This window comes from Leopardus geoffroyi, chromosome B4 (genome assembly GCF_018350155.1).
Source record: "Leopardus geoffroyi isolate Oge1 chromosome B4, O.geoffroyi_Oge1_pat1.0, whole genome shotgun sequence".
Classification (NCBI taxonomy): domain Eukaryota; kingdom Metazoa; phylum Chordata; class Mammalia; order Carnivora; family Felidae; genus Leopardus; species Leopardus geoffroyi.
Window position 1 is genome coordinate 91,884,129 of NC_059341.1, and position 144,179 is coordinate 92,028,307.

A 144,179-nucleotide genomic window follows, 5' to 3' on the forward strand; every position below is an offset into this window, starting at 1 on the left:
GGGCCACAGAGAAAAACACCAGGGGTCATTTATAAACAAAGAGCACTTATAACTAAGCTTAGTAGCATTTTTTCCCCTAAAAGTTAAATAAAAACTGTTTGACTCACAGCTTTAAGCTTTTATTTAATAAAACAAACAAACAAAAAAAAGTAACACGCAAGAAAAACAGACTGAAGGAGAAAGACTAAAAGCAAAGGTATGTAAAGGAAAGGGAGGTGCAAAAGGGAACACCAAGTGGGGACACGGGTAGGGTGGTGACAGCCAGCAGGTAAGAAAAAAAAGGCCAATTTTCCCTGATCCTCGTCTCTTCTCTCTGGAATTCTAAGTGCCAAGTTAGATCTGAAACCCTCTGGTCTTGCTGGAGACTTCCCAGTAAAAACATCCACCTGGCATATGCCCTGCCGTGACGTGGTAGCCGTACCCACTCCCCAGGCCTCCAACCCATCCCAAGGCCAGTGGTCTCAGCCTATCATGCACTTGTCTTTCCGGAAATCGCTCAGTGTCAAATTCCTCCCGGGCACACCGTGAACTCAGTGTGTACACCAGTCTTTAATGACAAGGGTGGAAAATCAGCCATGGGTCACCTTCCTCATCCATTGGTCACACCTTAGCGTTTGTTTCCAATCAAGAATTGTACCAAAAGGACCTCCAGACCTAGGAATCCTCTGGCATTTTAGTTCTAATGACTAAAGTCTACCTTTCAGGTCTAACTTCAAATCTCATAACCTGAGATGTGAGTGTGAGAAGAGAATAAAGCCTTCATACCTACTGGGCAGAATTACATTTAAACCATCTCGATTAAGTGGGGATCTCCCACTCTCGGCCCCCTTCCATTTCTTTCTCTAGCATGCTCTCTCCTCCAGAGACAATTCAACAGCCTGTTTTCAAGCCATACTTGGCTTTAAATAACACTCACATTCAGGAAGTTCTTCTTTACATTTAACCCAAATCCCTTCTGCTACAGTTAAAACCCGTTTCGTCAGTGGAGATTTGGAACAGCTGGTTCCCATTCTCTTTATGGCAACTCTTCTTAAAGATTCATAGGCTTACACAGGACGTCCCTACCAACTTCACCTATGGCATACAGCTTCCTTTTCTCTAGCATTTTCCTAGAATATTTTCCTAAGCAGTTACTAATAATTGCCTAGTCTGTAGAGAGCTGACTCGTTGAGCAAATTTCTACAAAGAAAGACAATAGAGCCTATCTGATTACTCAAGGGATTACCTGAATTATTAAATACCTCTGCTTTTGTGAAGACACTGTTAGGTTGAAGTTTGGGACAGAACAAAGACTAAAAGTAGGGCAGAATGCTTACGTCTGAGTAGGGAAGCATGTGGAACGACCAATCTTTGGCCAACTGCCTACCGCTCTGCTCAAGAGTATCACTGCTTCAAGGCACTTCAGAATTTTGACAAATAGCACCCAACGCTGGTCTCTCCCTTAAATTTGTAACTCTGCCCCCACCCCTGCCATCACATATCTCAAACTGTTTCTTCTCTAAAGCATTAAAAAAAAAAAGAAAAAAGAAAAGAAAACCTGGAGCAATACAAAAGATCTTCAGCTGACTCTTAGGAGCAAACAACATATGTTCTTGAACATCTGTGCTTTTCCCAAGCTATTTTTTTCCATTATTGTCAAGAGAAAAGAAGTTTAGTGGAATGTTTCTCCACAGAGGCACAAGTCTATAATACTCCCTGTTGATTACATATAAAAGACACAAAATATTAGTTTATTAAAAGCAGCTTCGACCATTGCTGTACAAAGCAGTTCTCCAATGGAACAGATTTATGAAGTAACAGCTGAAAGGTATGCAGATCACAGATACATGACAAATGTACTTTATTACACGGATCAGAAATACCATATGTACTAGCAGTTACTGTACAATGATACACAACACCCAAGTTAGACTATGTAAAGGTTTTGCTGATATTGAAAACTATAAAGACACAATGTGAGAGTGAGAGAGTGTTTCATAAGATAGCATAATGCCAAGACAAGTCATTGCTTTAGGAAATTAAATCCACTCTGCATATTATAAACTTAATATATTAGAAAACTGTGCCATTCTTTAAATTAAAATGCGAAGAACTGTACCCCATTCATTGTTTAAAGCAGATGTCTGTAACCTTCTTCCATACTTTAAAGTGGAACTTACTGGAATAAATACCAGACTTAACGTACATTAACAAATTTAAGATTTTGGATTTTGTTATTTCCACCAAAAAGGATACTTAAGTCTGTAATTGTGCAGCACCAAAAGACTATCAAGGGTGAAATAAGCATACCACATTTCAGACAGGGCAACTTCCCACAAGGCATTTCTTAGCTAAAATGATGATAGCAGCTTTCAACCCAATTTCTAAGTACAGTGTTTGAATCCATTCTGCTGTGTTCCAACCAAGTGCCTGTCTACCCCTAGCGTGACAGAATAGTACTCCCAAGGCTGCCTGCTCCAACTTCCAACACTTTGGTCAGAAGGTTCTTCCTTGGATTGACTCAAAGTCCGTATCTCTGAAGCATCCCATCAGAGGCATTCATTCTACAGCCTGGGGCAGCCTTGCTCGCAACTGATTAGGTGCCTAACTGTGAGCAAATACACTGGCCTCTTCCAAGCTGTTCCCTCATCTGAAAACTGGGGTAAGAGTAGTGATCCCACAGCATCGTTTTAAGGATTAAATAATATAGGTAAAGCACTTAACTCGGCATTCCCTAAACGTGGGTTGTTATCATGACTATTATTCTGCCAAAAGAGTCGTATGTGATATCACATTTTTCTCCTGCTCTAAAAATAGGTGAAGAACTCTGGCATTCAACGCCATCAAATTTAAGGTTTTGGGTAGGTAGGCACAAATCTCGCCCTGGCCCCCCTGCTGCCTGAGGGCCCTGGGAGCAGCAGAGGGGCCTTTGACCTGACATGAGTGCTTAACAGCTCTCCATCCACCTCCCTCCACACCCAACATTTCCTTGTAATATTCGTACACGTCTGCTACCATGGCATTTGCGGGGAAAAAGAATTCCATCTTGTGGCTAGCATGAATTTCAACTGCTCTGCCAGGTGGCATCAGAAGTTAGTCACTTAGCTAGTAAGCTTAGTCAACAGCCCAACATCTGCTTCTCAATTGCAGTATTTATAAATTTGGGAATTCCTTAATGTCTTTGGATTCCTCCCATTTACTTTGTGGCTAGCGTTCACTGATCTAAGCTACACACCCCTAACCCTCAAGGTCACAAATAATCCATTTCAGATATTTAAACCAAGGCACTTATAGCCAGTTATTTTTCATTCTCCACCTCTCAAAACTCATATCCCAGATACGTAAATCTAAATTTTGAAAACACCCAAATTCCCTCATAAGCAAATATATTCTGCTGCGTATTTATTCTCGGCAGTATGTGGACTAGTGGAGGAAAAAAACTGTACCTACAATGAATGTGACACTAGAAAAAACAAAAACAAAAAAAAGATGTGCTGAAAACCACTACCTGAGCCTGCCTTTGAGCTTCAGCTACAGTTCACTTGACTGCCCTGAGAGCCTTGGTACCACAGACTGTGGGCCACACCTTTAGAACTGGGTCAGCCCATTCCACAGAAGCACTACCTAGAGAATTCCAGTCTGGGTTAGGCTGAGATTTGAGAAGGGGTCTATAAACCCTGAGCCTCCAAAATGGACTGAACCCAACATAGGTATTGCTAGGAGGATTAACTGAGTTAATACTTCGACTGGAGAGTTTAGGATTAAATCATTTCCCCAAGGTCTATTTGACAAATAACAAATAGATGAAAACAACTTTGATTCTCCTTATTTTAATTTCTTAGAAAACAAAAATAAAAGAGGCACCTGGGTGGCTCAGTTGGCTGGGCGTCTGACTTCAGCTCAGGTCATGATCTCATGGTTCGTGAGTTTGAGCCCCACGTCGGGCTGTGCCGACAGCTCGGAGCTGGGAGCCTGCTTTGGATTCTGTGCCTCCCTCTTGCTCTGCCTCTTCGCTGCTTGCACTCTGTCTCTCTGTCTCTCTCTCAAAAATAATTAAAACATTTTTAAACATTTAAAAAAAACAACAAAAATAAAATGTTACATTCAGTTCCTACTGTGACTTAGCCCACGCTAATTCCCAAAATGACTTGATGTTTACCTTGAGCTCCATCTGGTGGTTTTACAGCAATTCTCTGGAAAACACGAGTTAAATAAATGACAGATTCTAAAAAAGATTAGCTAATCATCTAAAGGATTAAGGGACCGTGCTATACTTAGTTGATGCCCTTTATGAATAAAGCAAGAAGTGACTGTACTCCTGCACTCGTTTTGGAACCTCAGTCTAAATTTCCCGCCACACTTTAGAGGTGGGAACAATCTTGCTGGAGGTGCAGCTCAGGATGCCTTAGAAGCCCCGGTCACACCTGAGTGCCAAACCCTTTCTAACAGCCACCTTTCACCGGTGGTGTTTTGGTTTCTTATCGTTAACTTTTAAGCTAAATTCTGAAGAGACAAATTTCATTGACCGGACAAACTGAAGTGAACATCCTGACATCGAGAGGCCCTGGATGAGAGCTCTAAGCTCCTACCACTGGAGTCAAATTAGAAGTCATCAGCCGCAGAAAACATGAACATATCCCTGACATTGGCCTCTGACCTCAACTTAAAGAAAACCCAGCTCTAAAATACTTGACCATGGTGTTAAATTTTATATAAGCACTAAGTGTGCAACATCAGTGATGCAGTCAATTGCTATGATGGAATGAAAGGTAAACAACTTGGGGCACCTGGCTGGCTCAGTCGCTGGAGTACACGACTCTTGATCTTGGTGCTGTAAACTCAAGCCCCAAGTTGGGTGTAGAGATTACTTACAAAAAAAAAAAAAAAAAAAAAGGTAAATAGCTAGTGTATTTAGGCTGATATTGTCAGCGCCTTAATTGGAAAACATTAGCAACTTTTTATTTCAAGGATAAACATTTACGTATTTACTTTTTCCTCGTAAACTATTTGTTGTTCCTAACTATACCAAAAGGCAAAAAGGAGGAGGAGATTTGAATCTTTAAAATTTAATGACAGGAAAATCTTAAGGTGGTTTTATATACTAGACTTTTCTCAATTTACTCAGTGATTAGTTAATGGATAATTAACTGAAAGGTTAATGGATAATATTTAAATACTTAAAATACATTTTCTCAAAAGAAGCTAATAGAAAATAGTTGGAAAATAAAGTGTGCTCTTGGTTTTGGGGGTAGATTCCCGCAGTTCATTGCTTACTTGCAACACCCAGTGCTCATCCCAACGTAATAGATTTCACTTTTAACTTGGTTTTCCTCGGAAGCTAACAGCCTCTTTGGAGTAGAGGCTCATAAGGTCAAAACTTCCTAAGTCTCCCTCCCTGTGTCCCCAGCACCTGGAAAAGTTCCCAGCACATAGTAGGCACTCAATAAATATTTGTTGTTCCAGTGAACATGTAAGGATGGTCAAGAGGACTACTGTAAAATTCCAGAGGGAATACAAAGTTTAAATTGCTTAACTAGGGGCACCTGGGTGGCTCAGTCAGTTAAGCATCTGACTTCGGCTCAGGTCATATCTCACGATTCATGGGTTTGAGCCCCGAATTGAGCTCTGTGGTGACAGCTCAGAGCCTACAGCCTGCTTTGGATTCTGTTGTCTTCCTCTCCGTCTGCCCCTCCCCTGCTTGCACTCTGGCTCTCTCTCAAAAAATATATATAAACATTAAAAACAGTAAAAAATATATATAGACATTAAAAACAGTAATAAAAAATGGCATCAATTGTCAGAGCAACCATCAATATAATGCAGTTTTTTTTTTTTTAACTCAACATAGGGATACCTGGGTGGCTCAGTCGGCTGAGTGTCCAACGTCGGCTCAGGTCACCATCTCACAGTTCCGTGGGTTCAAGCCTTCCATTGGTCTCTGTGCTGACAGCTCGGAGCCTGGAGCCTGCTTCGGATTCTGTCTTCCTCTCCCTCTGCCCCTCCCCTGCTTGTATTCTGTCTCTCTCAAAAATAAACATTAAAATAAAAATAAACTGCTTAACTAAAAGTAAACTTAAAAGAAGAGTGAAATTAGTAAACTGTAGCAAAACAGACTTCACAAAAATGATTTCATTTACCAGGATTTCCAACAGTAGAGCCTTCAGAACAATAGTTTGAAAGAGTCAAAGTTAAATAGGTTTCTTTGTTAGATCTCTGCAAGACCATACTAAGCTAAATACTTTTTGTGAATGTCCAGGTATGTGGTAGCTCCCAAACTGATGTGACTATGAAATAGATTTTTCACCACACATGTAGAAAAATGGATTTAAAAAAATTTTTTTAATGTTTATTTTTGAGAGAGAGGGAGAAACGGAGTATGAGTGGGGGAGGGGCAGAGAGAGAGGGGAGACACAGCCTCTGAAACAGGCTCCAGGCTCTGAGCTGTCAGCACAGAGTCCAACGCAGGGCTCGAACTCAAAAACCGTGAGATCGTGACCTGAGCCGAAGTCGGACACTTAACCGGCTGAGCCACCCAGGCACCCCCAGAAAAACTGATTCTAAGAAACACAGTGTGAGGAATGTTGTGTTATATTAGGCTATATAATATAAAAACTGACATTAACTAGTTCCCAGGTTGTTCTATCTCCTAAAAAGATGGAGGCTATTAATTTGTAGATGTTAATATTCTACCTAAAAACTTAAGATTTTTTAACAGTTTAATTGCAGATGGTCTTCTCTCCTACTAGAAAAACCTTAAGGACACATGAAAGAAAAGCACTTCAAGATCTAGACAAAATATCTTTTATTCTGAATTAAACAAAATCAAAACTCTAAACAAGTAGTGCTTATAAGATCCACTGACATATTTTTAGTTGTGTAAGTTTTCTTTAAACCTGAATTAGCTGAAATGTGTCAGTATAATATCTTCTTTTATCTTTATGGAGACCAAACAATTACAACCACAGTAACACTTAATAGAATTTTGAAGTCTGAGAACCCCTGCACATTGGACAGCATCCAATTAAAATACCAGTGTCGCTTTCATTTATCAAAGAAAATATTTTATCAAGCTCCCAAAACAAATTTGAGGAGTTAAGTTGGGTTTGAAGAGAAAGGCCAAGTTAAATCTGGAAACACAGTTTTCATTTGGTGAAAGCTGAAATCCACGTATACATTCTAATCGAAGACCTGTCCCACGTAGGATTTTTCGAATTTTTAAAGAGTCTACCAGGCCAAACCCTTTGCTGCCTTTACTGCTTTTGCTTTGCTTTTCCCCTTCCCTTTTTCTCGCTTTGCCTTCAGCCTTTTCCTTTGTCTCTGGTTCATCCATATGGGGTATTGTCCATGCTGGTCTAGAAGACTCTTTTTGTTTCTCTTAATATCAGTCTCCATCTTCATGTCATCTGAATAAAAAACGAAAACTATTAACGCTCATGAATAAAGAAACAATCTTGTGAAAAAGCATGTTAATGCAATGAGAACATCAGAACTGAAAGTGGTCTGAGACTACAAAAGAAAAAAAAATTCCTTTTTCTATGGAATGCTCTTTGACTAACACTGAAAACTCCACACAGCACATTCAATGGACTCAGACATGCTCTCATGGGTTCCTACAACCATGAAAGACATAAAAAGTATTTGTGAGGAACTAGACATGTCTTCTATTTAGTCACTAAGAGACTTTCTGAAGAATGCTGTCATGACTGTCCTTTGCATTAGTAAAAGTTAAACAGCAGTCATTTAGGATGTATGGGTTTGAGTTACTGCAAGAAGGGTTAAGTATATGGCTGGGAGCAGAAGTGGGTTACAAGAACATTTCTCAGATTAAGTGCTTTCTTGAGCTAACTAGGACAGTTGAGCCTATTAAGTGTACCCACACTTTTAATGGACAGGCCTTAGAAGTAAATGAACTATGAAGAATGGCTGGCCACTTCTAATGAAGTGTACTCAGAAGAGGCGGAGTAGTAAGCAACAAGCTTGTGACGGGCAGATGACAAAGGAAAATCAGGACGGGGGCGCCTGCCTGGCTCAGTCAGTAGAGCATGCAACTCTCAATCTCAGGCTCGTTGAGTTCAAGCCCCACGTTGGGTGTAGAGGTTACTTAAAGAAAGAAAGGAAAAAAAAAGAAAAAAAGAAAAGAAAAACTTGGATGTAAGGTTGCCTGGCTGGCTCAGTTGGTAATGCACACAATTCTTGACCTTGGGGTCCTGAGTTTGAGCCCCATGTTGGGGGTAGAGTTTACTTAAGAAAAAAAAAAGTGTATTAAAAGAAAAAAAAAGAAAGAAAAATGAAAGAAAGAAAAGCCTGGATGTACACTGGGGCTGACACTCTTATCCAGATAACACCCAGAGACCAGCAATCTCCCTGACAGGGAGCTCAGTGCAACCATGCTGTGGTACATCTATCACCAACCTTATCTACTGTGAAGGACAGGCCCAGAATGTCCTCCCATGGGAACTTACCAGGGTATACAAGGTCGTGCATGATCACTACCACCTGACACTGTATTAATTCGTTTATCTGGTTTACTTTCAGTCTCCTCCAATATAATGTAAATCCCATCCGGATGGAAGCAATTTCTGATATGCATCATTATTTCCTCAGTACCTAGAATAGTGCCTTCTGTATACTAGCCATTCAATAACTAGTTTTTGAATGATTGTTTTAGGTGCTGTTCTAGGTTCTGGGGATATGGTGGTCCAAATACACTCCTTGCTGTCATGGAATTTACAATATTCTGTTGAAGGGAGAATAACAAAGCAAACCGCAGCCTGTGTTAAGTGGCTTTTTTAAGAGAAGCACCAGAACCGCACTAAGTAAGACCCAGTAGGCCCTGATGAGCACACAGAAAGACAATGAGATGTTTTAACGATGTGAATGACAATAATTTGCCTTATTTATTCTAAAAAGATCATACTGGGGCGCCTGAGTGGCTCAGTCGGTTGAGCGTCTGACTTCGGCTCAGGTCATGATCTCGCGGTTTGCGAGTTCAAGCCCTGTGTCGGGCTCTGTGCTGACGGCTCAGAGCCTGGAGCCTGCTTCAGATTCTGTGTCTCCCTCTCTCTCCGGCCTTCCCCCACTTGCACTCTGTGTGTGTGTGTCTCTCTCTCCACCTCAAAAAAAATAAACATTTAATCAATCAATCGATCGATCGATCAATCAATCATACTGTTTGATATGTCAAAAATGAATCAAAAGGGAGTGTCTGGGTGGCTCAGTCAGTTGAGCATCTGGCTCTTGATTTTGGCTCAGATCCTGATCCCAGGGTCCTGGGATCCAGTGCCACATTGGTATCCACAATGAACGTGGATCCTCCTTAAGATTCTCTCTCTCCCTCTGCCTGTCCTCCCTTGCATGTGCTCTCCTCTCTCAAATTGGAAAGAAAAAAAAAAAAATCAAAAGGGAGCAAATGCTGAAGAGAGAAGTAAAACAGGCTACCCTCTTGGTTCAGGCAAGAAACAATAGTCATTTTAAAGTGATAACATGAAAGGAGGAGGAAAATGGATAGATTCCAGCTGTATTTTGGAGATATTCAAATGCACTAATGTTTTAGAGGTGAGAAATAAAGGAAAAAGGGATCAAGGTGACTACTAGGTTTGTGGCTTAAGTTGAAGGAAACAATGGGGAAACACAAACCTGAGGGCAGAGATGAGCAACCACACTGAAACCAGGCAGATTACTAAATGGAAAGACTCCCCCACTCTCAGTTCTATCCCCATTTAGTTCCTGAAATATTCCAAGGAGGGTAGCTGGACACTGCTGCAGGCAGATGAGAGGATCCCTCTCTAAGAATGATGCGAGAAAAGACCTAGGTTCTGACATACATCCTCCACAACAGAACCTTCTAGGTTCAACCCAATCATACTCCAAGTCTAACAGTTGATAAGTCCTCCCCCACACCTTGTCCCCACCTCCCCTGCCAGCGTCCATTCATCATTGTAGTGCTTTACTTTTAAATATAAACAACCATTCATTACTAGGCTTTGGAGAAAGCCTTCATTGTGAAAGAGAAAGATGAAAAATAAAGGAATGCAGGGGGTGGAGGGAAAAAAGAATTCAAGAAAACAGACAATGCAGAGTAGATCAAAAATTTTCAAACTATAATGAAAATCCTCAATGAGATTAGAGAACATATATCCATTAAGAACCTCTGGCTATAACAAAGAAAGAGTAAAAGAGAAAAAAGAACTCAGAAATTAAAAATATAATAGCAAAACTAAACAACTCAAAATAAGAAATAAACAATAAAGTTATGAAAATCAGAAAGTATTAAGAGAAAATAGAAAACAGGAGAGAAAACTACAGAACACATTAAACAGACTCAAAAGCAAACAGACTCAAAAGCAAATAGGCATCTACCATCCAAAACATATAAGGAACACTTATAATTTTCAACAAAAGGACAATCCAATTTCAAAGCGTCCTGACTCTTGATTTCAGCTCAGGTCATGATCTCAGGGTCATGAGACATCAGCCCCAGCATGAAGCCTGCTTAAGATTCTCCTCCCTCTCCCTCTGTCCCTTACCGGCTTGCCAGTGTGAAAATAAAAATGAGCAAAGGACTTGAAAAGATCCTTCTGCAAAGATGATATGCAAATGGGCAACAAGCATATGAAAACATGTTCAACAGCGTTAAATGACTGAAGAAATGCAAATCAAAACCACAATGCGACACCACTTCACACCCAGTAGGATGAGGCAATTCTAAAAAGAGAAGGAAAAGGGAAAATGGCTGCCTGATACAGAAAACAGTAAACAGAATTATCAACCGACCCAGCCAATTCCATCCATAAGTACAAATCCAAAAGAAATGAAAACATGTATTCAAACAAAAATGTGTACACGAACGTTCACAGCAGCACTATTCACAACAGCCAGAAGGTGAAAGAAAGCAACCCAAAATGCCCATCAACCAACGAATGGATAAACAATGTGTGGTGTGTACATAAAACGGTGTATTCTTCAGCCTTGAAAAGGAAGTACTGATACATGCTACAACATGGATGGACCTCAAAAACATTAAGCTCAGTGAAAGAAGTCAGACACAAAAGGTCATATGTTACAGGATTTCAATTATATGAAATATCCAGAAGAGGTAATCCATAGATACAGAAAACACATCAGTGGTTGCCAGAGACTCAGTGAAGGGAGGAAGAGGGAGACTGTTTTATGCGTATAGAGTTTCCTTTTACGGTGATGAAAATGTTTTGGAAAAAGAGGTGATGCTGGACAACATCACCAACGTACTAAATGATACTGAATTCCACACTTTAAGGTAGTTAATTTTATGTTATGTGAATTGTACCTTAAAGACAAAAAAAGAGCAAATGAGCAGAGGCAGTACATACGAGGAAAAAGAGACAGCAAGTGTTAAGAAGTTTCAAGGAGAGCTGAAATAAAACAGCAGATTGAGAGAAACGGGAGATCGAGGGAAGGATTTTTCTTTGTTTCCTAGAACATATTTATGCTGTTGGAATGACCCGGTGAAGAAGACAGACTAATAAGCAGGATGCAGGCGTATAGCCCTTGAGAATGCAGAGGATTCAGAACACAAGCGGAGATACGGGCCTTTGAGAGAGTAATATTAGCAAGAGGGAAAACTTCTAGGACTGGAAGGCTGAGGATCACTGCTCTCTTCCTTGACCACTGGACACTACATAAATACACTTCTATTTTAAGAGCCTGAGTATTATGAGTGCTTATTTCAGTTTGCTGCCAAACTGTTATATGAGGATGTGAAAACCAAGGAGTCCTTTCGTGTGCTGAAGCTAGTAATATACACAGCCTCTAACTTTAGACTGTGATTAAGACAGATACCTAGAATCTGTCAAAATCAAATACAGGAAACTTTGATTTGTTTTAGGAAAATAATATAATGGCATATAACGATTCTTTGAATGGGAACTAGATCTTACAAAGGATAAAATGGAAAACGATCTGCTATCTTGCCTAGTCCCTGACTGAATGATATACTCTTCCAACAAGGATGGGTCTACGTTGTTCGTCAACTCCTGTTATGCTGTATTTCTGACACACTTAGGCTATTGTATAAGCCTACATACCCTGAATAATCCAAAACATGCCTATTCACATGAAGTGCCTTTAAAATAGTTTAGCATAGAATCTCTAGCAGCACTATAAGCCTTCAAAGAATCAAATGGGCATGGCAGGAGGTTTGTAGGGAAGCATGTGCAGGAAAGAGTGGAGGACAGTCAAAAAGGGAAAAAGTCACAAGAGGAAACTGATAGAATTATTATTAATTTTTGTTTATTTATTTTGAGAGAGAGAGAGCGGAGGAGGGGCAGGGAGAGAGAGAGAAACACAGAGACACAGAGAGACAGAGAGAGAGACAATCCCAAGCAGGCCCTGCATGTCAGTGCACAGCCCGATGCAGGGCTCGAACTCACAAACCGTAAGATCATGACCTGAGCCGAAGTCAGACGCTTAACCTAGTGAGCCACCCATGCGTCCCTATTATTATTTTTTAAACAAAGCACTTAAACTCACCTTTTTCATCTTGTACCACACATTCAGTTTTCTCTGGACAATGTTTAGGTACCACCACAGTTGCTATCTCTTGAACATCTTTCATTAAAACATCACTATCTATTTTAAGAATACTTTTAAGTCTGCTGAGTTCCTTTGGGGCATTCTTTTTTCTCTTTTCGGCACGCATCTTCCTTTTCCACTTACTCCGTAAGCTTTTAGCCATATTTTACCTGGAAAGCTGACAGAAATACATACACAAAAGCAAAAATTTATACTTTAAAAAAAAGAAGGGCAAATCCTTGGAAAACCAGGTCAAAAGGTATCTCTACAAAACATGAACAAACGAAAGGTAACACACTTCACTCTGTTCATGATTTATGACGGCATAATGCACAAATCATGGGAGAATCAACATTGCATACACAGCCATTAAATAACAAGAGCACCAAATCAAACTCCCTGTGGTCACTGGCAAACTGTAAGTCAAGCCAATTATGAAAGCTCCTGGAGTTTCCATACAAGATGCAGAAACTGAATTTCCCCCAGAATGCAAAGAGCATCATCACCTTACATTTATGCAACAACTTACAAATTACAAAATGTTTTTATAGGTATCTTTTAACTTGACTGCCTCTGAGCTTATAGGACACCTTACCCCAGTCTTCCTCATTATGCTCCCCTCAATTCAATCTACCTAATTTTTTTTTAACTGTTTATTTATTTTTGAGAGAGAATAAGCATGTGCATGGGAGGGGCAGAGAGAGGGAGACAGAGGATCCCTAATAGGCTCTGTGCTGACAGGAGAGAGCCTGATGCGGGGCTCAAACCCACAAACCGTGACATCGTGACAGGAGCCAAAGGTGGATGCTTAACCAACCGACTAAGCCACCCAAGTGCCCTTCAATTTAGCTATTTTAAACTTGTCCATATCCACTCTTGCTGTTCATCTGTTAGCCCCAGCCCTAAATCCTCCAAAAGGCAGTTAGTGTGAGCTTTTAAAAACTTAGAGCTTTCCATAGTCTTTCATGGAATTCTTTAATGATATCCCACCTCATATTCAAGATCTACAAGACTATTTGTGACCTTCAAATCTATTTCATCTCAGGCTCCAAGCTCCACCCCATCCCCAAGTACCAATTTTACATCGGAGAAAGAGCTCAATCAGTGACAACCCAGGCACAGTATGGGGAGGTGAGAGGGAATGGGAAGGAAGGAATTCTAGGTATTATAAAGGGTTTGGAGGAAGGCTTTTGAGAGTGATTTATAACACAATCTTGATTGCACTGATGGATGTTTGTATACATATATCAAAACTTACACTGGGATGCCTGGGTGGCTCAGTCAGTTGAACATCGACTCTTGATTTCGGCTCAGGTAATGACCTCATGGTTGGTGAGTTCCAGTCCCCCTCAGCCTCCATGGGCTCTGGGCTAACAGCGAAAGCTTGCTTGGGATTCTGTCTCCCTCTCTCTCTGTCCTCCCCCTGCTATCTCTCTTTCCCTCTCTCAAATAAATAACCATTAAAAAAAAACTTATATTACACACTATAAACATGTGCAATTTAACAGATTATACATCAATCAAGCAGTTAAATAAAACGTTAAGACATGATTTTGAAACAAAAAAAAAAAAAAGAAAAAAAATTTTCAAAGTCTAAACTATCTCCACTTTAGCACCTTTACAATTTGCTGCTTCCATGCCTGGGAATGACCTTCCCAAAGCTTGCTCCTTCACTTAAGTACCACAGAAAGGGTTTCTCTGACGACCTCCCCCCTCCCCCCTCCCCCCCGCCCCCGCCTCGTAAGCTTCCCTCCTACTCTCCACCACACCATCCTTTTCTTTCCTTTTAAATACGTATTACATTCTGAAATTTAGTTTATTTTCTGTCATCCCGGGGGACTTCGGGGACCCCGAAGGCAGGCGCTAACTAAATGGGTCTCGTTCACCGGTGGATCCCCCAACGCACGGCGCATTTGTTGAATGGATAACTAACAGTTAACAGTTTGGGAACCACAACCAGCAACCACAAACTCACGGTCCCCCTGCGTACAACAATCCAAGCCTGCGAGGGGCAAGAACAGAGGAGTTGCGGTGAACAACTTTGAAGGCCCAGGTTAACCCGAGCGAGACTACCGATAAAGGAGGGCTCCACCTCGCACAGAGCACGAGGAAGCCCGAGGGCCACCACCAACACCACAGGAGACCCTCGTTCCTGACGGAGGGCTGCGTCTCGGGCCGGGCTCAACCTTGCCCAGAGAGGGACCGGGCTTGAGATGAGATTCTCTACGGGCGGCAGGTTAGATTCCCAAGTCCCAGGCCCCACTGGACCCGGAAAGCAGAGAACTCACCAGGAAAGTCAGAAACTCGCAGATGGCACGCAGACCACGCTGACCGGAAGCCTCCACACTTCCGCCTTCCTGCCGGTGCCCTCCACGCACTCCCAGGAGCCCCGGACGGGCGCGCTGCATGCCGGGAGCCAAGATGCTCCGGAAGGCCTCGAGGGGCGGGGCCTTCTGGAGTCTGGCGCTGACCCACTTCCTCCCTCTGATGGGAGTGCGGTTTTAGGAGCTTGGCTCCTCCCCTGTGGGTTCCCAAGAGGGATTTGAACATTGCGGAAAATCCGGATGGCTGTTGGGGCGCCAGCTAGACAAGTTTCCCGATCGTGACCGGGGTATCTCCGACACGCTGACACAAACAGTGATCCTGGCCAGGTGACCCTGCCTGCCCAGAAGTGAGCCCAGAGTCTCCCTTTACATCTCAGGTCCCACATCACCATTCACAGGATACTCTTGGATTTCCTTAGACTGAATCGTTCCAGACACGTGTTCTTCTAGAAGGGAAACTGAAATCTTTATTTGCAGCCCTTACGTTTTCCCATCAAGGGTGATGATCTCACGTATGTACACATTTGTCAAAACTTACCTATTGTACATGTTAAATGTGCGATTTATTGTATGTCCGTTATACCTCAATTTTTTTTTAACCAAAAACCCTTTCCCATCCCAAAGACAAATTCAAAAGGTAAAATGATCAAACTGATTCAGTTCAACCAATTTTTACCTGGCTAACAATAATTTAATGTAAACCAGACATAAGTCTTAGGTGATGGTCACAAACACCAGTTTTTATTATTATTATTATTGTTATTATTATTATTATTTTACATATGCTACTAATAGCATAGGCTTTGGAACCAGACATGTCTTGTGTTGCATTTTTGGTTCCAACACTTCCTTGTGAGTAATGAAAGTAAGTATCTCAGAGCCCGGAATGCCTTATCCATAGACTCCAGCTAATACATACAACCCAGTTGATCCTAGGTAGGTGATACAGAGCTCAACAAATGGTAGCTTTTATAATTTTTACATAATCTCAAACATGCACAGTACCGTTTCTTTTTTCTTTATTTATTCTGAGAGTGAGCGAGGGAGAGGGGCAGAGAGGGAGGAGAATCCCAAGCAGAGTCCGGGCTTTCAGCACAGAGCCAGAAGCAGGGCTCAATCTCACAAACTGAAATCATGACCTGAGCCGAAATCAAGAATTGGTTGCTCAACCAACTGAGCCACCCAGGGGTCCCACAGTACTGTTTCTAAACTTATTTTCCAGAGATTTATAACATATGCCAAAAAAAAAAAAAAAAAAAACCCAGGAAATTGCCTTTAGTGATGTCTAGTAAATTCATATCTGGTTGCTAGAAAAGGAAAGTTCTGAGAAAATTTGTGTGTACCTTCTTTCTTTAAATTTGTGTCCCCGAAGAAACCCTGCAACATATGGAAAGTAGTACACTCAGAATACAGCAGGCTTTTTTAAGTGGCTGACAAACTCTTAACATGTGATATATAAAAAAGCGGCACACATTAGAAACTTGCTTTCTGGGGCGCCTGGGTGACTCAGTCGCTTCTGATTCTGTGTCTCCCTCTCTCTTTCTGCCCTTCCCCCACTCACACTCTGTCTCTCTCTCTCAAAAATAAATAAACATTAAAAAAGTTAAAAAAAAAAACAACCTGCTTTCTTTAAATAAGAGTAAGCCTTTACAAAGCAAGTGAATTTCTATTTTACAAGTTAACCATAGATCTTAGCTGCCTCTCCCAAAAATACACGTTCACATTGCATTTTAGAGAAAGCTCATGGGCAGTCCTAATTAACTGCATCTCTCTTAACAAACCAGGCCAAGGAGTGCCTGTGTGGCTCAGTAGGTTAAGCGTCTCCAACTTCAGCTCAGGTCATGATCTCGCAGTTTGTGAGTTTGAGCCCCGTGTGGGGCTCTGTGCTGACAGCTTAGAGCCTGGAGCCTGCATCAGATTCAGTGCCCCCCTCGCTCTGCGCCCCTCCCCCACTCATGCTGTGTCTCTTTCAAAAATGTGTAAATATACCAAAAAAAAAAAGTTTTTAAATAACAAACCAGGCCAAGACTTGAAGACGCCTGGCACCAGAAGAGAGAAAAATTTACCTATTGTGAAAATGTCATGGTGTTAAGTATATGCCAAAATTCTGCAGTACTAATACTTTAAAAAGCTGAATGGTGAGCTGCGTTACTGGAAAAAAAAAAAAAAAAAAAAAAAAACAACTTGTAAATTTATGTTCCTCACTGGTTTGTATAAAAGCAGTTCTAACAATAAATAAGTGGCCTTAGTATATTTAAAAATCTATAATTAATTCCCTCATTCATACATTTGAGTATGCACTCTGTGACAGGCTCTATGTTGGGTATATGAAGATGACTGAAACTAAACTACCAGCTTCAGGACACTTTAGGCCCTGATGGAGGGACAAGGCTTACAGGTCGAACTGAACATTGCTTCAGCTCCCCTCCAGAGCCGGAAGGAGCCCCCTGGAATGGAGGTACGTGTGTAGCACTGAATACAGGCTAGGAAGTGGACCAGTTCTCCTTCTTAAAGGCATGCCAAACAAGCACCAGCCAGTAGGCCCTCTGCAGCCAGGCCTCTCCCATGGAACTCCCAGTCTGACCAATCACTCGGTGAGGACTGCAAAACCTTCTGGGATTCAGACAGTGACGCCATGTTGCCCAGACCCCAGGTGATGGGGACTTCAAGGCAAAGCTCTACAAAGATGAACAGGCAAAAAGAGCCCGAGTTCCCAGCTGTTCCAAAAAGGCCCACAGCTGGCTGCTGATACCACTAGTCCCCAGAAGTGCATCAAGTGGATCAAAGCCTGGGGTGAGACCTGCAGAAAAAAAAAATGTAGGCAGGCAGACAGGGCCCACCGTACCTTTCCCAAGAATACATTCAATAGAAACAGCTCTCAGATACTGCTCTCTCCCCATTTTCCTCCTGCCTCTGGCTGTACTTTGTACCTTGCGTGTGGAGTTGCTGGTCACTCTGTCCAAGTCCTGCTAATTCCATTTTTTAAAGTATTTCTGGAGTCTGCATATTTTCACCTTTGTTTGTTATGAAAAATTGGAAGTTGCATGCACCCTCTTATCCAGCAATTCCGCTTCTAAGTATATTTCCCTATCTTGGCAAACTCCTATCTATGCATCCTGGGAGACATACAGGGACACACGTAGCAGCACTGATTGTGCCGGTAAAAAAGAAGGAACCATATAAAAATGTTTGACAGAAGAATGTATGAATAACTATAGTTCATTTATGAAATATAGCCTACATCAGTGTTTTTCAAACTTCTTGGTCTTGTGATCTCTTCACACTCTTAGAAATTCAACATTTGTCGTATCAGAAATTAAAACAATTTCTTACACTTATTTGTCATTTAAAAAAGATGTATGACTTACATGTCTACATTATGTTTATTTAAAATAAACTACTGAAAAGAACAGCATTGTTTTCCATTTTTTTAAATGTCAAATCTGTTTTTGCTTATTTCGTATCTTTAGTTACAATTCAGTACATTCTGCCTTTGGATGGCCAATAATAATTAACAATAGTAGCTGACATTAACTAACACTTATATGATATATCCATCTCATTTAAACCTTGTAACAGCCCAGTAAGGTAGATATTATTACTCCCATTAGAAAGATGAGACAGGGGCGCCTGGGTGGCGCAGTCGGTTAAGCGTCCGACTTCAGCCAGGTCACGATCTCGCGGTCTGTGAGTTCGAGCCCCGCGTCGGGCTCTGAGCTGATGGCTCAGAGCCTGGAGCCTGTTTCCGATTCTGTGTCTCCCTCTCTCTCTGCCCCTCCCCCCTTCATGCTCTGCCTCTCTCTGTCCCAAAAATAAATAAACATTGAAAAAAAAAAAAATTAAAAAAAAAAAAAAAAAGAAAGATGAGACAAAGACCTAGATAAGAAAGGATAACTAACTTGTCAAAAATCACATAATCAGTTGGTTGCATAGCAAGGATTCCAATTTCAGTGCTCTTACCCCCTATACTATGTTAAACTTGAGTAGAGCACCATACAATTGGGTATTCAACAACTAACTGATAATGATGGGAGTCAAATTTACACCGAAAACTCACCAGAAGCTAAATCTATATTACTAATTTATTTCAACTTTAATAGCTGGGAAATGATGCTTCGTGAAGGTTATGGGCCAAGTTGTGTCCCCCAAAATTCGTATCTCCCTTAGTCTACCTGAGCTGCCATAAGAAAATACTAGAGACTGGGTAGTTATAAACAACAGAAATTTATTTTTCACAGTCTGGAGGCTGGGAAGTCCCAGATCAAGGTGCTGGCAGATTCAGTATCTAGTTAAAGGCCCTCTCCCCGGTTCATTGATTGTGTCTTTTCACTGCTACCTCATGTGACAGAAAGGGTGAGGAATCTCTGTGGGATCGCTTTTGTAAGAGTACTAATCCCCTTCATGAAAGCACCATTCTCATGACCTAAGCATGTCCCAGAAGCCCTACCTCCTCATATCATCACACTGGGCATTAAGTTTCAAACTGTGAATGGAGGGTGGGGAGGGCACAAACATCCTAAATTACTACAAGGTACTCACCCCTAGTACCTCAGAATGGGACCACATTTGGAGACAGGGTCTTTAAAGAGGTATTAAGGTAAAATGAGGTCAGTAGGGTGGGCCCTAATCCAATATTAACTGTGTCCTTGTAAGAAGAAGAAATTTGGACACAGACAAGTACAGAGAGAGAAAACCACGTAAAAACACAAGGAGACGATGACCATCTACCAACCAAGAGAGAGACCCCAGAAGAAACCAATCCATGATCTCAGACTTCTAGCTTCCAGAACTGGGAGAAAATTATTTTCTTTTTAAGCCACCCAGTCTGCGGTACTTTGTTATGGCACCCTAGCAAACTAGTACAGTGAAGGAATCTGCCAGAGTTTGCTTGGCCACTGGTACACTGCTGTAATTTTTAAATGAAACCTGTACTTAATGTCAAATTTTATGTCAAAAATCTGACTTTCAAGAAGACATCTAACTTTTAGTATACTTTATAAATGAAATGTCATTAACACTTTAATTTTAATATAATGTGGAATAATTCTGCAGAATTTATCTTTTTTGCTTTTTCCTTTCTAAGTAAGATTAAAATTTCCTAGTAAAAGGAAACTTATACTTTATAATGGTGAGGACACAAGTACTTTAAAATCAAAATCAATTCTAATGTTAATTAAGGAAAAATTTACATAAAGTCACTAGAAGATCAATTGATAGTCTTATCTACTCAAGAAATTATTTTTGAATTGCAGATAAACAATCTCTATATGGCAAATTTAGGATTGAAAAAACTGAAAAAGAGAATTTTGGTATCTCTTTCCTGAGATTCTAAATCAAGAATTTAGAAATGAGATATCATAAAGAATAGTTAAGATTTATATTACTAGAATATAATCTAGTAATTATATATTTATCATATATATGCATATAATTATAATTACTATTATAATTACTACTATACAACAGTAATACAGAGATTGCTATTATACTATAGTATAATACTGTACTATAATATTCTATATATATTATACTATACTATAGTATAATATTATACTATATTATAGCAATGGCTCAGAAGTCCATAGCATATACATAAAGTCACAAAAGTATTTACTAGTTAATTATATCTCAAACTTTATTACTTAATGAATCAGTTTCCAAACACTGCTCTCAATCACTTTTTATTAACTGCTTCCAAAAACCGCAACAGATGCAGGAATAGATTGATGACATCCAAGTAGAGGCTGATGGCAGCTAATACATACTCTTCAGGTGACAGCCTATGCATCAGGGAGTGTGTGTCATAGATGATGAATCCGCAGAAAAGAAGGGCTCCCACAGCAGCCAAGACCAACTCCACTGTTTCGTTATAGAAAAATAACTACAGGCAAGAAGTTTGTATTTAAGAACGATATTAAGAATACTTGAGTTACTTGCTCTGAAGTTACACATGATATGTACATATTTAATAATGCTTTACAACTTTAAATACAAATGTTAAACATAGAAAAAGGCCAGGCAAGTCCATCGTCATCTCTGCTGGATGAAAGGATGAATGGATGAATCGATGGATATCGTCCCTTCCATTAAATTACCCCCCTGACTTTGAACAGTAGCATTCCAAATATAAATCATTTAAAAGTAGATTTCTTTTTCAGAATTATACGTGTCACTTGGAGGTGAGCAATTACAAGTGAGGGCCTCTTTCTATGTAATTTAACTGATATGTTCATCTTTCTTTCAATCCATAATACTGATTAACATAAGACCCTAGTTTTTTAAAAGGTAATTTTTAAGTCATTCTACATACAAGTGTTCCAAAAAATTATAACCAAGTATCCTATCACAAGAGTACCTCTTACAGCTTTTCAAGATTATTTACATTGACATGGCCAGAAGTAAATTTCAAGTTAGCATTTTAAAACAACTTACCTTCAAGATTCCAGACAAGCACAAAATCCACAAAACAGCAAACAGTCTATAAAAACAAAATATTAGTGATTTAGAATATTGTTCCCTACCAAAAAACTATGTAAATTGATGCAACATTTTCTGAAAAAAAAAAAAAAAAAATACATCCATCCTGACATTTGCCAAAGAATAAGTGAACTATAAGAGTTCATAAACAGGGGCACCTGAGTGGCTCAGTTGGTTAAGCGTCCAACTCTTGATTTCAGCTCAGATCACGATCTCACGGTTTGTGCGATCGAGCCCCTCGTTGGGTTCTGCACTAACAGCACAGATTCTGCTTGGGATTCTGTCTCTCTCTCCCCCCAAACTTGTGTCCTCGTGCACTCTCTCTCTCCCAAAATAAATAAACTTAAAAAAGAGTTCATAAACATACACTGAATACTGTAGAATACTCAGAAATTGAAAAACCAGCTATCGATTCAACATTTGTTTTTATGGTGAACAAAACTAGATTAAAGTACCATTTTTAAGGTTTTCAATTGGAACACCAAAAAAACACTGATATAAGCAGAAATATCATTAGAAGCATTTTAAGCCAGAAAGCGATAAAACTTTTAGAACAATGAACAAATGAAACATAACTATTTTTAAACCAAATAACAGTGTCAAATTAGTCTGTGAATATGCATATCTATCAAAGTTCCCAATGTACTATTTTATTCTAATGTATTATAGAACTTACTTTATGCACATAAATTTACCACTGCTATAATTTCATGAGTTACCACTCATACATATTATATATGATGTATAATGAGGTATTATAAAGTATAAACATACGACACAGGACATCTAAGCAGTCAGTCCTTTGTTATCAAATATGCGATGTGAATACACATCTGCTGCTTTAGGTCACAAGGAAGTACTGGGGTCAAATGTACCCTTCTTCCTTAAGTAAAAAACACACAAAACATGAAATAACCATTTTCAGTCCCTGAACAGCAAACAGCAGGGCACAGCAGTTCCTGAGATAAGGGAAACACAAGAGGTAAACTCTATAAGTGACCCAGCTGGAAAAGAGTTTCCGGACCACAGTGTAGGGACAAGAACCCATATGAAGCCCTCTGGTCTCCCTGAATTGAGGAGGTGAGAATTCAGAAGTCAGAGAGGCCCACATGGCTAGAATTCGCAGAGCAAAGTTCCAGAAAGGAGAGAGCTATACAGAGAGCTAGTTGGCTCTGGTGATATGCAGAGAGTCCCCTTTAAGTCTTTAGCTGAGCACAGATCAATGCATACTCGTGAGGAAGTGACAAAGGCTGGGGAAAGAGAAGCAGGCAGAACAATCCTCAGAGCCCAAACGTGAATAGGAATAAGTTCGCCCTAACCTAAGTGGAAAGACCTCCTAAGACGTGGGGTTTGAATAATTCTTAGAAAGATACTGTCTCAACAGTGGGACCAAATTAGCCCTAACCTAAACACTGTTCTGGACCCACCTAAGAGTGCTTAAAAACAAGCATCAAAAGGTTCAGGCAGTTTCCAAGGAACTTAACAGCTTAAGAGAAGAATAAAACCAAAGATATTTAAAGGAAAGAAAAAAATCAGCACCCAACAATATAAAATTTACAATGACAAGCATCTAATAAAAAATTAAAAGGCATGCAAAAGAACCAGGAAATATGACCTATAACAATGAGAAAAATCAATCGATATAAATAAATTCAGAAATGACACAATGATAGAATTAGTAAATGACATTAAAAAATATATTCCATATGTTCAAGGAGTTAGAGGAAAGCATCACCATGAGAAGACAAGGGCAAGATATATATTTTTAAGACACAAACTAAACTGAATTTCCATAAATGAAAAATATGTCAAAAGAAAAATATTCTGGTTGGTATTAACAGCAGATTAGACACTAAAGAACACATTACCAAATTAAAAGTAGCAACAAAAATGAACCAAAATGAATCACAGAGAGAAAACCGAGGAGAAAAAATAAATAAATAAACCGAGTATCCATGAACTGTTGGACAACATCAAGAAGCCTAAAGTATATGCTGAAGTCTCAACAGAGAAGGCAAAATCTAAAAATGTTTCAAGTAACAGTTCCTGAAAATGTTCCAAACATGATGAAAATTTTAAACTGACAATCCAAGCAGAAGAAACATGAGAAAACCACACCAAGGAGTATCATAATCAAATTACTGAAAATGCTAACCAAATTACTGAAAATTACTGAGAAAACATTAAAGGTAGATGGAGGATAAAAGACATTATGTACAGAGGAACAAAGATAAGAAAGACAGAAGACTTCTTGTCAAGAACTACCTGAACCAGAATACTATGGAATGATATCTTATAAAATATGGAAAACAGGAAAAAAAAAAAAAAATCACCCAAACCTAGAATCCTACACTCCATAAAAATAACATTTAAAAGCAAAGGCGAAAAAATATTTTTTCAGACATGCAAAAGTTGAGATCAAGAGACCAGCACTGTAAGAAATATTAAAAAGAAAGCCCGCAGGCAGAAGGAAAATATAAGATGGACATTTGGATCCACACAAAGAAATGAAGAACAGAAATGACAAATATGTGGGTGAACATAAAAGATGTCATGTATTTTTAAGTCTCTTTAAAGGATAATTTAATGTTTTGAACAAAGATAATAATATTTTACAAGGTGTGTAACATATGTAGAATTAAAAGTTACAGTAACAATAGCACAAAGGCAGGGGAGAGGACATGTAAGTTTGCTATACAGGAAATGGTATATGACTTAGAGGTAGATGAGGATGATTTAAAGATGTGTACTGTAGGGGGCTCTGACTGGCTCAGGTGGTAAAGCATGCGACTCTTGATGTCTGGGTTGTGAGTTCAAACCCCACGTTGGGTGTAGAGATTACTTAAATAAATTTTAAAAATGTGGAGTAAGAAGAAAACAAATAAATAAACAGTAAAACCTAGAGCAACCCCTACTTAAAAGAGCTATAGCTAATAACTAATAAAGGAGATAAACAATCCGAAGGAAGGAAAAGAGGGAAAAAGGTACAAAGAACAGACAGGACAAACAGCAAGAAAACAAATGCTGAGATAGTGGGCTTAAATTCAATCAGATCAATAATCACATTAAATGTTAGTAGTCTACTCCAATTAATAGCAGAGATGGTCATATTGGATTTAGAAAAAAAAAAAAAAGCAAGAGCCAACCATATGCTGCCTGTAAGAAAACTATTTTAACTATAAAGCCACAAATCAGCTAACAATTAAAGGATGGAAAATGGTTTACCATGCTAACATAATTAAAAGAAAGCTGAGGTATGGGGCGCCTGGGTGGTTCAGTCGGTTAAGCATCCGATCGGCTCAGGTCATGATCTTGCATTTCATGAGTTCAAGCCCCGCATCAGGCTCTGTGCTGACAGCTCAGAGCCTGGAGCCTGTTCCAGATTTTGTGTCTCCCCCTCTCTCTGCCCCTCCCCTGCTTGTGCTCTCTCTCTCTGTCTCTCAAAAAATGAATAAATGTTAAAAAAAAAAAAAAAAAAAAAAAGCAAGCAAGCAAGCTGAGGTAAGTGTATTGATAAAGTACTTTAGGGCACAAATATTACCAAAGATAACTACTACAGAGTAATAAAAGGATCATCAAGAGGACATAACAATCCTAAATGTTTATGCAACTAAAAACAGAACTTCAAAGTAACATGCAGCAAAACTTACAGATATGATGAGAGAATCATACACTAATCCGTACTTGTAGTTGGAGATTTCACTACTACTTTGACATTAATTGATAGAATGAGCACACAGAAAAGATTGGTTAAGCACACAGAACACTTAAACAACACTATATCAATGAACCTGACTTAACTGACATTCATCAAACACTGATCCAACAGCAACAAAACATACATTCTCTTTTAGTGCACAAAGAACATTTACTAAGTATCGTAAGATGACTCTCAATAAATACCTAAGGACTGAAATCATGCAGAATATGTTATTTAACAACAAAATAAAATCAGAAATTAAGTATATAATAGTATCATAACCCAGTGTGGTGAACTGAGGGCATGGTGAGATTCCAGCTCTCAATTCCCTTGCTGGAATAGCCACAAAATTTCTACTGAGACATCTGGAAGACCGAGGTTAGAATGACGTATCATAACAACACATAGTATAGATCCTTCAGGACTGAAATGGACTCAGAACTTGCTTTTCCACACTTAAACCTTAGGAAAACTCCAAAGCTTCTGCACCAAGGAGTATGGGGAAGGTGGCATTAAGAAAGCATCTGAGGTTTTACTCTACTCACAAGCTAATAATGAGGTAGTCTGGCACAGTTTCATGGATGCCCGTAGAAAACATGAGACCCCTAGGTCTGATACAAAGGAGTTTATTACAGCAATAGCAGTTGTTAAAGAACAAGCACAGTAGATTGGTGTTGTCAGAGCAGAGAAATAAGAGAGCTAGTAGAAGGCTGAAGAAAGAAAGTGCGACACTGGCATTTAAGATTTCTTCAGTGGAACAATCCCTAGTGACCACAAAGTCCGCGGTGTAGCCATGGCAGGGAGATGAAAAGTTGCTGAAGAAGAGGGCCAGACACACTGAGAAGCTAAGGTGATAGATGGGCCTAACATGTGGTGCGATGCTAGAGTCTTTAAAAATTTTTTTTTTTTCAACGTTTACCTATTTTTGGGACAGAGAGAAACAGAGCATGAACGGGGGAGGGGCAGAGAGAGAGGGAGACACAGAATCGGAAACAGGCTCCAGGCTCTGAGCCATCAGCCCAGAGCCCAACGCGGGGCTCGAACTCACGGACCGCGAGATCGTGACCTGGCTGAAGCCGGACGCCCAACCGACTGCGCCACCCAGGCGCCCCGATGCTAGAGTCTTTAAACAATGAGGAAAGCTTGGGGTGCCTGGCTGGCTCATGGTACAGCATGCGACTCTTGATCTCGTTGTGAGTCCGAGCCCAAAGCTGGGTGCGGCGGTAACTTAAAATAACAAAAAATAAAAAGAACGAGGAAGGCCTGAACAAAGGGAATCAGTGGCAATAATGAGGATGATTAGGAAGTATAGAGCCGGACAACATACACCTTAGAGCAATGGATTTCTAGCACACTAAAGAAATAACGAAAGTAGCACTAGGGGACTGAAGCAGTTGGCAATACTAACCCCCTACCCAAACTACATAGGGTGTGTGCGAATGAGCAGCTAGAGAACAATGTTCTCAAGGAGGAATCAAGTTTCAACTGAAATAAGAATAATATCTTATGAAGAGGCTGAAACATAAAGTAAGATTATTTACCAGAACTGGATTTCTAGAGACTATACTAGAACGGATGGGAGACAGGGAGCACATGGAGACTGGCATGAGAAGCAGCAGAGAGCAAATCTTTCACCGTATGTACCACATGAGTATGTATCCACACCACAGCACTAAAAGCAGGAAATGGAAAAAGTATTGCCTGTAAATCAAACTCCATTCTAATACAATGATTTAAGCATCTTGCACAATTGTCAGTGTTGGATGACTAGTTGTATCTTATCCCAACAGAGATTTCTGGTAACCTGGATTTCCAGGGGGAAAGAAGGGGATGAAAGAATGTTTTGCCACAGTAGACTTTTGTAAATTTTTAATGTTGTAACAGGAAAAAGGACAGACGATGCTCGGGTGATGATATGCCAACAGGAAGCCATTATGAGCTTAGAAAAGAATATATGCATTCTTACCAGGTGAGGGCAACACTGTACCATTATCCTACATAAAAAGTATCATTCCATATATTTATTAGTTTGAAGAAAGATACAGGTTAATCTAGATAGGTCAAAAAGGCTTTAAAGTTCATGCAGGTATCACCAACACCTGGGTTTCTCCCACAAAGAAGAGAGTGGATGGTCTTGGTAACAATGATGTTAAGACAAAGGCCTGAATAACTTAGTAAGTTCCATAGCATTCATAGAGCATACAAGCCTAGCCTCTCTAGAAAACTGGGTTTGTTTGTTTTTTGTTTTTGTTTTTTGTTTGTTTGTTTCTTGACATTCCCGTTCCTTTCAATATAGAGCGGAAGCAAATGACTCAAAGCCACTTTCCGTCTCCCTGTATGTTCTGGGAGTAGAGCCCAGCCTTAACACTCAGAGAGATGACCTCTCATCACCCTCCATTTTAGAAGGCAGTATCCAAAGCTAACAATATAGCACTTATCTTAGGACAACCTATAATGTTAAGGATATTTATCTATCATAGTCATGAATATATAACTTACCCTGCTCCAAATTTGCTGAAATCTCTCTTAGATTGCAGAGTATATGCAGTCAAACCAAGAAATACGGCAGTAGTCAGTATAAATGCTTGCAGAATAATATATATATCATAGAAAGAAACTGTAAAATTAAAAAACACTGATTAAAAATGCACTTAAACATACTCAACTTTAAACAGCGTTTTCCCCTGGCATTTAGCAGAAATGCTGTATTTTCTTCGGTACTACTTGCCAATAAAAATAGAATACTCTTTATCCAGCCTTGGAAGGTAAAACCACACCCACAGTGCAATAAACAGGCTCCAAAATACTCATTCATACAAAATAAAGGGGTCACATCATTATGAAGTTAAAGAGACGACTGGAGAGATATGACACAGCCAGGTGGTTTAGGATTTGGGGGATACGGTGGGATGACTCCCACCATCTCTGTCCCAGCTGAGTTTTATGACGATCTGTGGTGACTGTCCTTTATTGACTTAAGTATCAGTAGGGATGAATGGGGTCCTGTGGCTGACTGGGAATCACTGGGCAGTAGCAGCAATTCTAGCAATCACCTGCTTCATTGTATAACCCAGTCCATCAGCCCAAATCAAAGAAACTAGGCAAGAAAAAATACTGGCACTGTCTGGGATTGTCTGCCATTCATCAACCCTGTAGACAATAGGAACCAGCCACTAACTGCGTTATATCCATACTTGCATAATCTTGGAATGCAGAAATGGGGGTTTCCTGAATATATACCAAATTCCCTTCTGAAATTTTAGAATGAACATCTGAATTGACCACGGCTATTGTAATTATAACACAACTGCTTAACATTTTAACAAAATGCTAAATTGTAACCTCTTTAAAAGAGGTTAAGTACTTTCAACCAAACCATTTAAGTAATTTTTAATTTTTCAGGGATTAATTTCTATTCTTAAATACTACATATAGAATTTCTCTGTTTCTGGGGTGCCTGGGTGGCTCAGTTGGTTAAGTGTCCAACTTCGGCTCAGGTCATGATCTCACGGTCTATGAGTTTGAGCCCCGCATCAGGCTCTGTGCTGACAGCTCAGGGCCTGGTGCCTGCTTCAGATTCTGTGTCTCCCTCTCTCTCTGCCCCTCCCCTGCTCATGCTCTGTCTCTCTCTGTCTCAAAAATAAATAAAAACAGGGGCGCCTAGGTGGCTCAGTCGGTTAAGCGGCCGACTTCAACTCAGGTCACGATCTCGCAGTCCGTGAGTTCGAGCCCCGCGTTGGGCTCTGGGCTGATGGCTCAGAGCCTGGAGCCTGTTTCCGATTCTGTGTCTCCCTCTCTCTCTGCCCCTCCCCTGTTCATGCTCTGTCTCTCTCTGTCTCAAAAATAAATAAACGTTAAAAAAAAAAAAAATTAAAAATAAATAAATAAATAAATAAAAACATTTTTAAAAAATTAAAAAAAAAAGAATTTCTCGGGGCGCCTGGGTGGCTCAGTCGGTTAAGCGGCCTACTTCGGCTCAGGTCATGATCTCGCGGTCTGTGAGTTCGAGCCCCATGTCGGGCTCTGTGCTGACAGCTCAGAGCCTGGAGCCTGTTTCCGATTCTGTGTCTCCCTCTCTCTGACCCTCCCCCGTTCATGCTCTGTCTCTCTCTGTCTCAAAAATAAATAAACGTTAAAAATAAATTAAAAAAAAAAAAAAAAGAATTTCTCTATTTCTATCGTTATAGGATCAGGAAGGTAAATGCAGAGAAGGAAAAACATGAAGTTATCTTGTCAACAATTTTAGAATGAGATTAGGTGGAAAGGATATTATAATTAAGGAGGAAAATAGAGTTCTCAGATTATCCCATCTGTGTATGTCCACCCCTATTCCAATAACCCTGAAATAGGAAATCTTTCTCCTCCTATATCCATTACACATGGTGGGAGCCAGGGAAGACAGAGATGGACTTGATAATAACATGGATAGTAACATTAATAATAATGTTAATAATAATAAATAATTGGGGCGCCTAGGTGGCTCAGTTAACTGTCCAAGTCTTGATTTCGGCTCAGGTCATATCTCACAGTCAGGAGACTCAGCCCCACCTCGGGCTCTGCGCTAAATAGGGAGCCTGCTTAAGGTCCTGTCTCCTCTCCCTCCACCCTACCCCTGCTCACTCATGTGTATGTGTATGCACGCTCTCTCTCTCTCAAAATATAAAAAATTTAAAAATGATTTAGAAAAAGGAAAGGTTCTACCAAAAATAAATATTAAGTAAATGTTAATAATACTTCCTTTCTATGTTGAGAAATTTCAATCCTATTTATTTTAGTAGTTATTATTATTGACTTATATTGATTCCTTTATAAAAGAAAGAAGTGAATTACCAAACAATATGTAGATTCAATAAAACTGGCTTAGGTTAAAAGCAACAATGACAAAATAGGAAAAGACAAATATGTTACACATAATGATTAACAATTAACTATTGTTGTAATAGTTAATTCTAACTTTTTTGGTACCCTAGGTTAATCATTTTGAGACTATCTGAATTTTTATTAATATTAAGTCATGGGGACGCCTGGGTGGCTCAGTCGTTTGGACGCCCGACTTCGGCTCTGGTCATGATCTCACAGTTCATGGGTTCAAGCCCCACATTGGGCTCTGTGCTGACAGCTCAGAGCCTGGAGCCTGCTTCGGATTCTGTCTCCCTCTCTCTCTGCCCCTCCCCTGCTTGTGCTCTGTCTCTCTCAAAAATAAATAAACATTAAAAAAAATTTTTTAAAAGAACAGTGAGTCATGAAAATTTTTACTTGAGGCATTACATATGATACATCAAATAATTATGACAATTCATTTCTTTTCTTTTTTAAACAGACACTTCTTTCAAATACATATTTAACACCAAATATAAAACAGAATTACCAAGTTTCTCATAGTGCCATTCAATAAAATATGATGTAATAATGAAGCACAGTTCAGTGTAGCAATTTGAGAGGCTCAGCTCATGTGATGAAAATGTATGGCTCAAAATATATTTTATCAGTTCCTCCAAGGCCCCTTTAAATCGGGAAAACATTAGCTGTCTTGTTTTTTATAAATGGATAAACACACATGAATACTGTTCTCCATTCTGCTGTTTTCTTAACTCTTTTCCACTTCCTCTAAGCTTAGTTGAACTACATAAAGTATAAACATTTAATTTTGCTTATATTTTAGGAATTCTTCATCCTATGCTATATATTTGAAATATGACATTTCATGAAGTTAAGCTTTAGTCCCAAACACCTTTTTACACAAAAGATTTATCCACCTTAAAAAGTTAATGTAACATAAGAGAAGCAGAATTACGGCTTACCAACAAAGGCCACAGTCAGAGCTTCGAATAGTGTCTAAAAAAAGAAACTAAAATTACACAGATGCACATAAAATTTACACTAAATCATGTACATATTCTAATTACTAAGAGTTCAATGTGATTCCATGTTTATGATCTCATTTTAGCTTCAGAGCAGCCTTTGAATTACACGGGACATTTGGTAAGCCCACCATAATGAAAATGAGACCTCAAGGGCACCTGGCTGGCTCAGCTGGAAGAACACATGACTCGTGATGTTGGGGTCGTGAATTCAAGCCCCACATTGGGGAGATTACTTAAATAAATAAAGCTTTACAAAAAAGTAAAAAGAAAATGAGACCTCAAAGTATTGAGTAGGGGTATTTAGATTCTAATAGTGATCCTTAAACCCTAACTAGAGTTTTCGTATCTGTAACAGGAACAGAAATAGTATGGGAAATTCCATTTTTCATACTCTCTGTAAGTAAAAAGAAATTACAAATGATATGCCCATCCGTAAAAACTTCTAGTGCACACACACCTAGGAAGAATAAAATATTTAGGTAGCACTTTGGTGTGGCAGTCCTGAAACCGTCTCCCAGTATTCTCTCCTTCTTCCCTAGTAACAGAATTTTTCCCTGGACACATAGCTGTTCAGGTTAAACATTACACTTCTCAGCTTCCCCTGCAGCTAGATCTGGTCATAGGACTTTATTGTAGCTAATAGAATGTGGGTGGAGAGGTGTACAACTACTAAGAAAAAAGGGGCTTGCTCTTCTCATTTAAAAAAAAATTTTTTTAACGTTTATTCACTTTTGAGAGAGACAGAGCATGAGTGGGGAAGGGGCAGAGAGAGAGGGAGACACAGAATCTGAAGCAGACTCCAGGCTCGGAGCTGTCAGCACAGAGCCCGATGCAGGGCTCGAACTCACGAACTGTGAGAACTGAGCCACCCAGGCGCCCCTCTCTTTTTTTTTTTTTTTAAATAACTGGATGGAATGTGGATATTGGCGGTGAGCTAACTTATGCCACACAATGCTTAAGGAGTACTTGAACTTCAGCAAGGGTCTGCGCCCCTGACAACTTCACTAAACAGTCATGCAGATTTTTACATGAACGAGAGGTAAGCCATCTTGCTTCCCCCATGTCACATGCAGCTGAACTCATATCCTAATACAAGGTTTGGGGACATTGAGTCTTAATCCTCCAGCTTCTCTTTCTCCTTAACTACATGCCTTTGTTTCGTCTGACATGCTTACTCTAGTTAGATTTTACCAACTATCTGATTAGACCGTATCACAAAGCCAAGCCAGAAGTAACGGCAGTGGCTGTATACTCATAGTCCTGGGAGAAGCCCTCCCTGTAACTCTCCTCACCTGAAATCAAGAAATCTAACAGAACTAGAGCAAAAATGGCATTAGAAATAGACACACACATGGAGGCAATGCAGCCACCGCCCCATTTTGTCATAATGCTGTTGGCAGCGTCAGGGAAGTGGTAGCAAAAGATGATAGAAAGATTTTTTTTTTTTCCGGGCAAATATGATCGTACCACTTTCCTGATACTTGTGACATGACTTGAGGTAAGAAATCCTACCCCCTACTCAAGTATCCAAAGGAAACGGGACAGGATGAACAGGAGAAAAGATAAGACTAGGAAAACATACCACCATCCCAAAATAATGCCCTCTTTTAAGTATGTGAACACACACACACACACACACACACACACACACACACACACACCCTTCTAAAACAAGATAAGATCCACCTCCTTGCTTACTTTGGTAGAGCAGGACAAAGTAACCTCGTATCAGAGGTCTCTGAATAATCTGAAATGTATTTTACATGCTTCCTTAGTTGTTCACCCATTTTTAGCTATGGGTATAGGAATAAGTGATCACCTTGCCCACAAGCATTTGGCTAATGCTTTTCTAGTAGGTTCTCTCTCTGCTGGACAAAAGTCAGTCCATACCAGAGAGAAATCAACCACAGTCTTTTTGAAAGGAGGCTGGCTTTATATAGAGTTGAAGAGGAACTCCATATGACAGTTTCTTTTTATGACCCTCTCTCTCTCCTAGGACAAAGATGAGTGCGGCAGGAGTTGGTATCTAACCCTAGGACTACCAACCCGTGTATTGGTTAACAACCTACAATGTGACCTGTGCCAATAATAAGCAGTGCCAATCAGATTCTTTCTCACCTGGGAATCTAAACTTAGAGAATGAAGTTATGGCAGCAGGAGCTAAAGCTAAAGGTTAACGAACCATATGAGGGCCCACAATGCACCATATAAAAACTAAAGATAGCAGGGGTGCCTGGGTGGCTCAGTTGGTTAAGCGTCTGACTCTTGATCTCAGCTCAGGTCATGATCTCCGTGTGTGAGTTAGAGCCCCTCATCAGGCTCCGTGCTTACGGTGCAGCTGACAGTGCAGAGCCTGCTTGAGATGCTCTCTTTCTTCTCTCTCTCTCTGCCCTTACCCCACTTGCTCTCTCTCTTAAAAATAAATAAATAAACTTAAAAAAAAAATAACTAAAGACAGCAAAGAGGAAAACTATGTGTAAGGACAACTGTAAGGTAGAAAAGAGATGTTACAGACGGGGGAAGAGACTCCCAATTCTTGCTTCGAATTCCCTACCATAGCATCATTCCTGGAAGCTTCCTCTAGTGTTCCTTGTCTAATTCTTAAGGCCCCTTCTTGGGGGGTTCCCAAGCTCTTATAAACTTCACATTACTTGAGATAACTTGGGTTAGGGTTCTGATACCTGGCAAACAAAAGAACCTAAGATTTAAATGAATAACCTGTCCTATAATTGAAATTTCTAAAGTCATGAGCTTTTGTTTCATCATATTAACATAAACTTGTTACCAGAATCCACAAACTTTCTTTAGTTTAAAGCATTTTAATCTGGTAAATAGCATTTTCACTCTTATTTGATGATAAAATTAGCATTAGTTTGAAATGTTTTGAAGTAAATTTTTAGGTTAGAACCCAAAGTCATATTGGATATGAGAACAAGAAAAATAATATAAAAGATATATAACTTGAGCCTTACACCTCATTCTGGTCATATTATAGGATTGGGTTTTAATAGGTAGTAGTTTGGGTTTTAATTTTCACAAACATCTAAACAAACATGACCTAAAGTTAAGTTCCCCAATTATGATTTTATTTATTTATTTATTTATTTGGCAAGAGAGAGCACAAGCAGGGGAGGGGCAAAGAGAGTGTGAGAGAAAGAGAATCCCAAGCGGGCTCCATGAGCCCAATGCTGGGCTTGAACTTGTGAATCCATGAGATCATGACCTGAGCTGAAATCCAGAGTCAGACACTTAACTGACGAAGCCACCCAGGCTCCCCTCCCCAAGGATGATTTTAAAACAAATTAGTAGAGCACATCAACTGAGCAAAATGGTCCTTTAAAAGAACAGAGTACTAACATAAAAATAACACTGAGGGGGTGTCTGAGTGGCTCAGTCGGTTGAGTGTCTGATTTTGGCTCAGGTCATGATCTCACAATTCATGCGTTTGAGCCCCACGCGTGGGGCTCTGTGCTGACAGCTTGGAGCCGGGAGCCTGGAGTCTGCTTTGGGTTCTGTGTCTCCTCCTCTGCCCTTCCCCAACTCATGCTTGCTCTTTTTCCTTCTCTCTCTCTCAAAAATAAACATTGGAAAGAAATTAAAAAATAAGTAACACTGAGGAGTTAATCATAAAGATTTGAATTTAAGGTCTATGAAATTAAGGCTATAATTTTTTTTCTCAAGGAAATCACAGAATATTAGGGATACAAAGTATCACAGGGATAATCTACTCTAACATTTTCATGTTACATATGAGCTAACTAGGTACAGAAAGGCTAAACACCCTGCCAAATGTCACATAACCAGATGGTGGCAAAGCCGAGTCATGAGAGTCCAATTCATTATCCTTTTCCACTATGTCATAATATCGATAGAAAAAAAAAAAAAAAAAAAAAAAAACTTTGAAACTGACAAAGGTTAATTTTAAAAGACTAGAAAGTTACAAGTAATTTCCTAAGATATTTGAATTTATTAAAAACTCATTACTTTTGTTTTGCTACTATTTATTACATATGTACTTGCACTCAATGAAATAAAGTTAAAACACAAGAATAAAACGTTAAAGTAACAGATACTGCCAAAATACTCACAAATCCAAAAAGCAGGTACAGGTTAAGGGGATGCTTATGTCTGTTTACAGTCAATGCTAAAATCAAACCCAAAGATCCAAGGGCAAACACCAAAATTAAGGCAGGACTAAAAGACATAAAATTAAAAGCATTTTTAAGCTTAAGAACAGTATAAATAGTATTAACCAATAGAATAAAATCTGTCTGTTGTATTTGTGTGTATTTGTGGTGTGGAAGGAACCACACCAAACTGTCAAAAGAAACTATTTTTCCATTCATGGAATTTGAGGAGTGTGAGCTGGGGAAGAGCAGCAGGACAAAGAAAAGAGCCCATAAATAAATGAGTTCCTTTTTACTTCAGGAACTTTTAGCATATTTGAATAATTTTGCAATTAGCATACTGCTTTTTAAAACCGACATAAAGAATAGCTATTAAATAATAAACAAATTTTATATACATCTACTATGTAGCTATCATTTAAATTAAAGGACTTTACCTCAAATAGCAAACTCATTTTTTTGTAGGGGAAGTGATGATAGAAATTGTCTACTTCCAAGAAAATATTCATTCTTCCTTTTTCCTTTCTTAACGTTTGATTTATTTTAGAGAGAGGCACAGTGTATGAGCAGGGGAGGGGCAAAGAGAGAGACACAGAATCTGAAGCAGGATGTGAGCTGTCAGCGCAGAGTTTGGTGCGGGGCTCGAACTCATGAACGGTGAGATCATGACCTGAGCTGAAGTTGGACGCTTAACCAACTGAGCCACCCAGGTGCCCATATTTTTCCTTTAATATAAAAAAATCTATATAACTTTTAGCTATGGAAATAATTATTTTGGAGGTCAAATCTTAAACAAATTAGGGATGAACCACATGAAGCTCCTTTGGAAATTTCTCAGTGAAATTATCCTAGTCATGAGCCAACACCAAGATAAGTTAAACACACGGTTATTAGTGCTTATTCAAGCACTGTCTTAGGTTTTGAGGACTGGGCATAAGTATAATAAAAGCAAAAAAATTAAAATTCAAAACTGCATACAGTAGGGATGGCTGGGTAGCTGGGTTGGTTAAGCGACCAACTCTTGATTTTGGTTTAGGTCAAGATCTCACGGTTCATTGGTTCGAGCCCCGCATCAGGCTGTGCTGATGATAGTGTGGAGCCTACTTGGGATTCTCTCTCCCTCTCTCTTGCTGACCCTCCCCTGCTCATGCTCTCTCTCCTTCTCTCAAAATAAATAAATAAACTTAAAAAAACCTGCATATAGTAAAAACTCTTAATTTCATCAGAAGATGAAAATTTAACCCTACAAAACTGTCAGCTAAAAAGTTCAGAGGTAAGTACCATGTTGCAGAACCTTTTCTTTATCAGAACTAGTCTTACTCATAAGAGTTAATAATGAACCTTTTTTACATTCTAACCTCAGAAGTTAATAGAGGAAAAAGCGAACTTTGCTTATAATATGCCCTTTTGATCATAAGCAGCAGCAGAAAATGACTCAAAATCATCTTATCACCTTACCTCTCATGTACAAATGTCCGTATAGACTCAAAGTATAAAAAAAAAGAAGATGTCACTGTAGTTAAGAGAACTTGCAGAGAAAGGATGCTGTAGACTTTTCTTAGAAAGCCTGAAAAAGAAAATAATTACACATGACAGTATTCTTAAGCATTTATCACAGAACAGCAGGAACAAATATGTTCTTAGAAACATTAAATTTTTATATATAATCTGTAAATCTTAATGCAAATAATGTAGTCTGTAACTTAAACTAAAAACAAAAACACTTCCAAAGAAATCACAAACTGTAAATGATAACTATCCTTCAAGAAGCATGAGTCTAAAAAAAATTAATAGGCCAGAATAAAAATGTTTTCAACCATGGGTGGCCTGGCTGGTTCAGTAGGTAGAGTATGTGACCCTTGATCTCAGAGTTTTTTTTTTAAGTTCGATCCCCATGTTGGGCATAGAGAGAGAGAGAGAGAGAGAGAGAGAGAAAGAAAGAAAGAAACAAAGAAAGAAAAGAAAGAGACAAAGAAAGGAAGAAAAGAAAGAGACAAAGAAAGGAAGAAAGAAAAGAAAACAAAAGAAAAGAAAACAAAAGAAAATGTTTTCAGCAAAAGGAAAAGAAAGTATAAAACACTGTTTGTACACAGCAGCATAAACAAAGCAAAAGATTACAAACAGAACATTTCCAAACAACAAATCCATCTTGAAACTGAAAAGCTAGGGGGCGCCTGAGTGGCTCAGTCGGTTAGGCGGCCGACTTCAGCTCAGGTCATGATCTCGCGGTTTGTGAGTTCGAGCCCTGCGTCGGGCTCTGTGCTGACAGCTCAGAGCCTGGAGCCTGCTTCCGATTCTGTGTCTCCTTCTCTCTCTGCCCCTCCCCACTTCATGCTCTGTCTCTCTCTGTCTCAAAAATAAATAAACGTTAAAAAAAAAATTAAAAAAAAAAAAAAGAAACTGAAAAGCTAGAATAGAAAGCATATGGTTAGATACAAATTTTAAAAAGAAATCTTAATTTCCAAGCCATGCACCACTCTTCCCTTCCTCACTATGCTTTCCCCAGGCTAGCCACCTTTCTGTTCCCCAAGCATGCCAACTCCTTCCTATGTCTGGGCCTTTGCCCTTGCTATTTCCCCTGCCTGGAATGCCTTTATCCTTCTTTAGGTGGAATGGTGGTTTAAAACAGCCACAATTTTTTGACACTCCGTTCAAGACATTCACTTCTAACAACAAAAATAAGGCAGAAGTGACAATGTATGTTATGCCTAATGCTAAGTCATAAAAGGTAATTTTTTATACCTTAGTTAAAAAAAAAAAGTAATACAGCCATCCACTTGCTCTTTCTTAGAGGACTCACTCTAGGGCACTTTTGCTCAACCTTCCTTTTTTCATTATTGTGAACCTAAGGAGCCTTCTGGACATTACTTTCCTAATAGTCTGCCGATAAAATTTTAATGCCGCACACATCTGTTTATGTACCACGGGTCTTTGGAAGGCTAAAATTATCGTAAAATTTGAGATTTTTTTGCCCTCCACCTCAAGAACAAATTTCCGCCCCCTTGGAGGCAATACTGTCCCACTGAGAGTGAATGCTACAGGAGCCAGACCTTCCAATATATCTCTTCATCTGGCTGTTTACCTATATCTTTTGGTAAACTGGTAAAAGTGTCTCCTTGAGTTCTGTGAGCTGCTCTGGCAAATTAATCAAACCCAAGGAGGGAGTCATGGGAACCTTCAACTTACAGCCAAGTCTAACAAGTTAAGGGTAACCTGGGGACCTATTACTTACAATTGGCATCTGAAGTGGGGTGGGAGTATTCTTATGGGACTGAGCCCTTAACCTGGGGGATCTGTTACTATCTACTAGGAGACGGTGTCAGAATTGAGTTCAATTGTAGGACCCACAGTTGGCGTCATGGAGAATTGCTTGGTGTAGAAAAAAAAATTTTAAAAACCACACTTTGGTGAGCAGAAGTGTCAGAACTGAAGTGTTCTGTGTGAGCCGTGAAGAGAAACACAGGAGGACGAACTGGGTTTTTTCCCTACTCAAGGGGGAAAAACACGTTTGTCACTAAAACACATATGATCTGTGATTCCACTTTGGGGTATGTACATAAAAGAACTCAAAGCAGGATCTCAAGGGGGTACTGTGCCACATGTTTATAACAGCATCTTTCATAGCAGGTGGAAGCTACCCAAGCATCTACCAACAGATAAAGGGATTAACAAAATGTAGTTTATTTGCACAATGGAAAATTATTCATCCTAAAAAAGTGACGTCTGACACACGCTACAAGATGGATACACCGTGAACACCTGCTAACTGAAATAAGCCAGTCACAAAAAGACACATACTTCATGATTCACTTATATGAGGTATCTAGAGTAGCCAAATTCATAAAACAGAAAGAATGGTAGCTGCCAGGCTCTGGGGGAGGGGAAGATAGGGAGTTGCTTGATGGTATAGTTTCAGCGTTGCAAGATTAAAAGGTCATGGAGATTGGTTGCACAACAATGTGAATATACTTCACACTACTGAACTGAAAAATGATGGAGATGGTACATTTTTAATGGGCTGTGTTTTACCACCATTAAAATCTTAATTTAAAAAACTACGCTCACTGGCCAAAACCATTCCAAAATTCCATTCCAAGAATAAAGATGTTAGGGATCGAGATTCTTAATGCATCAGATCTTCATAATTCCTTTTGCGGAACAAATTCCAGCCACAGGGATAGCCTGAAAATCTGGGGCAACTTCTGTAATCAATTGGCTGAACTAGAGCAGGCAATGAATTCCACTTACATGAAGGTAAGCATTTTATTTTTTTTAAGCATTTTAAATTCAACATAATCTGCCCATTAAATACTGTATAATTCCTTAAAACGAATATTGCATTTTGATTGACCTCTAAAGCTTCCATTTCCAGCAACTGCGTCAGCGAATCCTCAAACTTAGGTTGCGTTCCAGGTGTTGCAGGGACTAGTGAACAAGAGATATGGTCCCTGCCCTCACAGATCCTACAATCCAGTAAAGGAGGCAGACAAGTAAATAGAAACCTGAAACGCGATCACATCCCCTACACCAAAGACGTGCCGGCAAGTAACTGCATTCAGGCGGACGTCACCATGATCGCATAATAAACTTATTTTCACCTTAAAAAGTAACCTTTAGTTTCTTTTAATATAAAGACGCCAAATTAAGGCTGCTGAGGTTTTCATCTACCCTTTCTACGCGGAGGAGGGAAAGGATTAAAGTGGGACGGGCTGCTGTTCGGTTCTCGGTCGCACAGCCAGGGGACCACCACACCTCCCTAGAGCCGTGCTCTCCCTGGGCGCCCTGGCGGAGCGGAAGCGACACTTCCTCCCAACTCCCGGGGGAGGGCGCTCTTCCTAGGAGTCCGGGGCCTGGGGGAGGCGAGCGGGAAGCAGGGCTTCCGCTCTGAGCTCCTGGAGACCCACGCTGGCCTGCCAGCCCTGCCCGGGAGGCGTTGTCCCCGGAGGCCGAAAGCCGCCCCCAGAGGCCGACGACAGCGCAGCAGCCCCACGCAGGGCGGCCCGAAGGGGCGGGGGGAGACGTACCCATTCGGATGTGCACACTGGCAGAGGCCACGCAGCTGCCATAGTTGAAGTCATCCTCGATCGAGGAGCAGGGGTACCGGGGGTCGGGGTCGGCCATGTCGGTAGCAGAACCCCAGCCACCCCGCCCAGCGAGGCCCAGTACTCGGGCTCAACGGCCTTCGACCCACTTCCGGGATGAAGCAATCCAGCCCCAACTAGCCGAGTCGCCGCGCCCATCGATGCGCAGCACACGCTCATCGATGCGCTCACCTCAGCGCTTCAGTTCGGCTGGGGGAAAAGGAGATTGCTTCAAGTTGGGGAGGGAGAGAAAACGAATGACGTTGTTCGCATCATCCGAAGTGAAACTTTTCTCAGAGTTTTCTCAACAAGGTGTTTCAGATCCTCTCGCCAGGAGAGTTGCTGAAAGCTATAGAACCGAGGCCCCATCCATCCATCCTTTCAACAAATCTCTCATTCACATATTCCGTCCAGAGTCCACACGGGAGACACACTTTTAATTATATATTTTTTAACGTTAATAATAATCCCTAAGTTTCTTGAGCGCTTTCTCTAAAGGCTTTCTGAATGAGATGATGCTTAATCCTGGAAGACAAGAGCCAACCAGAGAAGAGTGGGCTGATGCAGGTAGGTAGGTTCTCAAGAGACCAGCATCTGCAAGGGGTGGGGAGATGGGGAACAAAGCTCAGTTAAGGTTAGATACAAATGACAAAGAATGAGACTAGATAGGGGCACCTGGGTGGCTCAGTTGGTTAAGCGTCCTACTTCGGTTCAGGTCATGATCCCAGGGTTCACCAACTTCAGCTCAGGTCATGATCTCAGGGTTCATGAGTTCAAGCCCCGTGTCCATTCAGTGCTGACAGCTCAGAGCCTGGAGCCTCCTTCGGATTCTGTGTCTCCTTCTCTCTGCCCCACCTTCTTCTCCTTCTCCTTCTCCTTCTCCTTCTCCTTCTCCTTCTCCTTCTCCTTCTTCTTCTTCTTCTCTCTCCCCTCTCTCAAAAATAAGCATTTAAAAATTAAAAAAAAAAAAAAAATGAGACTAGATAGATAAATAAAGGCCAGATCACTGTGTGCCAGATGCAGAATACATTGGAGAGAGCCATGACCAAAAGCAGGAAAAAGGGAATATTGGTTTAATCTAAAACAGATGATGAAGGCAAATTCGATGGATCAGAGTGAATACTCATGGTATTGCTGTCATTCAAATGCAAATATGAGATGTAGGTATTCCCAGAGTAACACCATCCCAGGGTTCCTTGGAATTTTTTGATGAGTTTGCTTTGATCCACTCACATTCACCTAGTCTCCACTTTAACCGTAAACACTCAAAAGACTTAGTAAGTGGAGCTCAGAATAGCTGTGGAACTATCTATTCTGAAACAAAATCCTTCAACTTGATGTTATTGGAAGCTTTTGTCAAAAGAACTAAACTCACTTCCAAAAAGATGAGACAAAAAACCAAAACAAAACAAAACCTTACCTTTTATGATTTTCATTTTATAAGCATATTACTAATTTTTTTAAGTTTATTTTGAGAGAGAGTGTGCATGCACGTGCAAATGGGGAAGGACAGAGAAAGAGAGGGAGGGAGAGAATCTCAAGCAGACTCCACACTCTCCGCGCAGTGGCCCACACGGGGCTCGATTCCACTACTCATTAGATCATGACCTGAGGCAAGATCAAGAGTGGGACGCTTAACCGACTGAGCCACCCAGGCACCCCCATATTACCCATTTTAATATAAAATCATAAAAGGAGTTGCTAAATGGGACAAACTGGAGTTGTGCTGCCAATCCATCTTTTTATTAACTAAAAGCAGCATTTGTAGAATTTAATCCCCTACCTCTTTCCAGTTGCAAAAAAAATAAATTCCAGATGGATTATGGATCTAAATGTGCAAGACAAAACAATAAAATTTTAAGAAGATAATATAGGAGAATATCTTTATGATTTGGAGAAAAGCAAAGATTTCTGAAACCAGATACAAACTAGCAGTTAACTTTGAAGGAAAATGTTGACAAACTATATTAAAATTTTAAGGGGTGCCTGCCTAGCTCAGTCAGTAGAGCGTGCAACTCTTGGTCTTAGGTTTTGGGTTGGAACCCCACATTGGGTGTAAAGATTATTTAAAAATAAAATCTTACGCAAAACAGATGAGCATAAGGGAAGGGAAGCAAAAATAATGTAAAAACAGGGAGGGGGACAAAACAGAAGAGACTCACAAATATGGAGACCAGGGGCGCCTGGGTGGCGCAGTCGGTTAAGCATCCGACTTCAGCCAGGTCACGATCTCACGGTCCGTGAGTTCGAGCCCCGCGTCAGGCTCTGGGCTGATGGCTCAGAGCCTGGAGCCTGTTTCCGATTCTGTGTCTCCCTCTCTCTCTGCCCCTCCCCCGTTCATGCTCTGTCTCTCTCTGTCCCAAAAAAAAATAAATAAACGTTGAAAAAAAATTAAAAAAAAAAAAACAAATATGGAGACCAAACTGAGGGTTACCGGAGGGGTTGTGGGAGGGGGGATGGGCTAAATGGGTAAGGGGCACTAAGGAATCTACTCCTGAAATCGTTGTTGCACTATATGCTAACTAACTTGGATGTAAATTTAAAAGATAATTTAAATTAAAAAAAATTTTTAAAAATTTGAACTTCTAGTAATCAAAATATAAGAGAATGAAAACCAAGTCACAAAATGGGTGAAGATATTTGCTACACATGAAATCTACATAATGCTCCTTTCCAGAATATAAAAACAACTGTTACAAATCAAGAAGAAAAAAAGAGACAGGCAGCCAACAGAAAAATAGGCAAAAGGCTCAAACAAGCACACCACACTCTCTCTCTACCTCTCTCTCTCACACACACACACATATGCCAAATGGCTAATAAAAAGATGCTTGCCGTCATTAATGATCAGAGAAATGCAAATAAATGTCACAATATCTCCACACAGATGGCTAAAATTAAGAGGTGGACAATACCAAGTATTAAAAAGGTTGTGGATTAACTGGGACTCTTAAACTAGAGCTGGCTTCCTTGACATGCAACCTGTGCAACTGCACAGAGCCCCGCTCTCAGAAGGACCTTGCATTTGGCTTCATGCTCAGTTGTCACCATTTTGAAATACTTAATAATTTTGCCTTTGAACTTTTGTTGTATGAGTGGAAGCACAATGCAGCATGAGCATGAGCAGAAGAGGTACACACAATATATGAGTGTCCATTCTTTGCCAACCATTTGCATTTAGCATTCAAGATGCCCCGTGAGCACAGAATTCTATTGAAACTACGAAGAATGGAAGTTAGAGTAGACACAAAATCAGCACAAGGTAAGTGTATTATACGTACAATTTAGTAAAGGGAAGGAAAAGGAGGGCACAGACTGTGCCAAGGGCTGTGAACTTACTGTGAATGCAGAAAGAAGGCAATGGTATTCTAAGAAGCATAAATGACCAAGGAATCCTATCACATCCTTTTTCACTTGTGTCAGTTCCCAGTATTAGCCAGCCACTAACACTAAAAATGAAGATGTTGTAGGAAAGGGTAAGAGGCACAACTATAGTTTCTTTTCCTTACATGTAGGCTGAAGGTAGAGAGAGGTCAAATAAAAATATATGAGTGGGGGTCCTGGGTGACTCAGTCGGTTAAGTGTCCAACTCTTGATTTTGGTTCAGGTCATGATCTCATAGTTTGTGGGTTCGAGTCTTGCATCGACGGTGCAGAGCCTGCTTGGGATTCTCTGTCTCCCTGTTTCTCTGCCTCGCTCTCTCTCTCTTGCTCTCCCAAAAATAAATAAATAAGCTTAAAAAAATATATATGAATTAGTTTTATGCAGTTTTTTCACAGTTCTAGTAAGAATGAAATACATATGCATATATAGGCCATGAAATGCAAACTGTAATTTGGATGATCCACATAGGAGTTTGCATTTTAAATCAGTTATTGCACAAGGGCGCCTAGATGACTCAGTCGGTCGGGCGTCAACTTCAGCTCAGGTCATGATCTGAAGGTTTGTGAGTTCCAGCCCCGCCTTGGGCTCTGTGCTGACAGCTCAGAGCCTGTAGCCTGCTTCGGATTCTGTGTCTCCCTATGTCTTCTCCTCCCCCATTTGGCTCTGTCTCTGTCTCTCAAAAATAAACAATAAACATTTAAAAAGTTTAAAAATAAATAAACATTAAATAGATTTATATTAAAAAATAAACTGCTATTGCACAATATAAAGATCAATTATAAAGCTCGTGCTAATAGTTTTAAGTGATATTTTCCCCTTTACTTAAAGGACATTAAATAGAAAGTTAAAAAAAATCACGGCAAGTAAAGAAACTGCAAAAGAAATGAGAGCTCTGGGGGAGATTATAAGCGGTTTCACAGAGTGTTTTAGTTTACTAGGGCTGCTGTAAAACATTACCACAAACTAGTAGCTTAAAACAACAGACATTTCTTCATTCACGGTTCTGGAGGCCACCAGTCTGAAATTAGGTTGTCAGCAGGGTTAGTTTCTTACAGAGGCTCTCAGGGATAATCTGTTCCATGCTCTAGTGGCTTCTGGTGTTGGCAATCCTTGGATTTCCTCGGCTTGTGGCTGCATCACTCCAATCTCTGCCATCATGAGCACCAGGCCTTCTTTCCTGTGTTTCCATGTCCAAATTTCCCTCTTTTTATGGACACCAGTCCTAATCCACTATGGCCTCATCTTAACCTGATTACATCTGCGGAGACTTTCCAGGCATACCTTGTATTATTGTGCTTCACTTTACTGTGCTTTGAAGATACTGTGTTTTTTTACAAATTGAAGGTTTATAGGGGCACCTTGGTGGCTCAGTCAGTTAAGCGTCCCACTCTTGATTTCGGCTCAGGTCATGATCTAACAGGTAGTGGGATCCAGCCCTGTGCTGGGCTCTGTGCTGACAGGGTGGATCCTGCTTGGGATTCCTCTCTCTCTCTCTCTCTCTCTCTCTCTCTCTCTCCCCCCCTCCCCTGCTTGCACGCACTCTCTCTCTCAACATAAATAAATAAACATTAAAAAAAATACAAGATTTATGGCATTGAGCCACTTGCTGCATTGAGCAAGTCTATTGGTATCATTTTTCCAACAGCATTTTCTCACTTCATGTCTCTGTCACATTTTAGTAATTTCCACAATATTTCAAACTTTTTCATTATTATAATGTTTTTATGGTGATCTGATTAGTGATTATGACCCTCTGAAAGTTCAGATGATAGCATTTTTAGCAATATTTTAAAATTAAGGTATATGCTTTTTTCCTAGACATAATGCTATTACACACTTAATACACTACAGTTTAGTGTAATACAGTGTAGTGTAAACTTTTATATGGAAACCAAAAATTAGTTCGACTCGCTTTATTGCGATATTTGCCTTATTGCAGCAGTCTAGAACCAAATCTGCAATATGTTCCATGTATGCCTACATTTCCAGTTGAGGTCACATTCAAAGATGTCAGTGGTTAAGACTTACATGTATTTTATGGGAGCCCACAAGTCAAACTACATCACAGAGGTGGTGACTTTTCAATAGCATCTTAAAAAATAATTAGGGGTTCATCAGGTAGGAGATACTTAAAAAAATCCAAATATGAAATAACTAGTACAAATTGGAAAAGACCCAGACACTTACGAGAGACATTACAGAAGAATAACATTTGGTGATTTATTGGATATAAGCACCACCAAGTGTAATGTCTGGCATAGCAGGTGCTCGGTAAGTTCTTCTGACTATATCAGTTGATCAGTCCATCAAAATTACTAAGAGTTCTTTTGGCCCATGTGACCAGACACAAGAAAGCTGATTTTCTAGGAAATGATCAGTTTGGAGCATGCTGAATTGAGATGAAAGAAAGAAATCAAAATGAAATTGTTCTGTAAACACTGGAGGTGGGGAGTGAGAGGGGAATCTATAGGACAGCTTAGGACTAAAGGCACAAATATGAGCATGGTCCACATAGAGGTAACAGATGAACAATCAGATTATATGAAATCTTCAAGACCTGGAATAAAACGATCACTAGAATTCCGCCTGTGAGTGCATGGTATAAGCCAAAGGAAGAGTCAGTTCAGAAAACAGAAGAAACCATCAAGAGTGTAGGAAAACACTGAGTATCGTCATAAAAGACAAAAAAAGGCAAAAATTCACAAAAGGTGGTGTGATGAGGGACCAATGCTATGGAACTGTCAGAGTAAGCCCTGAGGAAAGGCCATTTGATCTGAAATTACTAGTATTTTTAAATCCAAATATGCTGGATATTTTCATATACAGACTTGGTATTGCCTTCATTATCAACAGCGCCGGATTCAAAATCCAAGCCTTTATTTTTGTTTCAAAGGTTCAGAACAATGAAACAAAATCAGTAGGAACAAGAAGAACTATGATGGCCATGACAGGCCAGAAGATGTGGATAACTAAATTACCAAGTGTTTTTAGAATGTGTCCTCTGAAACCCAATGATGTGACATCATTTCTTGGTGTACAAAGGGCTTGTTATGGACTGAATGTTTGTGTGCCCCCCATTTGTATGTTGAAGCTCTAACTCCCATTGTTGCTGGATTTGGAGAAAGGGCTTGGAAGGAATTCATTAAGATTAAATGAGGTCATAAGAGTAGGGTCAGATCAGATAGGATCAGATCAGATAAGAGGAGACGAGACACTAGATAGGATCAGATTAGATAAGTGGAAACACACCAGAATGCTGGCCTGCGTGCTCCTGTGTTCTCTCTCTCTATCTATCTCTGAATGTATGTGTGCGTGTGCCTGTGTCTGTGTGCGTGTGCCCACATCCAGGAAAGGCCATCTACAAGCCAGAAGAGATTTTACCAGAAATTGAACCCTGTGGACACCTTGATCTTGGGATTTGTAGTCTCCAGAGCTGTGAAAAAAAAAATAAATTTCTCTTATTTAAACCACGCAGTCTGTGACATTTTCAATGCCAGCCTGAACAGACAGGATTTATTTTGGGGATTTACTAAATAACAAGGAAAGGAGGGCCAAATCCTTGAGATGGAAAATGCACAAGATTTGTGCTTATAACTTGACAAGGAAACGTTGGAAATCCTCAATGAGATTTTTTTTCATCTATTTTTCCAACAAACGTTGCCTCCAGAGTTCTTCTAGCCAGCAGCAGTTTAGCCATCTGTGAAGTGCAGAAGTTGGATTAGGATGTCTAAGCCATTTTCCATTATCAAATTGCAAACAGTCTGAGTAGATACTTGACTGCAAAAGAAAACATGCCGCCATAATCTCAGATTTATTTCACATGTTTGGGGTTCTTCTAGAAGTAAATAAATGTTTGCTTCAAAAATAGAGCTTTAGCTAATATTGAAAGCCCTTGACGGAAAACTATTCAATTATAAAAATCAGATTTTAGAAGGCAGTGCTGACGAGGCAAAAGTTATTATAGCCACACACTTCGAGGTGAGAAATACTAGGAAAATGATTTAAGAAGAAAATAGTGAAATGAGATGAAGCATGAAAATGTTGGAAGAAATTATTTTCTATAGTTGAGGGTTTTCTAATAGATGATAGCTGTTGACTTTAGAAAGTTTGGGGGGCGCCTGGGTGGCGCAGTCGGTTAAGCGTCCGACTTCAGCCAGGTCACGATCTCGCGGTCCGTGAGTTCGAGCCCCGCGTCGGGCTCTGGGCTGATGGCTCAGAGCCTGGAGCCTGTTTCCGATTCTGTGTCTCCCTCTCTCTCTGCCCCTCCCCCGTTCATGCTTTGTCTCTCTCTGTCCCAAAAATAAATAAACGTTGAAAAAAAAAAAAAAAGTTTGGAAGACACAGAGTAAGAAAATAAAATCACCAGTTATCCTTCCTTCAACCCTAAAAGGATAATTGCTAAAATTTTAATATAGATCATGTTGCAAAGTAATAGATTTTTAGAACACTGGTTTTGGTATCTTAAATGGGGAAGGGTTGAGTTATAAGACAATGCAAACCTAATCTTTAAAAATCCACACTGAACTGGAGGAATAATTATTGCATGTTATCACTACTAGGTCATTTTGATGAAGGCCTAAAACCACCCAACTTTTCCTTCATAGAATTACCAAGTAATATGCACCACAAATGTTCTCGCCCCATTACTGATCTTTACCTCACCCCTGAACTCCAATGTACCTAGGACCTTCTATGGCCTGGGGATGGGATAAGGCTCAAAGAGGGAATACGCTAGTGATCTTTGTTTTGAAAATTATTTCCCAAACCAGAAAATCTATGTTCCACAAGCTGGGTGTCCTTTGCACATTCATCCTTAGGGATGCTGGGTAAGTAACTGCCACCAAGAAAAGTTTTCCATGTATACAAAGAGCTGTTATCTGACTCCTCTAGTTTCCTCCTCACCTGATTTTTTATCTTAGGCTTTGATGCCTGTGCTTAGCTGGGACTTTGCCACCGATAATACTGTGTATCTGTGCTATTGTGCCATCTGGGCCACAGCCTTTAGGGTTTCCTCGGCATCTCCATTTCGTAATCCGTGTAGTTCATTACTCTCTTACCTCCAGCTAGGAAGGAAGCTCTTCTTCTAGTATATGAAATATAGGGGCAGGGGGATGGGGGGCAGAGTTGGAGAGGCAAAAGTTCCCATGGCAAAAGATGAAGTCACACAGTGAGAGAGTTTTAGGTTTAACCGCAGCCCTCTCTTTGCCAGAAGCACGTATGCTGGGAGTGGGTGGGCAGGGTGCAGTTCAGGGTCTGGGTTTGTGTGGATTTCAGTGTAGTGTCATGTGCTTCTGGAACTTCATACTGCTTCTGTCTGTGCTGTCGGAACCGTTCTGTACCAACACTTACTTTCTCTCAGGGGCCCAGTTGTCTCCCTCTACCATCCAGTTTCCATGCCCATCTGACATTTTACAGATATAGCTGTATACATTTGAACTCCAGTTTTGGACAGAGGTTAGTTTTCTTCCCACAGTTTTACAGGCCATCAACAAAATAGGAAGTATCACCAAATGTCTGTTCAGTGTATCAGGATGCATTTGGCTGCAAACACAAGATTCCTAGTTTATAAACCTACTTAGTAAGGAATTTATGTGATAGAACTTATAAACCCATAAGCAGGACATTCTCCATGGAGAGAACAAAAGAGCTGCTTAATGACATTATGAAGGATCTGTTTTTTTCTCTCCCGAGGCCATCCCCAAGGCTCACTTCATTCTCATATTTATCTCCATGTGGTTGCAAAATGGTTCCAGAAATGGCCAGAGCTGCCACATGTTCCTGTTCAGATCCAGAAGGAGAAATTTGAATGAGATCTGGTACCCCAAGCCATATATTATTGGCTGTTGTAGTCACACGCCAGCCTGAATCTGAATGCAATTTCAAATATGGAGGGCAGGGTAGACTGCAGCAAGATGGGAAGAGCATAGTAGGCAAGGGGATAGCAAGTGCAAAGGTTCCGATGTGGGACTCTGCCTAGTGTGTTCAAGGACCGACAAGAAGGCAGTGTGGTAGTGCAGAATAAACAAGGGAATAAGACCAGAGGTGACAGCAGAGTGGGAGGAGAGAGAGTGCAGATCATAACAAAGAGTCTGACTTTTATTCTGACCCAAATCAGATGCCATTGTTGGCTTCTAAATAGATTTAGTTTACATAGTCAAATAATCAGATAGTCAGATATGATTTAAAATAATGAATCTGGCTGCAGTGTTGAGGACAGTCTATAGATTTTAACAGTGGAAGCTACTTTAGTTAGAAGACAACTGCAGTAAACCAAACAGGATATGATGATGGCTCAAACCAGGCTGGCAGTTGTGGAGGTGGAGAAAAGTATGATTCTAAATATATTTTGAATAGAGTCAACAGGGTTTGCTAGTGGGTTGAACATGGGCTGTGAAGAAATAGAGGAGTCAAGGATGACTCTCTAGCTTTTGGTTCAAGCAGCTGGAAGGATAGAGTGACCTGGATGGGGAAGAATGTTGAAGAACAGGTTCAGGAGACAGGATCAAGCGTTCAATTTTGGACATGAGTCTTAGGTTTAAGGGAGAGGTCTGGGCTAACCATATACATTTGGCAGTCCTTGGTAGATACATGGTATTTAAGCCTCGAAACTGGTTGAGATCATCAAGGGAGTAGGTGTACATAGAGAGAACTATGAACTGAACCCTGGGGCACTCCAACATTAAGAGTTAAGGAAAAAGAGAAGGGACAGCACAGGAAGCTGAAGAGTGACCAGTGAAGTAGGCTAAAATGTAAGAGAATTTGGAAAACAAAGAAAGTGTCCAAGAAGGAGGGGAGGGATCACCTGTGTCAAAAACTACTGATAGGTTGGGGCACCTGGGTGGCTTAGTTGGTTAATCTGACTCTTGATTTTGGCTCAGGTTGTGATCTCACGGTTTGGTGAGATTGAGCCCCACATGTGGGACTGCTTAGGATTCTCTCCCTCCCTCTTCCTCTGCCCCTCCCCTGCTTACGTGTGCACTCTTTCTCTCAAAATAAATGTAAAAACAAAAACAAAAACAGAAAAACTACTGATAGGTTGAATAAGATGAGGCCTGAAAATTGACTGTTATATTTAGCAATGATGCGGACATAGATGACCCTGAGAGCCATTTCAGTGGAGTAAGGTAGGAGGAGTGGCTTAGGAGTTGGTTTAAGAGAAGGTTAGAGGAGAAAAGTTGGAGATAGAAGATTCAACTCTTTACTACAAAAAGGAGTAAAGAAATGGGGGTAATTATGGCATCAAAGGGGGGAAATCATCAAATTTTTTTGGTTTATTTTAAGATGGAAAAATAACATCATATTTGTATGCCGATGGAATTAATCCAGCAAAGAGTGAGAAATTGATGGTGTAGCTGAGAGTGAGAACGGCTGCCCTGATATCTTTGAATAGGAGACAGGAGATCAGATCGGATGCACTAGTGAAGGGATTAGACTTAGACAGGAGCCTACTAATTGACTAATGGAAAAGGAGGGAGGGCGTGTATGTCCCTACAGATGCTGGTGGGCAGATAAATGTGATGCTGATGGTGCTGAGAGTCTGTGGATGTTTTTTTCTGATACTTCGGTACTTTCACTAAATACTCTCAAGATCATTGGCTGCGCAGAAGGGTGGAGAAGAAGGTAAACGGAGTTGGGAAAAGAGAAGGCATAGAATAGTTGTCAAGGGGACCCGAAGAGTAAGTGAACGAAGGGCACTTAGTGTGACAACCTGGAAGCATAAAGGACCCATTTGAAAGTCACGGCTTTGATTTAAAAAAAAATTTTTTTTAACGTTTATTTATTTTTGAGACAAAGAGAGACAGAGCATGAACGGGGGAGGGTCAGAGAGAGGGAGACACAGAATCTGAAACAGGCTCCAGGCTCTGAGCCGTCAGCACAGAGCCCGACGCGGGACTCGAACTGACGGACCGCGAGATCATGACCTGAGCCAAAGTCGGATGCTTAACTGACTGAGCCACCCAGGCGCCCCATGGCTTTGATTTTAAATTGGGTCCAATTAACAGGGTTTTTATTCCCCACTCCACCTCCAGCTACATTCTGGTGCACGGGAGGCAGAGCCAAAAATTAGAAAATTGTATCTGATCAGGATGGTAGATTTGCCAAGGCAGCTCAACAAAGCCAAAGAGGAGCAAGAGAATGGAGGGCATATATGAGAGGGATTAGGAAAATGGAGTGTGGATTTTATGGATAAAGAGAGAAGTAAGGACATTAAGAGGGTGGGGCCAGAGAAGAGGTGGCAAGATTTTGGATTTGGTAACCTACGGGGGTGGGAAGGTGGGGCAGGGGGAAGAATTGTTGGGGTCAGAGCACTAGAGGGAATGCACTGGAAGGACAGGAGATGTGGTCTGAGAGTGGATTCATGAAATAGAAATTACAGAAGGGGCACCGTCGATAATGACAAGTTCTAGGGAATGATCATGGGTGAGTGGCTGAAATAGGGTGGAGAATAAGATTACTGGAGGAGGGTCGGTCAAAGAACTCACAGGACAGGGTATTGGAAAGATCATCATCTACTCTACATAGATTTCAAATCATCAAATAAGATAGGGCTAGTATTGGAGAGAATTGCAGTGAGCAGGAGCTATATAGTCTAAAAATGAGAGGGAAGAATTAAGGTGGGGGAGAGCAGTGGATGACAGCAATGGTGAAGAACAGTGAGCGATATAATCTGATGATATAAAATTCAGAAGTCAAAGGCAGTTTTAAGGAATACAGAGAGAGCATGGTCTGATACTAACTGCCAACATTAAAAATACAAGAAATTTCACATAATCCATATACATTTCAAATACTATGGTATTCACATAAAATTCTTGCTTCCCTGTAAATCAGAAGATCTGGAAAAGCAGGCCTTGTTGACTGCTTCACTCAACAACCGTGATTCCTGGATCCTCTGCATAATTGAGTTTGGATCTCTCATCGTACTAATTCACCAATCCAATAGCTACCAAATACTTGTATCCTGCCTGTTGCTGTTTTCTCAGGTAGTACCTTTGAAAGGTATAGAGTTTCTTAAGCGTGTACAGATAGACAAAATTTCAGCTATTTGAACAAAGGCATATAGAAACCTTTGCCCAACCGGTATTGGTTTCACCAATTTTCAAGTATATTTTGTGGTATACTTTAGCTGAGAACGACTTGGGATTCAGGTAGCGTCAGGGGTAATAAACGATGGTGTATCATCAACTATTGGTCTCCAGGGGGCGCCATTGCCAAAGAGTACAAATCTGAAAGGTTTCAACAGGGTTGATGTTGTTCGGTTGATGGCCATCGTCCACTCCAGTCATTAAGGTTGGGATTTTTCTCAGCACTTTCAAAGCATCTCCTCTTTTTTGTCAGTAGCATTCGTGTCATGCTTGCGGTGGGTACAGCATACCGTGACAGAATATTTCAAAACAACAGCCAAGTTTACTTAAACTCCACGTTGAAAGCAAAACAGTCTGTGACACACTTTGAAGTAGGAAAAGTAGCGGAACAATGTTTTATCAAGAAAGCCCAGAGAGAAAAGAATGTAGAAAAACCAAGTAGCAACGTGGAGAATGGGCAGCGTCTGGAAGAAAACGAGCACAATTTTCTTCTGCTTTGTTCTCTCTTTTGCGTTCCTGTTGTTGGCATCTTCTTTGGTCTCTTCCAGCAATCACTTCGTATGTGCACATTTACCTGTTCGACTTCAGTAAAAGTTGGGAGGGAAATGCGCCAAACGTTTCGGATGGTTGTCTTCAGCTGAGTGACTATCTTCTCCTGTCAGTTTTTCTGGATTTCCCAAGAGTTCCTCGGGACACATGTATCGCTTTCTGGCAGGGTAAAACAAAACGCGTTTTTAAAAGAACTATTGACCGGTCTTCTGTCCATCCACGCCAGGAGACAGCCCATGCCAGGGCAGGCAGAGTGGGGTGTAGACTCTCCTCCATTAGCCCTGCCCTCCTGGTCTTCCCCCGGCTCTCGCTCTTTGCCTCTCCAGTCACGTCCCAAACCCGGAAGGACGAAAGGCCTGCTCAGAACGTAAAAGCCAGTGAGGAGGGCCACGCAGACGAAGGGGAGACCCCGCCGCCAAGCCGGGCGTCCCCAGGGGCATCTCTGCCGGGCAGCGCCTTGCGTCATGTGGGGCCCGCCCCCTGGTGGGGCTCGGCAAGTTCTGCAGCCTTGGCCGTCGTGGAAGCAGGATTTCCGCGGTTGTGTAATAGCACCTCGCGGGCGCGGAGAGACGTGGGCTCCGCATCCCTCCTCGGACTGGCCCCTGGTCTCCGGCGGCCGAGCCATGGCCTGGACGGCGGCGGCGGCGAGCGGCGGGGCCCGCGGTACGCTCTCGGCGCACACGCTCCTGTTCGACCTCCCGCCGGCGTTGCTGGGCGAGCTGTGCGCGGTCCTGGACAGCTGCGACGGCGCGCTAGGCTGGCGCGGCCTCGGTGAGCGCGGCCAGCCGCTGCGGCGGGGCGGGCGGGGCGGGGGGCGGCGGGGACGCGGCGCGCATGCTCAGCCGGGCCCGCCGCCTTCGCGGCCTGGCTGCCCGCGGTCCGGCCCGCAGGGGGCCGCGCGGCCTCCGGGGTCTTCCGACGGGGAGGCTGCCCTTTCCTCGCCCCGGCAAGGAGGCAAACACGCCCCGAGGCCCGTAGGAGAGCTCCCCCCTCTCTTTCAAAGACACTTGGGGTGTCTCTGCAAGGTTAAGTGAGCGGAGGCTTGGGAAAAGCGGCAACCCGCGTGAAACCATCTAATATTTATCAACTGTGCCTCCTTTGCTTGGTTCAGAGTATTTTCAATCAGAACGCCTATGTGATGTCCTCTTACTGCAAAATTACCCCAGAATATAATCTTCATATTAAAACATTTTTGTGCCTTTCAGTGTACCCTTTGGTGTTTTCAGCCCACTTCCAAGTACCCCCCACCTTCCTTAAATTTCAGGTGAAATGCTAAAGTAGAATACGATTTGTAATTAATGTGGCTCCCAGTTTTCCTCATTAAGTATTTCTGGCTTATTTACCCAATTTGTGGCATGAAAGTTTATGCTAGATGCTGGCTTTTTATTTTAATCTAGAAAATTGGTTTTTAAAACTCCCATTTTATGTAGCCATTGGGAAGTTGGGCAACCGACTGCTTTTGACAAGTGTTGAGTGTCTTCACCAGAATTCGGACAAAAATCCTTTGTTTTGATAAGTACAGGGGTTTTTGTTAGATTTGATCTTCCATGAGGCCACATTTAATATGATTGAAAATAAACACAGACATGTCAAAATAACTTAGCCTTGATTCTCTGAAATTGTCTTATTCATTTATTTTAAACAACAGCAGAAGACCTATGAGAAAAAAGTTTTGTGTTGATGAGCAATATGGCCACACATTCTGGAATGTGGCATTGGGCTTTGAGTTAGTGTAAATTATATTATAAGCTCTGTCACTTTCAAAGTATGACCCTGATGTAAACATCTCAGAAAAGGGTGCTTGACTCTTTGGCTTCTGGAAAGCATAGAGAGTTCCAGTATGCGTTTGAGGGGTAAGATCCTTTCCACACCAGATCTTTTTGAAATGGGTAATGACATGGGCAGTTTTAGCACGCATTGGTTTCCTGGAATTACTATGTTTGTGAGAGAAACTTTTTTAGTCCAACCCACAGGTAATGAATAGGGCCAGGCAGCTATCATAAATGAGTAAGGCAGGTTGAAGACTGGAAATGAAGAACATATGTCCCATCTGAAAGGGGCAGTTAGTCCTCAGTCCCAGGTCACTGCCACTTTTCAGGAAGTCCAGCCCAGAATTGCTAGACTCTCTCTCTCTCTCAGCACTGAAATACAGATATTCGTGCTTTACCTGGGCTGTCTCATATAACACTTCCAATTGCCCTTGGGAGGTAGGTGCGATTATCATCACACTGTTTCAATAGGGGAGGAAATCATGGTACATATACATTAAGTTACTTGCCCAAATTGACACTGCTAAGGAGCGGCAGAGCCAGGATTCGAACCATGGCAGTTGGGATCCACTGCCTGTGCCCTTAACCTACAGCCACTCTACACTTCCCGACCCTGACTTCCTCAGGGTCGCGAGTCCTGACTTCTGTGCTCTTTTCTTTTCTCTTCTGTGTCTTTTCTGTCCTCTTTTCACAGTCTCTCTAAAGTGTAGTCATTTCAGCCATGAGAGAACAATTCAGTGAGCCATTTCACACATGCAGCCCCATTTTTCTAGTTGTGGAAATCAGACCACCCAAATGAGAACAAGCTCGGGCTGTTTATTCAAAGCAAGGGAGTCAGCCACCATCACTCGCATCTGACAGAGACCCAAAGGCAAGCTGAGGAGTGGAAAAGCTTTATGTTGGAAAAAAGGGGAAGGCTTCAGGTCTGCCCTTATTGGAGGCAGTTGACATGGAGAAGCTATGGACAAGCTAACTAGCAGGAGAGCATTCTATGTGATTGTTTAGGGAGCATATTTGACTTTTTCCTGATGGCCCTAAACTGGAAGCAGGGGCAAAAATTAGGAAAGCTGTCCCTTGTTGATCAAGTCCTGACTATTTGGGGCTGATTGCTGTAGCGATTATTGTTTGGCTTCCTGGACTAGTTGCTACAGATGCTAATATAACTTCCCAGACTAGTCACCCTAGGTAGTAGATTGGCATCCTGGGCTGCTTGATGCATCTTGTGGGTCACAGTTCTATTTTTATATATAGTCTGGCCATTGTCCCTTTGTATATTCTTTCATAGGAGAAGAATCTAAAATGTCTAGCCCTTGATTCCCTAGCTATAATTTATTATGCACATAGCTGGACCACATAGCTCTGAAAGGAGATCTAGAACAGACCAGCTGCCTCATGAATTATTGGCTCAGCAAGAAAGGAAGCCTGGCTCAATTCAGGGTGGTTGAGGGCAACTGCCCATGTTTAAGTATGACGTTTCCCTATTGGCACTGTGAAAGGAGAAAGAGGGGAAGAGGTGCAGGGAGGGAAAACTTGACCTTAGAGGGTAGAGGGAGGAGAGTGTTAGGGGACTGAATCAAGGAGACAGCCCTAGTTATGCTCAGGACAGTGGAGAACCTAAAGATACAGAGTGTCTAGATTCTATATAGAGAACAACCGTAATAGGTAAGACTGTCTCAAGCCGATTGTGTTTTTTCTTGATGATGGTGAACATCAGACTATATTTGCAAAGGCAGCTCCACCACAGATAGATCATATGGCAGCCTAGTCGTTCGCAAGCCGGAATCATCTGTGCAACCTTTTAAAGACACAGATGGCTCAGAGCTGTCAATTCAGTAGGTCTGCTTTGAGGATCCTGCATCTTTCTGGTTTTTGCTGAGCCCTACAGGTGAGTCTGAAGCACAGCCTGGTTTGGGAGCCTTTGCTTAGGCCAAATTCTCTTCTTTAGTGGCATCTTAATATAACAGATATTTTGGGGGCGCCTGGGTGGCTCTGTCAGTTGAGTGTCCATCCCTTGATTTCGGCTCAGGTCATGATCTCACGGTCATGAGCTCGATGCCTGCGTCCGGCTCTGTGCTGAGCACGGGGCCTGCTTGGGATTCTCTCCCTCTCTCCCTCTCCCTCTCTCCCTCTCTTTCTCTCTTCCCCTCCTCTCCCTCCCCCTCCCTTGCTTACGCAGGCACATGCACTCTCTCAAAATGAATAAATAAACATTTAAAAAATATATACACATAACAGTTATTTTACCACACTCTTTCACTTCTCCACTTAATTTTCTTTTTTTTTCTCTTTTTTGTTTATTTACTTTTGAGAGAGAGACAGAGCACGAGCAGGGGAGGGGCAGAGAGAGAGGGAGACACAGAATCTGAAGCAGGCTGTCTGCTTCTCAGAATCTTTGAGCTGTCAGCACAGAGCCCGACACAGGGCTTGAACTCACGAACGTGATATTATGACCTGAGCCGAAGTTGGAGGCTTAACCAACTGAGCCACCCAGGTGCTCCTCCACTTAATTTTCTTTATCTTTAAACGTATTCTACATATTATTCTTCAAATCACTTTTATCATGTATTGTTATTAAGAATAGTGTAATCATGGGGCGCCTGGGTGGCGCAGTCGGTTAAGCGTCTGACTTCAGCCAGGTCACGATCTCGCGGTCCGGGAGTTCGAGCCCCGTGTCAGGCTCTGGGCTGACGGCTCAGAGCCTGGAGCCTGTTTCCGATTCTGTGTCTCCCTCTCTCTCTGCCCCTCCCCCGTTCATGCTCTGTCTCTCTCTGTCCCAAAAATAAATAAACGTTGAAAAAAAAAAATTAAAAAAAAAAAAAAAAAAAGAATAGTGTAATCACTAGGTTAACATTCTCTGGTTGGTGATGATTTTATGGCTTCGCAATGAAAGTAGGAGCCCAAATTGAAAATGTTATTTATTTTATACTATCTTACAGACATGGGAACATGTGTACTTGGTGGCAAGTCATTTCATTATTTTACGGTAGAGGGTTATTGAGTGTTATTAGAATTAAATTGAAACCTTTCAATGCTTACGATACATTGAGAAGGAGACCCTTTTACAGATAGTCTATAATGGTTGTATTTAGATTTCCTCTTCTTAAAAAAAGAAATTATCAGAGCAATTATTATTCATCATTTTAATTTAATTCATCATTAAATTTAAAATTACATTAAATATGTATTTGAATATTAAAGACTTAAAATAATAGGAATAATAACGATAGTAGCTGCCATCTACTGTTTACTCTTTGCCAGATACTCTGTGCTAAGCACTTTATGGAGTCTGTCCTTTATCACAAAAATCCTGTGAGGTAGGCACTTTTCCTATTCCCATTTATAGGTAGGGAAACTGACTCTCGGAGAATATAAGCAAATTACCTCAAGTCATGATCTTGTAAAGCACAGACTAGGTTTCTAATCAGATGGTCAGACTCCAGAGCCTATGTTCTTTTAAAAAAAAATGTTTAGGGGTCCCTGGGGGGCTCAGTCAGTTAAGTGTCCGACTCTTGATTTTGGCTCACGTTATGATCTCCCAGTTCATTCGTGGGATCGAGCCCTGCGACAGAATCTACACTGACAGCACAGAGCCTGCTTGGGATTCTCTCCCTTTCCCTCTGCCTCTCCCCTGCTTGTGCACACGCACACACACACACTCACCCTCTCTCTGTGTCTCAAAATAGATTTAAAAAATTTTACAAATGTTTAAGTAGACTTTATTGTTTAGAACAGTTTTAAATTTACAGACAAGAAGAATTCTTATATATTTAATGTCTTTCTTACATACTCTGCACTCAATTTCCCCGTTATTGACATCTTATACTAGTCTGGTGTTGTAGAATCTAAGTCTAAAGTTCTCTTTTGTCTAGCAAAAGAGCGGATGCAGGATTAAAACGAGAGATGGCTAATGTCGGGGGGGGGGGTGGGTGGAGATAAGAACCCCGAATAAGGGTCCTTGCCTCGTATTTATTCAGATCAGAAGGTTTGCAAACGTGATGGGTGTGTACAAAGAGACAAAGAAACTCGGAACATTAACTTGTGGATGTGAGGGGGAAAAGGGAATTTTGAAGATATACAGTGTTTGGGGTTTGGGTCAATATAAAACAAAATCCAGGCACCGGGCAGATGGGTAGATGGTTGTTAACGGCAGACAGGAGGCACCGTGTGTGTTTATCTTTGCCAGCCTACAGGATGAGACAGACAGGGGGAATAACCTCAGGGTTAACAAGACACCTTTTCGTTTGTTAACCATCTCCGCTCTGGCTGCTTTGCCTGCAGCACAGAGGTCCAGAGTCCAAGTCACCAATTTACCTAACCTGTCCCTATTCTCCTATGAAAGCAGCTTTCTGCTGTAGTACTAAACTTGGGTGCTTTCACCCTGAATATCTAATCTTGCTATTCCTACGTATTGGGCACCTTTGTGCCAATTCTATTTCAGGCCTTTGCCTCTCTGTATGTATATCTAGGGGTTCAGCACCCCTTCCCTGTTTTGGGGTGCCTTTGCACCTCCCTATTCTTGGCACCTTTGTGCCTCCCTATTCTTGCCACCTTTGTGCCTCCCTATCCTTAAAGTGCCAATCTGTTTACCCAAACTCGGGTGTGAGCATTTTATGACTTTGTGTTTCTTTATGCCCTGTTAACCCATTGGTGTAGGCCCTGGGGGATTCCTAAGCTTGTCCCCCACAGTCTGGTACATTTGTTACAATGTCGATATGCTATTGTTAAAGTCCATATCTTATTGGGATTTCTTTCATTTTTACCTAACGCCCCTTCTCTCTTCCAGGATCCCATCCAGAGGTTAGTTAGCCATCATGTATCCTTAGGCTCCTCTTTGCCATGATCGTTTCTCTGACTTTTCTAGTGTTTGATGACCTTGACAGTTTTGAGGAGCACTGGTCTACAGTTTTGTAAAATGTCCCTTGACTAAGATTTGACTGATATGTTACTTACTCATGACTAGACTGAAGTTATGGATTTTTGAGAGGCAGAGGTAAAGTGCTATTTTCATTACATCATATCAAGGGTGCCCACTGTTTACATGACTTAGCACTGTTGCTGTTAACCATAGCTGAAGTAGTGTCTGTCTGTTTTCTACACCGATACTTCTCCCTCTTGGCATACTCTTTGGAAGAAAGTCACCATGTGCAGCCCACACTTAAGGAAGAGAGATTTATGCTTCCTCTCCCTGAAAGTGGAATAGAGCCTGTGTTCTCTTGACCACCATGTAATTTCTCTGATCTTGCAGTGTTCTCTCTAGATCTCACTTCTACTCTGAGTTACCACCCCATTTCTCTGTTCCCTTTAAGACAAAATTCTGTGTATTATATTCCAGGCCCTCCATTTCCCCTTGAACCTGCTCCAATCAGGGTTTCATGCCCCACTGCTCCATTAAAATTCCTCTCATCCAAGGCACAGCAGCTAAACTCAATGGTCAGTTCTCAGTCTCTTTTTATTTGACATAGTTGATCACTCCTTTCTCCGTGAAGCACTTTCTTTACTTCTAGAATTCACACTCTCTTCATTTTCTTGTCTTCTTACAGGTTCCTCTTTATCTCTCTGACCTCCTTGAATGCCCCTGGGATTAGTCCATGACCCTCTTCTTTTCTGTTTATCTACTTTACCCACTATCTTGTCAATTGCATCTGTATGGTAGTAATGCCACATTTCTAGCCTAGGTCTCCCTCTTGACATCAGGACCATCTCTCTGTTTGCCTACTTGACAGATATTTCCAACTTAACAGCCCAGAAATGCTTCCCTCCCCCAAAGTTTTCCCCCATCTTGGCTAATGGCAACCCCATCCTTCATTTGTTCAAGCCGAAAATATTAGTCTTCTGTGACTTCTAGCTTTCTCTCACAAGCCACATCCTGTCTCTCAGTGTATACTGGTAACTCTGCCTTCAGGATCTATCTAATAATCTAATCACCTCTTACCACAGCCTCCACAGCCCTCCTGGTCCAAACCACCGCGAGATCCCACTGGCTAATTTCAGCGGCCTCCTAACTGGGCTCCCTGCTGCTACCACCCTGGCCCTCCTCGAGTCTCTTTTCAGCACAGCCACCGACCGGTGAACTAAAGTATATATGCCGGGGATATTATATCATTGTCCTGTTCAGAAGCCTTCAGTAGCTTCCCACCTCACGGTAAACACCAAAGTCCTACATGCCTTTTCTCACTTCCTTCTTGTTTGCTCCACTCCAGCTCCATTGGCCTCCTCGGACAAGCAAGGAATATTTTTCCTGCAGGTAGCCTTGAGGCTCATTTCCTTACCTCCTTTGTGTTTTTGATGAACTATTATCTCTCCTGATCACTCTTTTAAAATCAACACCCCCCCCCCCAGGGCGCCTGGGTGGCCTAGTCAGTTGAGCTTCTGACTCTTGGTTTAGGCTCAGGTCATGATCTCACAGTCTGTGAGTTGGAGCTCTGCAAGTTCAAGCCTCATTGTTGGCCTCTGCACTGCCCAACAGTGCTTGGGATTCTCTCTGCCTCTCTCTCTGCCCCTTTCCTGCTCACACTGTCTCTGTCTCTCAAAATAAAATAAAATAAAATAAAATAGTCACTCCCCTCCTCCTTATGCCCCTTTCCTGCTTCCTTTTCTCTCCAGCACTTATCATCTTTCAAATATTTTGTAGATTTTTATTTGTTTTTTTGCCAATCTAGAAGTAAGCTTCAAGGGGACAGTGTGAGAAGTAAGCGAGAAGAGTCATTTTTAGAAATACCAAATAAAAGCTGTGCTGCCTAACGATAAGTTTGCAACCTATTGGGAATATGTATGAGCCCCCTCACCCCATAGTGGAGTCCCAAACCCTTAGACATTTCGCTTCCTGGTTCTTCCCCTGTCTCTTTCCTGTGCTTATTTTTGCGGGCTTTGCAATGAACGTGCGCCAAAGAACAGAGGGAAAAGGGACTGAAGGTCTCTGTGTCACCTCAGGGAATGTACATTTGTGCCAATCAGACTACTTTTTGCCTTACGTGGGGACAGGGACAGGTGACATCCAGGTAAGCTGTCACCGCTATAGTACTCAGCCAATGAGGAACCAAGGGAGGGGCTTACATACTAGGAGATAAGTTGTCTGCTGTGACTTCCCCCAGTTTGCCTGTCCATTAGACACCCCGCTCTTGCAAGAACGTTGATTAAAGCTTCGCTTCACTGTGCTCTGAGTCTCAACATCTCTCCTTTGATTGGGTCAGTGGGCTTATTTCTCACAGGCAGGGAATTTTTTGTTTGCCTTATGTCCTGCTTACTCCTTTAGCATCTGAAAGTGTACGTAGTACAGTGTAGGCATTCAATAAATATCTGCAATTGAATGAATAGTGAACAGATGTCTGTTAAATATCCAAAACCTTCTTGGGCAAAATATCAAAGCGTTGTACCTGATACAAGTCATGGTCCCTGCTTTTAGGGATTTTCCAATTTAAGGTAGTCAACAGGCCTATGCACATTTTTTTTTTTTACACATTTATTTATTTTTGAGAGACAGAGAGAAGCAGACTGCAAGTGGGGGAGGGGCAGAGAGAGAAGGAGACACACAATCCGAAGCAGGCTCCAGGCTCTGAGCTGTCAGCACTGAGCCCGACATGGGACTTGAACCCACAAACCATGAGATCATGACCTGAGCCGAAGTCGGACGCTTCACCGACTGAGCCACCCAGGTGCCCCGGCCTATACACATTTTATAAAGAAGTTTAACAAAGGAAGAAAACATGGGGAGATAGTACTGATCATAACCTGGGTAAGGAATTACACAGCTCTGCTTCAGACTGAAATGCTGGTGTTCAGGGTGAACTGTTGTAAAATTTTCTCCCAGAGGTAGTTAATGTTAGGTCCTTACCTGAGTCTGGGATTGAGGAGGGAGTAGGGCAGAAGGATACGTGAAAAATCATGCATAGCCCTTCCATGGAATGAGTCCTGCTCAGGTATGGGTAAAAAGTAAACATAAGCTTAAGTATGGATAAGAATTACTTCTTGTAAAATTTATTACCTAGTGGGTTTTTTTTTTAATTTTATTTAAATCAAGTTAGTTAGCATATAGTGTAATAACGATTTCAGGAGTAGAATTTAGTGATTCATCGCTTATATATAACACCCAGTGCTCATCCCAACAAGTGTCCTCCTTAATGCCCATCCCCGTTTAGCCCATCCCCCCCCCCACCACCACCACCTCCCCTGCAGCAATCCTCCGTTTGTTCTCTGTGTTTAAGAGTCTCTTACGGTTTGCCTCCCTCTCTCTTTTTATCTTATTTTTCCTTCCCTTCCCCTATGTTTAGCTAGTGGGTGTTAATGCTATAGTCTGGCAAGAGGAGTTGAGCTAACTGACACATTTGACTTGTGTTATTTCTTTTGGAATTAAAAATATCTTCAATCTTAAATGTTCTTTTAAAAGAATGCCTAATTGCGTTGCGTGCTTTGTAGGAAGAAAGGGAGACTTCTTTTCCTTTTCCCATTATATTGTCTCAAAACAAACTTTGCAAGAGTGCAGTCTTAAGTTACTAGGGGTTTTGACTTGTGGTTATATGCAAATACAAAGATTCCAAACAAGGGTGTGTTGCATTGGTCTAAAAAATCCCTTCAGAGACATATTTGCATGTGGAGAGTGCTTTCTGCAGTTGAATTCCCCAGTGGTTAGCATTACCTAGATAGTCTTGCTCTCTCAGAGCCCAAAAGGACCTTTGAGCGTCAAATGAGTATTAAGCAATCAGTATCTTCAGATAAACTAATCTGAACTGTTCAGGTGGACTTTTTGGCTTCTATTATGCCAAGATGCCTTTCAAAGAAAAGATTTGCCTTCCAAAAAAAATTTTTTTTAAACAATACTTAACTATAGCATATTTTTCTTAAAACAATTTTTTTAATGTTTATTTATTTTTGAGAGAGAGAGAGAGAGAGAGAGAGAGAGAGAACAGGGGAGGGACAGAGAGAGAGAGGGAGACACAGAATCTGAAACAGATTCCAAGCTCTGAGCTGTCAGTACAGAGCCCGATGCAGGCCTGGAACTCGGGAACAAGGAGATCATGACTTGAGCCAAAGTTGGACGCTCAACAGACTAAGCCTCCCAGAAGCCCCAACAGTGTATTTTTCTTAATTTATCTTTTCATTTAGAATGTTCTTAAGTTTAACAACACAATTAGTCATTGAGAACTTTACTCTTTATTTGTTCAGTGCCATGAATAAACAAAGATCTATGTTCTGGAAGAAAACAGGAAAGGATTAGAGAAAACTATGAATATGGAAGGATCTGACTAATAAACATGTCAAGAGTTTGCCTTCCTGTATCATCACATTGAAGCTCTTGTCTAGAATTTGACCCAAATGAATTATACACTTTATGGATGCTGATAATGCTCGTTAGTGGTGTTTCTATGCAGAATGCATCATCATTGAAGAAAAGCTATTAAGGTTTGTACTATGAATCACCAGTTAGAGAAAGAGAAAATGTATTTCGTTTCTTATCCTGGAAGCAACCCATGCATGCGGTATCCATTTCAACCGAGCCTGGGCCAGTTATACTCCATGAACTGTTGCTACTAGAAAAATGCCTTTGCTTTCCATAGACCTGGTGCAAACTCAGAACCCTTTGATCCTGGTCAGTGTTAGGGAAGTAAAACCTCAGCTCTTTTGGTATCTGTTGTGTCTCAAGTCACAAGGTGGGAGAGCACAGAATCATGGCCTGTTGCACTCTTAAAAGGGAAATTCAGAAACTGAACAAAGAAAAAGAAAACTGGGGAATAGAATGATGTGGGAAATCCGATATTCCCTGGGACTTGAAAAGTTAACTCTAGATCTCCTTTGGGGTTATAAACTATTCCTTTTTTAATTTTAAGTTTGTTTGTTTGTGTGTGTATTTATTTAGAGAGCATGAGCAGGGGAGGGGGCAGGGAGAGAGAGAGAGGGAATGAGAGAGAATCCCAAATAGCCTCTGCACTGTCAGCAAAGAGCCTGATGCGACGCAGGGCTTGAACTCACAAACTGTGAGATCATGACCTAAGCTGAAACCGAGAGTTGGATGCCACCCAGGTGGCACCCTAAACCATTCCTTTTCTACTGTGAGAATTGTGAGCCATAAAATGTTTTTACCTTTTTATGTGCAAATAAGGTATATGAGACTCCTGGTACTTCTGCGGCCAGATGGATCCTCCCAAAACTAAAGCTTCCATCTTTGCACTGCCTTCTCAGAAATCTTTGGCCTTATTTACTTTCAGAATAGAGTTTAAGTTTGTGTGCTAACACCCAGGGCCTCTGTCACTCAGCAAATACGTATTGAACATCTACTACGTGCCAAGTGCGTACCTACAAAGGTAACAGGGAGACCCCAAGGGGCTTGTTCACCTTTTCTTTAACGTGAACCCTCTGCTCTAAGCATACTGGCCTCTTCTTTGCCCTCTCAGGCCCTTTCCTTCATTTCTGGAACAATTCCCCATCTGACAGGCTCTTCTGTTTTGTCCCAATTCAACCCTGTTGTAAAGTGAGCGGATGTCATAACCGAACAAACATGAGTTGGTGCCTTGGTGAGTCAGAAACTGCACCAGGTTGCGTTTTCCCACAAAGAAAACTTTTGTATGTGGCAAATAAGATCATGGGGACTGGCTTCCAAAGCCATGACTGCCTGAGAGAGGGTGAATGGGTTCCTTTTGTTCAGTGTTAGGATGAATATTTGGATTGGGAAGCCTTGTCTTCCTGTGTAGAGGTGAGCATAACATCACACATGCACCTTAAGGAAACATGACAATATGACATCGTGTGTTATGTAAATGACACTGAAGCTCCTCCTTGGGTGGAGATTTTAGTATTATAATGAGATAAAGATAATCATAAGTTATTCCACAGCTCACTCCATGGGCCAGCCGCACAAGCTCCACGCTGGTTTAGCACAAATGATCTGGGTGGTCTGGGCCAGCAGGAGGTCTTGTCAAGGCAGTCGCCATCACCTGGGGTTGTTGGGGGTGGGGGGTGGTTTTGGGTTTCATTTGTCTGAGTTAAGGGAAAAGCCAGAAAGTAGAGCTTAGGGAAAAATGTAAGACAAAAGTTAATGCGTGTAGCAGGTGGATAGTAAAGGCCAGGTCCTGGGGTCTAGCTGGTGACAACGTCCCACCCTCATACTCCTCCCTGACTGTGGTAGCCCACAAGGCTGTCATCTCCCTTCATGTCTCATCCCAAAATCAGGTCATGTCTTATCCAGAGTTTTAAAGTAGAGAGGGAACTGTTTGCTTTTTTTTTAATTAATTAATTTTTTTAAGTAATCTCTACACCAGCGTGGGGCTTGAACTCATGACCCCAAGACCAAGAGTCACATGCTCTTCCAACTGAGCCAGCCAGGCGCCCTGAGACGGAGCTGTTTTATTTTATTTTTTTATAAAAGCTTGCTGTATGTTGTATAAGTATTATTAATTTATATGGTACATTATGCCTGATACTCTATAAATGTCAGCCAAGTAATCTACTAATAGAAAAAGTAGAAACCTAAACTTCCACTTTGCTGAGATTCGATATTTAGTGTTCCCCTGTTGGAATGTTAATCTGGAGACTGGGAAGTGTTCTAAAGACTGGAAGAGGTATTTTAAGGTCAGTGCTCCTATAATCAGCAGACCAGAGAGGGGCAACCAAATTTAGTGTCTGTTTTGGGAGGGACTTCAAATGGACTTCAGAGGATGTTTACTGATGAGAAGTTTGAAATTGCTCAGCGACTTGCCTAGAGTTGCACCATAGGTGAATGGCAGAGCCACGAATAAACACACATTTTCATGCGTATACCCCGGGGGCCACAAGGGTCCTCTGTCTTGATGGAGACTTCCCTTTTGAAGACAATGTAGTCTACTTTTGGGGTTCACAGTTCATTCCTTTATTTTGTTTCCCAACTGAAATTCCCATGATTTTTTTTTCTCCCCAGTATAGTATATTAATTCCAATAATTCCTTGAGTATTGGCCTCTCTTTAGAAGTATGCATAATTTTAAACTTGGCTCAGGCTCCAGAAACCATTCCTCTAGGAAGCTTTCCATGATGCCCTTATCTTTTTGAGAGAGATAGAGAGGGATAGAGTCCCAAGCCGACTCTGTGCTGTTAGTGCAGAGCCCAATGCAGGGCTCCATCTCATGAAACGTGAGATCATGACCTGGGCGGCGAAATCAAGAATGGGTCGCTCAACCGACTGAGCCACCCAGGTGCCCCCCCCCGCCTTTTTTTTAAGATTTTATTTTTAAGTAATCTCTACACCCAACATGGGGCTTGAACCCACAATCCCAAGATCAAGAGTTGCACACTCCCCCGACTGGGCCAGCCAGGCACCTCCATGAGGCCCCCATTTTTAGTTAGGGACCCCTCTTCTTGCTGCACATACACTTGACGTATGCAATTACTATACTACTAGCACAGTCAACAAATGTTTGAACTTGTTAAAAAGTGAAATTCAACCAAGTAAATCTGAAGATTTTAATTGGCTTTATTTAATAATTCATGAATCAGTCAGTATTCCGTCTAGCAAGTAGAAGGGAGTTCCGGGGAGTTGTACAAAATGGAAGGTTATTTTCCAGGAAAGATGGTGGGGCAAGAAAATTATTAGCAAAAGAAAAGTATTGTTCTGCTTAGGTCATGACCTCACGGTTCATAGGTTTCAGCCCCAGTTCAGCAGAGAAGCTGCTTGGGATTTTCTCTCCTTCACTCTCTGCCCCTCCTCCTCCCCTCAAAATAAATAAACAAAAACTTAAAGGAAAAAAAAAAAAAAAAGGATTGTTCCTGGCAAGATTCTTTCCCTTAAGGAGAAGAGCAGGGGGTCTTATCATGCAGATTACCTCATCTTCCTCTGGGGATACAGAGGGCCCATGTAACAGATTACTTCAAAGGAACTGATCAGAAAATTCCTGACTAACTGGGTAAGATTTATATTTCTGATGCAGGTTGAAACTACAGTACTGGATTAGGTATTTAGCCCCATTTGGTGACTTGGCCTAAGTGACGCCATTTTGGGCCTGTTAACAAATTGTACCGATTTGCACTATTTCCCCTAAGAGCTTTTAGAAATAGTTAAAGTGTTTATGAAAAGTGTGCCTCAACCAAATAGGTAGATCACATCATCAAAAGAAATACATTAAAAATTAAGTTACTGGGGTGCCAGCTGGCTTAGTCGGTTGAGCATCTGACTTCAGCTCAGGTCATGATCTTCCCGTCCGTGGGTTCTAGCCCCGCATCGGGCTCTGTGCTGACAGCTCAGAGCCTGGAGCCTGCTTCAGATTCTGTCTGTCTCTCTCTCTCTCTCTCTCTCTCTGCTCCTCTCCCACTCTGTCTCTCTCTCAAAAATAAACATTAAAGCAAACTTAATTTAAAAAAAATAGAGAGTTACTATATCTTGATAAATATTTTTGCTTTGAAGGTCCCCTTCTATTTTTTAGTGTGAAGCTATCTAAAACATATATTGACAGTTGGATAGTCCTTGCCTCTTCATGAGACATCATCTCTTCCAAGAAATAGATAATAAAGATATTCTTGCCAGAACTTAAAATATGGAGAAAGGCAAAAACAATCCAACTTAATGATGTCAGATACGTTATTGTAGCTGTTTTTTCCTTTACAGCCTAAGCATACATTCCAGTTGAATGTCTCAACTTCATCATCCTTTATCGGATATGCCACTTCCTTTCACCCTTTTCTGATACAAGATGTGACTGAATAACATAACGCTTAAGATGAAACTTTGTGGGTATTGACCAGGATAGACTAAGTTATATGTAGTAACAAGCACTGCCCAAATCACTGCCAGTGGTTAACATAACCGAAGTTTGCTTTTTGCTTGTGGGAACAGCACTGACAGTCCAGAACAGCTGACCTCATGAGGTGGCCCAGCATTCCAGGTGGCTTTGATCTTGAAGCACCCCCGTATCAACATGTGCTTATACCTGGTGGCGAGCATGGGTGTCTGGTGAATTGCCCCCTGGCTCTTCAGTGTTCCTGGCTGAAAGGGACACATAGGCATAACTAACCCAGGGCAGGAAGATGTAATCCTCTCTGAAGGGGCAGAAGATTGGAAATATTGGTGAGCACTGGTAATATCTACCGAGTCCACTTTTGGTCCACAGGAAGAGGGGGGCAGTTATGGTTGCATATTGTGATCTCTGTCAGCTTTCAGGATGTACTTATACTCTCAGCAAAAACAGAAAGTTGAAGGAAACTGAATAGTCTAGCAAACCCTTGGAGGACTGAAAATGTGGGGAGAAGGGATGCCATATTAAATCAAAAGATGTTTGTCTTTCTGATGTCTTGATTCAAATATCACAGCTATTGGGATGCCTGGGTGGCTCAGTGGGTTAAGTGTCTGACTTCTGCTCAGGTCCTGATCTCACAGTTCGTGAGTTCGAGCCCCACATCAGCCTCTGTGCTGACAGCTTGGAACCTGGAGCCTGCTTTGGATTCTGTGTCTCCCTCTCTCTGCCCCTCTCCCACTCGTGGGTGCGTGCTCTCTCTCTCTCAAAAATAAATAAATGTTAAAAAAAATTCAAGTACTATAACTAGTGTAGTAGCTCCCTAAGAAATTTTTTAAAACTTTAGAGTCTTTTAGAGTCTGAAATAGACTGAACAGAGATAGTTCTGTAGGGGGCTTATTACACTTCTCAGGTCTGAGCCCCTGTTCGTCTTTTAAAAGGACATCAACCTTTAGAGAGTATCACTGGGGGATAGGTGAGTCCTCCAATGAGGTTACCTTGGTTACTGCTGGAGAGAAGCTTCCAGATTTGTGTGTGGCAGAAGAAAAGGCTGATTTCCATAGCCAGTTATGGTGATGTGTTGAGGGTCCCCACGACCACACTCGGATGACAATTGGATTTTATCCATCCATGTGTATCTGGCTTTTTAAATTTTTTAGACTTTCCAGAGGATAAAGGTATGAGACAGGGTGTCTGGGTGGCTCAGTCGGTTAAGTGACCAACTCTTGATTTCAGCTCAGGTCACGATCCCATGGCTCATGGGATTGAGTTCTGTGTCGACCCCCGTATCGGGCTCTGTGCTGACAGCTAGGACACTGCTTGGGATTTTCTCTCTTCCTCTCTCTCTGCCCCTGCCCTGCTTGTGCTCACATTTTCTCTCTCTCAAAATAAATAAACATTAAAAAAAAAAATTAAAAAAATAAAAATTATAAATAATATGAACTAAAACGTATAAAGTATCCCTACACATGTATTCCAATAGAAGTAAACTATTTTTGGGTTCTTCCTGTTATGATTTCTACAGCGGAGCGACTTTCAAACAGCTGGCTGGATGTTCGTCACATCGAAAAATATGTTGACCAAGGTAAAAGTGGAACAAGAGAACTACTCTGGTCCTGGGCACAGAAAAACAAGACCATCGGTGACTTGTTACAGATCCTCCAGGAGATGGGGCATCATCGAGCTATCCATTTAATTGTGAATCATGGTAAACATTTATGATTCTTATGATGTGGCTCTCTGTCTATTTTATAGAGTTTGCAATTTATAAATGTAAATATTGCATTTTGTTCAAGTCCATGACTGGTTATACTATATGTCAAGGATTGCTTACCTGAGGCTTTATCTGAAGGCTTTTGTCACTTCTTTTGGGTGACACTTTCTTTCCTTATTGCCTATGTTATACAACACAGTCCCTTCTACCACTTGTTTAGGTTTTTAAAATTTTTTACTTGTAAACTACACATTAAAAAATTTTTTTTAAATATTTATTTTCGAGATAGAGACAGAGACAGAGTGTGAGCAGGGGAGGGGCAGAAAGCGAGGGAGACACAGAATCCGAAACAGGCTCCAGACTTTGCTGGAGCTATCAGCACAGAGCCCCACGCAGGGCTCGAACTCACAAGCGGTGAGATCGTGACCTGAGCCGAAATCAGATGCTTAACCGACTGAGCCACCCAGGTACCTCTAAATTACACTTTTTTAAACGTTTCATTCTTAGCTAAGAGAATCAGTTTTCCATCCAAAACTCTGACGCTATTTGAATCATAAACAGAATCACAGTGTTTGAGTAAAACATAAATACTTTTATAATTAGCTTTGTCATATAAGTCAAAATATAATTGATTCTCTCTTTCCCTGCCTTTGTATTTTAGTGCAAATGATGCCTGGGGCTTATCTTTTATCTTCAGTGCTGTTTTTATGCCAGGGCCTCTAACTCTGCCTTACTAGTCTTGTTTCACAGTGGCCTAATACCTCCCTCTATTTGTCTTGTGTGTTTCTGATGCTGTGTCATGACTTACACTTAAAGCAACCTGATAAGTAAAGCTCATGAAACTTTTTCTGTTCATTCTTTATCAATAAAATAAGTTCCTAATGTCCCCTGTTCTGTTTACTCCACTTTAGATTTATTCACTTCAACAAGAATGATCCTGAGTGATCTTGGGTCTTACGTTACAGACTCAGGGCTCTTAGGCTGAAAATTCTTTTGAATCAGCATCCTTGTTCTTTTGGCTCTTTTGTCCAGAGGTATTTTTAGTTCCGTATATTTGCATGCAAATATACCTCTACCTTATCACCCCTACCTAGAAAAAATCCTGCGAAATTTGTACCAGAACACTGTACCTTCAGATTGACTTTTATATGCTTTTTACGTTTAATGGGATATTAGACAGTTCCCAATAGGCTCCCACTACGGTATTTCCCGTAAAACGTGGCTCATCTCTTTTGTCACTGTTTCCTCACTTGGTTTAGTCCCATGGAATGCTTCACTACGAAGCTGACTGACCAAGTAAAGTACAGTGACTCCCTGGACACTGTAAATGCACTGCCTTTTCATTCTCTGAGCTTTTTCCAGCTGCTGAAACCACCCACACAACTTATCGTTTGCAATATAAACTCACACCAATCTGATAGGACGCAGGGTTATGTTTTACATTTGCAGATTCCGGAATAGATTTCAGGATACCTTTTCACTCTCTGTGTTGTTTATTTACACAGCAGAGAATGATGTGGACCGTGAGTAGACGAAAATTTCACATCCTTGCTTGACTCCTGTTGCACGTGCAAAATTGATTTCATTTTTAAAAATAGGAGATTCGCTGATTGGTGGAAAGACAGTTATTTACTGCCCTAGTATCAGGAGATAGGTAAATTTGAGATGAAGAGGAGGATAGCATTTTGGTCTGAGTCCTTTGCTGAGAAAAATAGCATTATTTAATTGCAACTTGTTGAGTGGATGCTTTGAAACTAAATCTTTAAAATGTTAGTTGTTTAGCTTGTTCAAAGAAGCAGCGTGATGATTCATGGAAACCGTTAAGTGAGCCTACTGAACACGTGTCTCCTATGATAGCTACTCAATGAATTAGAAGTTAGAGTTCCTAACTGAAAGTGCATAAAAAGATTTAGTCTTTGTTTGTTGCTCCCATGGACAGACTTACCAGTTATCCAAATAATCCATTATTTGCTCAAATATCCATTTTTGCCTCCCTTCCCTTGAAATTGTCAGTTTGGTGGGATGGTTTTCCTTTTAGAGGAGAGATCACTTTGTGGATTTGGAATTTCTTACAAGTCCTCCTGAGAAAAGTCTTGTATTTCCTCCCAGTCACTATTCCTGCGATTCAGGTGGCTGCCATTAGGTGTTTTCACATCCATAAAGCATTCCCTCATATCTCAGGACATAGCCTAGTTGCTCAAGAAACGAGAATCCTTACCTGCTTTCCTTATATTTCTGGTATGCCTGCTCTTACATATCACATTTTGCATTTATATTTCAATGGTCATAATTGTTTTCTACTTTTGACATAAAATCCACAGTTTTCTGCTGGCTTCTTAGGAGAGCCATTTTGAATCTTCAATTTTATATGACAATGAATATTGCCTTCCTTTTTATGGGCAACACAAGGACAATGACTTTTAGTGCCCTTAGTTCAAATTTTATTCTACACGATACTTCCCCATGATGTTTATTTCTTTTTCTTGCCTAATTGCCCTGGCTAGAACCTCTGGTATAAGGTTGAATAGAAGTGGCAAGATCAGACTTTTTTTTCTTGTTCCTGATGTAAAGGGGAAAGCATTCAGTTTTTCATAATGATGTATGACATTATTTGTGGGCTTTTCACAGATACCCTTTATTAAATTGAGGGAATTCTCTTCTATTCCTTGGGTTTTTACGATAGGTTAGTGGATTTCATGGGTTTAGTTCTTCATTCTATTAATGTGGTGTATTACATTGGTTGATTTTCATATTGTAAGCCAATCTTGGATTCCCGAATGAATCCCACTTGATCATGGCATATAATCTTACATGTTTCTGGATTTACTTTGCTAATATTTCATTGAGGACTTGTTGTTGTTGAAGACTTCTGCATCCATGTTCATAAGAGATATTGGACTATAGTCTTCCTGTGAAGTTTTACCTGGCATTGGTATTAGGATAATATTGGGTCTCATAGAATGATTTGGGAGTTGTTTCCTCCTCTTCTATTTTGGAAAAATTTGTAAAGAACTGATGTTAAATTTTGTTTAAATATTTGATAGAATTCACCTGTGAATCCATTCAGGCCTGGGGTTTTGTGTGTAGGAAATCTTAAATTATTAATTCAGTCTCTTTCCTTGCAATAGGTCCATTCAGATTGTTTATTTCTTCTTGAGTTAGTTATGGCAGTTTGTGTCTTTCTAGGAATCTGTCTGTGCCATTTCAGTTATCTAATTTTTTAAGTTTATTTATTTATTTTGAGAGAGCACGCAAGTGGAGAAGGAGCAGAGAGAGGGAGAAAGAAAGCATCCCAAGCAGGCTCTGCACCTGCAGAGAGCCGGATGCAGGGCTCAAACCCACGAACCTCAAGATCATGACCTGAGCTGAAATCAAGAGTCACTTAACTAAGTGGGCCACCCACGTGCCCCTTAGTTATCTAATTTTTTACATGCAAATGTTCATCATATTCTCTTACAATTCGTTTTATTTCTATAGGGTTGGTAGTGTGTCTCCTCTTTGTTTTTGGTTTTAGTAATTTGAGTCTCCTCTCTTTCTTAGTTAGTCTAGCTAAATCAGTTTTGTGATTATTCCAAAGAACCCCTTTGGTTTCATTGATTTTCTCTTTTGTTTTTATATTATCTATTTCATTTATTTCCACTGTAATCTTAATTCTTTCCTTCCTTTGCTTCCTTCAATTTGGCACTTTCTTTTCTAGTTCCTTCAGTGAAAATTCAGGTTATTGATTTAAGATCCTTTTTCTTTTTTAAGGTAGGCATTTACAGCTATAAATTTCCTTTTAAGTGCTCCTTTTGCTACATCCCATAAGTTTTGGTATGTTGTGTTTTCACTTTCATTCATCTGAAAGTAGTTTATAATTTCCCTTGTGATTTCTTCTTGGATTCATTGGTTATTTATGGACTTGTTCAATTTTCATGTATTTGTGAATTTCCCAAATTTCCTTCCATTACTGATTTCTATTTTAATTGCATTGTGGTCAGAGAATATGCTTTGTATGATTTCAGTCCTTCCAAATTTATTGAGGCTCATTTTATCGCTCAAGATATGGTCTATCCTGGAGACTGTTCAACATGCTCTTGTGAAGTATTTGTATATTCTTTTGTTTTTGGATGGAATATTCTAGAGAATGTCTGCTAGATCTAGGCTTGTAGTTTGCTCAAGGAGGTCTGTTATTAATTGGTTATGTTTTGTTGCCAGTCCTCTAAGCAAAGTAGTTTTTTAAAACATTAGAATACAGTCAAAGAAAAACTAGAAGATGAAATAAAATTTTTCTGAAGTCTGAATCAAAATGTCAGATATGACAGCAAGATACTTCAGGGTTTTCATCTTTTGCAGGAAGCTACATGGACTACCTCAATTCAAATAGAACATACAGAAGTTACGGTGTATATTTGGGGAGGGGGGTGACAGGTGTTTGTGGCTGATCACACGCACGCACACACACACACACACACACACACACCCTCTAATATCTTACGGCACAAGAGGGGATACAAAATAAACTAACCTAAGGAGATATAATCCCATAATTATACAACTTTAAAATATATGGGCAGGGGTGCCTGGGTGGCGCAGTTGGTTAAGCGTCCGACTTCAGCCAGGTCACGATCTCGCAGTCCGTGAGTTTGAGCCCCGCATCAGGCTCTGGGCTGATGGCTCAGAGCCTGGAGCCTGTTTCCGATTCTGTGTCTCCCTCTCTCTCTGCCCCTCCCCCGTTCATGCTCTGTCTCTCTCTGTCCCAAAAATAAATAAACGTTGAAAAAAAAAATTTTTTAAAAAATATATGGGCAAAAAGCTGATTCAATGTTGCTTTTTTCCTTTCAATTTTCTACTTTCTACTTTAATATTTTTAATGATGTCTATCAATAATGTAAGGTAGGTATTATACGTTAGGTAAACAAAAACATGTTTGAATAATATTTGATCATTACAAAGCTATTTACATATGTTAATTTGTAACCATTCAAAGGGAATGCAAGTGAACTTTAGAAATTAACACTACTAGCAAGGTGTTTATTTTCACAGTCTAAGAAAGGAAAAAAAAACATGCTTATTAGAGACATAAAACTTTATCTGTATCTACCTCCCTTTATTTCTTTTTAGGAGCACCCTTGAAGAGTCAGAGTCATCATGGAGATAGATTTCCAAACATGTTACCCAAGGTAGAGTGTATGTGCAGAGATAATGAACCTTGAACTCTGTTGCATATATAATTGAGCATGGGGGATGAAATTATCAGACAGAAAAATGATGGTTTGCAAGTACTTTTTTAAAACCAGTAAAGCTTTAGCTTTCTCGTTGCTTTGTTTAGTTGGGGATTCAGGAAACTAGAGATTTGTGGGAAAAGAGTGAAGAGCTTTCTCCTGTCAGTGATCTGTCATAGATAAGGCTTAGAACTGGTAAGAGTGCTGTGAGTTACGCATTTGTCTTAATTCAGCTTTTAATTTTCCTGTTCTACTTGGCATTTTGCATGTTGCTGTTGGTTTTTATGGGAACAAATAAATTGGCAGCGATCATTTTTTATAGCATTAGAAGTCATTTAAAATTGACTGTAACTATGACATTGATACTTGAGTTTTTGTAGTTAGTATGGAAGCTTTAAATGTATAAGGCAATGAATACTGTTGAATTAAATAAAGTAACTTCGCTTTCTACTAGCTTTCTTCTAAATTAGATTCTGCTCTATTGCACTGTATAGTCCAGGGGGAGCTTTGGATTTCTGTTAAGGTTCTGTTCTTTCTAGGCTTATGAAATGGAATTACTTCAGTATGTATTTCCTCTCTTAGGAAATAGCCAATGTCACAGTGGATAATGTTCTTATTCCTGAACATAATGAAAAAGGTAAAAAAAAATTTTTTTTTTTTTTTACTTTAAATCATGCTTTGCTTTAAGTTAACTTACAGAGACAAATATCCAATGAACACATTAACTGTTCATTAATATGCAGGTTTAGGGTAAAATCTTCATGGATGTTGAAATACTTGCAGCTTTGACTGACACTAAGTTCTGATGGATGATATATTATTGTTATATTAAAAATCCACTGGCCGGGGCGCCTGGGTGGCTCAGTCGGTTAAGCGGCCGACTTCGGCTCAGGTCATGATCTCACGGTCCGTGAGTTCGAGCCCCGCGTCGGGCTCTGTGCTGACAGCTCAGAGCCTGGAGCCTGTTTCAGATTCTGTGTCTCCCTCTCTCTGACCCTCCCCCATTCATGCTCTGTCTCTCTCTGTCTCAAAAATAAATAAACGTTAAAAAAAATTAAAAAAAAAATCCACTGGCCAATGGAGAACATAATTGTGGTCTCTTCCCTGGGGGGGTTTTCATACTTTCTGTTAGTGAAATTTGCATTTTTATGTGTCATAGGAAAACATTTAAAAATTACATTGGGTTTTATATAGTGTTAGAAATTGTGATAGCCCTTGCAGAGATCTTTAGAGATGTTTGTAGAGCAATGCCGAAGGTCACTATGAAAGTCTCATTATTTCCATATCACTTTTATTACTTTATTAGCAGGGAGAATAATTTAATTCTACCTGGGAATCATTCTGATCAATGTTAATGGCTAGTTAAGGCTGCTTTGCCTCGTCTTTACCACCAGATCTGTACCTTCCTTGGTTCAAAAGAGAATTAGAGAAGTTGGATAAAATTTTGGTCCTTTAAGATTTAACAATAAGATGTAAATCAAACAGCAAATGTGGAAATATTGCCAAAATTGGGCTCTGAAGGATTTAGTTAAGCTTTTCCCCTTGGATATGTATTTGATTACCTTTTAAATGTTTTCTCCCAATCTCTGCTTTAGATGATTTTTAAAAAAATTTTTTTTTAAGTTTTTTTTTTAAAAGTTTATTTATTTTTGAGACAGAGAGAGATAGAGCATGAACGGGGGAGGGTCAGAGAGAGAGGGAGACACAGAATCTGAAGCAGGCTCCAGGCTCCGAGCTGTCAGCACAGAGCCCGACGCGGGGCTCGAACTCACGGACTGTGAGATCATGACCTGAGCCGAAGTTGGACGCGTAACCGACTGAGCCACCCAGGCGCCCCTAGATGATTTTTTAAAAAGCTGAAGCATCTTCCTAATTTACTCTGAGGAAGTAAGTTAGAAATTTAGAGGATTTGGCTCATGAAAAATGATTCTATCAGTCATACTTGGAGAATATTGTTTAGTCATAACAAAGTTTCTACTTCTATAGGTTTTTTTTTTTTTTTTATTTTGAATGATTTTAGGTTCATAGTGAGTCAAAAGCAACCCACTGATCTAATGACAAAGAAGTGGAGTCCTGGAAAACTTTCCTCAACTGAGTTCTTTGGCTGACCTCTTTGGAAGGGTGATAGAATCACAGTACTATCATTCAGATATCTAAAAAGGCATTTGTTCTGTGGAATGGTGGGAGCCAGACCCAAGTAAATGTGCGGAGATGGGCTTCAGTTTTGGTTCCTGGGCCTTCTGCTCCTGGCTCTCTGCTGGGCTCTGAAATATTTCTAATATGGAACTTATGGTTCTTTTTAATGATGATGTTGATTCTTTAAAAAAAAAAAAAAGAAAGAAAGAAAAGAAAAAGTAACTTATCTTCTCCCTACTTTCTGTCCTAAGGAATATTGTTTAAATCCTCTGTCAGCTTTCAAAACATCAGAGATGGAACCAAAAATTTCCACAAAGACTTCCTAATTGGAGAAGGGGAGATTTTTGAGGTATACAGAGCGGAGATCCAAAACCGAACATATGCCATTAAATTATTTAAACAGGTATGGAAAGAATTACTATCACAGGATATCAGTTCCATTTATTTGCTCATATTTCATGCTAGAATGTGTCATTTTTCATCAACATTGAAAGGAGATATACTCGAAAATAAAATTTAATAAATGGAAATAAGATATATGACCTCAGGTGACTGGAGGAAAGACCATGAAATGAATGCCTGACTTGCAGGAATGTGGAAGTGAAATTCTTCCCATCCCCAGATGTGTCGAAGGAGAAAGCCTTTTCTGAAGAGCTGTGTAGGAGCTTGGCACTTTGCCTGTGCTGGTCTGCTCCAGTTTTCTTGTGTTGTTTTGTTTTGTTTTTGGTCTTGTTTTTAGGATGGGCCGTGTCTCCTCCAGGCAACTTCACAGGCCAAGCCCCAGATTGGTCTTTGGTGCTACTTTATAAATTATCGTTTATCACAGTTCAAGAGGGTGGGAAAGGGGAGGCTTCAAATAGCAGGAGCGAGGCAATGATCAGAGTTGGGGTTTAGGAGAAAGCTGAGTGACTGCAGCCAGTAAAGCAGAAAGGGTGTTGGGGTATCACACCCAGGAGTCAGGAAGAGACAGGTATGCACACATACACCCAGAGGAACTGCTCTGCTGTTCTTCATCGTTAGTCAGTAGTCAATAAACATTCATTCAACTCTCTCTGTGAAATGGGTGCTGGGCAAGGATGAATAAGGCATCATTCCATCCTCTGGGAGCTCAGTCCTGTGGGGCAAACGGTCAGGTAAAGAAAGCAAAGATTAAGCTACAGCGTGAGAAGTAGTTGAGCCCGGATTTGCACAAGGAGGTCATGGCAGCACAGAAAAGACAGCCAGGGCAGGGGCAGATCCAGCACCCAGAAGAGAGCCTGGCACAGAGGAAGTACTTGATAAACATTTCTGCAATAGACAAATGGGAAAAGCGAACGAAAGGAAGTGACCTCTCAGCTGGATTTTGAAAGCCCAGTAGAATTTTGGCGGGGAGCGAGGCATGGGAAGTGCTTTCTGGGTGGAAGAAATAGCAGGTGTAACAGCCTGGAGGTGTGTGTGCGCAAACATATGCCTTACTAATAACAGATCATTGGGTGGAGGGAACGTAGAGCAGGGGGTGGGAAGGTAATGGCAGATGACGCGGGAAAGATGGCTCAAGTCGGTGGGTGGGTTTTAAGTGGGAGAGTGAAAGGATTAGGTTTGTGTTTTTGAGATATAACTCTGAGCACAGGTTAGGTGATGGGCTGGAAGTCGGCAGAGGCATTGGAGCAGAGATGGCAAGGACTAGGCTGGAGGTGGATAGAGGGGGTTTTAGATGGGTAGTGAAGAGGTGGATGGGACTTAAGCCCATGTCCTCAAGCCTAACATTAGAGTCACCTCAAGAGCTTTTTTGAAATGATCCCTCAGCATCAGGTTAGGTCAGCATCGTGGTGGCGGGCATCCGTATTTTTTCAAAGCTCCCCACGTGGTTCGGATGTGTAGCCAGCGTTGAGAAGCCCCACTCTGAGCTAGGGCAGAGGCAAGGAGAAGGTACGTCTAAGCCAGGAGGTGACATGGACCAAATCTCACGATCGGTGAGATAGGGCTGGGCAAATGGGGGAGAGGATGGATCTCGGGCGATTCCTCCTCTGCAGCTTAGATTATGGGGCCCTTTTTTTTCTTTAATTATTAACCTGATTTCTCCAGTCCTTACATAGCATTCTATACCCACTGATTTTATATGGACATCTCAAGATTCCTGAGGAGACAAACGGTCTAATAAAGAAATGAAACACCATTCAACAAAGAGAATGTGGTTATCTAGAGGTGGCCTAACTGAAGCCTGTTTCCTAGGGCCAGTGTGTCCCAGGCCCATTTGTATGTTCTCTTGGGGTTGAGCCCCACGGCCACCTCCCCAAAAGGTTCCAGCCCTCTCCCTACTTTCCTCTTCTCTCCATGGCTGCCACCAACTCACACTGGGAGTTTTTGTGAGGTTTTTGGAAGGTTTTGGGAGGTTTGGGATTTTTTATTTATTTATTTACTTTTTATTCCAGGAGTCTGGCTTCAGAATGGAATGTCATTGCCTTTAGATCTCCTTTCCCTCCTGTCCTAGAGACAATGATCATTTCCTTGATTGCCTCCAATCCTTCTGGTATAGTTTTGGTGACCCTCCAATGTGCAGCCACAGCACCATAGCAATACCTCCAAATACTGGTTTCTTCATGCACCTCTCCCAATGGACTAGATGATGGTTTTTAAAGATCTTATTTATCTTTGTATCCCGGAGCCTTATTACAGAGCCTGGCCCATGGAAGTTGCTCAGTAAATGTTCGTTAGGTGAATTGAATGAAGCATGTGTGTATGTCCTTTTCGTGAATTTAGTTACTGATCTCTAGGAGTAAAAGGACAGGAAGTAACAAAGTTACCAAAGGCCTAGACACCATACAAAGTCCTAAGTGTGTGCCTGTGTGTGTGTGTGCGTGCACACACACACACACACACACACACACACACACCGGGGAAAGATGGGAAATTTAATGAAGCCTTAGCCATAGAGCATTTGTTTCTAAAGAAATGTGGTTTTGTAAAATTGGAACATTAACTTCAGTAACCTTTCCTGGAGGGACTGAAGTGGGAAAGTGTACAAGATGCCTTAGATGGGTGCAACCAGATCGCCTGGAGACCTTACAATACAGATTCTGGTTCAGCACACCTGGGCAGGGACCTGAGAGTCAGCATTTCTTACCAGCTCCCTGTGAAGCTGATGTTCCTTGTGCACAGACCCAAACTTTGAGAGTTAAGCTAGGTTAGCATGAACACAAAAACTAACCCCTTCATTTTTCAGATTAAGAAAACAGCGATCTCAAGGAGGTTAAGTGACAAAAAGTCACAAATATTGCGTGTTAGAAATAAGACTGAGACCAAATCCACCTGGCTCCCAGGACAATGGTATTTTAAAATGTAAATTCTCATAAAGTGGTCCGCGAAAATGATTTGTTAGCCTCGTTTATTGTTTCTGACTTCCTGGATTAACTTGGAAAATAGCTTCCAGAATTCCTGTTGGATTTCTCTCCCTTTCTTCCTGAGAACAGAGCTCTAAAAACCCTGCCCTGTATTGCAATTTACAAATGATAGAAACTTACAGCTGATGGAGCCTAACAATGTACTTAACTCTTTCGTGGTGGAAGTTAGGATCTTGAGATGCAGAGACGCGCAGCGACATAAGGTTTATAAACTAAAGCCATCACGAACAATACCAGGGACAGAGTAGGCGCTCATACAATATTACTGAATTCATTAATGTTTCCAATAAATATTCCTGTGTCAGGCACTGGGCTAGCTTCTGAAGATTCTTTGAAGTAAGGAGTTACGTTTTTCAATTTCTTAGTAAGTCCACCATTTCAACATTAATACAAAGGTAAACCTGAATCGACATATCCAAATGACCCAAATCATAAATACTGAATTGGTGAAATCCCCTTCTAACCAGAATACAGCTATCACAAACTGGATCCTTTGTGAGACCAAGTAGGGCATTTCTGTCATGGGATTTTCTTTGAATACATACAATATTTTAAAATGTATGTAAATGTGTACAAAATATGGTAAAAGGGTTCGAATATAAAATATGGCAACATAATACAGTGCACGAAAAACTTGTAACTCAAGAGCAGTGGTTAGAAATCTGTTTGGGAGTTCATGGGTTTTTGAAAATCTGATGAAAGCTTAAGATCCTCCTCCCGGAAAAAGGTTTATATGCATTTACATCAAAAAGGTCAGCTGGTTTCAGGAAGACTGTAGACCCTGGTTTAAAAATCCCAGAAGCAGAGATCCTTTCCTTAATTTTGTTTTCTTATTTTTCTCCATGATATTTAGGAGAAAAAAATGCAATGTAAGAAACAATGGAAGCAGTTTTTATCTGAGCTTGAAGTTTTACTACTGTGAGTATATTTGGTCTGGAATTTCTGCCTCTGTGCCTGGCTTTCATCTTTGTGCATCTTTGATTCTATAACACAGTGCTTGGCATGGTGGGCATGTAATAAAGGTGGGTTGGATATTAGGACTTTGGGTAAATTTTTGACATCTGCTTTAGTATATTCTTCAGAACACATTTTACAATAGACCATTCACATAATTCACTTGAACGTATTTTAACAAGGAACTGTCACAAGGAAGTGGATTAAATCATGTGTGACTAACATGGCTGAATGTAAAATAACTCCTCGAACGTTAGAATTGTGTCTATTCTACCATTCCCCCCTTCCTTAGAGACACTTTAGTCAAGAAACTTTTGTCAGTATCACCGTCTTCGGGAAGAGCGTTTAGACAGAGAAACCAAGTGCTTTTGATGTGCATATTGTTTTCTGGGATTTCATTCATGAGCCCAGGAGTCCTCAGAGACAAGCTAAAATGACTTCATTTTCATATATATTCATAACTGCAGCTGTGCGGCTGTCCAGCCGGCTCATCGGAGGTCCTTAACCCTACAGGCTTCACTTGGCACCCTTTGTGAAAAGAAATGTTCTTTTCAGAAGTTTTCTAAACCAATATGTGAAATGGTGGTGGAAGAGGAGTCATTGTGCTAAATCCTGCTTTCGTACCCTGGGCCACCAATCAAAACATTAGAGTTCTAATCAGAAAAACTTAACGCATACCATTTAGTCAACAAGAAACTAAAGCCAGCATTGTAATAGTAGATTTCTACATGTAAGCTGTATTTATTTGTAATGAACAAGTAACAAATTGAAATCTTTCAGAATTCCAAAAGTGCCAGAGGGTAAACCAAGAAAAGGAGTTTTCCACTATTGTCTTTAACCACCCAGCTGATTGTCCCAAAGGCAGCAGTCATCAGTTTTTTGTAGATCTTCCCAGAGATCTAAAATATGGCAACACAGATTCCAGGAAGATGGCGGCGTAGGAGGACGCTGGGCTCACCGCGCGTCCTGCTGATCAATTAGATTCCACCTACACCTGCCTAAATAACCCAGAAAACCGCCAGAGGATTAGCAGAACGGTCTCCGGAGCCAAGCGCAGACGAGAGGCCCACGGAAGAGGGTAGGAAGGACGGCGAGGCGGTGCGCGCTCCACGGACTGGCGGGAGGGAGCCGGGGCGGAGGGGCGGCTCGCCGGCCAAGCAGAGCCCCGGAGTCTGGCCTGCAAAAGCGGAGGGGCCTGACGGACTGTGTTCCGACAGCAAGCGCGACTTAGCGTCTGGGAGGTCATAAGTTAACAGCTCTGCTCAGAAAGCGGGAAGGCTGGAGGACAAAGGGAGGGAGAGCTGCTGAGCCCCCCGGACGACAGAGCTCAGTTTGGTGGGGAACAAAGGCGCTCGCCAGCGCCATCTCCCCCGCCCATCCCCCAGCCAAAATCCCAAAGAGAACCAGTTCCTGCCAGGGAACTTCCTCGCTCCGCGCAAACACCCAACTCTGTGCTTCTGCGGAGCCAAACTGCCGGCAGCGGATCTGACTCCCTCCCGCTGCCACAGGGCCCCTCCTGAAGTGGATCACCTAAGGAGAAGCGAGCTAAGCCTGCCCCTCCTGCCCCTGTGCACCTTGCCTACCCACCCCAGCTAATACGCCAGATCCCCAGCATCACAAGCCTGGCAGTGTGCAAGTAGCCCAGACGGGCCACGTCACCCCACAGTGAATCCCGCCCCTAGGAGAGGGGAAGAGAAGGCACCCACCAGTCTGACTGTGGCCCCAGCAGTGGGCTGGGGGCAGACATCAGGTCGGAGTGTGGCCCCGCCCACCAACTCCAGTTATACACCACAGCACAGGGGAAGTGCCCTGCAGGTCCTCACCACGCCAGGGACTATCCAAAATGACCAAGCGGAAGAATTCCCCTCAGAAGAATCTCCAGGAAATAACAACAGCTAATGAGCTGATCAAAAAGGATTTAAATAATATAACAGAAAGTGAATTTAGAATAATAGTCATAAAATTAATCGCCGGGCTTGAAAACAGTATACAGGACAGCAGAGAATCCCTTGCTACAGAGATCAAGGGACTAAGGAACAGTCATGAGGAGCTGAAAAACGCTTTAAATGAAATGCAAAACAAAATGGAGACCACCACAGCTCGGATTGAAGAGGCAGAGGAGAGAATAGGTGAACTAGAAGATAAAGTTATGGAAAAAGAGGAAGCTGAGAGAAAGAGAGATAAAAAAAATCCAGGAGTATGAGGGGAAAATTAGAGAACTAAGTGATACACTAAAAAGAAATAATATACGCATAATTGGTATCCCAGAGGAGGAAGAGAGAGGGAAAGGTGCTGAAGGGGTACTTGAAGAAATAATAGCTGAGAACTTCCCTGAACTGGGGAAGGAAAAAGGCATTGAAATCCAAGAGGCACAGAGAACTCCCTTCAGACGGAACCTGAATCGATCTTCTGCACGACATATCATAGTGAAACTGGCAAAATACAAGGATAAAGAGAAAATTCTGAAAGCAGCAAGGGGTAAACGTGCCCTCACATATAAAGGGAGACCTATAAGACTCGTGACGGATCTCTCTTTTGAAACTTGGCAGGCCAGAAAGAATTGGCACGAGATTTTCAGTGTGCTAGACAGAAAAAATATGCAGCCGAGAATCCTTTATCCAGCAAGTCTGTCATTTAGAATAGAAGGAGAGATAAAGGTCTTCCCAAACAAACAAAAACTGAAGGAATTTGTCACCACTAAACCAGCCCTACAAGAGATCCTAAGGGGGACCCTGTGAGACAAAATACCAGAGACATCACTACAAGCATAAAACATACAGACATCACAATGACTCTAAACCCATATCTTTCTATAATAACACTGAATGTAAATGGATTAAATGCGCCAACCAAAAGACATAGGGTATCAGAATGGATAAAAAAACAAGACCCATCTATTTGCTGTCTACAAGAGACTCATTTTAGACCTGAGGACACCTTTAGATTGAGAGTGAGGGGATGGAGAACTATTTATCATGCTACTGGAAGCCAAAAGAAAGCTGGAGTAGCCATACTTATATCAGACAATCTAGACTTTAAATTAAAGGCTGTAACAAGAGATGAAGAAGGACATTATATAATAGTTACAGGGTCTATCCATCAGGAAGAGCTAACAATTATAAATGTCTATGCGCCGAATACCGGAGCCCCCAAATATATAAAACAACTACTCATAAACATAAGCAACCTTATTGATAAGAATGTGGTAATTGCAGGGGACTTTAACACCCCACTTACAGAAATGGATAGATCATCTAGACACACGGTCAATAAAGAAACAAGGGCCCTGAATGAGACATTGGATCAGATGGACTTGACAGATATATTTAGAACTCTGCATCCCAAAGCAACAGAATATACTTTCTTCTCGAGTGCTCATGGAACATTCTCCAAGATAGATCATATACTGGGTCACAAAACAGCCCTCCATAAGTTTACCAGAATTGAAATTATACCATGCATACTTTCAGACCACAATGCTATGAAGCTTGAAATCAACCACAGAAAAAAGTCTGGAAAACCTCCAAAAACATGGAGATTAAAGAACACCTTACTAACGAATGAGTGGGTCAACCAGGCAATTAGAGAAGAAATAAAAAAATATATGGAAACAAACGAAAATGAAAATACAACAATCCAAACGCTTTGGGACGCAGCGAAGGCAGTCCTGAGAGGAAAATACATTGCAATCCAGGCCTATCTCAAGAAACAAGAAAAATCCCAAATACAAAATCTAACAGCACACCTAAAGGAAATGGAAGCAGAACAGCAAAGGCAGCCTAAACCCAGCAGAAGAAGAGAAATAATAAAGATCAGAGCAGAAATAAACAATATAGAGTCTAAAAAAACTGTAGAGCAGATCAACGAAACCAAGAGTTGGTTTTTTGAAAAAATAAACAAAATTGACAAACCTCTAGCCAGGCTTCTCAAAAAGAAAAGGGAGATGACCCAAATAGATAAAATCATGAATGAAAATGGAATGATTACAACCAATCCCTCAGAGATACAAACAATTATCAGGGAATACTATGAAAAATTATATGCCAACAAATTGGACAACCTGGAAGAAATGGACAAATTCCTGAACACCCACACTCTTCCAAAACTCAACCAGGAGGAAATAGAAAGCTTGAACAGACCCATAACCAGTGAAGAAATTGAATCGGTTATTAAAAATCTCCCAACAAATAAGAGTCCAGGACCAGATGGCTTCCCAGGGGAGTTCTACCAGACGTTTAAAGCAGAGATAATACCTATCCTTCTCAAGCTATTCCAAGAAATAGAAAGGGAAGGAAAACTTCCAGACTCATTCTATGAAGCCAGTATTACTTTGATTCCTAAACCAGATAGAGACCCAGTAAAAAAAGAGAACTACCGGCCAATATCCCTGATGAATACGGATGCAAAAATTCTCAATAAGATACTGGCAAATCGAATTCAACGGCATATAAAAAGAATTATTCACCATGATCAAGTGGGATTCATTCCTGGGATGCAGGGCTGGTTCAACATTCGCAAATCAATCAACGTGATACATCACATTAACAAAAAAAAAGAGAAGAACCATATGATCCTGTCAATCGATGCAGAAAAGGCCTTTGACAAAATCCAGCACCCTTTCTTAATAAAAACCCTTGAGAAAGTCGGGATAGAAGGAACATACTTAAAGATCATAAAAGCCATTTATGAAAAGCCCACAGCTAACATCATCCTCAACGGGGAAAAACTGAGAGCTTTTTCCCTGAGATCAGGAACACGACAGGGATGCCCACTCTCACCGCTGTTGTTTAACATAGTGTTGGAAGTTCTAGCATCAGCAATCAGACAACAAAAGGAAATCAAAGGCATTAAAATTGGCAAAGATGAAGTCAAGCTTTCGCTCTTTGCAGATGACATGATATTATACATGGAAAATCCGATAGACTCCACCAAAAGTCTGCTAGAATTGATACATGAATTCAGCAAAGTTGCAGGATACAAAATCAATGTACAGAAATCAGTTGCATTCTTATACACTAACAATGAAGCAACAGAAAGACAAATAAAGAAACTGATCCCATTCACAATTGCACCAAGAAGCATAAAATACCTAGGAATAAATCTAACCAAAGATGTAAAGGATCTGTATGCTGAAAACTATAGAAAGCTTACGAAGGAAATTGAAGAAGATTTAAAGAAATGGAAAGACATTCCCTGCTCATGGATTGGAAAAATAAATATTGTCAAAATGTCAATACTACCCAAAGCTATCTACACATTCAATGCAATCCCAATCAAAATTGCACGAGCATTCTTCTCGAAACTAGAACAAGCAATCCTAAAATTCATATGGAACCACAAAAGGCCCCGAATAGCCAAAGGAATTTTGAAGAAGAAGACCAAAGCAGGAGGCATCACAATCCCAGACTTTAGCCTCTACTACAAAGCTGTCATCATCAAGACAGCATGGTATTGGCACAAAAACAGACACATAGACCAATGGAATAGAATAGAAACCCCAGAACTAGACCCACAAACGTATGGTCAACTCATCTTTGACAAAGCAGGAAAAAACATCCAATGGAAAAAAGACAGCCTCTTTAACAAATGGTGCTGGGAGAACTGGACAGCAACATGCAGAAGGTTGAAAATAGACCACTTTCTCACACCATTCACAAAAATAAACTCAAAATGGATAAAGGACCTGAATGTGAGACAGGAAACCATCAAAACCTTAGAGGAGAAAGCAGGAAAAGACCTCTCTGACCTCAGCCGTAGCAATCTCTTACTCGACACATCCCCAAAGGCAAGGGAATTAAAAGCAAAAGTGAATTACTGGGACCTTATGAAGATAAAAAGCTTCTGCACAGCAAAGGAAACAACCAACAAAACTAAAAGGCAACCAACGGAATGGGAAAAGATATTTGCAAATGACATATCGGACAAAGGGCTAGTATCCAGAATCTATAAAGAGCTCACCAAACTCCACACCCGAAAAACAAATAACCCAGTGAAGAAATGGGCAGAAAACATGAATAGACACTTCTCTAAAGAAGACATCCGGATGGCCAACAGGCACATGAAAAGATGTTCAGCGTCGCTCCTTATCAGGGAAATACAAATCAAAACCACACTCAGGTATCACCTCACGCCAGTCAGAGTGGCCAAAATGAACAAATCAGGAGACTATAGATGCTGGCGAGGATGTGGAGAAACGGGAACCCTCTTGCACTGTTGGTGGGAATGCAAATTGGTGCAGCCGCTCTGGAAAACAGTGTGGAGGTTCCTCAGAAAATTAAAAATAGACCTACCCTATGACCCAGCAATAGCACTGCTGGGAATTTATCCAAGGGATACAGGAGTACTGATGCATAGGGGCACTTGTACCCCAATGTTCATAGCAGCACTCTCAACAATAGCCAAATTATGGAAAGAGCCTAAATGTCCATCAACTGATGAATGGATAAAGAAATTGTGGTTTATATACACAATGGAATACTACGTGGCAATGAGAAAAAATGAAATATGACCTTTTGTAGCAACGTGGATGGAACTGGAGAGTGTGATGCTAAGTGAAATAAGCCATACAGAGAAAGACAGATACCATATGGTTTCACTCTTATGTGGATCCTGAGAAACGTAACAGGAACCCATGGGGGAGGGGGAGGAAAAAAGGAAAAAAAAAATAAATAAATAAAAAGAGGTTAGAGTGGGAGAGAGCCAAAGCATAAGAGACTATTAAAAACTGAGAACAAACTGAGGGTTGATGGGGGGTGGGAGGGAGGAGAGGGTGGGTGATGGGTATTGAGGAGGGCACCTTTTGGGATGAGCACTGGGTGTTTTATGGAAACCAATTTGGACAATAAATTTCATATATTATAAAAAAAAAAATAAAATAAAATAAAATATGGCAACAACATACAGTGCACGAGAAACTTCTAACTCAAGAGCGGTGGTTAGAAATCTGTTTGGGAGTTAATGGGTTTTTGAAAATCTGATGAAAGCTTATGATCCTCTTCCCAGAAAAAGGTTTATATGCATTTACATCAAGTACGTATGTATGTATTTTTTTCTCTCTCTCTCTTTTTTTTTTTTGAAGTTTATTTCTTTTGAGAGAGAGCGAGCGTGGGAGCACATGCATGTGCGTGCGCAGGAGCAGGGGAGGGGCAGAGAGAGAGAGGGAGAGAGAGAATTCCAAGAAGGCTCTGCACTGTCAGTACAGAGCCCAGTGCAAGGCTCAAACCGTGAGATATATGACCTGAGCCAAAATCAAGACGCGGACATTTAACTGACTGAGCTGCCCAGGTGCCCCTGTATTTTGTTTTCTTATTTTCCCATCAGAGGTAGCATAAATATACTGTTCACGTTGCTTATTTTAGTATTCTGTTGTGTTCCTGTACTGTAATTTGAATAACCATTCTTACATTAACGGAGTTTTAGATTTTTTTCTAATCTTTTAATGTTAGAAAATAATGCTGCAGGGGCGCCTGGGTGGCTCAGTCGGTTAAGTATCTGACTTCGGCTCAGGTCACGATCTCACGGTTCATGAGTTCGAGCCCCATGTCAGGCTCTGTGCTAACCGCTCAGAGCCTGGAGCCTGCTTCAAATTCTGTGTCTCCCTCTCTGCCCCTCCCCTGGTAGCACTCTGTCTCTGTCTCTGTCTTCTCTCAAAAATAAATAAACGTGGGGCACCTGGGTGGCTCAGTCGGTTAAGTGGCCGACTTCGGCTCAGGTCATGATCTCACAGTCCGTGAGTTCGAGCCCCGCGTCGGGCTCTGTGCTGACAGCTCAGAGCCTGGAGCCTGTTTCAGATTCTGTGCCTCCTTCTCTCTCTGACCCTCCCCTGTTCATACTCTGTCTGTCTCTGTCTCAAAAATAAATAAACATTAAAAAAAAAAAAATTAAAAAAAAAATAAAATAAAATAAATAAATAAATAAACGTTAAAAAAAAAAAGAGAAGAATGCTGCAACATGAAAAGCTTATTTTTTTTCATTTATTTTTTAAATATTTAATTTATTTTTTAAGGCTCCACACCCACTGTAGGACATCACGACTCCAAGATCAAGAGTCACATGTTCTACTGACTAAGCCAGCCAGGCGTCCCAGAAAAGCTTGTATATATGTTATTTTGTAACTGTTTGAGTAGATCTAACTTCCCATAAATAAAATTACAGGGTCAAATGGTTACACGCATTACAAAATACCAAATTGTCCTCCAAAAGAAGTTATACAAATTTATACCTACACTAGGCACATATGAGTGCCGCATTCACCATATTTTTGCCAACAGAGCATTTTTTTAAATGTTTATTTATTTTTGAGAGAGAGGGTGAGTGGGGAAGGGGCAGAGAGAGAGGGAGACACAGGATCTGGAGCAGGCCCTGCACTGACTGCAGAGAGCCCGATGTGAGGCTCAAACCCGCAAACCGCAAGATCATGATCTGAGCCTAAGTTGGACACTCAACTCACTGAGACACCCAGGCGCCCTACAAAGCGTTTATTCTTAATTTTTGCCAATATGCTAGGTGAAAATTGTTTCTTAATGTGCTTTAAATTTCTTTTTTTTTATTATGAGTGAATCTTTTCACATGTTAAGAGACATATTTCCTTTTCTATGAAATATCTGATGCTATTCTTTGCCCATGTTTTTAAAAGTTAGGCTGATGGGGCGCCTGGGTGGCGCAGTCGGTTGAGCGTCCGACTTCAGCCAGGTCACGATCTCGCGGTCCGGGAGTTCGAGCCCCGCGTCGGGCTCTGGGCTGATGGCTCAGGGTCTGGAGCCTGTTTCCGATTCTGTGTCTCCCTCTCTCTCTGCCCCTCCCCCGTTCATGCTCTGTCTCTCTCTGTCCCAAAGATAAATAAACGTTGAAAAAAAAAAAAAAAATTAAAAAAAAAAAAAAAAGTTAGGCTGTTATTTTTCTTAATGACTTGTAGAAGCATTGTATATATTAGAGAAAATTAGTCTTAGTCTTATGTTATGAAATACAAATTTTTTACCAGATTGACATTTGTCTTTGCCTATTCTAGTCTTTGCTATGTGGAAATGGTTTTAATGTAGTTGAATGTAATCTGTTCTTTCTTTTATGGATTCTGGGTTTTATATCACAGTTTCTAAGACCTTCCCCAGTGAAAGGTTATAAAATAATTCTACCATGGTTTTGCCAAGTACTTTTATGATTTCATTGTTTACATTTATACCTCTTAGCCATTTGGATTTATTCTGGTGAGGTGTTTATATATGACTTTTAAGAGAATTAACAGCTCCATGATGTTGAATATTCTTGGTGTGATATTTTTATCATTTATACTGCTAATATTTATTTAGTTTTAGGCTTAATACCAAATACATTACACGCATTCATTCTGCAGTCCTCACAACAATCCTGTGAGGTACATACTGCCATTGTCCCCATTGTACAGATGGGGAAACTGAGGCAGATCCTACCTTTTGGAGAAGGCCCAACTCATTTCCTAAATCGTTTTCAATCTCCTCCTTCTCAGATATTTATTAATGAATAAATCAGATGTAGCCCTCTCCTCTCAGAACATGCTGGCTGAAGTGGGATTAGGAGGGACGGGACGCACATAAGTAAACAAGCAATTTCAGTAAACTAAGTGGTAGGATGGGCAAGTACGGAGCACTGAGGGTGCAGAAAATGGTAGCCCGGGGCGGGGGGAGGGGGGGCAGCAGTATAGCCTTCTCGGAAAACGTAACATCTAGGCTGAGACCTGAGGGTGAGTTTTTTAAGTTCAATAGTAAGGAAGTGTGAAACCCCTGTCCCTTAAACAGAATTGTGAAGTCCTTGGGATGTGGCTTCTGATTCCTTTTTTCCCTCCTTTCCCAAGGGGAGGGAAGGGAGCTAATAATTTTTGAGGACCCAACACCTGGCTAAACAGTTAACTTTTCGTTTAATTTTCATGAGGACCTTGGGAAGTGACACTTTAATTATGGTGTAGAGTTGAAGAATATTAGTCTGCTGGGGCTTCTGTCACAAAAGAGACAGGGTGACTTACACAAAAGAAATTTATTTCTCACAGTTCTGGAGGCTGAGAAATCCAAGATCAAGGCAGATTTGGTTCTTGATGAGGGCGCTCTTCCTCGCATGTAGACAACTGCCTTCTAATTCTGTCCTGACATGGTGGAGAGGGAGGGAGCTGACTCTCCAGTGTTTCTTCTAATAAGGGCACTCATCCCATCATCCCATCATGAGGGATCCAACCCTAACCCCGACTACCTCCCGCAGGTCTCATCTCCAAGCACCTTTACATTGGAAGTTAGGGCTTTAACAGGTGAACTGGGTCAGGGGGTAGCGAGTGGAGGGAGAGACACAATTCAGACCATAGCAAAGAAAGAGTCTCACAGAGATTAAATGACTTGCCCAAGTTCACACAGCTGATAAAAAGAAGACCAGAGATTCAAACCCAGGTTTGTCTATCGTTCAAGTCTGTCCAGTCTACCACATGGTGGTGCCTCACATTGTGTTTATCTGACACTCACAAATGCTGATTGAATTGATTTTCAAGGTGTCGTATCAGGGGCACCTGGGTGGCTCAGTTGGTTAAGCATCTGACTTTGGCTCAGGTCATGATCTCACTGGTCCCGAGTTTGAGTCCCGTGTTGGGTCTGTGCTGACAGCTCAGAGCCTAGAGCTTGTTTCAGATTCTGTGTGTGTTCCCTTCCCCCCCCCCCCCAAATAAATAAACATTTAAAAAAAGGTATTGTATCTGCTGACCTTCAGACCGACCTATATAATCTAAAATCCCGCTGACTTAAAAATTTGTAGCGAAAGGTGGATGAGAAGGGTCTATAGATGCAAAACCAGCAGTGTTTATGGCTGTGCCATGTTCCATACCTCACAAACTTATACAGTGTCCATTTTACTGCTAGATTGGCAATATCTAAAAATAAGCAAATGGTTATTTCTGCCCTGTGAGCGAGAGAGCAGAGAACCAGGGCCATGACTGTGTCTGTACGAGGTCTGCTAGCTGCTTTCCAAAAGATTTTTTATCTCTTTAAATTATTTTAAGGTTACCAGGTAGTGGTATAGATGAGTTTTTTAGGCAGCCAAATGCACCAGCTCCGTTCCTTTTCAGTCCATTGTGTTGCATTTTATAGATATGGTCTGAATTGTAATAGGGGTAGGGATCTTGTACACACACATACACACAAAACTTCCTTCTTTATGATAGGAGGAATAAAAGAAATCTGAAGCCATGTGTGAGTGTGTGTGTGTGTGTGTGTGTGTGTGTTTTATAGGAAGGTTTTGCTATTGAAGAAACTAAATAAGAGGGCTTTGTAAATAGAATCTTACAAAAAATCAACCTTATTTTAATATCCCCAAGCATGCCTAGAACATAGTAGGTAGTCAATAAATAATTGAACTGAGATCACAGGTGAATTTCACATTTTATGTTTCATGTTTGTTACCTGAGTTCCATTGGTTTTCACAGTGATGATACAGGCATTCAAGAAACAGGGTTTTAAAGGAAAAGAGGCTGAAAATGTAGGCTACACTGACATAGAACTCTGTCATTTAAAATCTTTTTTTTAATGTTCATTGTTGAGAGAGAGAGAGAGAGACAGAGTGCAAGTGGGGGAAGAGCCGAGAGACAGAAGGACACAGAATCTGAAGCAGGCTCCAGGCTCTGAGCTGTCAGCACAGAGCCCGACATGGGGCTCGAACCCATGACCCGAACTGAAGTCGGATGCTTAAACAACGGAGCCACCCAGGCACCCCAGAACTCTGTCATTTAAAAATCAGTGATAGGGGCGCCTGGGTGGTGCAGTCGGTTAAGCGTCCGACTTCAGCCAGGTCACGATCTCTCGGTCCGTGAGTTCGAGCCCCGCATCGGGCTCTGGGCTGACGGCTCAGAGCCTGGAGCCTGTTTCCGATTCTGTGTCTCCCTCTCTCTCTGCCCCTCCCCCATTCATGCTCTGTCTCTCTCTGTCCCAAAAATAAATAAACGTTGAAAAAAAAAATCAGTGATATATTTGGGGCACCTGGCTGGCCCAGTTGGTGGACCGTGTGACTCTTGATCTTGGGATTGTGAGTTCAAGCCCCACGTTTGGTGTAGAGATTACTTAAAAATAAAATCGTTAGGGGCTCCTGGATGGCTCAATCTGTTGGGCGTCTGACTCTTGATTGCGGCTCAGGTCATGCATGATCTCAAGGTAAGTGGGGTGGGCCACATGGTGGGCTCTGTGCTGACAGTGCAGAGCCTGCTTGGGACACTCCCTCCCTCTCTCTCTGCCCCTCCTCCACTCATGTGTGCACAGTCTCTCTCTCAAAATGAATAAACATTTTAAGAAATCTTCAATAATAAATAAATACATGCATACAATAAAAATCAGTGATATGTTCTTCAACATCAGACTTTACTAACCACATGGATTTTAGGTAACTATAAAGCTTTATGAAGATCCTGGATGTCGTCTCTAGTCGTGTGACTGGTGCCTAGCACAGAATCTGACATAGTAATACTCACTAAATGAACGAACTAAATGAATGGAAAATAGTCTCTTGTACTCTTCTATTTTGGTGATTTAGACAGTATACTTCAAGCAATGAAATGAATAGTTTCAGTTGTATTATCTTTATTTAATAAATAAGTTACATCGGCTTTCATATTGATAAACATAGTTTATTATATTAGAGAGTATTGTCTATTTCTTGTAAAGTTCCCAAGACTCCCAAATCTTAAGAAATCGTCACTTTCTTAAATTTTCTCTTATAGTTGGATATTTTATTTATAGTTGCATGATCACAACCAGAGAATGGCTAGTATTTGTCAGAACTCTTTAGACCAATTTGGAAAACAGATCTGTGTCATGTCATGTGTCCAGTGAGATTACTTTTCCCTTGGCCAAATTTATATTTTGCTTTAGACCTATTCCCCATTCCCACCTTATCACCCCCAAGCCACAGCACTGTTCATTTTCTATTTGAATGAACAATTTGATGGATTTAAAAATCTTTTGTTTCAAGGTTCCATCATCCAAACATACTGGAGTTGACTGCGTATTTTACGGAGAGTGAGAAGTTCTGCCTTGTTTATCCATATATGAGAAATGGATCACTTTTTGACAGATTGCAGTGTGTAGTAAGTCGGATCTATTGCTCTCCCCAACTCTCTGACCCCCTGAAACCCTGAGGGAGCTGCTGAAATCTCCTGAGATCCAGGAGCCAACATGTGTTCACAGGAGGGGATAGCCAACAATGGGTTTCCCAAGGAAGTAGAGGACTTTTCCATGAATTAATATTTTACTCTTAAAAACAACTGCATAAATACCTGAGTTATTGTGTGTTGTGCAACATGGTGGCCAAAAGATTTGCTGGATCCTTACTTCTTATTGATTCCATATCTTCAATGAGTTTACATTAACTACTCTTGTTTCTTACATAATTTTTATTTGCATAACTTTACACAAAATACCATTCAATACGTAGGGTAGGCATAAAGGCAATGCAGACTCCTTAAAGAGAAGAAGGTTGAATTGATGCCTTGATTCCCCGTATTTGTGAAAGATAAGTTTAACAAGTCATTCTGAACAGGTGACGTTTCAGTTAGGGTCAGAAGAAAAACAGATTGTTTTCCCGTTACCCACACTATTATGCCACAAATACTTTTAAAATCTTATTTAATGAACTTACAAACATAGTTACCTTCCTAACCGTATTTTGACTAAGCTAAGGTTCAAATTATTGGGTATTTCCATTACCAATGGAAAGCTGTAAAGAGGACTAGAATCACTGGTAGAGGAAGACCCATCTTGAATCACAAATAGGTTATGGGAAACCAAAAGGTTCATTCACCCACCTTACCCCACCTCACCATCTGCCTCTCTTCTGGCATACTTCTGTGTAATGCGCACCCGTGTGTTTTGCTCCCAGACCAACTACCGTTGTCTTTTTAGGGTAACACAGCCCCACTGTCTTGGCACATTCGGAGCAGTGTTTTAATAGGAACCTCCAGAGCCATTCAGTATTTGCACAACACGGAGCCGTGCTCGGTCATCTGTGGCAGTGTATCAAGGTAAGTTGTCTCAGAGCTTGGCTTGCACCTGACAGCCCCTTTCAGCATCACAGGGGAGTCATGCCTCACACTCTTTTCTAACCTGCAATTTCCCTGATAATGTACGTGTGTTTAAGGTTTAAGAGTGCTCACCTGGGGTGCCTGGGTGGCTCAGTCCGTTAAGCGTCCGACTTCGGCTCAGGTCATGATCTCGCGGTTTGTGGGTTTGAGCCCCGCGTCGGGCTCTGTGCTGACAGCTCGGAGCCTGGAGCCTGCTTCCGACTCTGTGTCTCCTTCTCTCTGCCCCTGCCCCACTTGTGCTCTGTCTCTATCAAAATAAATAAGTGTAAAAATTAAATAAAGAGTGCTCATCTAAGTATTTAAAAATCTTACTTTTTAAAATATAATTTTATTATTTTTATTTTGAGAGAGAGAGAGAGAGAGCAAGGGAAGGGCAGAGAGAGAAGGAGAGAGAGAGAAATTCCCAAGCAGGCTCTGCAATGCTAGCGCAGAGCCCGAGGCAGGGCTTGAACTCACGAACCATGAAATCATGACCTGAGCCAAAATCGAGAGTCAGACACTTAACCAACCGAGCCACCCGGTGCCCCCCAAATCTTACTTTTTTAGTGCAGTATAACTGACATACAATATCCAACTCGTTTCAGGTGTACCTTCTAGTGATTTTATTTATTTATTTTTTATTAATGAGAATGTGTCTACCCAAGTTAAGAAGCTACATTTATATTGGCAAAGGGAGAGTTTATATTATCTTTGGGAATTACTAACGAACAACGTAGGGTAGACAGTTTTGCGTAGTTGACACTAAACTTTGAGGCGAACCTGTATTAATCTCACTTTTTTCTTCTCGAGTGAAGTTTAAGGAAAGGTTAAGTGACCTGTACGGAGATTCCCAGCAAGATAACCGCAGTAGACAGTAGACGGTGATTAAAATTCTTTGTCCCCGAGTCCCCAGTGTCTTGCTGATTCTAGCAAGCAGCCTGCAGCCTCCTAGCTTTACATCAGTGACAAGCCAAGCAGTAACTCCGGTGTGCATTTTTGAGACAGGACGAAATGAGAGGCAGCATCTTCCGTCTTTCTTTTTCTTCAGTAGACCTAAAGAATCTTTCAGAGAGTAGGTACGCTGTAACAAAATCCCCCTGGTGAATTTTTTCTGTGTGCCCTTCATCTTGAATCTGTTCAACAGTGGGTAAATACACCTTTGTTGAGTAGCAGGGATGACTGAATTTAAAAGGCTGCTGCCTTTTCGGAACCATCTCCTGGTATCTTGAAAAAGCTTCTGATGTGCTTTCGAGCTGAGCAAAAGAGGAGCCCATTGCTTGCTGACTTCCTTGTTTTTCTGGTGAAATGAACTCCATATAAAAAGACTAGATTTTTTACTTAGCCCTGGGGCTCAAAGGGGAACCACCCATAGATGTCTGCTCCTGTGGCAGTGTGGTAATGGTAATTCATCAACTCTAGTGGCCCCATAGAATCAGCACAAAGTGGGTGCTCCCTCACGGGACGTGGGACAAAGATATACACAGCGAAGGTGTCAGGGGTCTGTTTCGAAGAGCTGAAGTGGCCACCCCCAACCCGAAGGAATCCTTCTTCCCCCTACCTTACCACCAGCTCAGCACAGTAGGTGCTCAAAGATATTTTATCTGAGGAAGTAAATAAATATCTGGAATTTTGCTGTATATATTCTTCCTTGGGTATAAAGTCAACGCGAGTATCGCTTGTTTTCTGTCCCAAGCAGTAGTAATACATCAATGTTATTAATTTCCCTTTTGTGTGACTGAGTTCGTCAAATCCTTTCCTGGAAGCAGAACTTGATAGGAGAGAGCAGTGAGAAGCGAGACTCTCAAGGTTCTGATACTTGATGGGCCTGGGGGACAAGGGAAGACCACCAACTGGGAGCATGGTGGGGGGGATGGGTGGTAGTGGTGGAGGGATACAGATCCAGCCTCTGCCTTGTGTCCAAGGTTTTCCCCAGCTTTGGATGTGCCCTGCCAGCATCTGTCTCCAGGGATCTGGTTAGATAGAGCTCAGGCTGTGGCCCTGATAACCCGCTTTCTCGTTCTGGATAGGTGTCTTCAAGGCAGGGTCCTAGGAAATAGGCTCAGGGGAGAGATTTGCCTGCAGCAGGTTTTTTAGAGTGCTGTCAGGAACAACAGAAGTAAGGGAGGGAAGGAGGAAGGCAGAATCGGGCAAAAGTAAGGGAGGGAAGGAGGAAGGCCCAGAAGTCGAGCTGGGATATCGTAGTAGAGGCCCTTCCGATGCCACGGGGAGCACTGGTGTTGGGGTGGCCCTTTGAAAATATCCTGATGGCAAGGCAGCCCCCTCCCACCAACGGCATCAACAGCTGTGGGCTATCCACAGCCACCCCTCCCCTGGCTGGGGAACCACCATTGTGTCCCTGGGTCCTGTAGGAGGGATCTGGACCACACCACGGTGGCCACCACAGTTCCGGAGGGGGATCTGACTGGCTAACGCTCTGCAAAATGTGACCAAATGATTTTTCTTCTTTATACTCTCCTCTCCACCTTCTTCCCATCCTTTCCTCTCAGCTCACTTCCCCTAATGTGTCAGACATCTGATTTAAGAAGCCGGCGATGTTCTTCTTAACATGGGATTCTGAGCAAATTGCTTAGTTTCTGTAAGCCTCAGTTTTTCCCCTCTGCAAAATGCTAACAAAAGAATAAGAGCATCTATCTCTTAGGATTAAATGACATAAAATATATATGGTGCTTGGCAGAGAGTATGTTATAATTGGTGAAAACGTGGCAGGAATAGCAGGGGCAGAGGCTAAGAGATGATGATGGCCAGCCAGTCTTTGAATTTACTTACTGTCTTAGTCCATTCAGGATAAATAACCATAACCAAAAGACTAGAAAGTGGGTGGCTTATCAACAACACATTTATTTCTCACGGTTCTGAAGGCTGGAAGTCCAAGGCCATGGCACCAGCTGATTCTGTGTCTAGTGAGGGCCCACCTTCCGACTCATTGATGCCCATCTTTTTCTCTGTGTCCTCACAGGGTAGAAGGGGATCTCTCTGGGGCTTCTTTTACAGGGGTACTAATCCCAGTCACGAGGGCTCTGTCCCCTTGACCTAATCACCTCCCAAATGTCTCACCTCCACATACCATCTCGTTGGGGGGGTAGGATTTCAGTACGTGAATTTGGAGGGGGACCCAAACATTGTGTCCACAGCACTTACTTCTATCATCAATTTATTGTGTTCGAAAAGTAGACCTCCAAACTAAGCTCTGTTTTAAGACTGACCACTTCTGTGTTAACATATGGTTATTGCACATTTGGCAAATCATGTTTATTTGAGTTAATAAATATTTACGGAACACCTGTTGTATGCAGGGCATTGTATTAGACCACGTGGGGTAGATGTGGGTGATCATAGTCTTGTCCTTGAAGGTTCAACCTGCTGATCAGAGGGATAACACAAACCCAGAAGATATATGGTGCAACACTAAAGATGTTCAGTGGTTGCCTGCTCTGAGGAGGCTCGCTCTAATTACAGAGTTCCAAGCCCAGTCTTTGAGGAGATGGGTCATGGCAGTGGATTGGTTGAAAGAAGGGGGGAGAATAGTCCTAGTGGAGGCAATTATTTGTTCAAGGGAAAGAGTCAAGTAAACATTTACCAAGTGTATAATGAAAGCAAGACAAATGGGTTAGCTGGAGAGGAAGAAACAAGACTGGAGAAGAAGGAAAGGGCTCCTGGGAAGAGTGAGGAACGTGGGTGGGCAGGGGTGCGATGGGCTTGCATGCCAACCAGCCTGAGGACCTGGGTAGGATAAATGAGGCTCTTACGAGGGACTCTGAGGCTTTTCTGGGGCCATAGGTGGGAACAGAAAGGTTCTGGAGTCTCTTAGGAGGTCTCACACTCGGAAGGAGGCCATTTCTTCCAGGCCAGTATCTTAGGTACTTGTCTGGATGGGGCCAACTATAAAATCATTTCAGCAACACTGCGAGACAGAGTGCCCAACAGTATTACAGATAAAGAGCACCAAGAGAGATCTGGTCAGAGATGGAGAATTTCACGGAAGAGGCAGGATTTAAACTGGAAATGTGCTAACAATGTATTAATTTTTTTAGTTGGTGATGGGGCTGCTGCTGATTGTTGCCTTTTTGGCTTTTCCAAAGGGTTCGAGGACTCAAACATAACCATCTGTAGACTATGCTTGCCCGGGCACGAGTCAGGGTGTAGAGTTCCAGGGCTGTGGGCATTTCTTTGAGATTGTGGTTTCATAGGGCTCATCAGTGTGTCCCTGCCTGTTCCAGAGCAAATCAGCCCTTCTACAGCCAGTGAACTCTTGGCCTTTTTGCTGAGCCTGCCAGCAAAGATGTTAATTAGTACCAGCTATAACAGTAGATTCCTCCCCTTTCCTTTGGTGATGTGTGCACCTGTTCTCTAGAAACTGGAATGAAACCAACTCATTTCATTCAGGGCACTGAACATCTGATGGTAATGACATTCAGCCTCCAGCAGGCTTGACCAAATGTGAACTGGCTGACCCAGGTCACCCTCCCGAATCTTTTAAATGAATTCTTCACTTTGCTCTAAACTTGGGCCTCCCTGATTCTTGGTTCCTGTTTGCACAGCCTAGTGCTTTCAGGAAGGTCTGAGATTCCTGTTCTTCTGCCTGCATCATATTAATTTTCTCATTCTCTGTAAGGCAGCTTTTAGGGGAGGTGTCATTTTATTTCATGGCCCCGATAATTGGCTCAAAAAAGGACATTTCAAAATATGTCCAATAGCGACCTTTTCTGTGACTAAGTCAGGGCTCTGTTTTTGATGGAATAAGAAATGGAAGATATTGTTACCTTTATTTTCTTTTCTGGACCTCAGACTGATGAATCACAGGAGAGTTTGTCATACATCATTTGACACAATTAAATAATGTTTTTAATAGTATGAAATAACATGGAACAATGTATATAAACTGAGATTAAAGGGAAAAGGCCAAATTGGGGGCACCTGGGTGGCTCAGTCAGTTAGGGTCTGACTGGCTCAGGTCATGATCTCATGGCTTGTGGGTTCGAGCCCCACATCGGGCTCTGTGCTGACAGCTCAGAGCCTGGAGCCTACTTCAGATTCTGTGTCTCCCTCTCTCTCTGCCCTTCCCCTGCTCTCACTCTGTCTCTCTCAAAAATAAATAAACATTAAAACAATTTTTTTAAAAAGGCCAAATTGAACTAGTATACGGTACAGTTATAACTTTTAGAACTACAAATTCATGAATTAAAAAAAAAGATTAAAACATACCAAAATATCAATGAGGCTTCATTTAGATGGAGACTATAGCTTTTTATTTAATGTCTTCTTTTTATTTCTATATCATGCTTTTAAAATTTTTATTTAAGGATTATGTTCTACTCTTAAGAGAAAAGTCCTTGTCTGGAACCAGGCAGGTGACTACTGAATCTTCTCCTAGGGCTGTGGACATGAAGTGAGATATAACGTATGTAAAGCACAGCCCAAGACTTGGAAATAAGCTGTAATTCATCCCACTTCATGGGGACTCTTCCTTCTGCCTCCAAGTGTCTCATCTAGCCTGTCCTCGGACCCTTGCACGGCGTGTTGTTAGCACTCCATTTGGGTGCAGCTCTAACGATTAGAATGTCATTTATTTTGAGCTAAAATCTGTCTTCCTGTGACTCACCCGTTAACCATCGTTGTGCCCCTACAATTATCTCTACGTACCTGAAGAAGAGAGAAACTCCATTTTACTTCTGCTTTGTCATCAACAGTTTCTTAATCTTTTATGAGTAGCTGAATAAAAAGATGTTTCTTTCGGTTAACTGTAGTAAATTGAAAGAGTAGCAAACTGAAAAAGGAGGGTTAGACTGTAGTCCTGACTTTGCCATTAACAAGCTGTTTTGCAAAAAGACAAGTCATTACAACCATGCGGGGCTCATTTACCTCATCTGAAAAGGAAGTGATTGTACTATAGCAGCGATGGCAAATCAGTTACAGCTCACATTCCATCGTTGATTGATTGGTAATGACTTCCCACCTGCAGTGTTGAAAGAGAACCCGGGGTGGGTGTGTTCTGAACTCAATTAGTGATGTCTGCCAAGAAAATGGGAAGCTGCTTTGGCAGCATTTGGGCCGTATATTTGCCATATGCAGAGTGGTCTGGGTCCACTTATGGTTTCAAATTCTCTTAATTAACACGTTGATTATATCAACAAATGTTTGCTCGGTATCTTCTATAGACTCAACATGCTTATGTAAACAACACAAGCTGGTCTCTCTGAGGAAGTACCAAATGGTATGGTGCGGGCTGCACAGTGGGAACGTGGAGAAGGGAGTGAGTATCACTGGAATTCAGAGCAGTGGGGTGAAAACTTCATGGAGGAAGTGAATCTTAGGCTGCATTGAGGATTGAAATGAAAATAAGGGAGGGAGGAGTACTTTGCAGGTCAGGGGAACAGTATAAACAAAGTCCCAAAACACGAATAAGCACCGTCTAGCACTGGTAAGTGGTAGTGCATTCGGGGAAGCTGATAGGCTGCGGACAGACTGAGGAGTTCTGTGATAGCCAGCCTGACTTAAGACCTGACTACAAAGCCCAATGAAAAACTTACTCCTCCCAACAGCCCTGAGTTTCTGTATCATTGGTCTTACATCAGTGCGGCAGAGGAGAAAGCTGACTTACTAAAGTTTGTGATCTGGCTCTGTTCCATGTCTGTAGATGGGGAAGGTGGTGGGGTTCCATGTTTGTGTGGGTCCAACAATCATGGTCTTATCAGGCAATTGAGGGTTCCTAGCCTGGATTCCTGGGAGCATGTTGGTTTCATGGGCAAAGACGGAGAAATTGGGCAGAAGAGAACATAACTAACTAGTATGTGCAAATTGGGAAATGTTGACATTGGACCCTTAGTGAAAATGGCAGTAGGCAGCAGACTCTGAGGGGAGATTAGGCCTGGAGGTCTGCATTGGGAATCTTGGTCTTGTTCAAGCGGTGAGAATAAAGAGTCTTCTAAGGAGACACTGTCAAGGACGCAGCTGCAGAATACCCAAGGAGGAAGCCAAGCCCACATTTCAAAGGTATTTTCAAGAAGTCTGGTGGTTTAGTTAGCCCAAATATGTCTTAGTAATTTGAACTCTTCAAAGAGAATGTTAGAAAAACAAAATTCATTTCCAGATGGTGGAATTTAAGGAGGAAAAGGATTTAAAGAAAAGAATCTTGAAGAGTTGAAGTCTCTGTTCTTGGCAAAAGACCCTCACATTTTTATTTGGGAAACGAAGATGTTTTTGAGTTACAGGATCACATGAAAGCATCTGAAAGCAGTAAACCTTCTTGTTATTTCCATCCTATCCCTTAGCCAGCTTAATTGTTTTCACATTTATGAACGATTTTACATTGAAGTGCATTTTATCCTCAGCATTTTTCATCCCAGGCATTCATTCCTGTTAATGTTTCCAAAGCCGAGATAATCTCAGTGAACATTTCTAATGTTTCCTATAAGATCATGTTCTCTCATCGGTATTGCCATGTGTCTCCTGCCAAGTGAAACAGATTTTCATACAAGGGAGGTGGTCTAGGAAGGAAAGGAAGGAAAAAGCCATATGCTTAAAAATGAATTTTTAGAAGAGGGAAATTGATCAGAGATGGTGGTAGTTGAGTGCGTGGAGAATTTCGTTTGTGAGGGACTAGAAACACTGAGTGGTTTGGAGGGAGGCTAGGAAGCCACTGATCAGCCCCTTCCTCCCACCGTAACACCCTTGCCTGAGGACCCAAGCTCCACCTTCCTTTACCACCCCCCCCCCCCCCCCGCCCCCCACCAGACCTGCTGTGTGGCTAGGACTCCCGCTTAGCTTTTAGTAGGGATGCAGATCCTGAAGGGAATGCAAAGTCTGTTTGTTTGACCGGTTGGTTGGTTAATTAACGAGTCTCCTCTCTACCCAACCCCCAATCCCCTCCCCGTAAAAACCTACTTTTGCTTTTCGGAAGTATTTTAGATGTAAATAATTCTTTTCCCCCAGATTTTCCTCTCCCTGCAGCTGTGTCTCCCTTCTTCTAAAATTTCCAAATACGTTCATCATTTCTAAGGGATGCTGGCACAATTAAATGTTGCATAAATTAAAATTTCTCCTATTAATTTTACCATCACAGTCTCTAAATCCCAACATTCATTTATTTATACACATGGGTACCTACATGCATGCACATATATATACCAAACAATTCTTTTTCTCTCTCCATGATCTTAGAGTATCTGGAAATGTTACGTTACTCAGGTTTTTCCAGAACTTCTCTGGAACTATTTTGAAACTCAACGGATGCCCTGAAAATGATTAACCCGATGATCCTCAGATCTCCAGGGTCATCCTGCAACTTCCTGTACCTTTGTTCCTTCAGATTGGTGCCTTGAACTTCTAGACATACCCACCCAAATTTCTTGGGATTTTAAGGTGGGTATAGGATGGACAAAGGCCAGCCTACATCCTTCAGAGTATATTTCGAGGCCCCCCCTGTGTATCCGGCACTCTGATTACATTTTCTCATTTAATCCTTGTAACGACCCTAAGAGGTAAGCATTCTCATTTCCTCTTACCCGCAAGGAAACTGAGCCTTAGGGAAGTTGTGCTAGTTTGGTTAGAGATGAAATTTCACATTTAAAGCACGAATACCCCTTATTGGCTGGGCCTTTGACACAGAGAGCCTAAGACTCACAAGTCATCAGTAAAGCAGTAACAAGCTTTAATACCGTCCCTGGGTCCTGCCTGGGTTCAGTGGAAAAGAAAGAGAAGGCTGCACAGTCTGAGGCGGAATAAAGGGCCTCAACTTTGTCAGATGTACTGCATGTTGAAGTGGGGGGAGGGGGCATGTGTGCCCTTTTCCAGTAACCTGTAGGTTCCCTGAGAAGCTGCATCTTGCCTCATCTGGTGAGGGGTATCTTGGTGTTGCAACAGTAGTGACACAGACAGTGAGATGTCCTGTTGCCTCAGGCTGTCAGGAAGAGGCCAGCGGGTCGTCTTTATCTCTGGAGCCAATGGGTTGGAGTCTGGACTTTCCCAGAGAATTGCCAGGTACTCCAGACTGGGTTACTAGACACCAATAATACTCTCCCTAAAATACTTTAAAAATAGGTATTTTTATTTTTATTTTTATTTATTTATTTTTTTTTAAATAGGTATTTTTAAAAACCAATCGTATGCTTACAGGTCAAACGTTTATTTTTACTTAAATCCAAATTCTGCATTATAGTCTAGGTGTGTCCTTGCACTCTCTGTTTATATTTTAGGCCCAAGGGCTTTGGCTAAATCAGGAAAAAAACTGGTGGGCAGAGAAAGCAATCCTTGTAGCCTTTGGGAGGAGGTTCAGGCCCCAAAAAGAATTGTCCTGGAGATCGCTGGCACAAAAAGAGAGAGAGCCTATTACTCCCCAGAGTCGGGATACAAATTGACCGCCTTGTGTAGTAGGATTTTCCCCATCTCCTCAGTGTACCTCCACTGATCCTTCTACTAAAAGAATTATCTAGAGAGGTGATGGTCTGTGTTACAGCAAGTAGCTTTGTGGGAAAGAACAGAAGAAATGGCTTGTAGAAACACTAAGCTGAAGGTGTGGGCCGTGACAGGTTTCTTGTCTGTCTCTTTGGTAAGCGCCATGGTTAGCAAGCTGCCCTTTTGTTTCACTATATTGGTATCTGATTGTAGTTCTTTTATGTTCTCTTTATTTTATTAGCCTGGTTTTACCCCCCTAAGATAAACATACTCCCTTGACCTGCATGATAGTTGAAGGCAGCGTATGAACGTTCTATTGAAGGCTGTAGCAGGGGAAAGAACTAGGGTAGAACTCATTGTTCAAGGGGCTTTTGCAGTTACTATTTTATTAAAATAGAACATTCTTCTTCCTCAGCTATTATGAACTTATTTAGAACAGAGTAAGTAAATCACTGGACGTAAAATTCATGCTAGTAAAATTCATGCTAGTCTGCGGGTAAACAACTTGTCTCTTCACCAGATTATCATCATGAAAAGTGTCAATGCAGTGCCCTGGGGCAATTTCACGTTCTCACTGATGGCCTCTCGCTGACCCAAAGTCCTCTGTGGGATTTATTGTGTCACACATTGTGGTTACTTGCTCTCCCTAAGTCTTTCAGAAGCATGAGTCACCAATTGCTGAAAGCTTCCCACTAGTTTTGCTGAGGTTCAAATAATGGCATTAGAGTATGGGTTTGGTTTTTGTTGCTCGTTATTTTTTCTTCTTTTGTGCTTAGAAAAGACCCATTCTTCAGGAAATCTAAGTGTTTTGCAAATTCAGCTTTTTGCATCCTCATGGGTGTAGCATTTAACATTTTTTTAATGTTTATTTTTGAGAGAGAGAGAGAGAGAGAGAGAGCAAGTGGGAGCAGGAGAGGGTCAGAGGGTGGGGGCAGAGGATCTGAAGTGGGCTCTGTGCCACACCGACAGAAGCAAGCTCAGTGCGGGGCTCGAACTCACAAACTGCTAGATCGTGATCTGAGCCCAAGTCAAAGTCAGACGCGCAACTGCTCTACCGACTGAGCCACCCAGGTGCCCCAGGTCTGACGTTTTAAGTTATGATTTGATACTGTCTTCAGAGCTGAGTTGAGGAAGGAGAGGGCTAGACGTGTGCCGTTGAAACTCTGGCATTCAGAGCTCTTGCGCCCCCCCTTGGCTGAAATAAAGGGTGTGCGTGTGGGGGTTAGGGGTGTATGCAGAAGACAGCTAGGCTGTCAGTGCAACAGGAGCTGGAGGGGCAGGAGTTTGGGGCCTGGTAACGGGACCTAACGAACCTCTCTGCCCATCTCACCTCCTGGCACACGTCGCAAACTCCTGTGCTAAATACCCAGCACTCCAAAATGATCAGGGGATCCACCTGTGGAAGAAGTAATTACAAACCAAGTGTCTGTACTCACCTAGAGCTGGGGAGAAGGTACGATCTGGCTCTAGGGGATTCCTCGTCTTCAGAGGCTTGTCAGGGTGGTCAGCACTGTGTTCCAAGTGAGATAGATGATGAGTGACACAGATGTGTGAGCCCCGGGCCGGCCTTAGAAGCTGCCGGGTTTGAAATCAATGGAGAGGAAAGACAAGGCAAGGAGAAAAATGAGAACCGTGATCGTTGATTCAAATGGGGAGGGCTAGGCCTTCTCTGAGTTTCTCCTCGTAAGTGCAAGGATCACACCACGGGAAAAGGCCCTAGGACGGGTAACATGAGGCGGCGGGCTCTTTGGATTTTGCAATTCTCCTGCCACCCTTAAAGGATAGAGGGTGACGTCAGGTATAGGACATGTTCTTCTCTACCCTTAAAGGGCCCCGGAGAATCTCTTCATTCTGTCTGTTGTCAGCTTAGTTCTAGACAGAGTCTGGGTTAGAATTCTTAAAGGCCTCAGCTCTGAATCCTGGAAACAGAACTAGGAGTCTGAATACTCTGAATTATTACAACACCTGCAATTCAGACCCATGAAACTAGGGTCTGCCTGTCGGCGCACTCGTACAGGGACAGCAAGGACTTTTGGAACTTTTGTAAGATTCAATATTTGTTGAAGATTAAGAATTTCTTATTTTTCTCCTCTGGCTATTACCACTTACTTTTTTTTTTTTTTTTTAATTTTTGAGAGAGAGAGAGAGAGCGAGCACACAAGCAGGGAAGGGGCAGAGAGAGAGGGAGACACAGAATCTAAAGCAGGCTCTAGGCTCTGAGCCATCGGCACAGAGCCCGACGTGGGACTCGAACTCACGAGCTGTGAGATCATGACCTGAGCCAAAGTTGGACACTCAACTGACTGAGTCACCCAGGTGCCCCTATTACCACTTTTAATAACAATGTGTAGTACTTCAAATATACCACTTGGCATTTTGGAAGCTTTGGTTTCAGGGGACAAAGAGCAAGCTCTGAAGAGCCCGAAGCAAAACTGAGAAATAGGTTACTTTTTCTTGGCCCACCCACCTCTTTTATCAATATCCTTCTGCTCTCTTATGATTAATTAGTAATTTTCATCTTACCTACCATTTATCGACCGTTCCTGTGTGCCAGAAAGTAGGCTATTTCTATTCCCCTTATCAGTTCTGTGAGTTCTGTTGTTTGCCTCATTTCACATGTGAGGAAAACGACATTGGGACTTATGGGGTGAAGTAACCCATCAACCGTCACAGAGCCAGGGAAAGGCAGAGCTGGGACTCACCCCAGGTGTGGGCCATGTGAAATGCATGGGCTTAGCCTTTTCCATCCCTGCTGTGACAGCCTTTTGAAGGTAAATGTAAGCTGAGGCTTACTGTCAGCCAAGATGTTAAGTGATTATTTAGGATTTTATGTGACAAGTAGCTAAAACTGACTCTAAGCACTTTGTCTTTACCTCAGCAGATATCTATATTTTAAATAAGGCTCAAAGACATTTTTGTCTTCAGTCCGTAGAAAGTCATAGAGATGGGACAGTAGAGAAGGGCTATCCTTAAGGCAGGGGCTACCAAAGATCCTTCACATCGCTGCAGGTTGGTGGCTCTCTGCCGAGAAGCCGGGCATTCGGCAGCACAGCTCTGTACATAACAGGTACTTGATTGTTAGCTGACTAAAACTCAGTTAGTGTGCTCACCGCATATCAGAAGAGCATAAGGAAAGCTGCTTTGGTTCATTTTAGTTCCTCCTATTGGCAAATCATCAGCTTTATCTACCAACTCCCTCTATGTATCTATAAATTTGAAAAGCCCATTGTCCCTAGGCCAGGTTTTCATCTTTGAGTTTTATATAATCCTTGTATTTATATTTTAAGAAAAATGGGAAAATACCCTCATGGAAAATTCTGTACGGCTTGGTGTCGTCAGTGTTTGGAATTAACCAGATATCAGGGTACGCTTGCCATTTTGTTTTTCGCTGGAATGCCTTTATGATGTTTTGGTCTCATTTGTCCTTGGTTACAATTTCAGTGCGAACATACTTTTGGATGATCGGTTTGAACCCAAACTGACGGACTTTGGCATGGCGCACTTCCGACCCCACCCGGAATATCAGAGCTCTACCATAAGCATGGCTAGCAGCAGCACTAAACATCTGTGGTATATGCCTGAAGAGTATATCAGACAGGGCAAACTTTCCATTAAAACGGACGTCTATAGCTTTGGAATTGTAAGTACCAAGTACCAGTCAACAAAGAAGGAGAGTTTATCACCAGGAATGTTCTAGATTCTAAGAATTTTTTTAAGGGCTTTAACTTTTAGACCTACTGACTTCCTGTTACCCAATGTCTTATATATTAATCTCATGCAATCTGTCATATAATAAAATATACAGTCATTGATTAGAATGAGCTATATCCATTGTCAAGGTTAACTGTTGAACTAATTATATGTATATATTTAACATATGTAGCTGACTTTCTATATATTCCCTATAGGTAATCATGGAAGTTCTGACAGGTTGTAAAGTGGTGTTAGATGATCCAAAGCATATCCAGCTGGTAAGAATTGTCTTCATCTCTGCACCCATTTCTTGGTCATTTTTTTGGATAGAGTTCTAAAAGACAAAGATACCTTATCTTCTTCTCTTCCTAGAGGGATCTCCTTATGGAGTTGATGGAGAAGAGAGGACTCGATTCATGCCTTTCGTTTCTAGATAAGAAAGTGCATCCCTGTCCTCGGAATTTTTCTGCCAAGCTATTCTCTTTGGCGGGCCAGTGTGCTACCACGCGGGCAAAGTTAAGACCATCAATGGATGAAGTACGTACACCTGGTTTTATTCAAAACCAAGCCCACGGAACCATGGAAAATCTAAATTGGATACATTGTGTGTCTAAGTAAATTCTTTATCAATGAGGCAAATCCAGCCCCTAACACAGAATTCTTTTTTTTTTTTTTTTTTTTTTTCAACGTTTATTTATTTTTGGGACAGAGAGAGACAGAGCATGAACCGGGGAGGGGCAGAGAGAGAGGGAGACACAGAATCAGAAACAGGCTCCAGGCTCTGAGCCATCAGCCCAGAGCCTGACGCGGGGCTCGAACTCACGGACCGCGAGATCGTGACCTGGCTGAAGTCGGTCGCTCAACCGACTGCGCCACCCAGGCGCCCCCCTAACACAGAATTCTAACCTAATAGATAGTTTTTCCAAGTCACCAAGTCACATTCTTTGGTACTCTGGTAGAGGTCATTATTGGGTGGGATCAGGGCACCACAAAAAATTTAATGAAATGACATAAGTGAGTAGTTTGGAGAGAATTGTATTCAGCCTTCATTAAGAGATCTGGTCCATTAAGAATGTAGCACTTATCTCCCCTACTGATTTTTTAATTTAGTCATCAGTGTAATCATCCAGTCAGTTATTTGTTTATTTGTTCAACAAATATTTAGCTAGCGCTTACTTTGCATGTGCCAGACTTTGTACTGGGTGCTGAGGGCACAACAGTAATCAAGATACGGTTGCTGCCCTCAGGCTTACGGTCCAGAGTGAGTCAGATCAGTAAACATGGCATCAGGGTGGGTAGAAGCCCAGGTCAGTATGGGAGCATAGGCTCAGAATACACCCCAGCCTATGGAAGTCAAGGAAGCTTCTTGATGGAAGTGACGGCTGTGCTGTGGTTGGCGGAATAGGGTGAATTTAGGCAATAGTAAGAATAGAAGGACACTTTAGTCAGCGAGAGTCTATACATGCAAAGCTCAGAGGCGATGGATTCCATGGCACTAATACTGCAGGTAGTTCAGAGAAGTGGGATGTCATAAGGGAAAAGCTGGAGTGCTCAAAATAATAGGAAGTTCTAGATGATGGACGGACATGAATCCATTGTGGTAGTCTGGGTTTAATCCTGAGTCTATTGTAGAAGCAGGAGGGGATTTTGAATAAGAGGTCAACATAATCAGAATATAAAGAACACTGGCCTGGGAGTCAGCAGAGGTATATTCGAGGCCTGACACCACCAGTAAAAGCTATATGACCTGAAATCTTGGGCCCAAAAGGAGCTATGAGAGGTACAGTGGAAGAATAATGGAATTGGGAGCCAGATCTGAGGTTAAGCAACAGGTCTGTTCCTTACTGGCTAGTGATATTTATTCCCTTTTTGAGCCTCAGCTTTATTGTCTGTAAAATGAGAATAATAATATTGTTTGCACAGATTAAAAGGGGGAATGGGTGTGAAAACACTTTGTAAATAGTAAAACTCCCTAAGTACATTTTTAAAAAGTACGTGCGTGTGTGTGTGTTTAAAGATATGTTACATGCTCTTTTATTTATTTATTTATTTATTTTTTCCAACGTTTATTTATTTTTGGGACAGAGAGAGACAGAGCATGAACGGGGGAGGGGCAGAGAGAGAGGGAGACACAGAATCGGAAACAGGCTCCAGGCTCTGAGCCATCAGCCCAGAGCCCGACGCGGGGCTCGAACTCACGGACCGCGAGATCGTGACCTGGCTGAAGTCGGACGCTTAACCGACTGCGCCACCCAGGCGCCCCTGTTACATGCTCTTTTAAATCAGGTCAACAGCTCTCAATGTGGGCTGCATATCTGGATCAACTGGGGAGCTTTTAAAATACAGATTTCTGGGCCCCTATCTTTTATACTTTGGTTCAAGTCTGTGAAAGAAAGGGTCTAGCTAATCTTTAATAGCTTCTCATTCAAAACTCTATTGTTGAACTTATTTCATGAAAACAAGAGGCTGTTCCTTAATAAGTAGGCAGAAAAAAAAGGTGAAAGGAGAGGTTATTCAAACTTCACTCAATGTTTGTTTCTTGGTTACCTAGGTCCTAACTACTCTTGAAAGTACTCAAGCCTGCTTATATTTTGCGGAGGACCCTCCCACTTCACTGAAGTCCTTCAGGTGCCCTTCTCCTCTATTCTTGGATAACGTACCAAGTATTCCCGTGGAAGATGATGAAAACCAGAATAATCATTCACACCCTCATGATCAAGGTTTGAGAAAAGATGGAGTGACTCCGAAAGTTCCATTTGAATGCAGCCAGTCTGAGGTTACATTTCTGGGCTTTCACAGAAAGACAGGGGGTGAGAGAAAAGAGGATGCATGCAACACGCCCAGTTCTTCTTGTAAAGAAAGTTGGTCTGCAAAGCATTCAGCTCTATCGCAGGACTCAGGGGCCTGTGGTGCAGATCTGGACCCTTCTGCAGAAGCTCCAGACCCTTCTTACAGGAGCAGGCCAGTGGAGACCAGCTGTTCCTCTGAATCTTCCTGGAACGAATGTGAGCAGTACAAAAAGGAATCGATTTCACCAGAAGATAAAGAAGAAAGCAAGTATTGCTAAGGCCTCTGAGTACAGGTATCATCTTGCGAAAACATTACCATAAGTAATGCGAAAAGGACTATGGATGGTGAGTTTGGGTGATGCGGATCTACTCTCTGGACAATTCTACTCCTTCCTTCGCAACTCCGAAAACAAACCTAGGCTATATGAGAGCCATCCAAAATTACTTAAGATCATGAGCTGTGGCTTTAGACAAACAAAACCTACCAAAGAGGGACTAGATTCTACGGTCTTCTCCATCATCATCAACATGAGCCCCTGTGCCACCAGTCTGCTAAGTACATTCAGTTCAGTTAGACTGCATTATTCAGTTTGGCTTGCTTGTGAAGGTTGTAAGAAGTGTCTAATTTGTAAATGTTAACAGGTGCCTTTTTAAAGAATTACCTTTGTGTTTATCTTAATTAACCTTTAGTATTTTTCTGTTCCTCCCTGTCAAGCCTGTCTGTTTGAAAATGAGCCAGATTCACCCTTGGCTATTGACATGTTCTGTGTAGAGAGGGGATTCTTGCCCAAGATCTGTATTTCTGTATTCCTATCCCTTAGGATAGTTTATCACATATCATACAGTTTTGGCTATTATTACTTTTTTTTTTTTTTTAATTTTTATTTTTTACAAACCTAGAGACCATTATATCCTGAGTAGAATGTGTGAAATTTTAATCAAGTAGTTTTTGTTTCTGAGAAAATGGCCGGTCACAAGGGCTTATGTTAGCTTTTTCTTTGATTCTGTACCTTCCAACTCTGTGCCTTTACTCTTGCTGTTTACTGGGTCTCCCCCTGTTGAAATCCTACCCAGGCCTTCAAGGCCCAGCAGAACTACCTCTTCCAGGAAGCTTCCTTAATCTGTCCAGCCAGAAGTACTCACTTCCTTAGCATTTCTATAGCACTGTTTTTGTATTTGTTTCATACTTGTTATTTTCTCAATTGTACCGATGTTGCCTGTGCCATCTTTTCTCTCTTACTAGACTGTAAACTACCTGTATTAATTTCCTATTGTTGCTAGAACAAATTATAACGCACTTTGTGGGTTAAAACAATATAAGTTGGGGTGCCTGTCTGGCTCAGTCAGTAGAGCATCCAGCTCCCGATCTCAGGGTCATGAGTTCAAGTCCCATTTGGGTGTAAAAATTCCTTAAAAAAAAAAAAAAAAAAAGTTAATTATTTTACAATTCTGGAGGTCAGAAGTCCATGGCATTCTTTCTGGAGGCCCTAGGGGAGAATTCATTCCCCTGCCTTTTCTAGCTTCTAGAGACTGCCTGCATTCTTTGACTCATGGCCTCTTGCCCTCCATCCTCAAAGCCAGCATTGTGGCATTTTTGAATCTAGATTTCTCTTTCTTTTTCTCTTTGGACGTTTCTTCATCACCTCTTTCTCTTCCTTTGCCCTCCTGCCTCCTACGGATCCTCATTATTGCATTGGGCCCACTCAGATAATCCAAGGATATCGATGCATCCCAAGACCCGTAACTCATTCGCAGAAGTAATTCACAGACTTCTGGAATTAGGACATGGATGTCCTTGGGGAACTGGGGGCCTTACTCTATCACATTCCCTGAGTGTGCAGGGGCCATCTCTTCAAGACCTAGCATGTTATCCTATACAGAGCTGTTTCCTTACAAGTTAAGTTGAATTAAGTTCTAAGAACCCACATAATAAAAAAATTGCTGAGTAAAGTGGGGATTAGGACTGTCTTTCTTTTTTTTTTTTTTTTTTTTCAACGTTTATTTATTTTTGGGACAGAGAGAGACCGAGCATGAACGGGGGAGGGGCAGACAGAGAGGGAGACACAGAATCGGAAACAGGCTCCAGGCTCTGAGCCATCAGCCCAGAGCCTGACGCGGGGCTCGAACTCACGGACCGTGAGATCGTGACCTGGCTGAAGTCGGACGCTTAACCGACTGCGCCACCCAGGCGCCCCAGGACTGTCTTTCTGATGATGGATAGAAACACTCCAAGAAAACCATTTCCACAAGATAAATGGAATTTCCCTCTCTAGAACATGTGTGATGAAAGGGTAGACCTCTAGCCTGCTGTGCATCCAAGGAATAGGCTCTTGCTTTTTTTTTTTTTTTTTTTTTTTGTGTGTGAGTTAGTATGTTTGGGTTAATTGGTCAGATTGGAGTCTAGATTTAAGAACAAATGATTAAAAAAAGGAAGTCATCTTAAAAAATTTTTTTAAATGTTTTTCTTTATTTTTGAGAGAGAGACAGAGTGTGAGCTGGGGAGGGGCAGAGAGAGAGGGAGACACAGAATCCGAAGCAGGATCCAGACTGAGCTGTCAGTACAGAGCCTGACATGGGGCTCTAACTCAGGAACCGGGAGATCATGACCTGAGTCTAAGTCGGAAGTTTAACCGACTGAGCCACCAGGGAGTGCCCCAGGGAGTCATCTTTAAAAAAAAAAGGTTGGGGGGTGCGCCTGCGTGGCTCAGTCAGTTAAGCGTCCGATTCTTGATTTCAACTCAAGTCATGATCTCGTGGTTCATGAGATCGAGCCCCGCGATGGGCTCCACACTGTGTGGGGCCTGCTTGGGGTTATTTCTCTATCCCTCGCCCTCTGTCTCTCCCCTGCTCGTGCTCTCTCTCTCTCTCAAAATAAATAAACTTAAAAAAAAAAAAAAAAAGAAGGCAGAAGTCATCAGGAATCAGGGTCAGGTTAACAGACCAAGGCCAGGAACATGAAGCTACAATTCTGGGAAAAATGGTCTCATGGTGAGGTTCAGAACACAATAAGCCTTAGTCTGATTGACAGGCCACATAAAGGCCCAGGTAAGCAGTTGGGAGAGGTCATACTCAGGCTGGTCCTCAGGGCCAGCCATCTTACCCATCTGTTCTTTGCATGTGTTATTAAGCACCTGCCAGAATCAAGGCACTGTATTGGCTCCAATAGGACACTGAGTGAGGAAGAAAAGGCAACCACCCCAGTGAACAGTTGGGTGACATCTGGTATTTGAACCACAAACCAGTGGAACTGAAAGTAAAAGTGGGAGGAGGAGGAGGCAGAGATTACTATGCATTTTCTAGAGGGGAAGGAAGGCTTTTTGGAGAAACTTGTTGGAGAGAGAGAAGGGAGGAAGAGAAATAGAAAAGGAGTCCCAGGATGGACATCCAGGGATTTGGGGGCCCAGAGCTCTACCAGAGCTCTGCAGAACCCCAGCTCTGGGGCTGGAAGGATGGGTGAGGGCAAAGGGAGCTCGGTCCAAAGCATTTCATGCTTTTTCCTGTTAATCCTTCACAGCCACACTGAAGGTACAAATCCCATTTTATGATGAGAAAACTGACTTAGGTTAAATAACTTTTGAGCCTGGGGTTTTCCCAGAAATGGAAGAGCCAGGATTTAAAAGCACAGCTGTCTGATATCAAAGCGCACACTCTTTCTTGTATTCCACATTGCATACAGAAGCCCCCACAGATTCAAGCTTTTATAGAAAGGGATAGAGGTGAGAGCTCATTTGTTGACTCCAACAGGTTTTCAGTAAGCACACAAGGCTTGCCATGTCTTCTGCCTTTTTTCACTATCCTGTTCCTCTGTTAACAGTTACCCACCTCTTTAGTCATTAGATGTAAGTTAAATGAATTCATTGATCTAACCATTCAGTCACTGAACAAATATTTATCAACAGCCTCCTTTATGTCAGGCATTGTTCTGGGAGCTGGGGACACAGTGAAGATCACACCCAACTGAGGGCGCCTGGGTGGCTCAGCTGGTTAAGCGTCCGACTTCAGCTCAGGTCATGATCTCGAGAAGTTCGTGGGTTTGGGCCCTGTGTGGGGGTCTGTGCGGACAGCTCAGTGCCTGGAGCCTGTTTTGGATTCTGTGTCTCCCTCTCTGTCCACCCCTCCTGCTCTCTATCTCTCTCAAAAGTAAATAAGCATTAAGAATTATTTTTTTTTAAAAAATCACACCCAACAAAGATCTCTGCCCTTATGGAGCTTATGTTCTAGTCAGTAAATGAATGGATGGATGAAAGAAAACAACATGGGGAAGTTGTAATCTCAATTCTAATGCTAACTGGTGGCTCTCCAGGAGACCAGCCTCACTGAGCCATCTGTGAGTGTTGTCTGGACTTAGACTCCAGCTTCTCTGCCAGCCCTTCTGTAGGGATTCACAGAGGTTTCCCCTCACCCTATGGCACAGCTGATGTCCCCATGGTAGCTGGTTGCTTTGCTATTAGTGTGCACCAGGCAGTCTGTGTTATATGGCAATCATGACAGGTCCGATTCTTCCATTGACCTATGATTTCTCCAGGACATTCATCTAGCTACCAACGGCACCTTCAACTGGCTGCTCCTAAGGACTCTGAAGCACCTACACATGCCTCACTTCCCTATCACTCCATAATGTAATTGTCTGTTGACTTCTCTCTTCTCCACAAAACTGAAACTTCTTGAGGACGGGGACTATATCCTGCTCATTTTTGTGTCTCTAACAATGAGTATGGTACCTGGTACATAATATGGCCTGATCAATATTTATAAAATGAATGAACCAAATAGTCATTTAGAATATCTTCAAAATCATTGGTATCTAGTATATCACGACTGTCATCTACATTGCACCCAAAGTGCATCTTTCTTTTCTCTCTCTCTCTTTTTAATTTGTTTAATGTTTATTCATTTTTGAGAGACAGAGAGAGACAGAGCATGAGCAGGGGAAGGACGGAGAGAGAGGGAGACGCAGAATCTGAGGCAGGCTGCAGGCTCTGAGCCATCAGCACAGAGCCTGACGCGGGGCTCGAACTCACAGACCGCGAGATCATGACCTGAGCTGAAGTCGGTCGCTCAACCAACTGAGCCACCCAGGCGCCCCTCTTTTCTCTTTTTTTAAGTTTTATTTATTTCAGTAATCTCTACACCCAACGTGGGGCTTCAACTCGTGACCCTGAGATCAAGAGTTGCATGCTCTTCATGGGACGCGTGGGTGGCTCAGTTGGTTGAGCGACGACCAGCTTTGGCTCAGGTCATGATCTTGCAGTTTGTGAATTCTAGCCCCACATCGGGCTCTCTGCTGACAATACAGAGATTACTCCAGATCCTAAGTCTCTGTCCCTCTCTCTCTTACCCTCCCCCACTCACACTCTTTCAAAAATAAGTAACATTAAAAAAAAAAGTCACATGCTCTTTTGACTGAGCCAGCCAGACGCCCCTAAAGTGCATCTTTCTAATACCCATACTACCATTATTCATTTGCTTAGATGGTTCCATCCCACTATTCTCAGATAAAAGTTATTAATGTTAAGTATTAAATCGGAGATATCTTTGAAAGGAGGAATTAGACATTGTGTATACATTGTTTATAGATTTGATTCATGGTAGAAAATATTCCCAAACCATTTCTAAGCAATGATAAACGAGCATTTGATAGGGGATAAACTGATACTTGTGGTATTTTGTTTCCATATTTCTGTCAAATTATTTGTATATATTTGATGGTCCATTGAACTTGACATGCAAGTATTTTCTTGGAAGGCATTTTTATTCCAAAGATCTACACTGCTTACCAAGCCTTCACTTTAGAGCCTTCTTATTAATGTCATCTGTCTTGTTGAAAACTTTGTGGCAATCTCTATAAATTGCAAGCGAGTATTTCCAAAGTTTTGTATTGGCTCCTTAATTTTAAAATTTCTTACAGACCAACATTGATTGCAATGGAGAGTAAGCAGGTAGAAAGAACTTACATGCAGGAGATTCAGACTCAGTTAACACTGAGGTGTCTAATAGTGTGATAAGTGCTTTCATCACCTACACTCTGAATGCCAACTGAGCTGGGTTCTGTTACTATAATAGCAAGGAAAATGATATCAAGAAAGTTGACTCTTATCCCAAGTCACGCTGATAGTGAAGTATGGACACAGATTGAAAACTCTTTATTCAAATCCAGGAAATATTTGCTCTGAAAATGGATAACTTAAAAATTAGGTATTCCTGAGGCACCTAGGTGGCTCAGTCAGTCAAGTGTCTGACTCTTGATTTTGGCTCAGGTCATGATCTCATGGTTGCGGGGTTTGATGCCCACATTAGGCTCTGCCCTGACAGAGCCTATTTGGGATTCTCTCTCTCCCTCTCTCTCTGCCTCTTCCCTGCTTGTGCACATGTGCCACATGCACTCTCTCTCTCTCTCAAAAATAAAAAAGTAAACTTTAAAAAATTAAAGGCATACCCTATTTGAAAATAAAAACAGTAATAACAAATGTGTTTATCTTATTTGTATTAATTATTAATTAATTCTCCAAGATTGGCAAATATCAAAGTAATTGACAAAATATGAACAAAGGGACATTCTTGTTCACTGTTGGCAGGGGTGAAGACTGGTACAACTTTTCTAGAGACAGTATGTATCAAATTTGGCAATATATACCAAACATTTAAATGATACACTTTTACCCAGCAATTTGTTTACAATTTGTCCTAAAGAATAAAAACTACACAAGTATGTAAACATGAGGGCAAAGATGTACTTTATGATATTCATGACATTAAAACTTTGGAAATGGCCTAAATATCCTTCAACAGAAAATGGGTTACATAAATTCTAGCACATATATACTATTGAGTCATATACAACCGTCATTAAAGATTATTTAGATTGCATTTATTGCTATGGAAATTTGTCCCTGAAATATTATTGAGTGAAAAAGCAAGATATAGAATAATATGTTTAATATGGGCCCATTTCTGACACTGGATATTTTAAAATAATATATGTTTCATACAGAGATCTTTGCCAAAAATGATGTCTTTCTCTGGGCTATGGGATTTGGGTGATCTTTACTTTCTTTTGCCTTTTATGTATTTAAAACTTGTATAATGAGCATGTATCATTTTTATTACCAGAAAATAATAAAGGTATTTTTATGTTGGAAAAAAATATTCTATACATGTCGATATTTACCTCTTTGCTTAGCTGTGCCCTTGATAACAATTATCAACCACCAATAATATTTCTGTTCCATTGCTCTTATTTCTATCTTACAGCCTCAGCGACTGAAGCTCCCACATAGATCTATCTTGTATCTCCTGAATAACAAGTTTGAGAGGACTTATAAAAAAGCAATCCAATGGGTGCCTGGCTAGCTCAGTGGGTGAACTGTGCAATTCTTGATCTCAGGGTCATGAGTTCAAGCCCCATATTGGGCGTGGAGCCTAATTAAAATTAAAAAAGGTAACAAATTAAAAAAGCAAGCCAAGATCCAAAAACCAGACCAGCTAAGATACAGAAGAGTGGAGAACAGATCACAGTGCACCGTGCTTTGTAATTACAGTTGATTTTGGTAAAATATTTAAAAATTACCCTTAAGCTCTCTCCTTACAAATTAGCACTGCAAGGCATAGCCTACAGTTAAATTAAAAAAAAAAAAAAATGAAAAGATCTTTGGAGAGAGAAATTTTTAACCATAAATTATCCCTTCCTCAGACTTAGGTCCCATTATCCCTTTTTAACCTACATACGACTTTTAACCTGCTGAATTTAGTAGACTCGGGGCTGTAGTTATGAGTTGAAGATAAAACTTGCCACAGTGCAGAGAAAGTGTGACAGAATACAGTGTTTTTCTCTAGCAGGTAGAGATGGAGCCTATGTAACAATGCTAATGGGGCCCACGATACATTAATTATAACGGGAAATAGCAAAGCGTACTCCAGGGTAAAATACCAATTCTAATGAGCTCTATCCTGGAGGGACTGTTTTGTGGGCGTGAGTTACAGGGGACAGTAAATATGATAAAAACATAGGCAAATCCAGCTAAAAGATAAAGTCGTGCTGGCTTTTGAGGAGCGTGACCCTGCCACAAATTTTGTTCTCTTGATACCAAATTAACGCGTTGGTGCTATTTTTGTTTCCTGGAAGAGAAATGCCGGGTAATATTGGCTGTATCATCACTGCAGAGGTTTCAGCAAAAGAGAGGTTAAGGAATCTAGTACGCAAATCGAGTGTAAAATGAAGTCACTCTGACAGCACCTTGGGGTGAAGTATGCATAACTTCCGGTAGTCTTCTTAATCCCATTATTCACTAACGATAATTTCATGTCGTTCTGAAAGCATATTAGCTAATTACAGTGCACTTGCTGGACCATTAAACATTGGATCTTCTGATATATCTTTTTATTTTATGTTTGTAACACGGGATTTTTCTTTCAGGATTTTTTTTTTTTTAATTTTTTTTTTTCAACATTTATTTATTTTTGGGACAGAGAGAGACAGAGCATGAACGGGGGAGGGGCAGAGAGAGAGAGGGAGACACAGAATCGGAAACAGGCTCCAGGCTCTGAGCCATCAGCCCAGAGCCCGACGCGGGGCTCGAACTCACGGACCGCGAGATCGTGACCTGGCTGAAGTCGGACGCTTAACCGACTGCGCCACCCAGGCGCCCCCTTTTTTTTTTTTTAAGAAAAGAGCTGCAGTGATCTCAGCCAAGGGCAAATATAAATCTGTGACTTTTATTATTTCTATTTTATGTGCCCTGGAGGAAAATGTGAGATTCCAGTATGCTTACAAAGCCAAGTGTGCATGTTTGTATTAAGTCACTGCCAGTAGCTCTAAGGCTTGAGACAAGAGGCAGAGCAATCATTATGCATTTGTTTAGCAGTTTGAAGAGGGGGAAATAATTCATATGATTTCTAATATTCTGTCTTGGCCATTAAAATGTATTTCTCTAAAAAAAAATTATTACCGTATTTTAGAAGACATAATCTAACATGTTCTCATCTTTCTCCCTATGTCATACCCAGCATTGTTTGTCCTTGTTTCAATGGCCATTTGAGTGACCCAAGTAGCATCCCTGCATCACAGATCTCATCAATCACAGTGAAACTACACCTCTACTTTACTTCAGCCACTGTTTCCAAGGCCACACCCTCTGGACTCCATTCTTACCTGAAACTGCTACACATCAAAAATCACAATATGCTATCCTGGACTTTATAAAGACATCCTGTTATCTGATCTCCCCATTTTTTTTTTCCCCTGGCCTGTCAATGACCATCCTTTTCCTCCCCATCTACTTCATGGTTTCTTTGCAGAGGTTGGGCCATGGGTTCATCTGTATCAGTATTTGTCCTTACGGAAAACGAGAACCCTTGCTAGTTATTTCAAACAGATGGAATTTAATATTGGGAGTTGGTTATCAAAGACTTGGAAAGGCCAGAAGCGGAAAAAAAAAAAAAAAAAAGAAAAGGAAAATGTGTAGCTATCCAGAGATTAAGAACTACAGGAAGCCATTTTCACTGTTGTGCATGAAGGAGAAAAAAACAGAAGAGGTGTAACTAAGAGCCATGACCACTGTTCTGCTGAGGCCACAGAGAGCTTGCTCCTGATGCGTGCAATGCTGATGCATTTCCATGGAGGAAAGCGGGAACGTGGACCGACCACCACCTGTGCAGCTCCTATGTTACTGCCAGGGGCCCAATAAGAAGCAGAGAAAGAAAAGGCTCCTCTAGTTCTTCCGGGTTCTATAATGAGGAGTCAGCTGTCAAGGGCATCCAGGAGATGCAGTTTTCTTTAAACTACAAAGGAAAGCACAGAAGGGCAAGAACAGACAAATCCTACCCTGTGGCTATTCAGCATGTATTCTCGCCTTTCTACCTTCTGTTTCAATTTCCGGTAACAATAACAATATTATGCAAATATTCGTCAAATAATCGAAGGTGCTGTCACTCTTTCAAAAGACGTACGGGCTCTCATCAGTCATTATATCTGTCTCCAGGTGATTTTAATATATCTTCTGCCTAAGTTTTCTAAAAATAGAGGTAATCATCTCCAACAATTCTTATGCAATATAGGAGAAAAGAGAGGGAAAGTAAGTAAGTGGTGAATAGACACAAATACATACAAAACAAAGGAAGCCTGCGCGGCTGCTATTGTCTTTGTTTCTGTGATTTGTCACCAGGATGCAATTTCACTCTCCTTCCATGCTCCCTTGGCCTCAGCCAGCACTTTGGGTCTCTCGGTTTCCTTCCCTGATGGTGTGTGCCAAATCTTCACTGCTAAAGGGTGTGAGCCCTCAGTGGTCTTTATTGGTGCTGGAATTGACATTAACTTTCTTTTTTTTTTTTTTTTTAAATTTTTTTTTTTTCAACGTTTATTTATTTTTGGGACAGAGAGAGACAGAGCATGAACGGGGGAGGGGCAGAGAGAGAGGGAGACACAGAATCGGAAACAGGCTCCAGGCTCTGAACCATCAGCCCAGAGCCTGACGCGGGCCTCGACCTCACGGACCGCGAGATCGTGACCTGGCTGAAGTCGGACGCTTAACCGACTGCACCACCCAGGCGCCCCGACATTAACTTTCATCACTGGAGATGGAACTGTTAGTAAGCGGAGTTCCCCGGATTTCAGTCTTAAAGCCTTCCTGTCCTCCTTGTGCTCCCCAATCTCATTTCCCCCTTGACAGCGGCAATCATTACCCAGAACCTGTGTCATAAGCTACATCTTGCTCCTTGGTTCAGTGGCTTGAAGAGCCCAAAATGACAGCCTCCACTTCCCAGTCTGTAAAACCATGCTTGTGTCCGCATGGGATCGTTTCTCACTTGAGATCTAAGAGCTCTACACTAGCAGAGCTCACGGGGCGCCTGGTGGGCTTAGTCGGGGGAGCACGCTACTCTTGATCTCAGGGTTGTGAGTCTGAACCCCATGTTGGGCATACAGTGAGTAAATACATACATACGTAAATATGTAAATAAGCAGAGCTCCGAAATGATGAGATGGGAAGCTGAGAAAAATATGTATGAGTGGATGTGTTTACTTTTCTCAGCATCCTTGTCATTGAATAATGGGAAACATTTTAAATCAACAGCTCTCTTAAAATTTATCATACCAAATCAAACGTAATACTTTAAATATTGTATGTAAAAAGAGTATTAGTTTATTCTGTTACTTAACTGGGGTATGTTTCTGTGAATCTAGTCTGAGTTTGTGTTAAGTGTCGGTATGTGTGTCTGTCAAAGCCATCATTTCATATGAGCTCCTACTAGCCTGGGGATCTACCACGGCCTTGAGATCTTTTTCACATAAACAGCCGATAGCATAGATCTCCTTCATCTTTTCCTTGTGTAATTGATTTTCACAAAATAAAACCCAGAGCTTATTATATGTTTATCGCCTTAACACCATCCAACTAGTTTTGAATGACTTAATACACATTGTGGTTCACTGCTATCTTGTTTATTTGGAATCACTGATCCAACATTTTGAGGCAGCCCCTAACTCCATTTCTTACCACTCTCATCTCTTATCATGCTCCCCATCATATGTCAGCTGCAGCCACTCTAGCCTTCTTGCATGCCAACCTTGTTTCCATCTCAGGACTTTGCACTTGATGTTCCCCTGCCTGGAACTCTCTTCCTCCAGAATTTCTCTCTCTGCTCTTACTCCCTATCCTCTTTTACAATGTACCAGTTTCCTTCAATTCATGTGTCAGTGCATGACGCTGTATTACATACCTATCTATTTGTTTATCATCAGTCTTCTTCCCTAGAATACAAACTCTATGAAGCCAAGGACTTTGACATGGTCATGACTGGATCCCCAGCACTTAGAAAATTTCCTGAGACATAATAGATGCTCAATAAACATTTTTAGAAGAGTCTTTCAAATTTTTTTAATTAATTTATTTTTTTAATTTGCATCCAAGTTAGCATATAGTGCAACAATGATTTCAGGAGTAGATTCCTTAATGCCCCTTCCCCATTTAGCCCATCCCCCCTCCCACAACCCCTCTGTTAGTTCTCCATATTTAAGAGTCTCTTATGTTTTGTCCTCCTCCCTGTTTTTATATTATTTTTGCTTCCTTTCCCTTATGGTCATCTGTTTTGTATCTTGAAGTCCTCATATGAGTGAAATTATAGGATATTTGTCTTTCTCTAATTTCACTTAGCATAATACCCTCAAGTTCCCTCTATGTAGTTGCAAATGGCAAGATTTCATTCTTTTTGATTGCCAAGTAATCCTCCATTGTGTGTGTGTGTGTGTGTGTGTGTGTGTGTGTATACACACCACATCTTTATCCATTCAGTCTTCGGTGGACATTTGGGCTCTTTCCATACTTTAGCTATTGTTGATAGTGTAGTCTTTCAAATTTTTAATTCAATCATTCAACATTTTAGCATTTTTTTCCCAGGCTTGCATGATTGGACAGTTTGATGAAATTACTTTCTCTATCCACAAAATTGTTGATAAAAAGTATTCTACAGGATAAAGTCAACTTCAGAACCATGTGGCACTTCACCAAGTATCCTCCTTCAGGTTAATGTCTTTCCAGTAATTAAAACATCTTTAGGAAAAAATCCAGTCACTTTATCTCACTTTTGCAACATGTTTCTCTATCTTGACTACAAGATATGATCCAAGATCCTTTAAATAGCATAAAATGACCTTCATAAGCTGGTCCCAAACTATCTTTCTAGTATTAAATCCCATCACTACCTTTCTTGTTCCTTTCCATTGATTTTGTATTTTTTGTTCTAGTCCCACTAAATTTGTTATGATTCCTAAAGCATACCATGTCCCTTCTCATTTCCATGCCTTAGCCCTTAGCACATGCTGTTCCAACTATCTGGAATGCTCGCCTCTCCTCACCCCACCTTCAGCTAGGTATATCCTTATACACCATTCATGAGCTAGCATAAATATTACTTCCTCCATGAATCCTTCTCAAACTTCCCTGATATAATCATCTCCTCTGTTCTCTCTCAGTAATTTAGATTTATAAACTTTTACATTTTGCTTATTGTTTGTAATCATTATCATATTGTTTATGTCTCTTTTCGGAGTTAAGACTGTGACCTCCTCCAGGGTATGAAATTAGATACTCATTGATGTCTATTAAACAAATGAAACACTTAACAAAATATTTTTTCCATTACTTTTTGGAGTTTAAAGAAAGCAATTCACCGCAATAGGAGTGACTGATACTCCAGACTGGCTTCCACCAGAGTGGCACTGACCTTGGTGAATATTGGGGAAACCATCTTAGCCCTGCCATCTCAGAGGCTAGAATTCTTCAGTCTCCTTGGAAAGGACTTATCTCTCAATGGCAGATCTGAAGTGATCAAGTTCATAGATGTTGATAAAAATCAGCATACTGATTTTCTACTTTATAATGAAAAGCCTAACTGTCCAGAGAATTGAATTCTCACGTCAACATTCTTAGTGTATTATCTCCTTATAGGCAAGCTATATATGAAGCAGTATGGTATGGTACAGGGGGATTGATTGATTTTAAGTATTTCTTGGTGAAGGAAGCTTGAGACCATCTCATGCACTAGGGAAACAGTGCCTTCAAGGACACTATGATGTTTGAGGTTGCCTAGCCAAGGCTGCCACTCCCTGGGCAGGGCCTGGGGGATCACCTTCAGTTTGGCAGCTCGCCATCCATTTCTTGTGTAGCTATGGTCAACCAACATGTCTCTGCCCAAACAGGACCTAAAGAAATGTCACTGAATGCCTGGTGACTAAGTTACATTCGTATTTGAGTTCCCATTCTTCCCATTTATATATTCATGGATATTCTCCCGGTTTTTTCCTGTTCATATTTACTGTGTGTGGATCTAACTAATTTAACTTCAAGCACAACTGTATTGTTGACTCATTGTCAACTCTAATGACAAGACCTAAAAGGGTTGAGTAATGAATCAAGATCTTGCAGTTTGTCAATGGACAAGGCAAAAATTCAACCTTGATCTTACTGCTTTAATCTGGTATGCTTTTCACTATACTTCTCTAAGTGGAAATACCTAATAATTGTACAAGCAGATGAGTTCTTAACCTTTTCTTCCTGATTAAAGGTATTTTTCTTTAAAAGGCTTAAAAACATGCATATACTTTGAGACTTTTTTCTTAAGTTTTTTTAAAATTTCTTTTTAATGTTTATTTTTGAGAGAGAGAGAGGGGGAGAATGTCAGCAGGGGAGGGGTAGAGAGAGAGGGAGACACAGAATCCGAAGCAGACTCCAGGCTCTGAGCTGTCAGCACAGAGCCCGATGCGGGGCTTGAACTCACAGACCGTGAGATCATGACCTGAGCCAAAGTCAGAAGCTTAACTGACTGAGCCACCCAGGCGCCCCCTTAAGTTTTTGTTTAAGTTCCAGTTAGTTAACATACAGTATATGTTAGTTTCAGGTGTTCAATTTTTTAAATGTGTATTTATTTATTTTGAGAGAGAGAGAGAGAGAGAGAGAGAGAGAGAGAGTGAGAGCAGGGGAAGAGGCCCAGAGAGAGTTGAGGCTCGATTCCATAAACCGTGAGATCTTGACCTGAGCCAAAATCCAGAGTCAGATGCTTAACCGACTGAGCCACCGAGGAGCCCTGAGGAGTCCAATTAATTTAGTGATTCAACACCTACATATAATACCTGGTGCTAATGACAAGTACACTATTTAGTCCCCATCCCCCCACCCACCTCCCCTCCGGCAACCATCGGTTTGTTCTATATAGTTAAATGTCTTGTTTCTTGGTTTACCTCTCTTTTTCCCCCTATGATCATTTGTTTTGTTTTTTAAATTCCACGAGTGAAATCATGTTGTCTTTCTTTGACTTATTTCACTTAGCACACTCTAAGCTCACTCTCCCTCCACCCAAATCATTGCAAATATGGCAAGATTTCATTCTTTTTTATGACTAATATTCTATTGTATAAATATACCACGTCTTCTTTATCCATTCATCCGTAAATGGACATTTGAGCTCTTTCCATAATGGCTATTGTAGATAATGCTGCTATAAACATCAGGGTTCATGTATCCCTTCGAATTAGTATTTTTGAATTATTTTTGAATTATTATTTAGTATTTGTATTTTGTAAATTCCTAGTAGTGCGGGAGGGCCTGGCTGGCTCAGTCAGTGGAGCATGTGACCCTTGATCCTGGGGTTGTAATTTCGAGCTCCATGTTGGGTGTAGAGACTACTTAAAAATAAAATCTTACAAAATCTAGTAGTGCAATTGCTGAATCATAAGGTAGTTTTATTTTTAACTTTTTGAGGAACCTCCACTCTGTTTTCCAGAGTGGCTGCACCAGTTTGCATTCCTGCCAACAATGTAAGAGGGTTCCCCTTTCTCCATCTCCCACTTTGAGATATTATTGACATCTATGAATCTATCTCATGGAAATAATCATATTGGTGCAAAAAATTATAGCTGGAAGGATGTGCATTTCTACATTATGTATAACAGTAAATAACTGAAATCAATGTAAGTGTCCAATAATAGGAAATTTAAAAAATAAATTATAACCAAATGTAGTCGTTAACACAATGTTCTACAAGAATGTTCATCTTACATTGTTAGTGGGAAAAGGCAGATTACTAAACACTATGTAAACAGGATTCTACTTTTTGCAACAAGGAAGTGAATGGGCCTATAATTATAGAAAAAGGACTAGAAAAAATAAACAAAAGCATCTAAAAGGAAGTGGGTGTTAGGATTATAATGATGCCACCTTTCTTTTCTGCTTATCTATATTTAAAATTTTTTCTGCAAGGAACATGTATTACTTTAATTTTTAAAATAATTGTCATTATTTGAGTAGTTTTAAAATTATTTTTGTAATCTTAGTTGATGGGATTTAAAGATAAAACAAAAATCATATGCACCATATGTCACTATTGGTAGCTTTCTGTGTAAGAAAAATGCTTTTATCTATCTCATGGGCTATTAATTTCCTATAGTGACATTCCACTATAGAGAAGCTCTTTAAATTTATTAATTGCTTGTATTTTTATTCATATAATTGCAGACAAGTCTGTTTCGTTGTTGTTCTCTGGAAGAGACTAATATAAGAACGAGGATAATGACTCCCAAGCAAATATACAAGGGACTAAGCTTAATTTGTTAGAGCACTACCGTGTTGTGATAACAATTATGATTTTGTCTCCAGTGTGGGAGAGTGGGCCGTATACTAGGGCTACAGTAGGTACCTGTTCATAATCCATTCTCTGTAAATATTGCATTGATTGGAACGGATGCCACGAGAGAGCAAGGGTAGATCGGCATGAAACACTTTTCCACTGGTCAATCAGTTAACACCACGTATTTGTATAGGAAGTACCATAGCGGTTGGATCAAGAAATGTTAATATTTGATCAGAATTCAATTCAATTTTAATTTAATTTAAAAATTCTGGGAATTTAAGACCAGTGTAATGGAAAAGTAATGAAATGTCAGGTCCTCCAGTATGTATCCTCTTTATACTCCCATCCACTCTTTACACTCCCTCCAGAGTTCATTTGCTCACTGCTGACCTCCCTCTTGGACATTTCTGCTCTGTGCAGTGGGATGTTCATTTGCTTGCAAAGAAACTTTTCTTTATTCTCAACCTGCTCAAAGGCATTTTCATCCTATCATCTCAAGGAAACCTGGCTCTCATCAAGTGCACTGCTTTGCTTCATTTACAATTCTGTCCTGGGAAGGGTGCTCATTCTGCTGTGAACCTGATGCCTCTCGGTCTGGGAGGGGCCGGTCCAATGCTTCCAGCTGCCTGCTGCTGTCCTTATACAATCAATCTCCCAGCCCAGGGCTGGCTTCAGGGGCATGTGTCTGGTGTAGTCACATAGCGTCCGTGCACAGAAATACCCCTGCTTGGGGCTTAATGCTCTGTAGTGTTGTCTTGAAACTCTTAACAATTGTTATGGGCTGAATTGTGTCTCTCAAAACTCCTATGTTGAATACCTAATACTTAGTAGCTCAGAATGGGACTATATTTGAACATGGGGTCCTTAGGGGCGCCTGGGTGGCTCAGTTGGTTAAGCGTCTGGCTTCAGCTCAGGTCATCTCATGGTTCAGGAGTTCCAGCCCCATGTCAGGCTCTGTGCTGACAGCTTAGAGCCTAGAGCCTGCTTCATATTCTGTGTCTCCCTCTCTCTCTCTCTCTGCCCCTCCCTCACTCAAGCTCTGCTTCTCTCTCTTGAAAATAAATAAATGTTAAAAAAAAAAAAAGATTCTGAACATGGTGTCTTTAAAGACACGGTTGAATGAGGTCACTGGGGTAAGCCTTAATCCAATATGACTTGTTTTCTTGTACAAAGAAGAGATTAGGACACAGACACAGTGGAAAGACGTGGTAAAGGAAGAGAAACAAGATGGCTGTTTACAAGCCAAGGAGAAGGGCCTCAGATGAAACCAACCTGTAAGGGACATCTTGATGTAGGACTTCTAGCTTCCAAACAAGTGAGGAAATAAATTTCTGCTTTTTAAGCCACCCAGTCTGTGGTACTTCACTACAGCAGCCCTAGCAATCTAATATAACAATTTTACCTTTTAGTTTATGTTTTGTACGTGAAGTCTGAAGGAACAGTACTCAAGAGGCTTGGAGCCACAGTTCATGAGTCCCACCTCCCACTGTCTCCCCACCTTCCCTGGTCAGTTTCTTGGCTTCCTACACTTCCCCTCAATTCCTACACCCCCAGCAGTTGGAGTGATGCCCACTCTGCCCCTTCCTGTCCCCTCCCTGGGGTAGTGAGCGGGCCATGTCGGCAGAGCAAGTGCCCCTGTGTCCCATCATTGCTCCCTGGCCCTGGCTGGGGACTGGATGTGGGCACAGGTAGGGCTGAGGCTGAGTGAACATTCCCTATGACGCATTTAGGTAGGGCACGTCAGGACCATCTCTGTTCTCAGACACAGCTGGCAGCACCACTGTGTCTGGTGGGTCCTCGGCAAGGGTTAGCCTCTTGCCCACCCCGATCCAGGAATTGTGGTTCCTTCACGGCTGCCCTTCTGCTCTGGTTGGAATGGTGGGCTATGGAAGGAGAGACCGACTTATTTCCATTCAGCTCAGGTGCAGCACATCAGGGAGGCAGAAATCGGAAGCCAATGGGCCTTGCACTGAGTCACGGGACAGAGCCCCCACGGGGCACCTGTGAGGGTCTGCACTCACTCTACAAGTATCCCCATGTCCAAGGGACCACGACATGCAATTACAAGTAAAAACACCATGACAGGCCAAGAGACCGCAGAAAAAAAGGAAAGAGTTTTCTATATTTTAGTAACTTTAGCAGCATTATATATAATTTTTAAAATTTATTTATTTTGAGACAGAGTGTGAGCAGAGGAGGGGCAGACAGAGAGGGAGACAGAGAATTCCAAGCAGGCTCCGCACCCTCACCAAGGAGCCCGATGCGGGGCTTGAACCCACAAACCACGGGATTGTGACCTGAGCAGAAACCAAGATTCGGACGCTTAAGTGACTGAGCCACCCAGGCACCCCAACAGCGCTCTATTTAAATGGAGGCCCTCATATTTTCATTTGGCACTGGGCCCTATAAATTATGTCGCCAGCCCTGCCCAGGCCAGCCCCATACCTTAAGGTCACTACCTTTAGAGCTCATACAATCCGGGTATTTCATCCTGTCTCCCCAGTACCCTTGCTTCTGTGCTTATAATTTACTCCCTTAGCTCGTATCTTTATCCCTGCTCCTGGCCATCACGGTGTGGTGGCCATTCCCGGAGTGTCAGACTTAGCCACATCCAGCTCCCTGTTTCCCCAACCTTCAAATCCAATCTAGGAGAACAATTCCCTCTTGTGACCCACCCTCGTCTTTCATCACCCAACTGCTCCACCTCTCAACCTCAGCATTGTGATTTAGTGCACACGCCATGTGGCAAATCAACGTGTAAAAGAGAAGAGTAATGTTTACTTTGTAGGTTTGCTGTAAGGTTAAGCAAAATCATATATATATATATAGGATGTGCTTAGCATGATGCCTGGCACACAGATAGACCTTCTCACTAAAAGCCTAGCATTTTCCCCTTGGGTCACAATTTCCTACCCTTGTGCTCCCACCCTCTTGTCCCCACCAAACTGGCATCCAACACTACGATCCCCACTCTCAATCTCCCCCTTTTATGTCAGTCTATCACGACACCCTTGTCCATCCCCAGGCTTCACTCCCTACCCTACCCCCTATTTTTTCAAATATTGGCAGGATTCTCGTTTCTTTTCTGCCATAGCTGACCTGCAAAATATCTGCCCTGTAAAAATTTACCTAGTTCCTCTCTAGTTTCCTGTGATCTGCTTTCTCTGCTCCCAGACTGAAACCCTGCTATGCTGGCGTGTGCCTGCCGACTCCAGCCAGACTCCAGCCAGCCCCTTCCTGCTGGTCTCGGCTCATCCGTAACCTCCATACCCCACAGTGGTTGTGAGAAGGCTTCTCTTCGAGCCTCCTGTCCTTTCCTATCCTCTGACTCTGAGCCACTGTCCCCGGTTTCAACTCCAGAGGTAAAAGGCAGGCCTTGGGCTTGACTCTGCCTTCCCTGTTCTGCTTACAGACAGACCCCTGTATGTGGGGCTTCCTCCTTCCCCCTCTTCCTGCGTATCTCTCTTCTTGCCTGTTTTCCTCTGCACTCTGTGTCCTCTGTTGCTTCCAAACTTGGTCAGTCATTCTTTCTACTTTACCGTCAACCTCTTGTTCTCCATGTCTGCCCCTCCTCCGAATGATACCTTCTTCAATATTTAATTTACGGGGAAACCCTTCCATCTCATCAGCCAGGCCCTTTGACAAAGCCTACCGTACTGGCTCGCTCCCTTCTTCCACTTTCCGACAGCTCCTCAGCTCCCTTGATAGAAGGCTGTCCTCCATTCCAGGGACATCTGTCTCTCTGAGACACTCAGTGGGCTCCTAACTGCCCATCTGTGATCAACATCTAAACTTGATCACACCTCATTTCTCTGCAGTGTCTGACATGGTTGAATTCTACTTCCTTCTGAAAAGGAATTCTGGAATTCTAATTCCTTTAGGTGGTCTCTCTCTCCGTTTTCTTTGCCTTCTCCTTTTTCGCCTTCTCTGCTGCTCCCTCCACTGTTGCTGTTCTCTCGGCTTCCACCCTTCCCCCTTCTCTTTCCCTCTCAAGCCTCCCTTGATGAATTCATTTGTCCTCGTGGCTTTATCCACCCTATCTTTTCTGACGACCCAGTGCTGGGGTCCAGGCCCACCGGACCAGAGTAGCACAGTGGCCGTCACATTGCTCAGCCACACAGCTTACTGGCTAAATGCCCGGTGCAAATCATTAACCTATGCAAGTTTTAGCCTCCTCCACCGGACAGTGAGACTAACAACACATAGCTTATGGGGTTGTCGTGAGGATTAAAATAATGGAGAAAAAGCTGCTGGCACATATAAATGCCTCAATAAACTGTAGCGACCCTGCTGTTGCTCATTGCCATGATATTTATTTATCTTTTAACTTTTTTAAGTGTTTATTTATTGTTGAGAGACAGAGAGGGGGGTGGGAGAGAGAGAGTGCAAGCAGGGGAGGGGCAGAGAGAGAGGGAGACACAGAATCCGAAGCAGGCTCCAGGCTCTGGGCTGTCAGCACGAAGTCCAACATGGAGCTCAAACCCACGAACTGTGAGATCATGACTCGAGCTGAAGTCGGATGCTTAACCCACTGAGCCACCCAGGCGCCCACTCAATGTATTTTTGTGCAGGATTTATTACAAGTCTGTTCATATCCAGCAAAGACCATTTGACAGGCACAATGCAATAGGATAAAGGCTAGGTGCTTGCCTACTTTTCCACTGTCCCATAAGTGCTCATGCACCACCAGATGAAACCACTGACAATTTCCAGAAGGTACCATGTCCAAATAGCCTGTCTCTATTGCTACCCTACTCTGTGCAGCCACCCCTGACCATCTCTCCCACCGTCCCTTACCAAATTCATTACTTCCACTCTAACCCCTGCAGCTATGATCGGCTTTTTCTAAAAATCATTGCCTCTCAACCTTCTGAACTTTGCTTTTCAGTCTTGTCTTTGTCTCCAGAGCCTAGCACAATGCCTGGCACACAGACCTTTATCACCCCTACAGTGGTTGAGTCGATAAATTCAAAACACTAGAGAAACGCTTCATCAGCATTCCACCAGGGGTCGCTTTCTTTACATTTTAGGAAGGAACAGTGCAGGCACTTAGTAAATCAATTCTTTATGAAAAATTTAACTTTGTGTTTAATTTTTAAAGTCATTTATTGTTTATTTAATGGAAACTGAAATTCTGCCATGTCGTACAAGCCTCACAGCACTATGTGAAATGCAGCTCTTTCTGGTTTTATGGATAATGTCAAAATTCACGTTTGGATAAAACCCAAAATTGAACGTGGCTTTTAATTTTGCATATTAAGAATTCAGATCACTGAATTTATATGAAAGTTTCTTCCATATTTTTAAGGTTAATATCCTTAGATAAGGATATTAGTATTTAATTAGTTTATTTCAAGTATGTTTATAGTTTATCCCAAAGACCAATTGTCTAAAGCTTTGTTTCTTTATTCTTATTTACTCTGTTGCAAAAATAATGGTGTATTCCTACTAATCATCTTGATATGCCTGGCTTGCAGTGGACACTATAATTTCTAACATTACCATTATTATCTCTAGGAGAACTGGCCACACAGAATGAGAAACTTTCCCTCTAGGGAGGGTCAGGAAAGACTCCCTTGAGGAAGTTGTACTTGTACAAAGATCTGAAGCAAGAGAGAGCCCAACGTACCGATGAACACAAAATTCAGGATGGCTGGAGCTTAGGATGAAAGAGGGCAGTGGTGGGGAGAAGATAAACTCAGCAGTTATCTGAGTGATCTCAGTAGTTGGCTGGCACCAGCCGGCTCAGAAAGAAAGTTTTCATCACGTTTCATGCTATGAGCAATGAGAAGCTATTGATGGGGTTCATTTTTAGGATGACTTGAGTCAGCAAGACCTTTTAGGAGGTTGTTCGGGAAGACATAATGGTGGCCTGCACAGGGGTGGTCCAGAGGAGACAGAGATAAGCGGACAGAGTAAGCATATTTTTAGGAGGTGGAATTTATAGAATTTGGTGAGGAGCTGCAGGGGTAGGGAGGGCGGAGAGAGCCAGAAGTGGAGGATGCCTCTAGGGTTCTAGCCTGGTCAGTCAGCAAGAGGAGAGTAGCATTCGAGGAGCTAGTGGAGGAAGGCCAGGTGTGATACACGTGTCATGGAGTCGCACCACGGTCCCAGCAGCTGACCTTTATCACCCATTTCTCTGTGCTCCTTTAGTATATCATTTCTCTTTCGATTGGAATCCACGTAAGAACCACAGACTGTTGGAACAGTACAGGATCGCACAGATTAGCAATAACCACATCATATATGAGCTTTAAGAGTCACAAAACTCTCCAGCCTTCTGGGGCCCTCCTATACAAGTAAAATATCTCAGGTACCTATGCTTTGTAACTGTAGGAAATATAGTCAACACCCAACTATTTCTAAGTATTTCCAGGAGGATGTTTGCATGGCCTATTGTCATCGGGAACCAGCAATGCTCTATTTCTCCTTAATCCCCTTACTGCTACTTCCTTGCCTCCCCTTCATGCTCTGGCTCTGTCTCAATTCCTTCGCTCTAACTTGGCCCCAGAGCCCCAGGCTTTCATTTCTAGGACCTAGGAACCCAACGCTGTTGCCTGTAACTTGCTTTATAAAAGACTGGAAGGAATCGAGGAAGATAACTGAGCAAATTAAGGAACTTGAGACTCAGATTTCAGACTGCCCCGTGGGCTGGCCAGCTGCTGTCCTGCTAGATGTGCACGCTCTCATTTACAATAGGTGTCTTCGCCTGGTTCCTCTCTTGCCTGTTCTTTAAGACCCCAATCCTTTGTCTCCAGCCCATTTCCCAAATCAGTGATCATCCACATAAGTCATCTAAGGATAATGCCCTTTTCCTCTTTATCTATAGCAGTTTTATCAGTTTTATTTACTTATGTTTAATTTTTCTCATCCTTGCTAGACTCCGTGTCCTGGCTTTGCATGGCCAAGCGTTTGCCCAAAGCTGTTTTCTCTAGATGAACTCTGCTGCACTTTTCAAATAGTAATTATTTCCTTCCTGCTGTCTGTACTCTATTTGGAAGAGAAAACAGAAGCTCCCAAATCTAAGTGCATAGCACTGTCAGTGACAGATTTTAGAACAGGACATCTTTTTCTGAGACATCTGACCTTGATTCCAGTATGCTTTCTGTACAAATCTCTCATCCTGAGGGTGCCTGGGTGGCTCAGTCAGTTGGGTGTCTGACTTTGGCTTGGGTCATGATCTCACAGTTCGTGGGTTTGAGCCCCGCGCGAGGCTCTGTGCTGGCATCTCAGAGCCTGGAGCCTGCTTCTGATTCTGTGTCTCCCCCTCTCTCTCTGCCTCTCCCCTGCTCGTGCTCTGCCTCTCTCTCAGAAATAGAGATACATTAGAAACAAACAAATCTCTCTAGTCTTTTGGCCTGGGACTTCTTGAGGGTGTGGAATTGCTAGCTAGCTCAGCACAATGCCTGGAGCAAAGCAAGATCGCCCTCCAGGAATGTTTGCTGAATGGACATGCTTCATCCCCATTCCCTCAAAATTCTTCTAGACTGGAGTGATCCAGCCTTTCTGGTGCCAGTGACCAACTGTGACCATTAGAGGGCAGCAGAGGTACAAAAGCACCCTGGAGGGGACGGCTGAAGTCTTGTAACCAAGTCAATCAGAAACATCAGTAACAGAAACCTCATGGAATACAGAATGCAGGGCTGTCAGGTTAGACAAAAACAAAAACAAAAACAAAAACAAAAACAAAAAAAAAAACCCCAGGAAACTCTGGGAATACTTACATTAGAGATTTTTCGTTGTCATTCAGAAATTCAAATTATCTGGGTGCCCTGTGTTTCACCTGGCAACTCCAACAAGTGCCATTGCACATGAGCCTCATGCTCAAGAAGTGGCTTTGGGCCTTATCAGGAACCTGTTGGAAGGAATTTAATGGGGAAGGTGTATGGTGAGCTTACAAAAATCAAATGTGCACGTTCATCACAGAGGGGATTGACTAACGGTGTTAGCTTAGCCGATGTTAAAATCCGCCCTGCAGGAGAAAACTGTAATAGCTCCTGAGTATTCAGGGTGGCAGATCCCTCCTCTACCCCTTCCTGCAGGAAATGTGACTGCCCTTGCATGCAGTGCAACAGATAGTTACCGTTGAAAGAGGATATGCAACATCTCTGTATGTGGGCATAGACTGAGCAATAATTGTTTAACTCCACGCACTGTGACAGCTATAACTTGTATCCACCCTCCTCCTTGATCTTGGCATCTTTCAACTTGAATCACAACCAATTCTCTTTATTCCAGAACCTGCCATTTTCCACAGATTTTTCTTATGATGCTTCCTTTCCCCAAGGTTCATTTTCTTTTTAAGGACCTCCTAAAATTATGCTGCTTCTTTTTTTTTTAATGTTTATTTATTTATTTTGAAAGAGAGAGATAGAAAGCAAGTGGAGGAGGGGCAGAGAGAGAGGAGACAGAGAATCCCAAGTAGACTCTGGGCATGGTCAGAGTCAGACTCCACATGAACTACAAAACCGTGAGATCATGACCTGAGTGGAAACCAAGAGTCAGACGCTCAGCCAACTGAGCCACCCCCTGAAATTATGCTTCTTAAACATACCTTTTTCTAATTAAGTGGAGGTACCCATTCTTTTTTTTTTTATAAATTTTTTTTTTCAACGTTTATTTATTTTTGGGACAGAGAGAGACAGAGCATGAACGGGGGAGGGGCAGAGAGAGAGGGAGACACAGAATCGGAAACAGGCTCCAGGCTCTGAGCCATCAGCCCAGAGCCCGACGCGGGGCTCGAACTCACGGACCGCGAGATCGTGACCTGGCTGAAGTAGGACGCTTAACCGACTGCGCCACCCAGGCGCCCCTGTGGAGGTACCCATTCTTAATCTAATTGATAAACATAAACATTGAATAAGCTAAGAAACACATTTGTTTCAACACACACTTATTGAGGGCCTACTATGTAGGAGAAAGATGTCACCATTAAGAAACTCATAACATAGTTAACAAAAACATTAGAAACCAGAAGGGAAATTTCCCCCCTGTAAGAAGTGATTGATCTGGGGTGGAGAGAACAACTGGTTCCTTGTAAATCACTGTTCTCATATTCCTATGAATTTACTTTTGGAAGTAACTTCAGGGTAAGAAAATTCATGTGTATGTTATAACTGATCTATGGGAATTGGGAAAGCTACAGTAGAGGCTTCTTTAAGTTGTTTCTCAAGGAGCAGTTACTTGCTTCCTCTTTTCATTAGGTAGAACTGACCAAATCTAGCCTCAGTCATCCTTCTGTATATAGAAGCAACTGAAACACACACACACACACACACACACACACACACACTCACTCACTCGTACAGCTGCATGGATTCAAGAACAACAGGTACTAGTGATAGCTGCCTGGAGAAGGCAGCTTCTAACAATCCTAGAATGTTAGTACTTCAAAGACCTTAGAGGGGCGCCTGGGTGGCGCAGTCGGTTAAGCGTCCGACATCAGCCAGGTCACGATCTCGCGGTCTGTGAGTTCGAGCCCCGCGTCAGGCTCTGGGCTGATGGCTCAGAGCCTGGAGCCTGTTTCCGATTCTGTGTCTCCCTCTCTCTCTGCCCCTCCCCCGTTCATGCTCTGTCTCTCTCTGTCCCAAAAATAAATAAACGTTGAAAAAAAAAAAATTTAAAAAAAGACCTTAGGGATCAATCATCTGGCCCAATTTCCTTACTTACAGATGTGGTATCAGAGGCCCCCAAATTTTTAAAGACTTGTGTAAGTTCCCTCCCCAAGCTTGAGATAGGGTTGGGACAGAGCTCAAGACTCCCATCTGTGTTTAAGATTAGGTTCTGAAAGACTAGATATGACGCCCAGTGACATCTGGGTAGTAACCATTTTCTCCTGGGAAAGTTTTTTTTTTTTTTGAGAGAGAGTGTGGACTCACCCATGCTAGGAGAGGTAGGAGCAGAGGGGAATAAGGAAGGGAGAGGGGCAGAGGGGAGAAGGAGGGGTAGAGAGGAAGTGGGGGAAGGGCAGAGGGAGAGGGAGAGAGAGAATCTTAAGCAGGCTCTGCACCCAGAGCAGAGCCCGACTTGGGGCTGGAGAGCATGACCTGGGCCAAAATCAAGAGTCAGATGCTTAACTGACTGAGCCACCCAGGAGCCCCTCCTGGGAAACTTCCTTAAGTCCCTGGCTTCTATGACGATTTTAGATTTTCCTCTCTCTCCTGGATGCTCATTTCTGACTCTTTTGCTAGTGCCTTCCTCTAGTCTACAAGGAATGTTCTTTAGAGTTCATTCTCCCACCACCCCCTTCACAATTTCGTCAACTATCATTGTTTTAGTTAGTATAAAAACTACCCCTTCAACTCCCCAATTTTTCTCTCTTATTCTGATGATTTCCTTAGGATCCATATGTTCAACTGTTATCTAGATATTCCACAGACATCTCCAACTGTCCAAAACAGAATGCTTATCTTTTTTCTTAGCCTCCCCCAAGTTGGGCTCTCTTCTTGTATTCCATGTTTTAGATAGTAACGTAATTATCCACGCAAGTCTCCTTGTCCCCACACCGTCCCCCCCACAAATTGGTCACCAAGCCCTCTCAAGTCTATGCCCTTCACACCTCTTTACCCATTACTTCCTCTGCATCCACACAACCCTGCCTTCGTTAGGTCAGGAGTTACAGATTCAAATGCATACAGGAGGAAAGCAAGTGAGAAGGGACATGTGCCTTTAATAGGGGGCAGTGAGAACTATGACCAACTAGAGACAATGGGCCTCATGTAAAGAGGAGACAAAGTACGTAGTTTATGTCAATTTTTTCTAAGAGAGAATGCAGGCCCAGTATTGCCAGATATACTAAGTTTAGAAGCCTAAAGTTTTAATGCAAAATATTCTGACTTTTAAATGGGCAAATAATTTAATTTAAAAAACCCTCAGATATTGGATGGAAAACAAGCATACCCTGTCTCCCCACTGCCACCAGCACCGCTGTGCCTGACCCATCCCATCGTCCTGCATCTAGCACAGTGCCTGAAACACAGTAGGTGATCAGCAAACACTTAAGTGAATGGAAATGGATTATGAGGTTGTTGTTGAGTGGTGTGCCGTTTAACCTTAAAAAATAATTGCAACTCCTGAATTGTTATGAGCACCTTTTAGTGAATAAAGTGACACAAAAATATTTCAAGAAAAAGTCAATTATTTTCCTTCTCTGTTCCCATACCCTACAGGAAACTGATACTAACAGTGTAGTGTTTATCCAGCTACATCTTCTGTGTGATCTTAAGACAGTTATGTGAATTTCTGTTTTGTTTTTGTTTTTCAAAAATGTAACCATACTTTACACATTAGTCTGCAATGTGCTGTTTTTGCTTAATTATCCAGTATTGCCATCCTTTGGCTTAGTAATTAAGTTAGTTACTAAGTTAGATATTCTTCTTTTTTTTTTTAATGTTGATTTTTTTTTTTTTAACGTTTATTTTTGAGACAGAGAGAGACAGAGCATGAACGGGGGAGGGTCAGAGAGAGAGGGAGACACAGAATCTGAAACAGGCTCCAGGCTCTGAGCAGTCAGCACAGAGCCCGACGCGGGGCTTGAACTCACGGACCGCGAGATCGTGACCTGAGCCGAAGTCAGCCGCTTAACCGGCTGAGCCACCCAGGCGCCCCTAATGTTGATTTCTTATAAGACAGAGAGGAGGGAAGGAGAGAATCCCAAGCGGGCTCCACGCTCTGTGTAGAGCCCACCTCGGGGGCTCAATCTCATGTCCTTGAGATCATGAACTGAACTGAAATCAAGGGTCGGTTGCTTAACAGACTGAACCACCCTAGTGCCCCAAGAAACTTCATTCTTTTTAATAGCTGCATAATGCTCTTTAATATGATTTACTATAATTAATCCAACCACTTTCCTATCGACTAACAATCAGATTGTTCCCGGCTTCTTTTTGGTTTAAGAAAGATGTACAATAAGTATCCCCATAAACTTATACAGGGCTCTTCCACGCCTTCTATTTCTGTGAGAGAGATCCCCCAAAATGGAATCACTATATTAAAGGATGTGTTAATATGTTTTAAAAGACACTTTGCAATCACTTTCAAAGGGTTCTAACAATTCACATTCCCAACCAGGTGCCTTTGGCAGAGTGAACAGGGAAGGTCCCACTGAGAAGATGATATATGAACAAAGACTCAAAGATGGTGAATGAGCTAGACGCACAGATCCCTGGGCAAGACACTTCCGGACAGGGGGGAACACACCGGGCAAGTGCCCTGAGACTGATGCGTTCAAGGAACAAGAAAGAGGCCAGTGCAGCCAAAGCAGAATGATCCAAGGGCAGAACAGGAGGAGATACTGTGAGTGAGACTGATGGTAGGGCAGAGCCTGTAGAACCGTTTAGGTTTTTGCTTTTACCATGAGTGTGATAAGGAGCCATCGCTGGGTTTTGAACAAGGGAGTAATATACTAAGACCTGTTTTAAAAGGATCGCTACGGCTGTTACATTGAGAAATGCTCTATCGGGAGAGCGCTGGGCGCAGGAGACCAGGTAGGAGGTTGCTGCGATAAGCTAGCACAGAAAGGAAGGCAGAGGGGTGACTAGTGTATAAGCAGTGGGGATGGTAAGATCTGTCAGATTCTGGGCCTGTTCTGAAGGTAGAGTCAGTGGAACTTGCTGATGGATTGGTTATGGGATGGAGGAGACAGAGAGGAGTCAGGGATGAATCCAGAGAGTTTGGCTAGAGCAACCACGAGGATGAAGTTGCCATCACTGTGGGATGGGGAAGACTGTAGGTGGGGAAGATCTGAGGGGAAAAGATCAGGGATTCATATTTGGCCATATTGAGTTTTACATGTGTATTAGTGATCTAAATGGGGTTTTTTGGCAGGCAGTTGGAAATACAAGCTTATAGTTCAAAAGAGAGGAACAGACAGCAATACAAACTTAAGAATCACAGCATAACGAGGCTGCTGGGTGGCTCAGTCGGTTGTGTCTGACTCTTGATTTTAGCTCAGGTCGTGACCCCACGGTCACGGGATTGAGCCTCGCATCAGTCTCTGCTGCATGTGGAGCATGCTTGGGATTCTCTCTCTTTCTCTCTCTCTCTGTCCCTTTCACCGGCTTGTGCTCTCAATCTCTCTCTCTACAATTAAAAGAAAAAAAAAAGAATCATGGCATATAGATGCTATTTAAAGACATGAGACCAGGGGCGCCTGGGTGGCGCAGTCGGTTAAGCGTCCGACTTCAGCCAGGTCACGATCTCGCGGTCCGTGAGTTCGAGCCCTGCGTCAGGCTCTGGGCTGATGGCTCAGAGCCTGGAGCCTGTTTCCGATTCTGTGTCTCCCTCTCTCTCTGCCCCTCCCCCATTCATGCTCTGTCTCTCTCTGTCCCAAAAATAAATAAACGTTGAAAAAAAAAAATTAAAAAAAAAAAAGACATGAGACCAAATAAAGAGAGTGTAGAGAGAAGAGCAAAGACCAAGTGGTCAGGGAGAACAGGGAAGACCAGAAAAGGCAACTACTCGGAAGCAGCAGACACGAGACAGGGAGACAATCAAGAGATGGTGAAACCAGGGGCCCAAAATGTATGAAGGCAGAAGGAGAGATTAGGTGCGTCCAATGTGGCTCTGATAAGTCATGTAAGAGGACAGCTGAGAGCTAACTGATAGACTGAGCAAACGACCCCAAAGACAGTCACATCCTACTCCCCAGAACCTGTGAATACATTACCTTCCATGGCAAAAGGGACTTTGTAGATGGGACCATGTTAATAATCTGGAAATGGGGAGATTGTTCTGGATTGTCAGGGTGGGAACAACGTGATCACAAGTGTCCTTAGAAGGGGGAGGCAAGAGGTTTGGAGTCAGAGGCAGAGGCAATGGGGCAATGGAAGCAGTGTTTGGAGTGATGTGGCAAGGGGCGCACTGTCCCCTAGGGCCTCAGAAGGAAGGCATCCTGCGGACCCATTTTGAACTTCTGACCTCTGGAACTGTGTGATAATAAATTTGTGTTGTTTTAAGCAACTAAGTTTGTGGTACTTTGTCATAGCAGCAATAGGAAACAAATACCCCAACCATGGGGTGTAGTGATGTGAGTGTCCTGTGTTCGTGGCCACATGGTGGCCTTGGAGCAGAGGAGTTTCAGGAGAACGATGGGAGTAGAAGTCTGACTGAAGTGGGCTAACGAAGACCAGGAGAACATGCAGGACCTTTGTGCAAAATCAATAAAAAAAAAAAAAGCCTGTTTCTGGGGGCACCTGCGTGGCTCAGTCGGTTAAGTGTCTGACTTTCGCTCAGATCATGATCTCGCAGTTCGTGGGGTTGAGCCCCACATCGGGCTCTGTGCTGACAGCTCAGAGCCTGGAACCTGCTTCGGATTCTGTGTCTCCCTCTCTCTCTGCCCTTCCCCCTGCTTGTGTTCTGTCTCTCTCAAAAATAAATATACATTAAAAAAAAAATTTTTTTTTAAAGACTGTTTCTGGCTGGCCAATTGGAAACAGTGATGCCTCGAGGTAGATCAATTTCAAATGTTGTGCCTCAAAAATGACAAAGTCCTGTGTCGAGCATTTTGCTTGGCAAGCAAAGAATGAATTAGATTTCAGCCTTTACCAGCACCTCCTCTATCAAATGCCTTTGGGCAGAGCACAAATTAGCCCTGGAGGAGAGGAATGGAGGATAAATAAATATAGACAATCCTATTAAGTGATTTTGGTGCAGGAGAGCTAAGAAATGGATTGGTGGCTGGTGGGGGAAGTGAGGACAGAGAAATGAATTTTTTTTTTTTTTTTTAAGTAGGCTTCACAGCCAACCTGGGGCCAGACCTCACAACCAACTGGACCTTGAGATCAAGACCTGAGCTGAGATCAAGAAACAGACACTTAACCAGGGAAGGGTTGCTGGAGTGAATGATCTTGAGCAGATGAGAGGGGCTAGGATCGATCTATCTACTAGATATCACTTTATTTTTGAGAGAGAGACAGAGTGAGAGCAGGGAAGGGTCAGAGAGAGGAGACACAGAATCTGAAGCAGGCTCCAGGCTCTGAGCTATCAGCAGAGCCCAACATGGGGCTTGAACCCACGAACCGTGAGATCATGACCTGAGCTGAGGTCAGATACTTAACTGACTGAGCCACCCAGGCACCGGGAGAGGGGCTAGGATCTAGACCATAATGTAAATGAGGACTACAACTGAGGGCTTGGTATTTGATAAAATCAGTAAGAGGCAACACGGCACAAAATAAGACAGTGAAATAATATGTTTGCACCAGGAGAACAATGACCACAAAAAGAAGGAAAATGGAGGTTGTGAGGCCAGCCAGGACAGAGTTGTAGTAAGTTAGGTGAGAAGGTACAGAATAAGGTGTTGGTATAACTTTCAGACTTGTAACTCAGGGCTCCTAACGAGGGCCCCAGGCATCAGGGGGTCTCACTCTTTGAAGTGACTTCCTTAAATCTCCTCAGACCCTCTCTGGTACCTGGTACCAGCTGAGAATGGATTGGCATCCATCTGGGTGGGGCGCTTCCAGCCAGAACCGGGGCCCCATGTGGGCTCAGTACCAGTTTCTCTGTTTGTGGAGGATCTTCCATTGCCTGTCCAATGAGTGGCCTTGATCAGACATCCCAAGTTGCTCTGTGGTTCTCGACTATGCTATCATCCTGGGGTTCTGTGGCCAGGTCTTGGTTCCGGGAGGGTGACCCGGCAAGCTAATTGCACCTACTGGGCAATGCAGGTTTTTTTGTTTTAGGATTGTGTGAGCATGAGATTGGGCTGCCAGAATGGCACTGCCATGTTGATTTAGGGTGGCCTAAATCGTTTATACAGACAGGAGCGCTGCAAAAAATAGTTGCCCATGGCTCCACACACCCTAGGAATGGCCCTGAGTGAAACATAGTAATGAAGGGGAAATCGAAGAGACATTTTAGAGGAAAAGGAGAATAAATGCAATTTAGGGATTAATTAGATGTCCGGATATCTGAGTATCATCTTCTTAAGTGAATCCCGCCCCCCCCCCCAAAGAAATAGTTCAAACCTTGTACTTCCCCCTATTATTTGGCAATGATACAACTTAGCAAAGAGATAATAGGTGGAGCTTTTTAAAGAGCAGTGTGGGAGCTATAAGGAAGCATTTTTTCTCAAAATGTGAAGTAGTGGTCAAATGTTATGGGGAAGGTGTCAGCCAACAATAATCTTTCCAAAACAGAGCTAGCCAGGAAAGAG

At 41.8% G+C, this 144,179-nt stretch overlaps 3 protein-coding genes and 1 long non-coding RNA gene across 6 annotated transcripts in view; 1 reads left to right on the plus strand and 3 right to left on the minus strand.

Moving 5' to 3' along the window:
* Positions 1-6,764: 6,764 nt before the first annotated feature.
* Positions 6,765-15,093, minus strand: LLPH (LLP homolog, long-term synaptic facilitation factor). 3 transcript variants are annotated; one of them, XM_045463544.1, is made up of 3 exons: positions 14,817-14,949; positions 12,487-12,706; positions 6,765-7,382 (listed from the first exon to the last, which is right to left on the minus strand). In XM_045463544.1, exons 2-3 carry the CDS (start codon positions 12,689-12,691, stop codon positions 7,204-7,206), a joined length of 384 nt encoding a protein of 127 aa, XP_045319500.1. In that variant the 5' UTR covers positions 12,692-12,706; positions 14,817-14,949; the 3' UTR covers positions 6,765-7,203. The 3 variants fall into 3 exon arrangements, with proteins under 3 accessions (XP_045319500.1, XP_045319501.1, XP_045319499.1); XM_045463545.1 differs by lacking the exon at positions 14,817-14,949 and adding an exon at positions 13,787-13,898; XM_045463543.1 differs by lacking the exon at positions 12,487-12,706 and having other exon boundaries at positions 14,817-15,093.
* Positions 15,094-20,465: 5,372 nt separating this feature from the next.
* On the minus strand, positions 20,466-40,220 carry TMBIM4 (transmembrane BAX inhibitor motif containing 4). The gene is made up of 7 exons (XM_045463280.1): positions 40,045-40,220; positions 36,479-36,587; positions 34,982-35,087; positions 30,831-30,864; positions 27,529-27,646; positions 21,285-21,330; positions 20,466-20,733 (listed from the first exon to the last, which is right to left on the minus strand). The coding sequence occupies exons 1-7, from the start codon at positions 40,139-40,141 to the stop codon at positions 20,527-20,529; spliced, it is 717 nt and encodes a 238-aa protein (XP_045319236.1). The 5' UTR covers positions 40,142-40,220; the 3' UTR covers positions 20,466-20,526.
* A 10,526-nt stretch (positions 40,221-50,746) lies between these two features.
* On the plus strand, positions 50,747-113,860 carry IRAK3 (interleukin 1 receptor associated kinase 3). Its single transcript, XM_045462467.1, has 12 exons — positions 50,747-53,891; positions 70,102-70,284; positions 75,394-75,452; positions 76,077-76,131; positions 77,882-78,033; positions 81,864-81,928; positions 94,931-95,045; positions 95,860-95,978; positions 108,870-109,068; positions 109,337-109,399; positions 109,494-109,658; positions 111,673-113,860. The coding sequence occupies exons 1-12, from the start codon at positions 53,585-53,587 to the stop codon at positions 112,186-112,188; spliced, it is 1,998 nt and encodes a 665-aa protein (XP_045318423.1). The 5' UTR covers positions 50,747-53,584; the 3' UTR covers positions 112,189-113,860.
* A 15,175-nt stretch (positions 113,861-129,035) lies between these two features.
* The window catches only part of LOC123590906, a 23,907-nt gene continuing 8,763 nt past the window's right edge, over positions 129,036-144,179 (minus strand). The window contains exons 3-4 of the long non-coding RNA XR_006709029.1: positions 135,751-135,881; positions 129,036-129,909 (exon numbers count right to left, since the gene is read on the minus strand). This is a non-coding gene — a long non-coding RNA (uncharacterized LOC123590906). The remainder of the gene's footprint in view (positions 129,910-135,750; positions 135,882-144,179) is intronic.

What these genes read in the sequence shown, in the direction of transcription:
- LLPH (XM_045463543.1), bottom strand. Translation starts at nt 15,078, where the DNA reads ATGTTCAAATCCCTCTTGGGAACCCACAGGGGAGGAGCCAAGCTCCTA. An exon ending in GCGAGTTTCTGACTTTCCTG is followed by an intron (nt 7,383 to 14,816) that starts GTGAGTTCTCTG and finishes TTTTTTATTCAG; the next exon opens with ATGACATGAAGATGGAGACT.
- TMBIM4 (XM_045463280.1), bottom strand. Translation starts at nt 40,141, where the DNA reads ATGGCCGACCCCGACCCCCGGTACCCCTGCTCCTCGATCGAGGATGAC. An exon ending in CAGTGTGCACATCCGAATGG is followed by an intron (nt 36,588 to 40,044) that starts GTACGTCTCCCC and finishes TTTCTTTTTCAG; the next exon opens with GCTTTCTAAGAAAAGTCTAC. An exon ending in TCTGACTGTGGCCTTTGTTG is followed by an intron (nt 27,647 to 30,830) that starts GTAAGCCGTAAT and finishes TTAATTTTACAG; the next exon opens with TTTCTTTCTATGATATATAT.
- IRAK3 (XM_045462467.1), top strand. Translation starts at nt 53,585, where the DNA reads ATGTGGGGCCCGCCCCCTGGTGGGGCTCGGCAAGTTCTGCAGCCTTGG. An exon ending in GAGCTTGAAGTTTTACTACT is followed by an intron (nt 81,929 to 94,930) that starts GTGAGTATATTT and finishes TTTTGTTTCAAG; the next exon opens with GTTCCATCATCCAAACATAC. An exon ending in TAAGACCATCAATGGATGAA is followed by an intron (nt 109,659 to 111,672) that starts GTACGTACACCT and finishes TTGGTTACCTAG; the next exon opens with GTCCTAACTACTCTTGAAAG.